Source organism: Paroedura picta, chromosome 6 (assembly GCF_049243985.1).
Source record: "Paroedura picta isolate Pp20150507F chromosome 6, Ppicta_v3.0, whole genome shotgun sequence".
Lineage (NCBI taxonomy): Eukaryota > Metazoa > Chordata > Lepidosauria > Squamata > Gekkonidae > Paroedura > Paroedura picta.
The window spans coordinates 13,335,776-13,458,687 of record NC_135374.1 but is presented as its reverse complement, the minus strand read 5'-3'; the positions used below and the strand labels follow the sequence as shown (position 1 = coordinate 13,458,687).

Below are 122,912 nucleotides of genomic sequence, written 5' to 3'. Positions count from 1 at the left end.
AGCCATCTTTGCTGAGTGGAACTTTCCCACCTTTTCCTTTTGCTGCCAACAGATTGGGTTGCCAGCTCTGGGGCGGGAATTCCTGGAGGTTTAGGAATGGGACCTGGGGAAGGTGGTGTTTGGCGAAGGGAGGTCCTCAGTGGGGTGTAAACCCGTAGAGTCCAACTTCCAAATCATCCATTTCCAGTGTTGTCTGGAGACCCGTTGTCATTCCTGGAGGTCTCCATGCCCCAGTAGGCTGGCAGTCCTACTGACAGGGCCCTCTGAAATTTGGCTCGTGGGGGTAGCAGACCCTCAGGAATAGCCTAGGGGCAGAGGGTCTGCAGTGGGAGGGAGGGACATCATCCCTTCTCCCGCACACATGCATACCGGCATGTTAACGTTTATCCCAATTAGAAGTGAGTTCCGTAGAATTATTAGTCGTGCCAACGAGCAATTGGTCAGCCACTCTGACCGTGTGAATCCCACCCCTTAAATCCGTGCATTGATTTGCCATTTCCTGCAGGCTCCAGCCCAGTCATCCTTAACTTCAAAGCCCTCAGTCGTTTCGCTTCCCCCTTTTCTCAACGCCCAGATGCAACCTTGCTCCTCACCTTTGCACCTCCAGTTCTACCAGTTTCATCTATTCCGCAGTGTCTCCTTCCTTCAAACACCTCCTCCCTTTCTCTTTTGCTCAAGCGCATTCATCAAAGGGCCTCCCTTAGCCCTTGCATGATGCTGTCTTTCTCGTTTCCTCCAAGACCTTCCTGAAAGCCCACCTGTTGCATGAAGTCTTTGGCACGTCTACCATTTCCTTATTGAAACTAAGTGCATGTAACTGGAATTCACATACATTCTTCTCCTTTTCATTCTCCTGCTTAACTTCCTTCTCCCTCCCTTTTTTCCATGAGGAAGGAGAGATTTTTTTTTGCTGAGCTACACATAACCCCTAATTGTTCAGCATACGTTCAAAGCAATTCCGGTGAATGCTTTTGTCTTTTCCCAGCAGTGCCGGCTACAAGCCTTCCTGTTGACAGTTTTGTCACGGTGTTGTAAAAGCAGCATTGCAATGCAATAAGCTTTAAAAAAAAATTGCAAATGTTTCCTGGGCCGAGTGAGAGTCAGCCAGTGGTAGCTGGAAGGGGGTGTGGACACGCCACCCAAAATGGCAGCACCATGGGAGGAAAAATGGAATACAGGGAGTTCTACTCTAGAAAGCCTCAAGTTAGAGACCAATGCAAAAATAAAATCACTGTAATGAAGAAGTCAGAAAACATGGAATAAGACAGTCTGGAATTTGTTCCTGCAGCTGGATAGAAAAAATTTAATGCAGAACTGATAGCATTTACCGGGGTTTTAAAAACACAAACATGGTGGTTTGCTGTAGTGTGGAAATGTTCTCTGTTAACTCCCATATGTCAGATTTGAGGTCCTCAGGGCAGGGTTCCTGGTATAATGGTGCTAGAGAAATATAAGAGAAATTAAACAGATACACTTGATTCCAGCACTGGAAGTTACGCTATTGCTCCATACTAGGTCTACTTATCCAAAGGTCTACTTATTACACTTGTATTTTCTCCTTTCTCCAGGAAGCTCAAGGTGGGACTAATGATTTTCCCTACTACCAATCTGTGTGGTAGGGTAGGCCAAAACAGGTCACCCAGTGATAAACAGGAATTAGAACCTGGGTCTCTTAGTCTTAGTCCAACTAGGACACCACATTGGGTTTACCTGTCAGGAATGCCGTGTAACTTGTTAGAGGAAACAACACAATGTTAAATTCACATGTAAAGTGTGAAGCAGCTCAGGGAGGCTTGGCGAGGGGGTATATGGAAAGATCTTGACCTTTACAGGGATAAATTGAAGCATCGTTGCTTCAGCTACTCCACAGAGATGTACTGGAGTGTTTATGGAGAGATATTTGGTTTACTGGGACATTTCTCCCTGGCACAGTACATCTCCCATGAATCTGCCTAACTGTAGAGAATTCTCAGAACTAATAATGAGAAAGAAAGGAAGGAAGGAAGGAAGGAAGGAAGGAAGGAAGGAAGGAAGGAAGGAAGGAAGGAAGGAAGGAAGGAAGAACGGAAGAAAGAAAGGAAGAACGGAAGAAAGAAAGGAAGAAAGGAAGAAAGGAAGGAAGAAAGAAAGAAAGAAAGAAAGAAAGAAAGAAAGAAAGAAAGAAAGAAAGAAAGAAAGAAAGAAAGAAAGAAAGAAAAGAGCACTAAGCTATTGCCCTTCTGAAGCAAGAATTTTACTTGGCTTCTGTAAAAATGTAGCACGTTAAGCCAAATCTGTATTTATCATAAAGCCTTTTCAGTCACAATGATCTTCTGTAAGAATGTTGATAAGTTGCTAAGCCAAATACATATTTCCTACAAGATTTTCAGTCACAACTATTTAAGTGAGAAATCTGATAGCTCATCTAAAATGTTCCATGCTGTCTGTAGGCAAGTGAAGCTGGAGTTTGAAATAGACACGTCTTTCATCTGGTTAAAGGTAAAGGTATCCCCTGTGCAAGCATCGAGTCATGTCTTACCCTTAGGGTGACGCCCTCCAGCGTTTTCATGGCAGACTCAATACGGGGTGGTTTGCCAGTGCCTTCCCCAGTCATTACCGTTTACCCCCCAGCAAGCTGGGTACTCATTTTACTGACTTCGGAGGGATGGAAGGCTGAGTCAACCTTGAGCCGGCTGCTGGGATCGAACTCCCTGCCTCATGGGCAGAGCTTTCATTTATTATTTATTTATCAATAGCATGCATGTAATATAATCAGGTGATCCTAAGATATTCTGACTGCCCGGCAAGAAAGATTCAGGGGTGGTTTACCATTGCCTGCCCCCCTGCCACAATCTTGGTATTCCTTGGAGGTCACTCTTTTGAGACTGCTTTTGTGCTGCACAGGACAGGCTTTTAAAAGACTGCCTAGATCATGACCATTGTGCAGGATCAAATTAGAGAGCCACAAAGAAAAAACCTCAGCAATTTGCAAAGGAGGGCAGGAAATTAGCATTACTTCTGGGACTTTCAGACTCGACTCAGTCCTGAGTCCCTCCAGAGAAATAGAGCTGCAGAATAACGTAGCATTTTGAAATTATGCAGTTATTAGTTACCTTTGTGGATGACATACAGATCCAAACTCACAGCACTTTGAGTTTAAAAGAGAGAATCTTTACTGGAAAGGTTATTTATAAAATATATTATATTTATCTGCTTCAGTCCCCTTACCGAAGCAGAGTACAAAAACATAAAGAATAATTTCAAAAGAAACACATTGAAAGGCTTTATGGTTGGGTTGCAAGCAGACTACATTCCACACATCTGCAGACGGAGAGTTCTAAGCCTAAATGTTGGCCAGCTGCTTGCTCCTGCAAGAGCACACAGGTACAGTGCAGCTGACAGCCTTCCAAGGCTGACTTCACCCAATTATTGCTGATTGCATTTCCAGCAATTACTCTGCAGCTGTGCTAGGGCAAAGATGGAAATACTCCCTCATTTGTTTTTCAGTTTAGTAGTGCAAGATTTTAAAAGCTCTCCAAAGCTTTTGCCACAGGACTCTTCCCCATTCAAAACTCATAGTCTGTTAATTAGTCCTGCCTCTCATCGTTTCTTGGTTATGGAGACAGTGAAATAAGGAAGATGTCCTCTCTAATTGAGAGACAGAATATGGTTGCCAGGTGTGGACTGGGAAATTCCTGGATATTTGGGGTAGAGAGACAGGAGACCATTGGCTTTGGGGAATGGAAGGACCTCAGTGGGGTATTATGCTATGGAGTCCACCCTCCCAAATAGCTATTTTCTCCAGGGGAACTGATTTCTGTAGCCTCGAAATTAGTCGTAATTTGGGGAGCAATTCGGGCCCCACTTGCAGTTTTGCAATTCGAGCAGAAGAGGAGAGAAGCAAACTATCTGGGGTTTATGTACAAACTGAGATTTGTTATGCGAAACCACAGTGTCATGATGTCTCTTTCTGAATTCCAAGGCTGCAAAACTGCTGTAAAGCTGCCAGAAAGCAGAGTGCTGAAAAATTGCTTGTTTTTTTTTTAATGATGTATCCCAAAGTAATCATACTCTTAGAATGAACAGGGATTCCCCCCCCCCCCCGGGATCTAATCTGAAATACTTCCAAACATGTGTTTTTATATTTTGCTGAGAATCTTTAAGGCCATATGCGGATTGGGCCTTGTGAATCTGACGTATCTGCATACGTCCCTCAGAGAGCTCTTCAATCAGTGAATGCAAACCATTTGGAAGTCCCTGGCCCCAAAGAAATATGCTTGGCCTTGTCTCCGGCTTGGTGAAATGAGATCAGGGTCCTCTTGGAGCTCATAGAGTTCCTTAAAGAACTGCAAGACGGAACTTTTCCACCAAGCGTACAGTTGAGGCCAGAAGAAAAAACTGACCAAATACGTTATCCAGTCTTCCCTCCACCCTCCATTCCCCCCTCTTCCCACCCCTCACCCCCATGGGGGTAGCAGTTTAAAGTAGTAATAGAATTTTAATTGTTTATTTTAATGTTTTAATATTTTTACTGATAATTTATACTTACTAGGGACAAAACCCATTGCATTCAGGAATACAACGGGCGCTAGATTGGGGGGTGGGTGAGTGGAAGAACTCTGTGGATGGCCTCTCCCTCCCCCCAGGACCTGGAAAGGCTGCAGGATAGAGGCCCCCAGGAAGAGAACTCACTGGCAGGGGGCAGCTCTCACATGGCAGGAATCTGCAGCCTCCGAGCCTCGGAGGGAAGTTGAAGGAGGAAGGGGTGGTCAGGGATGTGGGACGGAAGACGATTGGATGGCTGCTGGAGAGACAAGCAAGCCGGTTGGAGGAGGAGGCACTCAGGGGCAGGACAGCCGCCCTGAGTGGGTGTTAAGCACGGAGTGGCATTTAAGCCATGAGACCAGCTCCTCCTCCAACCCCTTATACCAGAAATCTTGTGGAACAAATATGTGCTGTAATATACTTGTTGTATACCATGCCAAGGTGACTAGTCACGAGGGAGTGGTATAATAATCCCAAAATAAATAAATATAAATAATCATCCCTTAGACTTAAGCAGATTGTAAGTGGGTGAGCAGAAGGAGTTGTGTCGATACTTCTCTTGCATGCCCAGGGAACTCCTGATCGCTACTTTGAGATTGGTAGACGAATTTCCTCCAGGCCAAATTGGGTTTTTTTGGGGTGGAGGGGCATCAAGTGGGCATGGAATTGGGGCCACTATGGATGGGCAGGTAGTTGTGAGTTTCCTGCATAATGAGGAGGTTGGGCGAGATGACCTGGAGGTCCCTTCCAACTCAACGATTCTGAGATTCTATGATTCCCTATCTCCTTCTTTGCTGAAAGCTACAGTTGTCTTCCATAGCTATTGTGGTTTTCCAAATGCCTCTGCCAAGGTATTAAAGGCACAGTAGTCAGGCCAAAGAGGGTTCAGGCTGGATTCGGATTTTCACTGGGCTTCCATGTGACCACCCTCCCCTTCTTGGAACGTGGCAGAGAACAAGGCCTCTCTCCTTCCAGGTCCTTTCGCCAGGCCCCTGCACTTTGATTCCAGCTAAGGCGGGTGGGAAATGACAAATCCTTTAGGCACAAACCTTCACCCTAGCTTGAGTGGGTTGAGAAAAGCAGGGACGATTTATTGAGGATTAGCAGATCAGAGCTGAGGAATGTAAAGAGGTTTAGGCTGGCTAAGTGGACCTCACAGTAAATTGGGGCCAGACTTGTGGCCATGGAATTAAATGCGTATAAGAAATGCGTATAAGAATGAAATGCGTATGAGGAGGGAAGACGGAGAGCTCCGGGAATATTGCGAGGCCCCTAAAGAACAATTAAGCATCACTATGTTGGATGGAAAACATTTTTAATGCAGTTGTAGCTATCTGGAACCAGTTGGGTGCTTTTCACCGAGGCGTGGATATCTGAGCCAGCTTGGTGTAGTGGTTAGGAGCACCGATTTCTAATCTTCTTCAACTTCTAATCAACTTCTAATCAGAGTGACCCAGCGCCTCTGGACCATCAACAAGACGAGAAAATCCAAGGACTCTGCTTAGTAAATAGGGACAGTTGAAGAGTTAGGCCCTTTAAGGCAGGGGTAGTCAACCTCTTAAGAGCCTCTTGTGGCGCAGTGGTAAGGCAGCCGTCTGAAAGCTCTGCCCATGAGGCTGGGAGTTCAATCCCAGCAGCTGGCTCAAGGTTGACTCAGCCTTCCATCCTTCCAAGGTCGGTGAAATGAGTACCCAGCTTGCTGGGGGGTAAACGGTAATGACTGGGGAAGGCACTGGCAAACCACCCTGTATTGAGTCTGCCATGAAAACGCTAGAGGGCATCACCCCAAGGGTCAGACATGACCCAGTGCTTGCACAGGGGATACCTTTACCTTTACCTTTAGTAAACCTGTGGTCCTCCAGATGTCCATGGACTACAATTCCCACGAGCCCCTGCCAGCGTTTGCTGGCAGGGGCTCATGGGAATTGTAGTCCATGGACATCTGGAGGACCACAGGTTGACTACCCCTGCTTTAAGGGAATAAACAGCTGCTGCTGTCAATTAGCTGTCATTTGTTGAGCACATCTGTAAAAAAACCACTTATCTGCTTAATTTTTGCTGTTTTGTTAAAAAAAAACACACTCCGCTTCATAAGGAAAACATTTTTGGGCAATAGGTTTTTTCCCCTAGTTTTCAGGGATTGTTACTGAGCAGGCATTCACAAATGAAAATTCGTTTGGGCTAATGAGGTCAGCACGTTTTCAAGGAAACACGGCTGCTGTTATGCATTGGCCTGTCAGAGTGACCCAGCGCCTGTGGACCAACAACAACACAACAAAACCCAGAAGAAGGGGGGGAAGACAGGATGAGAAGCTAAGAGTCATATACCCACTTCTGAGAGTGAAATCGAGATCATTCCAATTTTGTAGCTCTTCACGGAATCCAAAGAACAGTAAAAATGAATTAATGTTAGTCATTCCACGCAAGCACATTTATTTCTATGACAAATAATAGGAATGAAGATTCCGTAGCTGTAAGAGGAAGTGAGAAACCTGAAGCTCTGAGGCCAAACCCTGATCTTGAGAATGGCTCCCTGGACAATTCTTGTTAGCCTAGAAAAATTTTTGGAGAGAGCAGCATGTGTGACGTCAGCAACTGCTCATTTGAATTTATTTTGCCTTTATCCTAACTTTAAAGATCTCAGGAGAACCGGTATGGTCTTCTCCTCCTCCATTTTGTCCTGTTGAAGCAGAGCTAGTGTGAGGGACAGCGATAGGCCCAGGCCATCCAGCGGTGTTCATGTCAGGTAGTGATTTGAGAAACTAGGCTAGAGTTGCCAAGCCTTCCTCATGTGGCCCACCACCATTGTGGGGGAGAAAATTAAAAGTCAGTGTGTATGCCATGTTATCACCTGGCGGAAAACTCAGGGGCTTTTCGCACCGGGATCTTTGTAGCAAATTGGTTGCTGAATGAAAAATCGCCATTTAAAATAGTGGAATTCATCGTTATGCATACCTGCCTTTGTAGTGGAATCCAGTTGCGTTTTGTAGCGTTTCCCACAGGCTTCCGGTCTCGGCAGAAATTGCTAGAAAGGAAGCGCTATTGCCAAGCTCGTCCCGCCCCTGGCCGTCAAGCAGCCAATGGGCAGCCGTTAGCATGCTCCCAAACAGCCCCTTTCCCTTTTAGAAAGTTTTTTTTTTAAAAAACCAGACCCATTGCAACGAATCTGTGTTGATTCGTTGCAACGGAGAGACCCATCCAGCTGCCTGGTGTGTTTGAGCTGTCATTTATTCGTTGCCACGCTCCCTCCGAGTGAAAAAAAAAATCCCCCCTTCCCCCCCCTCTCACGGGCCCGATTTTCGGCTGAATGAATGTGTAACAAATAAAGGGAAAATACATCAGCAAACGGGCTTCTCTTGTTTGTGCTTAGTGACTGAAGGGGAGGGACTGAAGCCGGGGAAGCCTCTAAACAGAGGCTCGCTGGTGCGTTTATCCCCGCTCGCTCAGAGAAAAAAAAATGGCGATCGCTTCGCCGGAAGATCAGAGGAGAGAACCAGGGGGAGGGACTTTGTAGAAACCGCAACAATGTTAACGCACAGGTCTTTTTCGCTACTGTTGCAGATTGGTTGCAGGAGTGTATCGCTTTCCGGAGGGTGAATCCACTTTTGGGGATTTCCCTGAAAGCGCTACAAGGAAGCGCTTTTTGCAGATCGTTTTCAGGTGTGTGGCAGATTGTCAACGACGTTGTGCATAACGGCAAATCAGTAGCATTTTCAATTGGCAACCATTGTGCGATTTTGAAGGCGTGCGAAAAGCCCCTCAGAAATGACAGCAGGTAGCTCTAGGAATGGCTGGAAACTCTGTGGTTTTCCCTGGAAGTGACATCACGGCATGTGCAACAATGTGTGTCCCCATGTCCCTGCCTCCTCAGCACCTGCTAATTGCTAGGCACAGCAGATACCACCTGGAGGTTGCACAGAAAATGACTTGTCAGACATGCAGGTAGCAAACAATCAAGAAAGCTGACAAACAGGCTACACATGAAGTCTATAAGTAATGTCCTCTTCTATTCCAAAACAGAAGTATGCCAGAACACAGACTGGTTTTTAAGGGTTTTCAAAAATATTTTCTTCTGTGGAAAACTATACGAGGCACCTGGAGGGGGTGGGGAGAGATTTCTTCCTTCCAGATCCACCCTGTGAAACACCAGAGATTCCTGGGGGTGCGGATAGTGAGGTATATCTGCTGATGACCACAGGAAAGGGTCTCTTTTGCCTGCTGACCATTAAAGTTGGAATTTGCTCTTGAGAGAAGAGGTGAGCAGCCATCTTGGACAATGTGGCTGCCAGGTGAGCTTTCCATGCCATGAGAACTAGAATCTCCTTAAACCACGGCACCTACCATGTATTTTACATAAGAGAGTATTTTAGCACCGGGACGGAAGGATTGCATTTCATCCAATTTCTTTTGACTATTTTGCTTAAGCCTGTGCTGTGCTAAAGACATTCTTATGTACCTTATTCCTTTAATAAATCCTTTTATAAATATGAAGCTGGCCACATTAAGCTCCACTGTCTCAGAAACACTAGTCCAGTACAAGGGGAAGACCCAGGGTAAGGGGAGGGAGCTTGGCAAGCAGCTATTCCTCTGAAGATGGGTACCCTGCAGTTAATTGTCCCCACAGTGCTCACATGCTGGGGCTATGGGAGACACAGAGGTGAGGCCTGGTTGGTTAAGAGTCCAGCCCTCCCAGCTGGCAGCCCTATATTATGACCATATGGTGGCAGTGTGTTACCCAGAGAGAGAGAGAGAGAGACCCTTTTGCCACCCTCCTGAACAAGGCTTGCAATGCAAAAGGAAGCCAGTTTTTTCACACACGGTATGGTCACAACACAGACTCTCCCTAAGGAATGAGATCTCAGACCTGGGGACCCTGATTCTGGCATTTGCACAAAAGAATCTTAATTCTGATCGGGGCCTCTGGAGTCTTAGGGCAAAGCAAGTTAGGCACAATTCCTCTGCGGCATTTGTACTGAAAAGGCCCCTCAGTTCAGGCCTAGCCTCAGTTATGATTGAGAGGCACAACTTGATTGCTGCATCTTTCATAATCCCAAGAGATCCAGCCTTGTCAGCCTTATTGTTCCACCCGCATCAAATGAAACAAGGTCATTTCCCAATATAAACGGCAAAAATGTCAACAAATTAAAATCCGTCCCGCTTGTTAATAAAAGGCAGCATCAACAAGGGAGGCATAAATCCTTGAGAACTGAATTTCTATTGGAAGGAGAGAGAGAGAATCAAACTGGCTCCCATCACCCGAGTGGCAGAAGTCCATGCCTGCTCCTTTGCAGCAGTTTTGTTTGTTTATAAAGGGCCTTTGGTGAGCCAAAGCGTCGGCAATCTCTGCCCTCGTCTTCTCAAGTGTCTGAGCCCGCTCCCTATGAGAACTGGCCGGAGGAGGAGGAAAGGAGAGGGGGTGGATTCGGGGTGCTATTAGGGCTGCCGGGCTATGGTTGGAGGTCTCCCGCCACCAGCCCTCGTAGCCCACCCCTGCTCCACGTAGTGGAAGAGAAGAAAAATGTGAAACATCAGCTGTGTCTGCGTTGCGATATCACTTCCGGATAGCTCTAGAAATGGCCAGGAACTCTGTTTCCCATGGAGTTTCTGGCAATTTCTAGAGCTATTAGTGTTAATTCCAGGTTCTCCCAGCAGTGATGTCATGGCACCGGTGATGACACAGCCTCCCCTGTCCCTGTCCCTGAAGGCCCCATCATTTACTAGGTAAAAGGTAAAGGTAAAGGTATCCCCTGTGCAAGCACTGAGTCATGTCTGACCCTTGGGGTGACGCCCTCTAGCGTTTTCATGGCAGACTCAATACGGGGTGGTTTGCCAGTGCCTTCCCCAGTCATTACCCTTTACCCCCCAGCAAGCTGGGTGCTCATTTTACCGACCTCGGAAGGATGGAAGGCTGAGTCAACCTTGAGCCGGCTGCTGGGATTGAACTCCCAGCCTCATGGGCAAAGCTTTCAGACAGCTGCCTTACCACTCTGCGCCACAAGAGGCTCTCATTTACTAGGTAGGACCTGGCAACCCTAGCTGCTTTGAGGGCAGAAAACGGTGAGATCTTACTAGGGATGCCAGTCGCCAGGTGGGAGCTGGGGATACCCTGGAATTATAGCTCATCTCCAGACTTAACAGGACAGTTCCTCCCAGGCCTGGTTTAAGGATGTGCGGGGCCTGAAGCACCAGAGCCAGTTTAAGGATTCATGGCGCTGTAGTAGAGCACGACTGACACTGTTCCTTGTGCTGCACAAGTAACAGCGGGGCACTCTGCCCTGGGATAGATGGAACTTTCGAAGTAACTGACAGATTCACTTGGCGGAAAATATTTCTCCGACCTTGTTGGGACGGCCAAGTGCAATGCCCCACTATCTAAAGGGACCTTCTCACTTATGTGGTCTGCACACATGCTATATGAGTGATGTGCATGCTCAGTTACTAACAGAGCATTTGTATCACGCATTGTTTTTGTTCTTGGGGTCCACAAGCTGCATAAATAAAATAAATCAATAAAATAATGAATAAATAAGTATGAAGACACACACATCCCAACAATCATGGTATGATAATCCCCTAAACGCCCAGCACTGTTGGGCTACTGGAACCGCAAGGACTGTAGTACATGAAGAAGAAGAAGAAGAAGAAGAAGAAGAAGAAGAAGAAGAAGAAGAAGAAGAAGAAGAAGAAGAAGAAGAAGAGTTGGTTCTTATATGCCACTTTTCTCTACCCGAAGGAGTCTCAAAGCGGCTTACAGTAGCCTTCCCTTTCCTCTCCCCCCCCCTCCCACCGACACCCTGTGAGGGAGGTGAGGCTGAGAGAGCTCTGACATTAATGCTTTGTGAGAACAGCACTATCAGGACTGTGATGAGCCCAAGGTCACCCAGCTGGCTGCATGTGGAGGAACAGGGAATCAAACCCAGCTCCTCAGATTAGAAGTTGCTACTCTTAACTGCTACACCAAGCTTGGTCCCATGCTACACATGCTACATGCTGTCTCTCATGCTACCGATGCTGCATGTAGCACATGCTACATGTGCTATTACATGTGAAGGTGGGCTCCACAGCATTCTACTCCACTGAGGTCCCTCCCTGCCCCAAATCCCACCTACTTGTGTTTCCACCCCCAAAATCTCCAGGTATTGCCCAATCCAGAGCTGCCAACCTGGGGCCCAATCCATCAGCGCCAATCACCAGTGAAGAAAGCTACAAGATGAGCAGAACCATGTCTGGACTGTACCACTTTACATCGGCAATGGGGGAAAGACATATCTGCCGATGAAAAAAGCTAAGGAGAAAGGGTAGATTGGAGCCATGTGTGCTGCAACAGTTTAGTATGGGAAACATTCGAATGTGATGCTCCACCCCGAAGCCTGCAAGATGGTACAGTCCAACTGCAACTGGACCACATGGCTGTGAGAACAGCACTATCAGGGCTGTGACTGGCCCAAGGTCACCCAGCTGGCTGCATTTGGAGGAACCGGGAATCAAACCCAGCTCACCAGATTATAGGGCATTGTAGGGCACAGCTCCGTCTTGGGCCCACGTCCAGGAGGGTGAAATAGATGCCGAATTCTAAAAATCTGCCAGTGGGCACACAAAATAGAATCCCTCCCCAAAACCTGTAGGACAGGCTTGTTTTGTTTTGATTTAACCCAGACCTCGCCTGAGGACACCCACACACAAAAAAACATAGTTGTCTTTCGAGAGCAATAAAACGCCACCAAACCATCTCAATTCTTCTTGAAATGCTATATTTATCTTCCTCTAATGGGGCTACTGCCCAGCCCTGGAGGACAACACAATCGGCACTGAGTTATCACACAATAATTCTGGAGCGTGACCGTATAAAGGGAAGACAAGGGGAGGGTATCTGCGGCTCGCTCTTCCAGGGTTGGAGGGGCGGCCTTCTATTCGTTGCTCTCGCCGCAGCCCTTCCTGGGTACTTTATTCCTGTTCAGGCCTTTTTTAAATTAAAGCTGATTGCTGAACATTCATAAAACACACAATCAGTGTTCTGATGACTGCAGGGAGACGCAGGGCCCTGTTTTTTCTACGCGATGAAAGAAGCTCCACCAAATACTGCAGCGTCTGGTCTCGTCTTTGTTCCTCGCGGTTCGATGCAGGCCTTTGTAAGGTCAATGACTCTTTTAAAAGTAAGGAAAACATGGATGCGTGCCCAGTCTATATCCTGCTGACAGTGCAGTTTTCCGAAGCATATTCAGGACATTGCTTTGGAGGGAGGCGGGGGGAGAGAAAGAAACCTTCTGCAATCTATTATCCGGTCTTTAATGGTACATTTCAACTTATAAACCGATTCCAAGCATTTATAAACTCTGAAAATATGCTGGATGCCACCACGCAACAGTGATCTTCATAAATAACTGCCCCGAGCGCATTTACCTCCGTGCGCTTATCGTGCGCCAGGCTAAAAAAAGGACTCCCGTTTACCCAAGCGGGCACCCATCCTCCAAGCCCTTCCTGCTGCATAATCCTGTTCACTTTATTTGGATAGGAAATCAACTCCGCTGCCTTAGAATGGGATGAAATGTGCTGACACGTGTAAGATCTAAAAACAGGCCAAGCTTCCAGACCTCATGACTATCGCCGCCGATCTATATGCAAAATGTTTTTTCCCATTAAGGCAGGTTCGTCGTTGACAGTTTTATGGAAGCAGAGGACACCACTGGAGGCAACTCTGTGCCTATCTAGAAACTGCTTGTTTCCAAAAATAAATCTGTCTGCCTTGGAGATACAGGACTAAACATCCAGAAGACGTTCCTGACCGTTAGAGCGGTTTCTCAGTGGAACAGGCTTCCTTGGGAGGTGGTGGGTTCTCCATCTTTGGAGATTTTTAAACAGAGGCTGGAGAGCCATCTGACGGAGAGGCTGATTCTGTGAAGGCTCAAGGGGGTGGCAGGTGACAGTGGATGAGCGATAGGGTTGTGAGTGTCCTGCATAGTACAGGGGGTTAGACTAGATGACCCAGGAGGTCCCTTCCAACTCTGTTATTCTATGATTCTAGGACAAAATTTACATTGTAACCATAAAACAGGGGTACCTTGGAGTCCAGTAGCATCCTAGAGACCAAGATGGTTTTCAGAGGGGAGCCAAACTGAGCTGAGCCAGCAGCAGCGTCTCACAGAATGAGAGAAGTCTGCTGAGAGAAGTGTGAGCTTCTGGAGCACAGTAACTTTAAAACTTAAAAAAAAAAGAATCTTGGGAGGAAAATCTTGCAACTGGGAACTAGGAAGTCTTTGAACTGGCGCCCAGCCAATCAGGGACAGACTGCTTCTCTACCTCAGCGGGGAGGACGTTAATCCAGAAAAATGCAGATCTGCAATTTAATACTGGGAGCCCTCAAAGCAGCTTGATCAATTATACCAAGTTATCTCCACTCCTGGATATTGCGTGGAAAAGGTCATGTCACCGCGGCTCAGTCAGACTGGTTGCAAAGGGAAAGTTTAAAGCGCCCAAAATCAAAATGGAAATCGGATTCAGTGTAGATGGAGGGGATTTATTCGGACTGGGGGTGGATAAAAGGCCCATGCAGACTCCAACCTGGTTGAGAATCCCTGAGTTATTTCCGTAAAGGGAAGCATATACATGAAGCTACCCGATAGTGAGTTAGATCACCAGCTTATCGAGAACGTGTTGGTCTACTCTACTCTGATGGGCACTGACTCTCTAGAGCAGTAGTTCTCAACCTTCCTAATGCCGCGACCCTTTAATACAGTCCCTCGTGTTGTGGTGACCCCCAACCATAAAATTATGCAGGTGTTCTTTCACAGAAATTAAACCGAAACTGACCAATGGCGTGAAGATCCATGGTTCATGATTGTATATAAATTGGTTTTCCCCCCAGGGTTTCTCAGTTCAGTTCTGCCTCTTGTCCCACCATGCCGATCTCGCCCTTTTCCGCTGATCCAGACAGATAAATGCTCTATCTCGATCTACCCCGCAAGGCTGTTGTGTGGAAGGCGCCTCCTCCCCCCCCCTCCGGCCAAGCTGCTTGCACTGCCGCGACCCCTGTGAAAGGGTCGTTCGACCCCCCAAAGGGGTCCCGACCCCCAGGTTGAGAACCGCTGCTCTAGAGTCTGAGATCTTCCACGGAACCTACTACTTGATCTTTCTAAGAGGAGGTGGCAGGGATTGAACCTGGAACCTTCTGCATGCACGGCAGATGCACTTCCACGAAGCCACAGCCCCACCATGTAGCTTATTGAAACTCAGCGCAGCAGAAATGCCGTCAAAATGGTTCGAGTCACTTGCGGGTCGCAAAGCACAACTGCTGAAAAATGCAGTAAGACACAGCCAATAACACTGTTGTAATGGAAGATTTCTCAGGAGGACTGGAAAGAAAACACTGTATATAAGCTTTGTATATAAAACTCAAGCCAGCTCTGTAAATAGTAAATAACAAGTGGGAGCATATGGGGGACAATTTCCCCCTCACCGCACAATTGGCTCCACTGCCTTGTTCCTGGTTATATCCCCCCCCCCCCCATACACACACACACACTCCCTCCTGGTCATCCTTATCACCACCTTCCCCCTACTTCTTTTGTGCAATGTTTTGATTGCTGCAGCAATACCAAATGGTGATGACTGCTGCAAATAACAGGTTGAGAAATTCCAGGAGATTTGAGGGTGGAGCCAGGGGAGGGTGAAGTTTGGGAAAGGGAGCGACCTCAGTTGCATGCAGTGCCAGAGTCTGTCCTGTAAAGCAGCCCCTTTCTCCAGGCACTGAGGCCTCTCCCTGCCCAAATCCCACCCACTCCTGGCTCCTCCCCCAAAGTCTCCAGTATCTCCCACCTGAGAGCTAGCAACTGAAGTTACACAGCTTCACGGAGAAGAGAAAGAAGAAGAGCTGGGTTTCTGAAACTTTTTACTACTTGAAGGATTCTCGGTGTAGCTTACAATCACCTATCCTTCCGATCCCTGTGAGGTAGGTGTAAGCTGAGAGAACTCTAACAGAACTGCTCTGCAAGAAGAGCTCTAAAAGAACTGGGATTGATCCAAGTTCAACCAAGCTGGCTGCATGTGGAGGAGAGGGGAATCACACCTGGTTCTTCGGATTAGGGACTTAACTCTTAACTGCCACACCACACTGACTCCCAGGCTAGATGTTTTCATGCTCTTTAAAAACAAACTAACAAAAACATGTTTTTATCAGTTTTTTCAACCATTTAGGCTGCTAGGAGGTGATTAATGTGGGTCAAGAGCTTCTGAATGTGCATCCTTGTAGCTGGGCTGAGAAGTTTTATTGGGGTGCTTTTATACTGGCTGGAATAGCGAGATTTTATGACTGTCTCCTTGGAAGCACCCAATGAGATAGAATGTCTGTTGAGTGGGGGGACAATGATGATATTTTTCCCGATCCAAAACTGAGAAACGAAGAAGCACAGCGGCAAAAGCCCCGTTTCAAGCACATATTGACAAATAACAGATTATCTCCGAAAACCAGGAATCAGAGTGATGAAACCTTGCATATGGTCTAAGCTGATAGATGTCTGTGAATGCAGAATGAGAGCCAGGTTTCAGGCAGCTGAGAGGCGGCATCTTTCTCAGACATATGTCCCAAATGCCTCAGATAACAAAAAGAAAACACAAAACAAAGTTGCAATGATGAAATGTTAGAAGAGGCCTGCATTAAGCAATGGCCCTTGGGCCTAGTTTTGACTGACGTGCTAAACCTCAGTCTAGGGAAGGCTTTTTTCAACCAGGGTTTCATGAAACCCTGGGGTTTCTTGATGGCCCTGTAAGGATTTCCCAAATGAGTAGGAGTTAATTAATTTTTTGATATATTTTAAAATTTGCGACATATTTATTGAATGGCACGACCATATATGGTCATGTTGATTCACCCACTCCGCTCCCAAAATGGCCAATGATGGGCCTGGAGGGGGTTGGAAAGGGGAGGAGCCCCAGGCGGGCGTGTACAAAGCTATACTTCCCAACCATATTCTGCACGATTGCACCACTTATGGGGTTTCTCAAAGCCTGAAGAACGTTTCAGGGGTTTCTCAATGATAAAGAAGTTAAGAAAGGCTGGTCTGGAGCTACATTCAGGAGGCAGGATGGTTTCCCAAGCCCCCCAAATTAAAATATGGTGCTTCCCCAAAGAAAATTAGTGAAGAAATATTGTTTGTGAGTCACATCTTGGTTTCTCAATCAAGGACTTTCTTTTTGTTTTGAATGAAGGAGCAATCGGTTCTTTGAGCCCAGAGGAGCCTGGGAGTTTCTTGAGGCTGGGTAGAGGGCACTTGGCATCACATGATGCAGCATTCCTCCCAGTTACATAATGGGAAGTGATGTCATATGGTGCCTGGCTGGGGTTGCTCTAGCAATTCCGCCCAACGGAACAGTGGGAGACCGGCTCCCCCTGCTTGCAACCCCAAGTAGTACAGTCCAGGAACGTTTCCATGTGGGGCCCAATGTAGGGTAGCCAGATTTTGGAAATACCTGGAGATTTTTGGGGGGAGGGGATGGAGCCTGGGAAGGGGAGGGACTTCAGCAGGGTAAAATGCCATGAGTTAGAGTTTACAGGTAGGGTTACCAGTTCTGGGTTGGGAAATACATGGAGAATTTGGGGGTGGAGCTGGGCGTGGGTGGGATGTGGTGGGGAAGGACCTCAGTGTAGTATAATGCTATGATAACCTCCAAAGTAGCCACTTTCTCCAGGGGAACTGACCTTTGTCACCTGGAGATGAGCTATAATTCCAGGGTATCACTGGGGACTGGTATGCCTATTTCCAGATTTCCCCTCCCTCCCAGCCACTTATGGGTTGCCAGATCCAACTTGAGAAACCCCTGAAGATTTGGGGATGGAGAAAGGAGCATAATGCTCTGGACTCCACCCTCAAAAGCGGCCATTTTCTCTGAAGATAAAGGATGATTTGGAAGGTGTTGTTCCCCACTGAGATAAGTTGACCAGATTTTAACATTGGTAAAGCGGGACACCATTGGCCGGGGGGGGGGGGTTCTTGATTAAAAAATTGGTCTATATGGAACAACAAAAAGTTTCACAGAAGGCACAGAATGCAAAAATTATATTTTAACATATATTTTTAGATTTCAACATAAGTACAATTTGCCAGGTGCCCCCAGATGTCCCTCCAAAAGTGGGACAATCTGGTCACCTTACACTGAGGCCTCGTCCTCTCCAGGCTCCACCCCCCGAAGTCTCCATGTTTTTTCCGAACCTGGAGCTCGCAAATCCTGCCTACCATGCCCCCCATCCTCCATCACACCGTTGGGCCCTGTTTCTGTGACAGGCCCCGTCGAGAGCATTGTTGACATTTAAGCCCTTCCTCTAGTCTAGCAATCTCTTTAATGTCCATTTGCTTGGCAGCAAATACCAGCGGGTGTTGTTATTTCCTCTGTGCCACGACAAGCACTTCTTGCCCACTTCTGCCCACTTCTGCCCCACTTCTCGCTGCCCACTTCTCCACATTATTCTTCTGTTGAAAAGATCGGCAGCCCTTCTTCTGGCCAGTTGGCAACTTGAGCCCTGTACCTTCTGTGATTCCCCGCAGATGGAATTTCATGCCGTCTGAGAGCTGTTTGGCAACGGCAGGTAAACAGGCCATAAAAACCACAGAGCGAACTTTCCTGTTGCTCTCTGTAGTGGTCCAGATCCTGTTCACTCCCTTCCCCTAAGACTTCTTCTGTAGAAAAGAGTCACTGGATCTATCCTCAGGCTTTCCGGTGGATATTATTTTAGGAGACTTGTTGTCAGATCTGCTCTAAAGTCAAGGGCAGTTCCCCCACTGACATCTCCCATCTGCCGGAATTTCGGGAGGGCTGCTCCCGCTGCCGTGGAGTCCGATTTATTTGTTGGCTGCCTAATGGCAGTTCTCTTACAGAGATCCCTGTATTTTTAGCTCCGCTTGCCGCTCAGTTATTATCAGAAGCCCAATCAGCATAGCCAATCCCTGGTTGGCTAACCATGAAAAACGAGTTTCCAGTAAATGCTCAACAAAGAAAGTTGTCTTTCCAGCGTTTGTGCAATCAGGGTATACTATTTCATCTCAAGCAGTCCTTTAAAACTAAAAGCTAAGGATGCTTTTTCTTCGGCCGGGGTTGTTAAAAAACCTGCGTTCCTGCTCTTCGGAGACTCCCACTCTTTCAAGGAAAGTTTGCTTTGGCCCTGTAGCGGGCAAAATATTTTGCTTTCCCCCAAGTGATTGGATATCTGGAACATCCTTTTTCGGTGTCGTTTTCCTTGGGAGAAAGCGAAGGAGGTTTGTGGGATTTTTCGAAACGGCACACTTTTACATTTCCAAACGCACAGCTCAAACATGTGTAATGGAGACGAAAGCCACAGTTTCAGGGAGTGGGCAGGCAGTAGAATTTGGAAGGCAGCTCTGTTTCTGGTTGCCAGATTTGGGGGGAGATTTGGGGGGGTGGAAAATGAGGAGAGGAGGGCTTTGGGGAGGGAAGGGACTTCAGTGGGGTGTAATGCCATAGTGTCCACCTTCCAAATTGGTAATTTTCTCAGGGGAACTGATTTCTGACGCCGGATCGGCTGTAAGAAGAAGATGATTTGTTTTTTATATCCTGCTTTTCTCTGCCAGGAGGAGTCTTAAAGCGGCTTACAATCACCTTCCCTCTCCCCACAACACACACCCTGTGTGGGAGGTGAGGCTGAGAGAGCCCTGATATGACTGAGTCGGTTCTTATAGGTAAAGGTAAAGGTATCCCCTGTGCAAGCACCGAGTCATGTCTGACCCTTGGGGTGACGCCCTCTAGCGTTTTCATGGCAGACTCAATACGGGGTGGTTTGCCAGTGCCTTCCCCAGTCATTACCGTTTACCCCCCAGCAAGCTGGGTACTCATTTTACCGACCTCGGAAGGATGGAAGGCTGAGTCGACCTTGAGCCGGCTGCTGGGATTGAACTCCCAGCCTCATGGGCAAAGCTTTCAGACGGCTGCCTATATGTTCTTATATGCCCCCCCAAAAGAAAAGAAAAGAAAAGAAAAGAAAAGAAAAGAAAAGAAAAGAAAAAGAGCTGCTCTTCTGGATGAGCCTGAAGGGCTTCTCTCTCCTATTAAGCATAATTAGTGATGTTCAGTTTGCATTATGTCCTGCTTCCTGGTAATAGCTGAGTAATATCCAATCCAGAAGGCCCCAGGCCTAAGAGCGTCCCTGGGAGAAAGCCCCAGTGAACAGAATGAGGTTCGCTTCTGAGTAGACCCGATCAGTGCTTTCCTGAGTGGGTCTTCACTCTGTTAAAAGACAAGGTGTGCTCCATGGCACAGGAAAGGTGTGTGTGTGTGTCTACACAGCCTCACGCAAACAACAATACACGATAATTCTACATACAGGTTTGCCAGTTGCCCGGAGGTAGGAGTGAGTGTCCTGCCCCCTTGACAGAGGTTTCGTGGGATGTTATTGCTGGCAGAGCAATTATCACAGCAACAGTTCATGACCCGATTAAAGAGTAGATAAAGGTTTATTTAGGAATTAGCATACCTGATAGGAAAGAGGAGAGAGACAGAGGTTCCTAACTAAGACTCCAGCTGAGAGAGAGGGTGAGACCTAGTATGGCACTTCTGAGAAACTGCCCAAAGAGGAAAAGAAGAAGAAATATAGTTGTTGTTTTTATTCCCACCCCCCTTTTCACTTCCTGAAGGAGTCTTCACGTAGATTACAATCACTTTCCCTTCCGCTTTCCCCATAGACACCCTATGAGGTAGGGGGAGAGAGTTCTAATAGAACTGCTCTGAGAGAACAGCTCTAAGGGAACTGTAGCTAGCACAAGGTCACACAGCTGGCTTCATGTGGAAGAGTGGGGAATCAAATCCAGCTCTCCAGATTAAAGGCCCATGACCGCTACACCAAGCCAGCAGAGAGAAGGTGCTGACCTCACTGCTCTGTCAAATGGTCTTCTTTCTGTCACCTGCTGGGTGGTCTTCTTCTTTTCTTCTTTGCACACCAGATATTGCTGTTCCTAACAGTTATTTACATGACAATATTACTTACCTCCATGCCAGAACAGGCTTCAGCTAACCATTTCCCCGTATTAAGCCTCTATGAAAGAGACAGGACAAAGCATTTTTCTCCAGACCTGTTAGCAACCTTAATTATTTTTTGCAGAACAGCATCAGGTTATTGCTAGAAGGAAGAGCCGAGTGTTAGCATTGCCTGTATGTATAGGTATATATTTGCCTTCAAGTCACTGCTGACCTTATGGCAGGGGTGGCCAAACTGTGGCTGTCCAGATGTTCATGGACTACAATTCCCATGAGACCCTGCCAGCATCATACTCTTAGTCATCTCCTCTCCAGGCTAAACAGACCAGGCTCCCCCAAACCAGTGTGGACCCTTCTTAGCTTCCAAGATCTGGCAAGATCGAGCTAGCCTGGGCTATCCAGGTTGGGGCAATGTTGATAACAGTAAATAGTAATAAACAGGCCTGTGTTTACAACTTTAAAAAACTGTAATGCTATAAACCTAACCAGAAAAATAATCGTGCATTTGTGCCATGTGCCAGTTGAGCACATAAATGCCATTGCAAATAATTTCCAAGAACTACCGGCAGTGTTTGTGCAAGCGCATTCCACACGGCAGTCCTGATTGCATCTGCAAATATACCATTCAAATAAGTCCAATTAGCCAAGGCAGGGATTGCCTTTTCCCAGGTCCAAGATATTGCGTGTCTGTTTGTGTGTGTGCGTGCGTGCATGCATGCGTGTGTGTTTGGGGGGGGGACTACAGAAGTACCACTTGGAGGGGAACTGTGTGGACAGAACATAATAGAGGACAAGAAAATCTGCTTTTATTTCACAATTAACTGATTGTCTGGTTAAGTCCCAGAGACTGACTGAGCCAGACATTCTAAGAATGAGAAATTCATGAGCTTAGCCTGAATGAGATGGCCTATTGCTTGCTCCTAGCGTCTGATAATATGATACAGAGATTTGTTTGTTTATAATATTTCTATACCCCCCTCCCCTAGAGCCCCTGCTGCATCTATTTAAGGGACGCAGGGAAGATAGTTGAGTGTAGCCTGAACAGGGAACCTGCTTTGATAGGTAAGGTGAAAGGCCAATACCTGAGACCCTGCATAGTTGCTCAGAGGTAGAACATCTGCTTTTCATCTGGAAGGTCCCAGGTTCAATCCCTAGCATCTCCAGTCAAAAGGATCAGGTAGTGAGGGATGTGAATGATCTGGGATTACCAAGCTCCAGGTAGGGCCATGACATTTCTATGGGTGATCCACACATCTGCTTTAGGAAAGAAGCACAGATATCCAAATGCAAGAAAAAGAAGAAGAGTTGGTTCTTATATGCCGCTTTTTCTCTACCAAAAGGAGTCTCAAAGTGGCTTAAGGTCGCCTTCCCTTTCCTCTCCCCACAACAGACACCTTGTGAGGGAGGTGAGGCTGAGAGAGCCCTGATATTACTCAAGAAGAAGAAGAAGAAGAGTTGGTTCTTATATGCTGTTTTTTCTCCACCCAAAGGAGTCTCAAAGCCGGCTTACAGTCGCCTTCCTTTTCCTCTCCCCACAACAGACACCTTGTGAGGGAGGTGAGGCTGAGAGAGCCCTGATATTACTCAAGAAGAAGAAGAAGAGTTGGTTCTTATATGCTGCTTTTTCTCTACCCAAAGGAGTCTCAAAGTGGCTTACAGTTGCCTTCCCTTGGCCCATTATGCACGGCCGCCGAAACGGCGATTTCGGGTCACATGGAAAACGCGGAGGGGGAAGATGCGACGCATACCGGTTATACACGGGGCGGGGCGCGACGGCGGCAAAACCCAGAGTAACCGATTATGCATGCGCCGATCCGGGCGCCGCTTCTGGTTGCGCCCCGCTCACCCGGAAGCTGCGCTTTCTTCCGCGTTTCACTGACGCGGCTTTTTCAGCGGCATGCACCGAAGCTGCAGCCAGTTGCAGCCGGCTCCGTGCGTTATCCGTGATTTTAGTCGCCGCCATTCCACCCCAAATGTGCGCTAAAACCCCCGTGCATAATGGGTCCTTTCCTCTTCCCACAACAGACATCCTGTGAGGGAAGTGAGGCTGAGAGAGCCCTGATATCACTGCTCGGTCAGAACAGCTTTATCAATGCCATGGCAAGCCCAAGGTCAGCCACCTGGCTGCATGTGGGGGAGTGCAGAATCGAACCCGACTCACCAGTGCTGAATCTGCACTTACTTTGTTTATTCCATTGTCAATCCTGTTAAATTCAGATCGATTTGAACTCGGGTCTTCCTCTTTCCTCCCCCCTCCCCATTGAAACAGAAAAGTGTTCTGCACGTGGTTAGGGGAGTTCAGACGGGGAGCAGGCAACCTCTTTCTTTCTTTTCTTGAAGGGGAGGAGAGAGGATTGGAGACAGCAGAAGAGGGAGAAAAAATCCAAGACGCAAATCTCTACTGACAGAAGTTAGGGCTTCTGCTGAGAGAAATTAGGGGCTTCCCCTTTAAGGCAAACTTGTCACCTGGACAGCTTTTGGAGGAAGGTGATTGGTTGCCTGAATTGATTGACAGGTGGAAGCGCACTGCGTATAAGGCACTCTCTTCCACCTCTTCCAGCAGCAGGTGAGGAGGGTAAAATGCACAAAAAGAAGGCAGACAAAGGCAAGACAGAAAAAAGATGAGGAGGGCCAGGGGGTATGACATAATGTTGTGCTTTGCCATTCTGCGGGTGTGACACTATTTTTACTCACATGCGGAAATGCCCTCAAGACCAGAGAGAAATGGGATCTGACCCAGCCACAGAAAATCTGCTTATCCTCCTGGAGGGAGAGATGTCCATTTCAGTGCGGTTTTGATTCTCCCATCAACAATTAGGTTATCCTGTGCTAGCATTAAAGCTGTCCTCAGTTATATGATAAAAAAATTCCTGGCTATTTCAGGAACCTGGGTTTTCAGGCTAGACAGCAAACAAAGGACCCAGACTTTCAGTTGTGCAGCAAATTGCCACCGGAATAAATTATGTCCCATTTTGCAAATGCTTTAACCTTATTTTTTCTTCCCCAAGTGCCAGATTTGCATTATTGTGTGTGCTCAGAGCATAGCAGGTCTGCCCGTAACTACATAGTGAAATGCTCTTCCCAGGGAATTAATTAATGTTTGACCCGCACTTCAAAGGAGTTGAGCACTCGTTCCTAGTGCTTTTGATAACCCTTTGAGATTGCTGGATGCTGTTATTAAATTCCTGTTGAACCAGAGTATCATTCCTACTGCTACTTGACAGGTAACGAGGCAGACTGGATTGCATTCGGGCTTCCAACTTGCAAAAAAAGTAGGAGAAGAAGAGCTGGTTTGTTGCACCTCACATTCTACTACCCGAAGGAGTCTCAGAGCGGTTGACAATCACCCAACCTTTCTCTCCCCACCACAGACCCTGTGAGGTGGGTGAAGCTGAGAGAGCACTGAGAGAACTGTGATTGTCCAAGATCACCAAGCAGGCCAAAACCTCGGTGCCCTCAGTAGGTACACCAGCGGGGGTCCGAACTCCAGACATCTTCCCACTGTTATGCCCCCAAGTACCAGGAATACAGATGAGCTCTCCCTAGCTAACATGACTCAATGGAGGCTATTGTACTTCAGTGACATTACGCGAAAAGATGACGACCCAACAGCAAGGCTGTTAAAGATAGGGCGTTGGGTGGAGGTGTCATTAATTAATTGGGTCACCCTAATTTGGAAACAACTTGATGACACTTAACCACAAACATACATATATCTGTCCCTCAATTGAGTTATTTATTCAGAAAATATTTATGCTGCTTCTCCAGGGAGCCTGCCCAGGGTGGAATTTGAAATAAAACCTGTGTGATGGAAAATAGTACTGGTTTTCCCTGGTTTCGGGAGGCTGTTATCCTTGCATTCATTTCAGGCCTGTTGGCATTCCCAGCCACCAATATGGCTCACACAAAGGAAGAAAATCCACAATGCTTAGCAGACATCAGCTAAGGGGAGGAGGCATCTAAGGCAGGAGTAGTCAACCTGTGGTCCTCCAGGGCAACCGTCACTAGCGCAGGCACTTGTCCACCCAGTTGCCCATACCACATGTTTAAGGCCCCATTTCTATAGCTTTTGCCACCAACTGGGCATCTCCCTTGTTAGCCTCTGTTGGATTTTTGGATGCAAAGGCCATTTGCATGCATTTGCTGTATGCACTAGACGGCATCCTAAACAGCAGACATCACCCTGCCAACTAAAGTGCATCTAGTCAAGGCTATGGTCTTCCCAGTTGCAATGTATGGCTGTGATAGTTGGACCATAAAGAAGGCCGAGCGACAAAGAATTGAGGCTTTTGAACTCTGGTGCTGGAGAAGACTCTTGCGAGTCCCTTGGACTGCAAGGCGAACAAACCGGCCAGTCCTAGAGGAGATCAACCCTGACTGCTCCTTAGAAGGCCAGATCCCGAAGATGAAACTCAAATACTTTGGCCACCTCATGAGAAGGAAGGACTCCCTGGAGAAGAGCCTAATGCTGGGAGCGATCGAGGGCAAAAGAAGAAGGGGACGACAGAGAATGAGGTGGCTGGATGGAGTCACTGAAGCAGTTGGTGCAAACTTAAATGGACTCCGGGGAATGGTAGAGGACAGGAAGGCCTGGAGGATCATTGTCCATGGGGTCGCGATGGGTCGGACATGACTTCGCAACTAACAACAACAAGCTATATGCACTCATGCACCCAGATACCTAAAAGCAAGCTTTGGCATCGTAACAGAATGGCAGACTTTGCTTTTGGCACGTTGACGGGGAGAGCAGATGGTGGCAGATTGTCAGGATGAGATGGAGAAAACAGAATACTTGGGAAGATGACAACTTGTGAAATATGACCCCCGCTTGCACACATGCACCGAAGAGTGACAGTTCGGCGGTCCCTTTAGATAGCGACTAGTCGTGAGAAACAAAGACAGCCTTGAGTCTTTACTGAAAAATGGATTCTGACTCCAGTGCAAATTTTGCCCTCCTTTGCTCCAGGCAAGTTTTGAGCTTTAAAAAAAGTTTTAAAAATATGCACTCGACATATCTATCCATTTAAACCTAGACTCAGCACTTTTTTAAAAAGGCATTTAAAAAAACTTGTGACACTGCTGTCAGCAAAGGGGAAGGAACTTTATGACTGTCACAAAGACCAGGCGATCCATACTCTCCATGCCAGGGGTAGCCAAACTGTGGCTCTCCAGATGTTCATGGACTACAATTCCCATGAGCCCTTGCCAGCACACACATGGAAAGGTTGAGTCCAGGAGTAAGATCGGGGGGGGGGGGACTCAGGCTGCACTGTACCATCTTGCGACCTCCCTGAGGAATTGGCTGTGGTTAGAGCAGGGGTAGTCAAACTGCGGCCCTCCAGATGTCCATGGACTACCATTCCCAGGAGCCCCTGCCAGCGAATGCTGGCAGGGGCTTCTGGGAATTGTAGTCCATCGACATCTGGAGGGCCGCAGTTTGACTACCCCTGGGTTAGAGGGTTAGTTTTAGCCATCTTGTTGCTGGGTTTTTTGTAGTTTTATGGGGTAAGGGATTTTTATGTTTGATGCAACCTGCCTCGAGTTGTTTGAAAGAGGCAAGCTAAAATTGGGCCCAGGGGCCATATTAGGGTACTTTTTGCCCATCCCCAATAAATCACTCAGAGAGGGGAAAAAGAAAACCTTTTGCATACTTTTACTGCAGCAGAAATATAGACACAGGGGATTTCCCAAATCTGTGTGTGGAGCAATACGATACATGAGACTTTATAACAATCCATTCAAGGTGGGGAAAGATGATGCTTTTGGGTCAAACCAATACCCTGGGGTCTCCACCCCTTGCACATCCCACAGGACCAACCTGTCACCGGAAAAAAACGTTACAAAAATTCTCTTGTTAATATAAACAATTGCATCCGGCCTTGAGTATAGAACATATCAGCCTTGGCGATATTTTAAGATACAGCTAAGAACAAATTTCTGGGCCTTCTGTTACGAAACAGTCTGGCACACCAAGCTTCTCTTTACGGAACAATAATTAAGAAAATATTGTTTCACCCTTTACTCCATCAAAACAAACAAATAAATAAAGGTGGGGAGGAAGTCATTCCGTGATGGTCATAAAGATCGGGAAATCAACATGCATTGCACCACTAACCTGTCCTACTTACAGAAAGGGCTGGGGGATTGGTTCAGTTTGGAAATCTGTACTTCTTTCCTCCCAATGGGCATGGGGATCACCTAGGATACTGCCTTCTACTGAGCCAGGCCACTGGTCTATCAAGGCCAGAGTAATGTCAACTCTGACTGGCAGCAGCCATCCAGGGTCTGACGTAGAGAACTTTGCTAGGGTGGTCAACTCCAGTTTGGAAATATCTGGAGATTAAGGTATAATGCCATAGAGCCCCACCTCCAGAGGTGCAATTTTCTCTAGCAGAATTGAGCTATGTCGGCTAGAGATCAGTTGTAATTCTGGGAGATCTCCAGGCCCCAACTGGAGCTTGGCAACCCTAGATCTTCGACATTGCTCACGACCTGATCCTTCTAACTTCAGGTGTTGGGAATTGAACCTGCTAGATGGAAAGCAGATGCACTACCTCTGAGCAACTCCTATCATAGCAGGCTCCCTGTCCGGTCTACGCTCAACAGTCTCCCTCCCACCACCACCTTAAACAAATGCCACAGGGGTTCTTAAAATCTCTGTGTCATATTATCAGAGACTAGAAGAAAACAACAGGCTTTCTTCAAGAATTTCCCTGGGGCATCAAGTAGGCTTTCTCAGCCTACTGAGAGGAATGGGAAGGCAACTGTAAGCCACTTTGAGCCTCCTTCGAGTAGGGAAAAGCGGCATATAAGAACCAACTCTTCTTCTTCTTCTTCAGTCCTGGTTTCGTGAAACCCTGGGGTTTCTTGATGGCCCTGGAAGGGTTTCCCAAATGGGTAATTAATTGTATATATTTTTAATTTGTTAAACGTTTATCAGGTGATATGACCATATATGATCATGGCGACCCACCCACCTCCCTCCCAATATGGCGAGTGATGGGCCCAGATGGGGTGGGAAGGGGAGGAGCCCTGGGTGGGCGTGTCCACAGCTATGCTTCCCAACCATATTCGTAATGATCACACCACTTCTGGGGTTTCTTGAAGCCTGAGGAATGTTTCAGGGGTTCCTGAATGGTAAAAGCGTTACGAAAGGCTGAGTACCTCTGAGATACAACCACAAAATCAGTTTATTCTGAAGCAAATGCAGATTATCTAGATATCTATTGCATTCTGTCCCCACGGTTCCTCTCCTAGTTGTACTCTTGTAATACAGGTGTTAAATTTTTCCCCACGTACAACCCTGCAATATCTTGAGCCTTGAAAAAGCAATCCCTGCCTTGGATCATTGAACTTATTTGAATGATTTATTTTGCAGACGTAAATATACCCTTGCAATTGCGATTGTCGCATGGAATGCGGTTGCATAAGCCCTGCAGGTACTTCTTGGGTATTATTTATCTGTAATGGCATTTATCAGCTGGTACATGGTTTGAAGTAGGCACAAAATTAGGATTATTTTTCTGTTGAATTTTATAGTGCTACGTGTTTTAAAAGTAGTATTGTCCCCCTTCTGCTGCGATCTCCCCCAGGTATGAGTAATTATGGACTGGCAACTGTTAGTTACTGTTGACGATGGAATTTTAAGGGATTGTTTTAACCGGTTTCATTGCTAATTAACTATTTTGATTCCACTATTGTTTTACCTTGTCATTTCATGTCATGTTGTTCACCGACCTGGGCTGGCTTTTATTATTTATTTATTTATAATTGAATCTCTATTCTGCCACTCTTAATAACTGGTTCCTGGCGGCTAACAAATTACAAAGTAAAGCTCACATTAAAACCCATCATAAAACTCCTTACATAGAATAATAGAATCATAGAATCCTAGAGTTAGAAGGGGCCATACAGGCCATCTAGTCCAACCCCCTGCTCAACGCAGGATTAGCCCTAAGCATCCTAAAGCATCCAAGAAAAGTGTGTATCCAACCTTTGCTTGAAGACTGCCAGTGATATATAACATATATAACAAGTAAAACAATCCAAGTCTGTGGCGGCATACAAGTCCAATAATAAATAAATAAATAATAACGAACCTAAGAGCCTCTTGTTGCGCAGAGTGGTAAGCAGCAGAAATGCCGTCTGAAGCTCTGACCATGAGGCTGGGAGTTCGATCCCAGCAGCCGGCTCAAGGTTGACTCAGACTTCCATCCTTCCGAGGTCGGTAAAATGAGGACCCAGCTTGCTGGGGGGTAAACGGTAATGACTGGGGAAGGCACTGGCAAACCACCCCGCATTGAGTCTGCCATGAAAACGCTGGAGGGCGTCACCCCAAGGGTCAGACATGACTCAGTGCTTGCACAGGGGATACCTTTACCTTTAAATAATAACAAACACAAGCCTGTTTACAACTGTTTACTGCAAAATTGTTCCAGCCTGGATAACTAGGGCTAATCCAATCATGCCAGATCTTGGCATCTAAGCAGGGTTAGTACTGGTCCAGATCTGGATGGGAGACTACGGAGAAATATCAGGGTTGGGTCAAAGACCTAGGGTGCGGCAAACCACCTCTGAATATCTCTCCCATAAGGTCAGATATGACTTGACAACAATTGCATACAGTCTAGACCAGGGGTAGTCAAACTGCGGCCCTCCAGATGTCCATGGACCACAATTCCCAGAAGCCCCTGCCAGCGAATGCTGGCAGGGGCTTCTGGGAATTGTAGTCCATGGACATCTGGAGGGCCGCAGTTTGACTACCCCTGGTCTAGACCATCTGCTTGCCTCTCCCTTGGAGTAGTTCCCTGCTGCCGTTTTGCAAAGCTTCTTTAAGACTGCCAACAGGCCTGGAGAAAAATGTCCTGTCCCATCCCTTTAACAGAGACGCCATAGGTGGAACTGGGTAGTCAAAGCCTTTCATGGCATGCAGGTAAATAACATCCCAGGTAACCTGTGCCAAAGGGGCAGGACACTCCCCCCAGGCAGCTGGTAACCCTATATGTTGAAGGATTTTGTATTATTCTTTGTGTGAGGCTATGTACACGCACACAAACACCTCCGTTGCCATGGAGCAGATATTTAAGCTGCCCCTTCTTAATAAAGTGAAGAACCACTCGGGAAGCAAGCCTTATCAGGTCTACTCTGAAGCAAGTCCTATTCTGTTCACTGGGACTTACTCCCAGTAAAGCGTTCTTTCGGCTGTGGGCCTAGTCCAGGGGTGGCTAAAATGTGGCTCTCCAGATGTTCCTAGATTACCATGAGCCCTGGTAATTGTAGCCCATGGTTGCCTGGATACCCAAAATTTGATCCCCCCTAATCTACCCGTTAAGAGCCTCTTGTGGCGCAGAGTGGTAAGGCAGCCGTCTGAAAGCTTTGCCCATAAGGCTGGGAGTTCAATCCCAGCAGCCGGCTCAAGGTTGACTCAGCCTTCCATCCTTCCGAGGTCGGTAAAATGAGTACCCAGCTTGCTGGGGGGTAAATGGTCATGACTGGGGAAGGCACTGGCAAACCACCCCATATTGAGTCTGCCATGAAAACGCTGGAGGGCGTCACCCCAAGGGTCAGACATGACTCAGTGCTTGCACAGGGGATACCTTTACCTTTACCTAATCTACCCGTTGTGGATGGGCTATTGCTCAGGTATGGTCACGATGGCGAAGAGGAAAGGGCCACCATTGCCGAACCGCTCAAAAAGGCCACCACAGGAAAAAAACTGATTGCATGCATTTCTGCATTGGGTAGTCCCAAATTAGACCCCATTAGAGCCCACTTCAAAATATGAAATCCAATTTTGAGGGGGGGGGTTCCATTGCAAGTGAGGGAACAATTCGGGCAAGTAAGGGAAGAACAGTCGACCCTTTAAAAATGCAAATCAGAATCATATTGCTAGTGTGTAAACAGCCCCTGTCTCTGTTCTGGGGAGAGGAAGGGTACGCAATTGTAAGCCGCTTTGAGACTCCTTTGGGTAGTAAAAAGCAGGATACCAAAAAAAAAAACAGCTCCTTTTCTTTCTTCAGCTCTTCTTCTGTGAATCCCTCGCTATATGAGGGCATTACAGATTAGCTGAATGTTAAGTGATTTTTTTTTTTTTACTAAATCCTTTGTCATCTGAGCCGCTGAAGAAGCTGCTGGTGTTACAGGGCAAGCTGATAACAAGAAGCAATCTTGAAAAATGGATTGCCCCCCCTCCCCCCCCCCCCCCCCCCAGCGTGAATGGCTTTCAGTCATCAAGGCCCTCGTTCCGCATTCTGCTGTTTTCCAAGAAACCTCGGCTTGGCTTGAAATGTATTTACTCCCAGTGATACAACTGAAAAACAGTCATCCTTTATCAGTATTTTCCAATGAGAACAGCAAAGCTGTCTGTGGATTTCGTCATCTTCTTTCCTTTTGCAGACAGACAATATGGTTGTTTTGGATGCCGCCACTGAAGAAATGAAAGACACAGGAGGCATTTAGACAGCCCAGCCCTCTCCCAAAAGTTTCCTCCCAAATACAAATGGGAGAGCTGTAAGGGACAGAGTGTAAGGCGGAATTTGCTGGTGGGGAGTACAGCCAAATTTTGCAGGCCCTTGAGGGAAACAGGATTCACCCAATGCATTGAAAAAGGCCCTGAGACCCTCATTGAATTCCAAAGGATAGCTGACAAGATATTGTAATGTAGTCTCATAAGATCAAGGTTGCATTGGGGGTTTGGGGTAACTTATAAAGGTAAAGGTATCCCCTGTGCAAGCACCGAGTCATGTCTGACCCTTGGGGTGACGCCCTCTAGCGTTTTCATGGCAGACTCAATACGGGGTGGTTTGCCAGTGCCTTCCCCAGTCATTACCGTTTACCCCCCAGCAAGCTGGGGACTCATTTTTCCGACCTCAGAAGGATGGAAGGCTGAGTCAACCTTAAGCCGGCTGCTGGAATTGAACTCCCAGCCTCATGGGCAGAGCTTTCAGACTGCATGTCTGCTGCCTTACCACTCTGCGCCACAAGAGGCTCATATTGTGGGGTAACTTATACTCAATATTTATACCCTGTCCCGCGCCTTCCAGCTTGTTCTTCTGGCACATTTCATTTTATTTTATTATTAGATTTCTGTACCGCCCTCCCATACGGCTCAGGGCAGTTCACATACAACAGTCCCCCCAGGTAGCTGGCAACCCTATATGTAGAAGGATTTTGTATTATTCTTTGTGTGAGGCTGTATACACACACATACACAAACACACATACACTTCCTTTGCCATGGAGCAAATATTTAAGCAGCCCCTTCTTAATAAAATGAAGAACTACTAAGGAAGTTAGCCTTAATGGTCTACTCAGAAGCAAGTCCCATTTTATTCAATGGGACTTACTCCCAGTAAAGTGTTCTTTTGGCTGTGGGCCTAGTCCAGGGGTCGCTAAGATGTGGCTCTCCCCTGTGAAGGGGGGCACAGACTTGAAAATGTGAGAAGGGGAGCCCAAAGGATTTGGAGGGGGGCAGTAATTGAACCAATGAAATACCTTTTTTGTCACGTATGACATCATTAATTGCTAGAAAGTTTGACCTTCGTCAAGGAGAAGAAGAATAAATCATGTTATCCATTCCTTTGTGTGTCCATTCCTGAATTAATGCATTCAGGGGATAGATTCAAATGGGTAGCCGTGTTGGTCTGAAGTAGCACAATAAAATCAGAGCCCAGTAGCACCTTTAAGACCAACAAAGCTTTATGCCAATAAAAGGTTACTGACTGACTGACTGACTGACTGACCGACCGACTGACTGACCAACAAAGATTTATTCTTTGTTGGTCTTAAAGGTGCTACTGGACTCTGATTTTATTGCATTCAAGGGGAAAAAACGAACATGCTTCTCTCGATCAAATCTTCTAGAAATCTGTCTTGTGTATATATAAGAGAAGGTACATCGAGTATAGTTATTTCAATCTTAATAATCTTTTTTGGCCTAGCTGATTGCAGAACCAGCCAGCCTGCCACACCCCTGGAAGTGACATGGCAGCAGAAGTGACATCACCACCTTTCCTTTCTCCTTGCTCCTTCTCCCTGCCTTTGCTACGACTATGGTGGCTCCACATCATGTAGGCTGGAAAGAAGGGCAGGAGCTGAGAAGACAACCCATACCATGGCACAATAGACCCCCCCGCTCTGATATTTACACCCACAACCTACCCACCAAGCCCTCTGGGCTGAGGCAGCCAGTTCCCAAGCTTGTGGCCAAGTCCATTATTGCAAGTGGGGAAAGGCCTCAGACCCTCTTTGAAGGTCACCACTGGAGAGCTGAGGACCCATGGTTGGGAATTCCTGCTTTAGACTGATCCTGCATTGAGTAGGGGGTTGGACTAGATGGCCTGTATGGCCCCTTCTAAACTCCACTCCTCAATATTCTATGGACTTCCCAGTGGTTCATTTCACTGGCATTCCAGATTCTCTCATCTTATTCATGCAAAATGTTCTATCTCATGCAATGCCCTTATGTTCATGGCTGTGTCTTGACCATAGTCACCAAACTCTGGGTGTGCAACACATTTTGTTCTACAGCCAAACCAAGGCAGAGTCTGGGCTGACAGGGATAATAGCTACCAAGATCTCTGCAGGATTGCCACCTGGCTGGTTTTCGCCCAGCGTGAGTTCTGACCCATTTCTGTCGCCTCTCAGCCGATCTTATTTTTAGCGCCGGTCCAATGCAAGTCAGTGGGGAATCGAACATTTGCAAATGTATAGATGCTTAATTGGTTAATCCGTTTGACTGATCTGTTAAATCCTTCTGATTGATTACAAAGGCGTCCCTCCTTAATTCAGTAATGATTTAAAAAAAACAACAACCAAATTGACTTCTTGTAATTTTTGCCTATTAACTGGAAGATTTGTGAAACAAATGCATAGAAAAATAATACCAGGATAAAAGTTATATGGATAGATACCATTTTACAAGCACCATTTAGTGTTTTCCCCTACAAAGGGCTGCCAACTCTGGGGGCTTTTCTGCACACCATAAATTTAGCGTCACGCCTACCATCTGAAGACGCTACATTTTGGCCACTCCGCATGATGTCGCCAACCTCCCGCGTCTGGCCATCAAACTGCTCGCTACATCCGCCAGTTTAAAGCACAAGTTGGTGAATCTCAAAAAGTGGATTCACCAATCTAAAAAGCGCTATCCCCCGGTGGACAACCAGCAGGCCACCAGCAAAATAAATGCATGGAGGTGAAGAAGTGCTACCTCCGCCTCCCATGTCCCGCCTTCGCACCTGCCTCCCTCTCCCCTCTTCCCGGGACGGGAAGTTCTTTTTAAAAACAGAGAACCATCCGGAGCAACGAATAGGCGGACGCGTGCCTAGACTGTGATTGTCTGTGCCTCTACGAAGATTCGGAGAGGCATTTAAATGAATAAGTCTATTTTTTAAAATTTCGGTGGTCGCCGGAAGTTCATGTGTCAATCATCCATGCCAGAAGGGGACTGGTTGGTGACAGTGGTAGGCAGGCCAAAGTTGAACAAGACAAAAGCGTCTTGCTCTCTCTTCTGTTTCCGATAGTGAGTGGGGAGTGCAAGACGCATGAGAAGAGCCCAGAAACATTTGAGACAGCTCGAGAGGTGTGGAGTGCCGGTGAGTTGCCATTATTTCTCGTGCTTTGACATACAGCAGGTTTCACCCAATAATGCCCAATGTGAGAAAAAGCCCTGCGTTGGGAAACTCCTGGAGATTTTGGGGGTGGAGAGAAGGGTTTAGAGAGGAAGAGGAATCTCAGGCGAGTATAATGCCGTGGAGTCCACTCCCCAATGTAGCTATTTTCTCCACCGGAACTTATTTCAAGAGTCTGGAATCACAGAATCACAGAATCATAGAGTTGGAAGGGGCCACACAGGCCATCTAATCCAACCCCCTGCTCAAGGCAGGATCAGCCCAAAGCATCCTAAAGCATCCAAGAAAAGTGTGTATCCAACCTTTGCTTGAAGACTGCCAGTGAGGGGGAGCTCACCACCTCCTTAGGCAGCCTATTCCACTGTTGAACTACTCTGACTGGGAAAATTTTGTTCCTGATATCTAGCCTATATCGTTGTACTTGTAGTTTAAACCCATTACTGCGTGTCCTCTCCTCTGCAGCCAACGGTCCTCCTCCAAGTGACAACTTTTCAAATACTTTTTTAAAACTGGAGACCAGTTTTAATTCTGGGAGATCTCCAGGCTCCACCTGAAAGCTGGGAACTCCACCCATAACCCTGTTGTTAGGCATGTGCATCATGCATGAAAGAAGATTTATCAGTAGGGGACTCCTACCTGTGGCACAGGGAATGGAGAGGGGATGAATAGATCTGTCTGTACGCCATTTCTAACACCAGCATTTGCAAGAAAACATGGGTCACAGATTCTCCCCTTTTCTCCCACCCACCAACTCATGCATCTTCTGTGACAGCACACTGGATGCACCCTCTAAAGCCAAGGGAAGTAAAAGATCTGCAAGTAATTTTCATCTGTTGTATGATTAATCAGCTAAGCATTCCATAATCAGACGGCATCTGTCTACCTACCCACCGTCTGAAAATAATAGTCAGGTTTCCCCCTTCCCCCCTCTTGCAGAAGTAAAGGTGGAGAATGTGTTGTCAGCCCAGCCCTGAAATTTGAGTAACTCACCTAATTAAGGGAGGCTAGCAGACACTTGGCTGTGTAGATGTTTGCTATGATGCAGCAATAAAAGCCTGTTTGCTCTTTAAAATTCGTTCACGTTTCAGGTTCTCAGGGAATATTGTCCTGATGTAGATAGTCCAGGCTAGGTGGAACTTGCCAAACCTTGGAAGCTAAGCAGGGTCAACCCTGGTGAGTACGTGGGTGGGAGGCCACCTAGAAAGACCTGGTTGCTATGCAAAGGTGGGGAATGGTAAACTTCCTCTAAATCGGGGGTAGTCAACCTGTGGTCCTCCAGACATCTGGAGGACCACAGGTTGACTACCCCTGCTCTAAATAATGGATATTTGTGAAGCCACCACTAGTTAGCTGTGACTTGATGAGGTGGGAAGGGGAGAAGAACTACTATTCACTCTAGTGCTGAAGAGAGGGGGGGGGAATATTTTTGCAAAATTGATCTTCAGATCCTGAGACAATGTTCTGGAATTGTGCAGGTAGCCTTGCTATTATTGGCTGGGCTGGGCAGGGTACACTTTTCTTTTCAAAGTCTGTTTCTGTTTATGCCTATGCACACGCCTTTCACCCCTCGTGCCGAGAAACAAACATACATAACATCATTGGTCCTTTCCCCTTAGCATTGCTGCAAAAGGTATAGGTAAAGGGTGCAAGCACCGAGTCTTGTCTGACCCTTGGGGTGACGCCCTCTAGCGTTTTCATGGCAGACTCAATACGGGGTGGTTTGCCAGTGCCTTCCCCAGTCATTACTGTTTACCCCCCAGCAAGCTGGGTACTCATTGCTGAACTCAGTAGAAAAGAGCAAGAGTCCGGAGGACCTTTCAGACTAGGAAAATTGGTGATAGGGCAGGAGCTTTCGTGAGTCATGGCTCACCTCTTCAGATATTCTGTCACCACTGCTGATATGCTTAGCATGCAGGAGGCCTCTTTGCATGACACACGGCCCAGTGTGGGGAGCTGCCATTGAATGGCCAGCAAATTCAGCCTGCAAAGAGAACTCTGAATTTAATCAATTCAAATGGGTAGCCACATTGGTCTGAAGTAGTACGATAAAATCAGAGGAAGGGTGCTTGCACTCGAAAGCTCACGCCTCGAATAAATCTTTGTTGGTCTTAAAGGGGCTACTGGACCCTGATTTTATTCTGAATTTAATGAAAATGAAAATCAAAGTGCTCAACTTCCTTGTTTTATGGCTCCATGAGGAGGATATGTCTGTTACTGGCATATGTACATTGTTGTTCAGTTTGTCATCGACTCTTTAGTATGCATTTATTCGGCATTATATAACTTGTTTTCCTGTCTCCTGATTGGCTGACTCATCTGGGCCTCAGTAGTAGAACCAAAGGGTTTGTTACAGTTTTCTGTGGAAATGGATTAAAAATCCAGAGTAGGGCTAATCTACTCGACTCAGTGAAAAGGCCAGGGAAGGGGAGAGGTTGAGGACTAAATCTCTGCTCTGATTTTAGCCCAAACGGATTGGAGACCAAGCCCTGTGAGGAGAGGCTGAGGGACCTGGGGATGTTCAGCCTGGAGAAGAGGAGGTTGAGAGGGGACATGATGGCTCTCTTGAAGTATCTGAAAGGTTGTCACTTGGAGGAGGGCAGGGAGTGATTCCTGCTGGCAGCAGAGGATAGGACCAGAAGTAATGGATCTAAACAACATGTATCATGCTGCCAGCTTTGGGCCCATTCTGCACACCCTGGATAATGCACTATCAGTGTGCTTTTGCAGCTGGATTTTCCTGTGCAGAACAGGAAAATCTATTCCTAAAGCGCATTGAAAGCACATTATCTAATGTGTGCAAAATAGGCCCTAGAGAGCAGGGGAGAAAAATTCACAGTCAGAGTAGTTCAGCAATAGAACAGGTTGCCTAGGGAGGTGGTGAGCTCCCCCTCACTCGTGGTCTTCAAGCAGCAGCTGGACAGAGACTTCTCATCTCAGCATTTGTTGTACTGGTCTAAATGACTGTAAATAAAGTGTTGTTGCTGATACTCCTCATGGATGCTTTAGGCTGATCCTGCATGCAGCAGGTGATTAGATCAGGTGTTCTGTATGGTTCCATCCAACTCTACGATTCTATTCCATAAGTCTATCTGGCAGCTGTTTTTCCCTACACACCTGAAGCCTCATCGATCACTGCCAAAGGGATTGCAGGGGAAGGATGCCAGTTTCTCAGTCTGTCCCAGTGACAAAACTGCCATGGGATCAGCTCTCTCTCTCTCTCTCTCTCTTTCTCTCTCTCTCTCTCTCTCTCACGACAGCAGTAAACTGGGTCACCCACCAAGGGATAAGGAAAGGTTTAGAGAGGTAGACTAGGCCTGGGGAAGCTGGAGTTTAAATCCCTACTGAGCTGTAAAGCCGAGTCTAAGCTAGTACCTTCAGTTAGCGTCATCTACCTCACAGGCTTTGGGTGAGGACAAAAATGGAGGAGAGGAAACCAGAGGTACTGCCCTGAGGCTGATGAAGAAGACGCTCAGAATGGGAGTGATGGACAGAATGTGTGACAAAACGGGCTCCCCTGTTGAATTTCTCCATCAGCAAGCATGCATCTCTATTGCGGGAGGCTAATAAGAGGACACGAGGACTTGTCTCATGATCCGGGGCACCCAAATGGCATCTTGTGCTGCAAAGTGAAGCAGAAGTGGTTGGGGGGACATGCACCATATTGCCAAGATAACGTATTTCTCAGGAGGAGCAGATCGGGATGTGTTCCATTTCAGACAGTACGACGGGGGGCTGCTGCAGTTAAAAGTTCCTCCATTCAAAACGTTCCCATTCACGTCAAACCCCAGGTTCTCAGGAGGCTCCTGCCGTCTGAAGGGGTCCATTGCAGATCCAGCTTTACCACCTCCGCGGCTGCTTGTGAAAACCAGGTCATCATTTCATGCAGGCCCGGACCAATAGGGATTAGAGCAGCCACCGTGCCAAATCTTAACACATTTTTTAAAGGATTTATCAAGATGTTATTCGTCTGATTAAGATGATTTGTTAATTTTATCATCACGTGGCCTTTTACAGTCTCGTAGGAGAAAAATAAAAGAATGTTAACCTTTCCCAGGCAACGTGAATAAATCAAATCCACTAGTCGTGCGGTGGTAGCTACCGAAAAATGAAACCAAATGGGCATCATTTGAAGTGGGAAGCGATTTGTGTGAAGTGGGTGCAGGGTGATTTGACATATTTCAGCAATGTCAGCGCAGCCCTCTTTCGAGAGGCGTGGGTGCACTCTGGTGGGCCTGACACTGGCAGAACTAAAAGGACCGGATCGGCCCTGAACTGAACGCTTTAGTGCTCCGGCTTCTGCTCTTGACCACAGAGCCTGCATGGCCCAGAGAGCAGTAAAAGGAGAAGGAGGTTGAGAGGGGACATGATAGCCCTCTTTAAGTATTTGAAAGGTTGTCACTTGGGGGAGGGCAGGATGCTGTTTCTGCTGGCTGCAGAGGAAAGGACGCGCAGTAATGGGTTTAAACTTCAAGTACAACGATATAGGCTAGATATCAGGAAAGAAATGTTCACAGAGTAGTTCAGCAGTGGAATAGGCTGCCTAAGGAGGTGGTGAGCTCCCCCTCACTGGCAGTCTTCAAGCAAAGGTTGGATACACACTTTTCTTGGATGCTTTAGGATGCTCTGGGCTGATCCTGCGTTGAGCAGGGGTTGGACTAGATGGCCTGTATGGCCCCTTCCAACTCTATGATTCTATGATTCTATGATTCTAAAAACCTTGAGTTTATTTTGCGGTTCTGCATTTGACATTACCAGCATGGGGTTATTGTATCCTGGGGAGATTCAGTCATGTTGGGAGCACCACGAGTTGCCAGGGCTATTTAACATGACCCCTTGTGGGACAGATTATGTGACAAGCCCCCCTTCTATGAAGCTGGAGGTGGACTGGGAGTGGGGTTGCCAGCCTCCAAGTAGGGCCTGGAGATCTCCCAACCTTTCAACTGATCTCCAGCTTACAAGATCAGTTCCCAAGGAGGACATGTCTAATTTGGAGGGTGGATTTTAGTGGTCAGCCACTGTACTCCCACCCCATGCCTGACCTTCGCCAGGCTCCTCCCCTTAACTTCAAGGTGCTGACCAACCAGAACTCAAGGATCTGACCTGCCCAAACTCTGACCAACCCTGCCCCCCAAGGTTTTTAACTTTGAAGAGATGGCTTTTAATTGTGATTAAGGTTGAAGCCTAATTAATCATATAATGCAGGGGTAGTCAACCTGTGGTCCTCCAGATGTCCATGGACTACAATCCCCATGAGCCCCTGCCAGCGTTTGCTGGCAGGGGCTCATGGGAATTGTAGTCCATGAACATCTGGAGGACCACAGGTTGACTACCCCTGATATAATGAACGTTTTATTGTTTATAATTTATGGATTCCATGCTTGTTTAGTTTGATTTGTTGATACCCACCTGGCGACTGTAGGGGAGGGCAGGTTACAAAAATAAAGTTGTTATTATTATTACAGAATTTCCCAACCCAGAGTTGAAAACTCTAACAGGGAAGGAGAATGGCCCAGGGAAAGAGCCTCCCCAGCCCCCCCCCCACCCTGACACCACCTGCCAAAGGAGAGAGGAAGGAGAACTAGCCCGCCCAGCCAGACGTACCTTGAGCAGGGCCCAGTTGGACATCTCCTTCCCTTCCCCTGCCCTAGCACATGGCTGCATCTCCATCTTGGCACCAGGGGAAGGTGTTGTTGGGCCAACAGGACTTTTAGTTACGAGCCAATCCACCCCGCTGAATAGTACATCATGATCTGGCACACTTTTTACGGATGGAAAGAAATGAATGCTAAAAATATGACTTGCTTTCTGCAACTGTTCTCTTCTTCATACGGAGGTAGAAACGAGCAAGAGTCCAGTAGAACATCAAAGGCTGACACAATTTGTGGCTGGCTAGGCATCGAATCACTCTCTTTCAGCCTAGCCTACCTCACAGGGTTGTTATGAACACTACAGCAGAGACTGGAACAATGTATACGCTCTTGAGCCTTTAGGACAGGGGTAGTCAAACTGCGGCCCTCCAGATGTCCATGGACTACAATTCCCAGGAGCCCCTGCCAGCATTCGCTGGCAGGGGCTCCTGGGAATTGTAGTCCATGGACATCTGGAGGGCCGCAGTTTGACTACCCCTGCTTTAGGAAGTGAGGGATACATGGGTAACAAACAAATTGGTAAAAATGTGTGTGATTCAGATTCAGAAAACCTTTACTGGCATTTTAAAAAATGCATGCGTAAATACAAGAACGTGCCAACTTCTATGCTTGACAAAATTTCTCTCGAGAGGAGTTTCCTGCAACTGATTAGTTATGTTTTATGGCTAGATCAGTTTTCCAGTCCCCTGAGATGGGCTTTCCTGCAACTGGTGGCTTATAAGATTTTATGGCTAGATCAGTTTTCAGCACATTGTGCAACAAGATGAACAGGACACAGGACACCCCACCCCCACATCCCCTTAAATATTAAAAACTGGTTCAGAAGAAAAAGCTGGTTTTTATAGTCTGCTTTTCAGACCCAGATGAGTCTCAAAGCGGCTGACAATTACCTTTCCTTCCTCTCCTCACAACAGACACCCTGTAAGGTAGGTAAGGCTGAGAGAGCCCTGATATTCCTGCTCGGTCAGAACAGCACTATCAGGGCTGTGAGGAGCCCAAGGTCACCCAGCTGGCTGCTTGTGGAGGTGTGGGGAATCAAACCCAGCTTGCCAAATTATAAGCTGCTACTCTTAACCACTACACCACGCAGGGAAAATATTTCACTGGTCAGTCCTAAACAGAGCAATTCTCTTCTAAATGAACAAGTTTGAGACCAATGGCACTTTTTATTCCTCACTCCACATGTGGCCAGCTGGGTGACCTTGGGCCCATCACAGTTCTCTCAGAGCTCTCTCAGCCTCACCTGCCTCACAGGAAGGGAAGGCAACTGTAGTCTTGCTTTGAGACTCCCTCAGATGGTAAAAAGTGGGATACAAAAAAAGCAGCTCTTCTCTTTTTCTCTCAGATAATTATAATTATCTGAAGAAGTGCCCTTGCATATCTTGAATACAACATTGTTGGTCTTAAAAGTTTCATTGGACTCAAACCTGGTCCTGCGGCTTCAGACCCACGTCTACCCACCTGAATGACCCTTCTAAACGCAGCACATCTTGAGGGAGTAACTGCTGTGGATTGCCCTGTTGCTACCATCCCATCCCATCTCTAAATATTCAGGCCACCTGCTGCTTGGGAATTTTCCAGGCCTGCTTGCTACAAAGAAAGCAATCACCCGACTTCTCCTCTGGCCCTGCAGACAGCTGTGATGTTCAGAGAAGGCAATGCCCAGTGGGGACTGAATCTAGGTGACTCAGCCCTCCTTTGAAAGAAGATCTCTTGTCCTAAAAGTGACAAAGCAACAGGACATAATGGATGTCTATCCTCTTTTCTTTGGGAGGGTGTGTGTGGAGGGGGAACTACAGACTGCAGAGCACTCTGTGAAAGGAATACCGCTGTGTCACCTTGTACTTTGTCTTAACAGTTTTGATCCAGGAGGCTTAACTTGATCACTGCGCTAAGCATTATTCTGCAGGGCTATTTTAAATAAGCAGAAAAGCCAACTCCCACAGTCCGTCTGCCACTCTAATGTTCTGTCGGCCTCTGGCGTGACCACGAAAGAGAACCAAGGAGGGAGCGATGCACAAGGCCTCACGGACTCTCAAAGCGGTAGGAATCCCATCATGCACCAGGGCCTAGCTCAGGTTCAAGTCCCATCCTTAGCCTCGACCTAGCTCCACTCCTTTCAAAGATGGGAGCCAGAGCTGCTGTTCTCACCAGACTCATCTCTCAATTAGTGTTGCCAACATCCAGTTGGTGACTGGAGATCTCCAGGCAATTGACAGAAATTACAACTGATCTCCAGCCAGCATTCAGTTTGCCTGGAGAAAATGACCCCTTTGGAAGGTCAGCGATGGTTGAAAACATGGAATGCCTGGCGCTGATTTAAAAAAACACTCATGTTCATAGGAGGCCCTTGAATGCACCCCTCTCTAAAGAGAAAGAGGCGGCCAGTCTGAATTGGCAAGACTTAATTTTAATGTTATCAGTTCTACAATTTATTTGGTTTTATTGATTTGATGCATTATTATTAACAACTGCTGTGAGCCACCCCAACTCCCCTGGGGAAGGGCGGCATAGCATACTAATAGAAAAATAAAAATGAAATGAATACATAAAAATGGCACTAAACCCCCATTGATGTCCCTCCTGCTCCCCATACCCTGCCCTCCTCAGGCTTCACCCCCATCTCCAGGTATGTCCCAAATCTGATCAGCTGTCACAACAGCTGGTTGTGAGGGCCAGCTGTCAGAGTGTGCCTGACTCTTAAAGGGCCAGCTGCTATTGCTTGGCACCCTGGTATGTTGCTCTTTATCAGGTGCATTGGTCACCCCAATGGGACTGGTGGGTGCTAGGCTCGACCCTATAACAGGGGTAGTCAACCTGTGGTCCTCCAGATGTCCATGGACTACAATTCCCATGAGCCCGTACCAGCGTTTGCTGGCAGGGGCTCATGGGAATTGTAGTCCATGACCATCTGGAGGACCACAGGTTGACTACCCCTGCCCTATAACACTCCACTCCTCCTCCACAGGCCGCTTGCTGGGTGACCTTGGGCTGGTCACAGTTCACTCAGAGCTCTCTCAGCCCCACCTGCTTCACCAGGTGCCTCGGGGAGAAGGGAAAGGCGACTGTAAGACTCCTTAAACTAGGGGGAAGCGGGGAATTCCTACTCTTCTTCCATAGCAACTGCTTTATACCAAGTCACAGCATTGGTCAGTATTGTCCCCTCTCCCTACCCGTAGCTCTCCAGGGTCCAGGCAGAGGTTTTTGCCATCACCCCTTACTCATTCCTTTCAACTGGACGGAGAAGCCGGGGATTGAACCCTATTATTTATTATATTTCTATACCACCCTCCCATAAGGCTCTTCGGCAGGCCAAGCAGATGTTCTGCCCTGAGCCACAGATCTCTCCTGAAATGCAGCACATTGTGATGTTTTCTTGAGCCACATGGGTTAGGCTCTCAGTGGTGCGTGTAAAGCCTCAGCAATCGTGTTGGAGCCAGGCTACAGCCAGGGCGACTTCGGCTCGCCTGTGTGGCCCTCTCTCCAGCCCCTGCCATGCTCCCAGCTCACCAATACATCCAGCTCCGCGCCAGGGCGCATCCCATGTGCCGAGCGAGCCGCCCAAATGAATGCCCGGCATGTTGACAGGCCGACGAGGCGCACAAGGCAGGCACTGTTAGGGGTAGTCAAACGGCGGCCCTCCGGATGTCCATGGACTACAATTCCCATGAGCCACAGCCAGCGTTCGCTGGCAGGGGCTCATGGGAATTGTAGTCCATGGACATCCGGAGGACCGCAGTTTAACTACCCCTGGTTCAAAGCGCCTGCTCCCCGGGCTTGTTTACCACGCTTCCAACCAGGCAGCTGCTGGGCCTGCCTCGGCGCAAACATCCCGTCGGCGCAGCAAGCGCGCAACAAGTGCCAAGATCCCCTCCTCTTTTGCGCTCTTGCAAGCGGCTCTCCCTCCGCCCGGCGGCCGCTCGAGCCAAATCTCAGCCGTCTCTGATTCATTCTCCCCGCTGATTGGCCCCTTTCCTTTAGCGCTGACATCATCTTGTTACCAGGCAAAAAAAAAAAAAAGAAAAAAGAAAAGAAGAAGAAAAAGCCCATCCGCCCTCCCTGGAAGCTCAGCTCTCGAGCTGTCTTCGGCTTATTGTTTTCGCCGTTGTAATCAGGCTGGCCCGGCTGATAAACCGCCTGGGAAGTCCCCTTTCTGCAGAGCAATGTAGAGGAAGGCAGATGCTGGCTGGCTGTGAGTCACGGCCTTCAGGAGCAAAGAGTTGCTGCAGAACAGCCCCCGAACTCAACTTTTTTGTGGTGCTTGACATGTTCAGCCAGTGGAGGAAGAGAATTTGGAGTCTGTAAAGGACTCCTGGGGCTCCAGTTGTTCAGGGGACAGCAGTGGTCCCTTTTTGGCCTCCTTCCCATGACCCCGAACAAGCCTTGGCCGTGTGGTGGGTTCAGAATGCATCGCAGCTGCTTGTGCAGAAAGCCAGTTGCCAGATTATTTCCTTTATTCCTGCAGAGAAGAGGAGAGAAGAGCTGGGGTTTTATACCCCGCTTCCCACAGGAGTAAGGTGACCAGATTTTAACATTGGTAAAGGAGGACACCATTGACCGGGGGGGGGGGGCGGGGGGTGTTTGTGATTAAAAATTTGGTCTATATGGAGCAACAAAAAGTTGCATAGAACACAAAGAACGCAAAAATAGTATTGTAATATATATATTTTTTAATTTCAACATAAGTACTATTTGCCAGGTACCTCCAGATGTCCCTCCAAAAGTAGGAAAATCTGATCACCTTACGCAGGAGTCCCAAAGCCCCTGGCCAACACCTTTCCCTTCCTTTCCCCACAACTAGGTGGGGCGGAGAGAGTTCTGAGAGAACGGTTCGGTAAGAACAGTTCCAAGAGAAGTGTGACTGGCCCAAGGTTCTCCAGCTGGCTGCCTGTGGAGGAGTGGGGAATCAAATCCAGTTCTCCAGTTCATCCAGAGATCCACATGCCTGTAACCTCAAAGCTTGATTACTACAATGTGGTTTATTCGGGGCTGCCCTGGGGAAGCTTGCTTGGAAATACCTGAAGACTTTGTGGGTGGAGCCAGGAGTGGGCAGGATTTGGGGTGAAGAGAGACCTCAATGGAGTGTAATGCGATGGTCTACCCTCCAAAGCAGCCATTATCTCCAGGGGAACTGATCTTTGTTGCCTGGAGATGAGAAATTATTCCAGAGAATCCCCAGGCCCCACCTGTTATTTCCCCTATTTTGAAAGATGCATGTCTCTCTGCACCCTTCCCCCCTCCCCTTTCCGGCTCAATATATGGTGCTGCCTTCAACCAACACATCCTCTCATGTCCTGGGGGGGGGGGTGTCATAGGTAATATCACCTTATGTCATTTATGATTTCCCCAGCAACCTCCTTCAATAAAAGGGGTGAACGGATTGTCGTGTGTGTGTGGTTCTGCTAATGATTCTGCAGAGGACAGAAGCAGGATGGAAGTGGGCAATGTAACTGACCAATGCGCTGGAAGATCTCAGTTTCAGGATCCAGTCAGTTTAAGCCGAAACTGACCAATAGCACTCACTGGTGGGAAGATCCATTGTGTGCATATAAGTTGGGGTTCTTTAGGGGTGTCTCAGTTCAGCTTTGCCTCTTGTACCACCATGCTGAGATCCTAATAAAGAGCTGATTGAACTTCTAGCGATCTTGGCTTTGAGAACCAGCTTGGTGTAGTGGTTAGGAGTACGGACTTCTAATTTGGCATGCCAGGTTCGATTCTGCGCTCCCCCACATGCAACCAGCTGGGTGAACTTGGGCTCGGCACGGCACTGATATAGCTGTTCTGACCAAGCAGTAATGTCAGGGCTCTCTCAGCCTCACCCACCTCACAGGGTGCCTGTTGTGGGGAGAGGAAAGGGAAGGTGAATGTAAGCTTTTGAGACTCCTTCGGGTGGAGAAAAGTGGAATATAAGAACCAACTCTTCTTCCTTGCATTTCCACAGTCACCCTGAGGCTCTTGCATGAGTTTCCATTCGCCATAAAGAGCGTGCATTGTTGGGCATGACCACAGAACTGTCTTGTTGATGCCCTTTGACTTCTCTGCTTCTGGTTGACCGTGTATCATGAGCCATGGCTCTGTGCACAGACTCAAATACTCCCCCTACCATCATCATGTCTTCTTCTGCACAGCGACTCTGATATTCCTGGGTAGTCTCCCATCCAAATAAAAACCAGGGCTGACCCTGTTTAGCTTCTAAGGTCCAATTGCCATCAAAGCTAACAATGCTGTGGCAGTCCTGAACTTCAGACTAGCACATGTATTTTAAATACTGCAATGGGAACCTAAAGCATCTTACAACATTCTTCTCCCCTCCTCTAAAGCCATAATTCTGTGGGGCAGGTTAGGTTGAGAGAAAGTGACTGAGAAGGTGAACGTCCATGACAAAGTAGGGATTTGCACGTAGGTCTCCCAGATCCCAGCGTGAAACTAACTACTTCAGCCCTCACGTATTTTCCTTCTCTGCTGCCCAATAAAATAAGAGTTTCACTTTCCTGTTTTCTTCTTTTCCGTGTTACAGCGGTTTGTCAGTGGAACAGGCTTCCTCTGGAGGTGGTGGGCTCTTCTCAGGACTTGTTGTTAGAATCATAGAATCACAGAATCATAGAGTTGGAAGGGTCCATACAGGCCATCTAGTCCAACCCCCTGCTCAACGCAGGATCAGCCCTAAGCATCCTAAAGCATCCAAGAAAAGTGTGTATCCAACCTTTGCTTGAAGACTGCCAGTGAGAGGGGGCTCACCACCTCCTTGTTGACCTACATGAACTAAGAGTATGTCCTAGAAACACCCTGGGGCCACATGTTGCGGGGAAAGAGGAACAGTGACAGGCAACCTGTCTTTCAGGTGTTGGTTGTTATGGATGATAAGCTGCTGAGGCACCCCATGGTTCCTTGTTATGGATTCAAATGCAGTACCCCTCCTGCAATGATGGAGCCTATTTCTTAGAGGCAGTACAGTTGGTAGATCCAAGGAGTGGATCCATACTCTTTTCAAGAGAGACCATGGTGTAGTCTGCATGGGGCTTTTTACCCAGTCCCAGCTCAAATAAATCCCTCCAGTCTACACTGAATTCTATTTCCATTTTGATTTTGGGCGCTTTAAATTTTCTCTCTGCAACATGCATGATTGATCTGGAGTGACCCTACCTTTCCCTCGTGATATCCAGAAGTGGATATAAGCCTCAATACTTGAAAAATTGCCATCAGTATGTGTGCAGATTTCTGCTTTTTGTGAATTCATTTCCTTCTCTGTGCAGTCTTCTCTGATTGACCAGAACGTCAGTTCAAAGACTTCCTGGTTCCCGGTTGCAAGGCTTCCCTTAGAGTGACTGCGCTCCAGAAGCCCTAAGTTCCCTCAGCAGGGATTTCTCTCTCGGATTTATTCCCCCTTCTCTGTTTTCTCCAGTATCTCCCCCCCTCCCCCCATTCAAGTAAAGAAAGAGACTTCTGCTGTGCTTGGCTCCTTTCCCCAATGCTTGGCTTTGAGCTGCCCCAATGAAGTGCAGAACACTTTCTGTTTCAATTGGGGGGGATGGAGGAAGACCCGAGTTCAAATTGATCTGAGTCCTGCAGGCTCCACAACAGAAAAGACAAAGTAAGTGCAGAATCAGCCCATGTCACCCATTACAATTCCACCATCCTTAACCCACTATCCCTGCTGATCTCGTGAACCTAGAGTCCAGGGCTTGGCTCAGGAGGCCCCTTCAAACAAACACAACTGGATGCTAGCCCCAGAAGATGAATCAATCTTCTAGAAGACTACAGTCCCGGATGTAGTTGTCCACTGTGCCACTGACCTACTTTGCCGTCAGCAAGCTCTTGTCGCCTTTAATTATGGTACCTGTCGAACAGGGATAACAATCTACAAGCTTCATTAGTTTTAATATTACGTGCCACCAGCTGGAACTGGGAACTGGCTTTGCATTGCGAAAGGACCAGTGGTGCAATCATACAGACAGTGCATTTAAAGTGCACCCAACCGTCATCTTTACCATCATCACCCACAGCACAAAAATCCAGGTGATCTACTCCAGTATATGCTTCCTTCTTGGAAAAACCTCCCCTCCCTTTCCTATTTCAGATTGTGAGCTTCTAGGCAGGTAGTTAGACCCTCCCCGCCAAATATACAGTTATATATGTATGTAAGTATGTATGCATTTTAGATGGTTGTTTATTTGTTTATTGGATTTATAACCCACTGTTCTCGTGGCAGGCATCAACAATAATCCAACAATAAAACCCCATTAAAAACCCAATCGACAATATTACAACCCCAAAGAGATGACAAAACTTTTTGTTTTATTTTGATTTTTATACCGCTCTACCATACGGCTCTGGGTCGTTGACATACAACATCAGGTAACATATAACACGATTACGTAGAAAATTGCAACAAATATAACAAATATAGAACAATATATAACAAATATAGCAATCATAACATGTCAACCAGAATGATATTTTAAAGGAACAGGAACATTGACACAGCATTGGGCTGGTCAGATTCTTCGGTCATGGGAGGGGGTGTCTGGGGGGGGGCAATGGGTGTTTTTGAGCTAGTCAGCCTCAAGCAAACTCCTGGTGGAGGAACTTGCAGGCCCTGCAAAATTTTGAGTGTTCGGACAGGGCCCTGATTTCTTCAGGGAGCTCGTTCCACCATGTGGGGTCCAGGACCGAGAAGGCTCTGGCCCTTGTTGAGGTCCGACATGCTTGTTTGGGGCTAGAGATCCGCAGCCACTTGGAGGCAGTGGAACGTAAGGCTCTTTTGGGGGTATAGGCAGAGTGACGGTCTCTTAGATATACTGGGCCTAGACCATGTATGGCCTTAAAGGTGATTAACAAAACCTTAAGCTTAATACGGAATTCAACTGGGAGCCAGCCGAGTTCATATGGGGAAACTTCACATGGGGAAAGACCTTACGAGAACAGCACTTGCATACGAGGACGGTTATGCATATTCCACCTCGATAAACGGCGAGAGGTTCCAGAGGTAGCACTTAGCTGGGTTTGTGCCCTGAGCAGAGAGCACTGGAGACTTACAAAGCCTGGCTATGAATGGTAAAGTTCTCCAGTTGTTTCCAGGTCCACAGAAAAGGCTTTTAATCAGACTTGCATTCTGATTTTCCTGCTGGGAACTCAAGATCAGGTGCATGGTGGCTCCAGTTGGATTGGTGCCATGGTGCATGTGGGCAGAGGGCTTAGGCCTTTCCGAACACAGTTTCCCAATCCTGAAATAGGCCCAGTGGTGTTATGTGCCCCAATGAGGGACTCCACATGTACTGATGGGGGTGCACTGGGGTCCCCAACATGGTGTGTATGACCACAGCAGAGCAACCAACACCTTTCATGGTACCCACCAAGTGGTTTTAGAAAGTGGGTGGGGCCATTTGGGGCTTTTGCCCTGCAGAGATTCTGATTGGCCCCTGGAGTTCCAGTTGACTGTGTGGACAAACAAAACATTTCTGCAGTTGATGTCATCACAGGTGGCAAGCTGCACGCATGCAAGGAAATGTTTGAAAACAATACCTCTGTTTTAAGAGGTATCCTATTTAGTAGCACGTTTGCCTGAAATGTGATGAGTTACGAAGAGGTTTATGCCTAACTTCACTCCCTGATATCTTTCTGGTTGGGTTTGTCTTCTGCATTATCCATTTTGTAGTTTTGCTCATCACCCTGCGTCAGAATTCCAAACATGCACCCGGACTCAAAAAGGCTGGAGTCCCATGGGGTCCACATTGTTTCCCCCAACAGGACAATGATAGGGTACTGTAGATAAGGGCAGGTGGTTTTGCCTTCACCTTCTTCTGTGTAGCAACCGCATTGTTCCTAAGCATGGCTGACCTTGTTAAGATTCCCAGCTCTGATGAGCCTGGGTTAAGGGCTTTGTTTTTCCATGTCCACGCTATACAGAAATTGTTAGTGTGCAAGGTAACATTCTAATAACAAAACCAATCTCTGTCTTTAAGATAGGCTGGAAAGGGTATGAAAGAAGCTATGGTCTTACAAGGGAGGTACATGACAGGATTTTCATATTTGGCCCTTTCTGATCAAAATCACATATGAAATGTTCTTCTCTTTTCTACTGAGCTTTGTCTTGGATGTCGTCTGAAGCTCAGTCCTTCAAAGATGGGGGTCCTGTGGCTGGGCAGGAAGGGTCCAAGCGAGGAAGTGTGTCTGCCCAACCAAGATAGAGGACAACTATCAGTGGCTCACTTTGCCGGGAACCTGGGTGTGATCCTGAATGCTTCCCTTTCCATGGATGCCCAGGTCACAAGAGTAACACGGCTGGCCTTCTACCACCTTCACCAAGCCAAACTACTAGCGCCGTACTTGGCCGCGGAACACCTAACCACAGTGATCCACACGTCGGTCACCTCCAGGCTAGACTTCTGCAACTCACTCTATGGCAGGGGTAGTCAAACTACAGCCCTCCAGATGTCCATGGACTACAATTCCCAGAAGCCCCTGCCAGCATTTGCTGGCAGGGGCTCCTGGGAATTGTAGTCCATGGACATCTGGAGGGCCGCAGTTTGACTACCCCATGGCCTTCCATCCAAGCATCAATCAGGGTCAACCCTGGGCCTCGTTGGTGGCCTTCCATCTAAATACCAACCAGAACCAACAGTAGCAACCTTTGCCACATAGTAGAATATGTAGTTTAGTTTCTCAGCTTTCTCAGAGTCCTGCAAAACCTACTTAAGCTGCATTGAGTATTTCTTCTACGGTGTGATCCTTGCTCAATGCATAATGGAACACAACAATGAGATACGTTATTTATAGGATACGCGTTGGGGGAAAGGTCTTGCTGTAGAGGATGAGGTCTTGGTTCTGAGGGACAGCTGTGCTTCTGTGCAACCCATCAAAAAGAGGAATTGCTGATATATGCTCCAGCGAGCCCATCTTTCATTTCCTGCCCTACAAAGATCTTCATTTCTAATAAGAGGCATGGGGAAGTGAAATTTACCAGGCTTACCAGGCTGCGGTTGTCTTCTTGGCAAGTCCAGCTAAAGCGTCAAGGCAATCTCTAGAGAAGTCTCTGGGGGAGGCCTGGGAACATTATCTGAGTTGCCTTCATCTTGCCAGCTTTCTGCATCCCACAGCTTCTGATGGGTTTCCTTCCATGCCCCATTGAAGAGTTGTATGTACAAATACCTGTATTGTTGCACTATTCCTGCCTCAAAAGGGGATTCAAGCTCTGTCTCTTTTGTATCTAGGGTTCCCAGGTCCTTTGACACTGCTGGCAGGGGAAGGGTGGGAGCACTCTGAAAGTGGGAAGAAATGCCATGATGTGCTGACTTCGCCCAGAAGTGACCTCAGTATGACAGAGACATTAGAGAGGTGATGCTCTGGCTTTGGGGCAAAACCCTCTGGTAGATTTTACTTCAAACCATAGAGTTTTGCCCCAAACCAGAGTGTCACCATGCTCACCATGCTGGCATTACTTCTGGGTGATGTTAGCATGTCATGATGTTCTTCCAGATTCATGTGAATTGGAGGAGATTGAGGGGGGCAGGTGTGTCTGGAAAGTGGATGACCCCCACCTGGACCAGTAGACCAGACAGCTACTGGATCAGAGAGAATTTGCCATACTCATCTATCCACCCATCAACTCACCTTGTTCGCCATGCTGATCAGTCTTTGAACCTCATGGCTCAAAGTCTTTGAACCTCATGGCTCAAAGTCTTTGAACCTCATGGCTCAGAGTCTTTGAACCTCATGGCTCAAACTCTTTGAACCTCATGGCCTGCCCTTGGAGAAGACTGAGAAGTTGCCACGAGTGCAAAATGAAAGGACAGGGTCACCCTCTGATGAATATAAGGAGATGGAAACATATACGCCTGTGTAGCTGCATGTGTAGCTGCATGGAGTCACAAATTGGGATCAAGATTGCAGGGAGAAATATCAACAACCTCAGATATGCAGATGATACCACTCTAATGGCAGAAAGTGAAGAGGAACTAAAGAGCCTGTTGATGCGGGTGAAGGAGGAGAGTGCCAAAGTTGGCTTGAAACTCAACATCAAGAAAACAAAGATCATGGCAGCCGGCCCTCTCAAGTCCTGGCAAATAGAAGGGGAAGAAATGGAGATAGTGACAGATTTTATTTTCCTGGGCTCCAAGATCACTGCAGATGGGGACTGCAGCAAAGAAATTAAAAGACGCTTGCTCCTGGGGAGGAAAGCTATGGCAAATCTAGACAGCATCCTAAAAAGCAGAGACATCACCCTGCCAACAAAAGTGCGTTTAGTCAAAGCTATGGTCTTCCCAGTTGCAATGTATGGCTGCGAAAGTTGGACCATAAGGAAGGCCGAGCGTCAAAGAATTGAGGCTTTTGAACTCTGGTGCTGGAGAAGACTCTTGCGAGTCCCTTGGACTGCAAGGCGAACAAACCAGTCAGTCCTAGAGGAGATCAGCCCTGGCTGCTCTTTAGAAGGCCAGATCCTGAAGATGAAACTCAAATATTTTGGCCACCTCATGAGAAGGAAGGACTCCCTGGAGAAGAGCCTAATGCTGGGAGAGATCGAGGGCAAAAGAAGAAGGGGACGACAGAGAATGAGGTGGATGGATGGAGTCACTGAAGCAGTAGGTGCAAACTTAAATGGACTCCGGGGAATGGTAGAGGACAGGAAGGCCTGGAGGATCATTGTCCATGGGGTCGCGATGGGTCGGACACGACTTCGCACATAACAACAACAACAGCTGCATGTGCGTGTCAATATACTTTAAGGGTTATGTCCTCGTGTAAGGTACATGACATCTCCAGTTCTCAGATCAAGCTTTTTCCATATTCCTTATGGGAATAATCCATAATTTTCACCAATTTTCACCAAAATTGTCCCAACATTCTAGCAACCCACCCAAGAGAGTCTGGAAAATGTTTGAGGATGGGGTTGTGAGTCAGTGGTAGAGCATCTGTTTATCCTATCATCACGTGAACACATGAAGCTGCCTTAGAATCCTAGAGTCCGAAGGGGCTATACAGACCATCTAATCCAACCCCCTCCTCAATGCAGGATCAGCGTTAACCACCCATGATAAGTATCTGTCCGGCCGCTGCTTGAAGACTGCCAGTGAGGGGGAGCTCCCCACCTCCTTAGGCAACCAATTCCATGGCTGAATTACACGTAATTTAAATTCATTACTGCAGGTCCTATCCTCTGCTGCCAACAGGAACCTTTCCCCACCCCCACTAAGTGACGACCTTATACTAAAACAGCTCAGATGCATCCAGTTTTAGTTGACTCACAAAGTAAGTGGAGGAGGTGGGGGGTGGGAACCCAGTAAAATAATCAAAATAAAAACAACATTAAAATTATCAACACTAAAACAGCCGAAAACGGGCCCTCGGGATATACACCTGGCCTCGACCCGGGCCAGGGCCCTTAGGTCCTGGCCCCAACCTGCTGGAATGAGCTCCTGGAAGAGCTGAGGGCCCAGTTTTCCGTAGGGCCTGCAAGATGGAGGTCTTCCGCCAGGCATATGGTTGAGGCCAGGGTGGAGTCCTGGTATTCCATCTGTGGAGCCCCAAGATTCAGCCAGATATGGCGCGTCACTCCCGATGGAAGAAGACTTGGCCTCCAGCTGGACGAGGAGGGATGGGATCAGGAGTAATTAGAAGGTTTATATGACCTCTTGCCACCTTTGCTCTAAGGGAGGATTTTATGGGGGTTTATTGTATTTTAATGTTTTATTCCTGTGAACCGCCGCAAGACCATTGGAAGAACAGTGGTATACAAACTGATAAATAAATAGATAAATAAATAGATAAATAAATAGATAGATACATTGAAGAACCATAGTTTTTCTACCCCTGCAATAGACAAACCTCAAGGTGGAGGGCCTGCCACAGGTGAAGGGCCACCGCTGAAAAAAAATCCTGTCTCTAGTTGCCTCCCTACTCACTTCTGTGAGTAGGAGCACAGACAGTAGGACTTGGGAGAGCAAGACTGGTGGGTGGGACAATATGAGAGGAAGTAGTCCTTCCTTTGAGGACTGTTGCCCCAAGCTCTTTACGACCTTAAAACTAAGAACCAGCACTTTGAATTGTGCACAGAAACAATGAAGCAAGCCTAATTGAGACACACGTGAAACAATCACAGCATGTACCGTACCTTTTAGTTAAATAACGGTGATGTTCACAGGATTCAAAAGGTCTGTCTTTTGTTTACTAAACCTTTATACTACCCTTTCTCCAAGGAACTCTGGAAAGCATATATTGTCCATTTTACCGACACACAAGACCTGTAGGGTAGGCTAGACTGGGCAAGATGTGTCTGATGTATCTGATGAAGATGCATGCACATGAAAGCTTCTACTCAGAATTAGACTTTGTTGGCCTTAAAGGCGCCTCCAGATTCGTCCGGCTGGTCCAATGTCACCCAGCAAACTTCATGACAGAGCAGGGATAATTCATGTTGGATAATGCACTTACGATTCATGTTGGATAATGCACTTTCAATCAACGTTGGATAATGCACTTTCGATCAGTGTTGGATAATGCACTTTCGATTCACTTTCGTGGCAGAATTTCTTGTTTCACACAGGAGAAATCCAGCTGCAAAAGTATACTGAATGTGCATTCTCCAATGTGTGCGGAACCGGGGTAGGTCTACTAGTAGCAAAGAGCAAGAGTTCCAAAGCACCTTAAAGACTGAGGCAGGGCAGGAGCTTTATTGAGTCACCTCTCGCCTCCTCAGATACAGTGACTCACAACACTTCAGAGTAGTGCCTCATGAAAGCTCCTGCCCTACCACAAACCTGATTAACCTTTAAGGTGCTACTGGACTCCTGCTCTTTTATGCTTTGACAGACAGATGAACATGGCTACTGATCTAGGTACATTAGACACCAGTGACATTGAAACCATTATGACAGGGATTCCCAACCAGGGGACCACGGACCCCCGGAGGGTCCACAGGAGCTCCAGAGGGGTCCGCAGCCTTTCCCCCCCTGCCTTAATGGACTCGGCTACAAGCTAGGGGACTGGCCACTCCCATTGCTCCCCCTCCTCCCTCCCAAATACAGGCGAGTTCTCTCATGGTTTCTGCACCTGGAAGAGGGCAGAGCCTGCATACCTATTCACGCCTTAAACCTGTCTCTCTCCCCCTCAGTACTCTCCGAGTCTGCCTGTTAACGTGAGTGGTGATGTCCCTTCTGGAGGGCGTGGCCAGTTGACCTCACTCCCAGGACTCCTCTAAGCCTGAGAAGTTTTTTTTTCAGGTGTTCCTCCTCAGTCGGAAACGGCTGAATTATAGAGATCTGATTCTCAAAACCTGCGGGTCTCTGTGCCTCTGCTTTCAGAGGTGAGATGGCTGGTGGTGCTCCTTCTCCGGAATGCCTCCCCCACCCCCCATGGGACTTGCCTGGTGCCTACTTTACTTTCTTTCATGAGTCAGGGCAAAACTTGTGTTACCAGCCTCCATGAGGTGTCTGGAGTTCTCCCTGAATTGCAAGGAATCTCCAGCCTACAGAGATCAGCTCCCCTGGAGAAAACCAACTGGGGATTTCACACTTCAGAGCCGGCAACCCTAGCTTCTAGTTTCTAAGAAGAATTTGACATCCTCAAGCACATTCGTTCGTAAGAGCAGCCTGACGAGGCCACGCCCACGTCCCCTGGCCAACTTCAACACCACTCTGTCTCCAGGACTCGGGGCTGTCTTGTTTGTCTAATATCATATAACCGCCTGTCTTACTTGAAAGGAACCCAAGATATCTTCCAGTGGGGGGGGGGGGAGGTGGGATTCAGTTTGCACTGAACTGACAAAGAGGTTTACTGGCTCCAGAAGATGGGACGTGCGGATTGAACAGCCCAGCAAGGCTGCCTGGAGCCGCTACAGGCCCCTGGGGCAAAGATTTCTTCCGCACCGCCCTCCCACCCCCCCAATCCAAATATTATATGAAAAGCGGATTACGTGACTGGCGGTTAGCATGAATAGGCTAACAATTGGTTCTCTCTCTGTGCACCAAACATGCTCCTTCTGTTCAGTTCCTCGCATTTATGCAGGGTTGTCGGAGCCCTCCTGCCAGGGGATGAGGAGGGCGTAGGGTTGCCAGATTCAGGTTGAGGAACCCTTGGAGATTTGGCAGGTGAGCTTGGGAGGACAGGGGCTCCAGTGGGGTACAAGGCCATAGAGTTCACCCTCCAAACTAGCCATTCTTTCCCCAGAGGAACCGATCTTTGTAGCCTGGAGAGGAACTGTAATACTCAGGGGATCCCCAGGTTTCACCTGGAGACAGGCATCCCTATAACAAGCTCAGACCTTTGGAACAGGTCCCCCTCCCCCATTTATCCCTTGATAAACAACAACCCCTTAAAGATAAATCCAGGTGGCTAGACATGTTGGTCTGAAACCTAAGAAGAGTCTCCAGTCTGATTTCCCCTTCACATATCTGAAGATATGGCTCTGGAAAGCTCATCTGTAACCACTATGCCACAATTCCCAAAGGTCACTCTTCTCCCACACTCAACGAACATTCCACACCACAGGTTCTTGACACCCGTATCTCCACACCCTTGGCCTCATTTGTCACCATGCCACCACAACCTCCCACACAACACACACATTCAAGCCCATGCCCTTACAGACTGGACAACTCCTCCCCTTCCTCTTCCCACTGCCAAGCTCTAGCGCTCGTATTTCAGGAAGAAGCTCTGTTTAACATTGTTTAGAAAGCTGGTTGCATACTCCATTGATCCCACAGAACACTGTGGTGGAAACTTCTACCAAAGCAACTGAAAACAAAAATAGGCACAGCCTATCAAATCCCCAGTGACCAATCAGGTGTGGCTGGACAAAAGCTCCACCTGGCCCCTCTGACTTTCTAAAATTGCTTGTCAGGCATTTGGAGAGGTATTGGCCAGCGCCATGGTTCCTGTGGACACCACATTGTGGACTGCTGCTGCAGAAGAAACAGATGGAAAAAGCGATGTCTGGTGTACCAAGAAGAAGAGAAGACGACACTGCAGGGGGCAGCAGGAATGCAATTAGGCAGGACGGTGTCCGGTGTCATTCCTTGGCTGTCTCCAGATTGCTGCTCTTCGGGCAATTTCCCTCTCCTCCTCAGAAGTGCCACACACAGTCTTACCTTCTCTCTCAGCTAGAGATGTAGGGAGGAACCCATCTGTCTCTCTCCTCCTTCCAATCAAGTATGTTAAACCAACCTTTATGAACTCCTTAACCAGGTTGTGCACTGTTGCTGTGTGCTTACTCTGCCATCGGAAACAGAGGTCTGGAACGGCAGTGCATTTGTCTATGTCAAAGGTTAGGGCCAGAATGGGTTATAAGGAAAATATATGATGTGTGCCATTTCAAAGGAGGAAAGGGGCTTTCTGGCATTCATTCTGTGGACAGCTAGAAACTGGTTTTCTCCTGCATTGTCACGCCAAACTATGCTACCCCGGTCTGTTTTCATCTTTCTTTTCAGCACGAGAGAAAGCATTGCCTGGCTCCACAAAATGAAACAGAGAGTGAAACAGAAGTGCACGGCTAGCGGGCTTTGCGTAGCCACACAGAAGAGCCAGCTAAACACATTCCAGTCCGGGCTAATTCAGCCAATTCTAGGCCGAAATCCACCCCCAGCCCTACTTCCCTTTGATACGTGTGAGTTATAGGATTTGGAGCAAGAGAATGTGCTTACTATCCTGATCATGACTCTGTTCTTTGCATTGTTCACAAGCAGCGCCGGGCGGGCTGTCAATTGAGAGGCCTTTGGTGGACACCCACTGAATTTCTGCTCACCTAGAATACATAGCAAAGCGTATAATAAACGCCCATGCCTAAGACAACTAGGGCCTATGCATTTCTGCCATGGTCAGACCTGAGCTATGGGCAAGTATTGAAATAGCCGGGGCCCTCTACTCTGTGAGTACAAATCTGCTGATGGTCCCGGCGTGCCGGGAAGCATGCCTGGCCTCGACCAGAGCCAGGGCTTTTTCAGTCCTGGCCCCTACCTGGTGGAATGAGCTCCCAGAAGAGCTGCAGACCCTGATGGAGCTTTCAAGGGCCTGCAAAATGGAGCTCTTCCACCAGGTGTTTGGTTGAGGCTGGGTTGCAGCCCCCGGGGTATTCGATTGGGTTTTCCCTCCCCCTGGCTTCCTGGGCTTGGTGTTAGACCAGACCCAGATGATAACAACTTACCCAATCTACAACCCGAGCATTGCTAACCATACCAGAGACCGCGGCTATGAGTTGTTGGGAAAAGGGTCTTATATCTTATTATTATTGCCATCTTAATGATAATGGTAATTTTCAGAGATTTTATTATCATTTTATGGGGTGTTTGAAACTGTCATGATGTTTTTATTGTTAACTGCCGTGAGCCAGCTTGCTGGGAGCAGCGGTCTATAAATCAAATAAATAATGAATAAATAAATTAAATAAATCAGATTTGATCGAAATGGACACTAGCCGGAATATTTTCCAACTAAAATAAGTGGTGGAAAAACATGGTGACAGAGTCAGACATGACTGAATCATCATCACCATCATCATCTTGAAATAAAAACCTCAGGTAGATTTTTCCAGGTCATGGTTTTCCTAGATGTTGTTGGAACAGGAAATGGAGGTGGAAACGGAGGTGTGGGGAGGTAAAATCATGCTGATCCTAAAATATCAGTTCTTTACCTTGAGCCCAGACAGAGTAAATACAGACCTTGAGAGATATAACACTTTTATTCAGCATAAGAGATTTGTATGTTCATCCCATTTGATCCTAGACAGGCTGTTAGGTCACAATAACCATTCACCTTACCATCAGTGTACATGGCACAAGGGCAGGTTCCTGCCCCAGGGAAATTACAGTTGGGAAAAAAAACCATGATGTGGGTGGGCATGGAGGTGTAAGGGATGAGTATCTGATCTTTCCAGGCCTTCTTTGTAAACCAAGTTACACTTCTCTAAGGCCAGTGACCCCACTGGGCTTCAAAGGGTGCAATCCTGCCTAGAATAGTACGTTAGTTTCTCTTAATGCCTAAACCATTTTAAGATAAGTGATGCTCATTCCCTACCATCTTCCCACAGAGGAGCACCATGCTAAATCACTGGGTCCCTTCACTGGTTGGAATCTGACGGAAACGATGATTTGCATACAGCCTAGTTCCAAGAGATGCTGAAATGGCTTTGAACAATATACAAAAATAGTTCCATCTAGCTCTTTGGCCTTCTGCTCCAGCACTGTGCTAATTATACACTCTGTCTAGCTGTGTGTTAGCGCAGAGACCAGTAACCCTGACTCATCATTTTCACCATCTCCGTGACCTGAGGCAAACAACCCTTCGGAGCACTCTCCAAACATTCTCAACTTCCCCTACAGCAAATATCTACTCTCGTCCTCCCATGCAGCAGCGCGGACGGGTTTCCACACACACGTGCAAGCAAAGTGTCCCATGGCTATTCTTCTTTTCCTAAAGGCTGTCCCTCGGCAGGTAGCTGGATGACATTCATGAGAAATGAAAAAAAATGAACTAAACTAACCTGTAGCCTTTTCTTCTCACTCGGCAAGTAACGTGTCTTTTGACCATGGAGACAGAGTTTACTTATTTATAATTGTACTTATTTTCTGCCTCATCTCCTGAGATTAAGGAACCGTATCATTGCAACTCTAAGCAGGCCTATTCGGGTTCTGACTGATTATTTATTTACTATACTTCTCCTTTGCCTTTCACATTGAGATTCAAAGCTGGCTGCACAGTGTACATCAATACAAATCAATATGGGGAGCCATTAACTCTGCCTTTCTCAACTTTACCATTGATATTGCCACACAGGCTTCGAGAAACCCCAGAAGTGGTGCGATTGTGCAGAATGTTGCTGGGAAAGATAACTGTGAACACGCCCACCTGGGCACCCACCCCTTCCCATCTCCTCCAGGCTCATCACTGGCCATTGGGGGGGGGGGGCAGGTCAGCATGACCATATATGGTCATATCATCCAATAAATGTTTCATTTATTTATTTAAAAAATTAATTCCTACCCATTCTGGAAACCCTCCCAGGGCCACCAAGAAACTTTGGGTTTTCATGAAACCCTGGTTGAGAAAACCTGCATTAACTAGTAATGTCCAAGGAGCTACATAAATAAGTATAGCTCATTAGTCAAGATATAGTGTAGATACAATGCAGCAAAATGAACACATGAAGCTGCCTTGTGCTGAATCCGCCCATCAGTCCAACAATTGTCTACTCAGACAGGCAGCAGCTCTCCAGGGTCTCAGATGCAGGTCCTTCACATTACCTACCGCCTGGTCCTTCTAACTGGAGATGCCTACGATTGAATTTGGGACCTCTTACACGCCAAGCGTGTGGTCTTCCCCATAACAACCTATGGATGTGAAAGCTGGACCTTGAAGAAGGAAGACAGGAGGAGAATAGATGCCTTCGAATTTTGGTGTTGGAGATGAATGCTGCGAATACCATGGACAACCAAACCTGCTAGAAAAATCATGAATGCTCGGCATGGTCAGCAGCAGAAGGAAACGCCAAAGGATCCGTTGACTCGACATGATCAAAGCCGATATGGGGATGATCATGAACCAAATAAAACAAGCGGTGAGAGACAGGTGTGCATGGCGAAGACTTTCCTATAGAATCGCTGTGATTTGGACATGACTGAACAGATAACATCATCATCACACATCAGGCAGATGATTTCCCACCTAGCTGCAGCCCCCCTAGTACGTCATCAGTAGAAAACAAAAAATGGACAACAGGATATTACTAATTAATGTTCTTAATGGGCCCAGGAAAGCATTTGTTAGGATTGCATGGTAAGGAACATAACACTGTCTATTTCTATAAAGCCTGATTAAAGCATTTCTTCTGGAATGTTAGATTTCCAATGATGGTTTGTTTTGGTGAGCATTCAAGCATACTAGAACCCCCCCCCCCATTCATTCTAAACTGGAACAGTCCTAGGGAGACTTAAGTATTGATCGCATAGCATTGGCAGTTCTACTGGTGACTTGGCTTGCTTCTCCTTCTCCAGAAAATGGGGGTGAAGGCACCAACAATAACAGCAAGGGACTTTTACACCTTTGCAAAGTGCCATGTCTGTGCAACCCTGGCACCAAAGATGGATGTGTTTTTGTCAGTTCTTGAGAGATATGCTGGTGGTCAGAGAACAGCATGGAAAATTGGCCAGCAGGACCACGAAAAATGGATCAACAGTCGACCTGGGAACACCCCCTCCACCCCATGACTGTGTACTACTAAGTTCTTTGTCTGCTCAAGGCTGCTGGATTCAAATGCAGATTCTGTCCACGGAGAGCACCCATGCGTCCACATCATTTCCCTTGTCGCTGGTACGGAGGGAGACAAAATACGTGCGTCCAGTCTCACAAGCAGGAAGGTGACATCATTGCTCAGCCCTGCTGTGCGGCCTTGCTCCTGTTGCACAAGGGACAGGCGTGCACTTTGAGCTGTTCCAGTGCTCCCCATATACATGTGTGAATGCAAACTGAGCGCAAGGTAGACGACAGCAATCCCCTAACCAAACGTGCAGGCTACTCAGCCTAGGCTTTATATTTATTTATATAAACCCCCCTGCAGCATTTTATTTGAAAACGTCTTCTGTCGATGTGGCTTTTGCTGGTATTAAAATCCTTCTGAAGGTGCCATTCCTTTAGCGGAGGACTGAAAATGCGCTGCGTGTTTTACCGCTGATTTTCCAGGGGGGGAAAGCAACTCATAAATGTCCTTGATTTTGGCAGGAGGCGAACCTGATGTTTTTGCACGCGTCGCTTCTCTCTCTTTCTGCCCGTCCTCCTCCGTACAATTCTCAATCTACCAAAGCAACAGCAGCTAGCAACGAGCCTGAGAAGTGGGCGTGACCGCCTCGTGGGTGCGAGGCCCTCTGCCCAGCCGGCTCCCCATTGGCCGCAGGAAGCCCAACCCCCTTCCCCGCGGCCCCGCCCCTCCGAGCTCACAGCTGATGGGAAAAGTGCGGCTTCGCCCCCACCTCCCCTCCCGCGCTCCGCCCATTTCCCTCGTGCGGCCCCGCCTCCGACTCGGAGACTGCCCGGAGATGGGGACGGCGGAACGCTCTACCGATTGGCCGGCCGCCTTCGTCTCCTGCGATTGGCCGGCGGGCCGCCGGGTGGGCGCGGCCGGAGCGCGCCGATTGGCTGCGGCCGAGGGGTGTGCGCGAGGGGGACGGAAAAGCGGCCGCTCGCGAGCCGCTGAAGTCGTCGAGCGGCGCTGGCTGGGGGGGTGGGGTAGGGAGGGGGGGAAGCGGCGGATGGGGGCGGCGGCCGGAGGCGCCGCTGGGCTCTGAGGAGAGGCAGCCGCAGGCAGGCAAGCAGGCAGCCACCTCGCCTCTCCCGCTCCGCTCGCCTCCCTGTCCTCCCCCCCCGGCGGCTCCGGCACCACCATGAACCGGGGCAGCAGCGCCGCGTCGTGCCCTCCGCCGCTCCCCGCCGACGGCCACGACAGCAACAAGGAGCGACGCCGGGTGTGTAGCAACTGCCGGAAAGTCCTGAGGCAGGTGGGTGAAAGGGCGCCCCTCCCCCACCCGCAGGGGCCGCGAGGACCGTTGCGCGCGCGGTGGTGGTGGGGAGGGGGGGGCGCGTTCGGAGGCGCTCGCGGATGCCGCCGCCGCCGCCTCCTCAGACCGTTGGGCTCCCTCGCGCCGGCCACGCCCCCTCGGGCTCGGTCCTCCGGCGGCGGAGGCGAGACCTCGATCCTTTCGGGCCGGGGCCGCGCTTGGGACGGCGGAGGCGGCTCGGCGCGTGCCCGACGAGCCCCTTCTCGGGTTGCTGCGCTCAGTTCGCGTCCCGTTCTGCACGGGTTACGGGAGGCACCTTTCGGGGCCAGCTGGGTTTTTCCTGTGCAAAGCAGGAGAGTCTCCTGCGAGAGCGCATTGGGAGTTCATTGTCCAGCGGGAGCCGGGAAAAATCTGCTTTGAAAGTGCATTATCCAGTCAGTGTGTGCGCAGTGATCCGGGACAGTACTTTGAAAGTGCGCTATCCAGCCAGGAAAATCTGCTTGGAAAGTGCATAGCCCAGTGTGTGCAGAGTGCGCCAAGAAAATCTGTTTTGAATGTGCATTGTCCAGTTGTGTGCACAGTGAGCCATGAATATCTACTTTGAAAGTGCATTATCCAGTGTATGTACAGTGAGATCTGCATGCAGTAGTGCCTCAGACCAAGGTTTTTAGGCAAAAGGTTTTTGAGAGTCAAAACTCTCTCGTCAGCTGCAACTGAATGTGTGACTCAAACCCAATGTTTGTCAAGGTACTACTTCCCTCCTCACTGGTTCAATTTGTAAGAGGAATGCACACTGCTAGCTCTTACCTAGGAAGGTATGCATAGGTACTTAGAGCGTGTGTGTTTGAACTGAGTGAACAGGGATAGAGTGTGTGTGTGGCCTCACTGAAACAAAGGGAAGATCTGCTCTCTAAGGATTGACACCCCCATTACAATTTGCTTAAATTAGTTTACTGTAGGCTATGATATAATTGTGTAGGTATGTTTTGTGATTTTATTCTGTTTTATATGCTGTTACTCACCCTGTGGGATACAAAAATAAAGATTTATTGATTTATTTAGAGAGAGATCTTGCTTTTATAGCTGGTGCTTCCTTCTGGGACTTGTACAGTTCTCTTCTCACACACACCCCTTGCAACAACCTTGTCAGGTAGGTTAAACTGGGGAATGGTGAAGCGGCTCAAGGTCATTTGATGTTTTTTTTGGTGAGGGTTGAAAGCCAGGTGTTCCTGGTCCAAGTCCAATCTGCTGCACCATGTTGATGTACTGTGGATCTCTTTCTGAAATGAGTGTATATATGTGTCTTTGTATGTAATGTGTACAGCAAAATATTGGTGTGTACAAATGCAGGATAGAAAGTAATGTATTTGGACTTGTTTATGTGTCTGCATATACATAACAGGAAGTGTAACATAGGTGTCTAGAGATGCACTTATGAGAAAATAGAAAGTATAATGTACGTATATGTAGTGTGTGTGTATAAACATAAGTGCATGTGTGCCATATTCCAGAATGATATTGCTGTTGTTCTGTTGCGGCAAGTCCAAGAGGAAAGTCGTATGGCACTATAAAAGCAAGAGTTATTGTGGGAGCTTTGAGGGACCAGAGCCCACTTCTGTGAGTTTATACCAGGGGTAGTCAAACTGTGGCCCTCCAGATGTCCATGGACTACAATTCCCAGAAGCCCCTGTCAGCGAATGCTGGCAGGGGCTTCTGGGAATTGTAGTTCATGGACATCTGGAGGGCCGCAGTTTGACTACCCCTGGTTTATACCATAATAAATATTTCAGTCTTTAAACAGCTATAGGGCAGCTCCACTGTGTATGGCAGCTATGATTATTTATTTATTATTTGGATTTATATAACCGCTGCTCTCAGCGAACTGGCTCGTGGCGGTTTACAGGTATGATGCACACATGGTATTGCAGTAAGCATTAGAAATTTGCTGTGCAGTTTTGTGCATGTCTACTTATTGGAGTTTATGTTGTAGTGTGTGCACATAGCTTTATAGTCTTGGTGAACATTAGTGTCAGCTGGCAATTCTGTTTTTCTCTCCACAGCTCAGATATAAATTTCAGAAGATCCTTGATTTATTATTTAAATTTTTATTCCACCCTCTCTTAGCTCAAAATATAGCGAATTCTGATACATCATAGAAAATCCCAAAGCTGACTAAGTACCTTTAGTCAGTATCCAAGAGTTGTGCATATTTCCACCAACTAAAGAATGCTGACCAAGCCATGAGTGCAAATATGACCTGTCATACAGAACATTTTGGGGCCAAAGTGCTAGTCCTCTTATTAAGAATCACTAATGTAAAAACTCATGGAGGTGCTGGCACTTGTTGCAGCATATCTAAATACATTGTTGCTGCACTGTTATGTGTGTGAGAGAGATCTAGCCACAATTAAGCATATGTCAAATTAGTGGCACTCAGTTTGGGCTGGATTCCATTCTATCTATATATACTAATAATCAAGCCCGCTGTAATCAAAATACAGCGGGCGCTAGGCTAGGGAGCCCCAGGCAGCTGTGTGGCTCGCAGTTGCTCCCTTTTTGCCAGGGCGGGAATTGGAGAGGCCAATTGGCCCCGCCGATGGTCTGTCCAGAGGAAGGGACCAATCGGCACCTTTCCTCATTCTGGACAGAGCCCGCCCTAACTCCTGGGAAGGAATGGGAAGGCGACTGTAAGCCGCTTTGAGCCTCCTTCGGGTAGGGAAAAGCGGCATATAAGAACCAACTCTTCTTCTTCTTCTTCCTCCCCCAAAGCCCTTACGGCTTTAATTAGTCTGCAGTGCCACTGGCGGAGTTAGGATGGTTGTATATGTAGAACTTCTACGATTTACTCATTTTACCAACCTCGGAAGGATGGAAGGCTGAGTCAACCTTGAGCCGGCTGCTGGGATCGAACTCCCAGCCTCATGGGCAAAGCTTTCAGACTGCATGTCTGCTGCTGCCTTATCACTCTGCATCATCCCTTGGTACCCAGAAACAAGATATGTGCATACTCATACAAACTTCCATAGTTACTGTAAGTCACTAAGCTCCCACTTGGCTATAAAAGTATAAGCATGCTTATACTTTAAATAAAACATCAGTTTATATTGATGAATGGTTTATAGTTAACTCATCTCTTTTTTCTGTTATAGGATTACAGGCAAAGATTTGTACTCTTCTTGTGTATAGTAAAATTCCTAGACGGTGTCTCGTCCTGGTACTGGCCAGATCTCTAGTGGCTTAGCTTCAGCAAGGTTACTTTAGCATATGCCTTCCTATCGTACTGTGGTATTTAGATATGCAGTGTAGTAGTTGGGATAGGCTATGATCCGGCTTCAGGTCTCCAGTCTGCCATGGAACCTTGCTGTGTGATCTTGGACCAGTCACAGGACTACGTGGATAAATTGGAAACAAAGACAATAACGTAAGTGGCTTGGAGAAAAGGCAGGAAATAAATGTATTTATTAATATATTAATAAAATAATAAATACGAGTTAAATGAAAACCTTTTGCAGACCTACCTTAAGGCAGGGAGTCAGTATTATATGTGAGTTAGACTGACCAGAGGTGTTATCTTATCTTTGACCACAGCTCTGTAATCCTGACCCAGTTAAGTTGATCCTACCCCAGCATCAAATCTTGTGAACCTCTGTGCTGCATGACATAAATGTACTCATAGCACTCCCCCCTCCCGCATGAAAAATTAAGTTCTGACCTTAAGGCACTTAGATTACTCTGAATTAATTGACTGGGTGCTTCAGTTTGTGAGATGTCAAATCTTGTTTTACTTCTGATAGCATCCTATAAGTATTACTTAATTTCAGTTTCTCAACAAAGTGAGTAGAGACTTTCCTCTTTCGGCTTTCTAAAGTCAAATGCCATATCATCAAGCACCTTCAAAATGAAGTACTGTATGCATGAATAGTTGTTCTTGATTTAGACCAGCAGTGCCAATCTATGTATCAACAGAATATTTATTGTGAGAGAGGTGTGATGCAGATGCTTCAGTGTCAGATCTGGCAGTAGGAAACCAGATTCAAATCCTCAGATCAGCCATGAACTTGCAAACTGGACTTCGTTGAAGGCTTCCATTTTCAATATTGGTTTACAAAGGGGAGGGGACAAAAGTCTGACTCCCAGCCAAGTTTTGTCCCATCATGGCGCAAGAGCCTCTTGTGGCGCAGGGTGGTAAGGCAGCGACATGCTGTCTGAAGCTCTGACCATGAGGTCAGGCTGCTGGGAGTTTGATCCCAGCAGCCGGCTCAAGGTTGACTCAGCCTTCCATTCTTCCGAGGTCAGTAAAATGAGTACCCAGCTGCTTGCTGGGGGGTAAAACGGTAATGACTGGGGAAGGCACTGGCAAACCACCCTGTATTGAGTCTGCCATGAAAACGCTAGAGGGCGTCACCCCAAGGGTCAGACATGACCCGGTGCTTGCACAGGGAATACCTTTACCTTTAAGGGAACTGACTTCAGCAAGTTTCTGTGGCAGATCAGGGACTTAAGTCAGGGTCTTCCAAATTACGGTCTGGTATTAACCGCTGTACCACATTGGCTCTTGTCCCATTGCATTGTGCATTTCCACAGGGGAAACAATTGGCATGATGGCATCAGCAGCATCCTCCACAAATATTCTTGACATAGTGTGCTCCTGATCTTGGAAGCCCAGATTTAAAGAGAGCCATCTGCAGACTATACCATGACCAATATGGCAGTTTTCTGCCTCCCACTTTTACGAATATTCCTAATCCGTTTACCGCCTCTGTGTGCATCTGATTTTACTGGGCAGATTAGCTGAGGTGCCTCTTGTTTGTCCAAGTGCAAATGAATTAAAAGTGCTGAGCTGGGGAAATGCATCAGCTTGAAGCCACCAAAATGATTGCAGTGCCACCGTAGCTCATTTTGGCAGCCTCTTTCTAATTATAGCTCTGCACCAAGTTTTTGCTTGTAAATATGAAGAAAACATTGACAGCAAGAAAGCTCAAATACTTGCGTTCTTTGTCCCAAAGTTTATTTCCTCCCCCCTTTCGTGGGTCAAGCCAAGTGTCAGTCAGAGTTGTTTTTCAATCCATGTGGTGAAACCGTAGAACACTTAAAAAAAAAAAGAGTTTGGCTTCCAAGAGTGGGGGAAAGATGCACTTTTACAGCTTTTTAAAGAGTAATGTATACTTTAAAAATTCTGCTTTGTTCTAACAAATGTGTACATTTGGTACATGCACTTATTTCCTGCTCCTTTCTCCCCCACCCTCCCTTCCCCAACTCTTGGATCTTATTAATCATACTTGATTGATGTAGTTACAAAGTGGAGCGAGAACTTGTAAGCAGTGTAATAGATGTAGGAAATGCAAAGCGGTGTAATATAATGTTAACCCTTAGGTGGCCAGGCCAGGTATTTGTGTTAACAAGAGTTCTTGCTATCGGCAAGCTCCTCCTTCAGTGTACAGGTTGGCACTTTGGCCTGCCTCACAACAGAACTGAACCCTATACATGGCTTGTTACTTATCCGGTGTGCATTTATTTGATACATTCACTTGTTCTTGTGGACTATCAACGATCAGCCATGTTGGAGTGTGGGTTACCTCTTCAGATGTGCTTTTTATCTGTAAAACTCATTTCCGGGTTATACCCACACAGGAGGTCCAATTATAGCTTAAAGTATGATCTGAAAACTCATGATTCAACCAGTTTAGTGAAACTGTGTAGGGCTGGGCCTGGTCAGTCTCTGCATGGTGACCTCCCGGGAACCTTGTTTTAGATTCCGTCATGGAAGAAATATAGGGAAGAGACAATAAAAATAAGGTTGTTATATTAAATATGCATCCTTGGAATCAAGTCCAACTGAAATCACGGGGTCCTTCTTTTGAGTGAGCGTTGTTAGGATCGGTCTGTAAATCTTGGATTGGATCACTCAATATATTGTGAAAAATGACATTGTCAGGGGTGATGAAGTGGAGCTGGAATTTCACCTTCAACTATTGACCTGCTTGAAGTAATGCTCTTGTGTTTCAAGCTGTTTCGCAGTAACTCTGTTCTGCCTCACAGGGTTATTGTTAAGATAATGATACGTTAGTATCCACCCAGCACCTTGGGGTTAAAGCAGGATATAAAACTAATTAGCAAAATGTATTTGCTCACTCAGTAAAACAAGTTATGAGAGCGAGGTAGACATGGGGTGACAGACAAGTTCTTCTAAGCCTTTGGATGGAACAAAGTTAAACTAGCTAGGGTGCACTGCTGCGCTGATGAGATTTATACTGTGCTCACTAATGACTTCATGAATGTTGAGTAGTGCTTATGCCTAGTATGATTTTAGTGACAGTTTACATCTTTTTCAGAAGCTCCATTGAATTTTCAGCAAATCAGTTATGGATCACTACACAAATTGCTGTTTTCATGCGAACCACGGAGAGTAATGATAGAAGGTTGGATATAAAGATGTCTGTGAGTGATCTAAGCAAAATAACAGGGAAATCCTGTGCTAATTGCATAACACTATGCTGAATTGGTATCCTGGTGTCCATGATGTTAATATGCAATTAATCTGTCGTTCTTCTAGAGGCAGGGAAGTGTTGGCCAATCCTGGTTTCCTAATCAGTGTTCCTGTGTTTATGTTCCTGTTTTATTTTTGTGGATGCAAACATAAAATTTTGCTGTGCAACTAAGAAGTATGGTAGAGAGGGAGAGAAGAATTATTTTTAAACTCCTTATTTATAAGGGAGAGGGGCTTCCGTTGACCTTGCTGGTATACTAGATGGGTGTAGCTTTGCTGGGTGGGTTGGTCTAATTCTCTGCCTCATTTCCTCCACAACACTCTCTTCCCATCTTCCCTGAAGTGTTATGCCACTTCTAGTTAAATGTCTCAACAACATTCTTGGTTGAAGCATCTTATTTTTTGTTCAGTGCCTGGAGAAAATAGCTTTTTTATAATACTCATAGCGGTGATTATTGCCTCATATCTACCTAATTGTGTTACAACCTGACCACCGGCTTCAATGCAAACTAGCAAGATGATTTGTGATCATCATGAACCAAAAATTATAAAGTACTGCTCAAATAGTTATGGTGGGTAGAAATATTGGCAAGTCTGTACTTTTTAATAAGAACTTTTTGCATCGTTGATCAAGTAAGGTAAGAATTTTCATAGAGCTTACCTGATTCAACTTGACTGTTCAAAAAGGAAGAATTAAGAATGCTGCCAAATAGTTTAGTGTTTGGCCGCTAACTGTGTCATCAAGGGATTGTACAATATATTTTGTTATAAAGATATTTTTGGTAATCAAAGTGCTGCTGAGATCTAAAAGAAGTTTAAGTTCTTAAGTGCTCGCCACTAATTTATTGGTGGTTTTCAACTGCCACATCTCTGTAGAAACATTCTCACTCCTTTGTTTTATGGCTTCTTTCATGGGAAGGTTCTTTGTCAAAACCTCCAAAATACTTCTTTAAAAGCTACTGAAATATACCTACAGCTGCTTGACACTTCTGTTTAATCCTTGTGCTTGAGCATTAAGTGGTAGTGCGCCAATGAGATGGCTGGACCTCTGGTTAAGCAAAATAGTCTGTTCTTATTGCTAAGTTGTGGAGTTCTCTCTGCAAGCCCTAGAATCACCCCTCTAAAATGCTCTGCGTATTTTTATGAAGTTAGGCTGCTGGATGCCAAGGAAGAACATCAGGTAATGGAGTGTTTTGTGTATTTTTTTGTCTTGTCTGTATTAAAGTAATGTCCTGTGAGGATGAATAGTAAAAGCCCCCTTTGTCAGGCACTGCACGGCAAAACTCCTTATCTACCACTCATTGTCTTGCATTTTCACTTCAACTAGGGTGTGTCTCGCAGGAAGGTGTAATGCAATGGCGGTTGTGGTTCCCCTTTTTAAGAAAGGGAGAAGAGGTGATCCTGTTAATTACAGGCCAATAAGTCTTTTAAATATAACTAGAGGCAAAGCCTAGTGACCCAGGAATGCACCAGGCTCTAGAACGCACACCTGGATTTTGGTCTTTGTGGATCCTGGCCACATAGCGAAAACATAAATCATGGTTTTGACAGCCTGCTTCCCATTCAATCTTAAGATTCAGTGTGGTGTAGTGGTTAAAGAGAGGCAGACTCTAATCTCAGGAGCTGGATTTGAGACCTCCTCCATGTGCAGCCAGCTGTGTTGTCAATCTCCAGGGGACCCGTGAAAAAGAATCAATAACTGTGCAATAAAGTCTATTTTGAATAGACTTTATCGCACAGCCAATTATCAGTTCATTTCTGGGCTTCTACTTTGTGGGATCGACAGGTTTTTGTTTTTGAACCTCATGGGAAGGCCTGGAGATCTTCAGGAATTACAACTGGTTTCCAGGCAGCAGTCCCCATGGAGAAAGCAGGTGCATTTGAGTATGAGCCCCCCCCCCCCATTCTCTGGATGCAGGGAGGGCAGAGAAGAGAAAGATTTATTCAGCTTTTGTGTGCAGACTCTCCCTCAGACAAAATTGATTTGGAGACATCACTTTGGGTCCCCCTTGGAGAGAAGGGTGGGGGAGAAGCCAAGAAAAACCATGATTTGGGGGAGGCAACGCAGGCGGGATGAAAGCAGAGCTTCTCTTCATGTCTGGGCTGGGCGGGGGCAAATATCCAGCAGGGGCAACAGGGCCCCCCCCCCCCCCGGCCAAGATGCTCACCCTGCCGCAAACCCTGTGAAAGGGTCATTCGACCCCCAAAGGGGTCCCAGCCCCCAGGCTGAGAACCACTGATCTAAAGCTGGGTTGTGAAGAAAATACCCTCTGCCTTGACCCACATTGATTTTAAGTGCATAAGTCAGTTGTTTTGAACTTCAAATGCATGCATGCATCTTCAGTTCTTGTGGCATCTGTGTGGAAGAAACTGACGTGGCAATCCTAAAAAGGGCAGCCTTTTATAGCACCAGGTAGCCTTTCTGGTCAGGCTGTGGCAAGACTGGAAATGGAACAGTTTCAGTTTGCTGGAGCTTTACTCATGAGCTGTGCTTTGTTTTTTCTTATGAAAATTAATAATAAAGCTCATAGCAGGCAGTTGGTATATTAATATTACAAGAACAACAATGCAGTTCTGTTCCTGTCTTGGCCACTCCTTTGTCGCACCCTGCCCTCTTTTGTGTTGTTTCTCTGGGGCTACTTAACTCAAATGGCAGAGTTGTCTGCCATAATTGACTGGGGCAGACCAATGTGTAGGCAGTGCACCACGCCTCTGCCCATCCTATACCGTACTTACTTAGCTAGTTTATTAGGCTCCAAAAATGGTGGAATAGCTTCATTTTCATCATTGGGCAACCTCAGGATGTAAGCCCACACCTAAACTGATTGAGATAGTGTTGCTGCGCTATTCTGTGCTGGATTTTCAGCATCCTTTTCAGACATAACCCCCACTCCAAATAGAAACCCAATAAGAGCATCTGGAAAGACTCACCAGTGTCTTTCTAGCAGCACAAAGCTTCATCATGCATGCTCAGAGGCCTACAGTGCATTATGGGGCAGCAGATAATTCTGTTGACCCAAGGCCATGATGGAGGCAGTCTTATATGCATCATGAAGCCAAGCAAAACATGAGAACATCCCTGGGCTTAGTTTACAGGCTACAATTAATTGGTTTTGGGAACTTTTCAAAGTGTTCTTAAGAGAAACCCAGCAGTTCCTTATCATCCCTTGTTGCTTAGGAAGCAGTTCATGGTTTCCTTTTCTGCGATTGTAGGATTGGTTGTTAAGCCTTGAGATGTCGAACTTTGTCGGGATCTTTATGCGGACGCCAGTGTCACATGTATAGCTCCTAATGTGCTGATGGTCCTTGTAATTTTTTGATCAGGAAATACAAAAACTTTCTCATCCTTATGCAAGAATGAATGCAAGCATGGCTTTCTCCTAGCAGGCTCATAGAACTAAAGTTCCTTTCACAGTTGTTGTGGAAGCTAATACAGGTTAGTCCCTGACTGTATACTTAGAGAACTGCTGCCAGTTGTAAAGGTAAAGGTATCCCCTGTGCAAGCACCGAGTCATATCTGACCCTTGGGGTGATGCCCTCCAGCGTTTTCATGGCAGACTCAATACAGGGTGGTTTGCCAGTGCCTCCCCCAGTCATTACCATTTTACCCTCCAGCAAGCTGGGTACTCATTTACTGACTTCAGAAGGATGGAAGGCTGAGTCAACCTTGAGCCAGCTGCTGGGATCGAACTCCCAACCTCATGGACAGACACCTTCAGATAGCATTTCTGCTGCTTACCACTCTGTGCTACAAGAGGCCCTTTGCCAGTTGTATTTCCTGGCAAATGTCCCTGAATGATAAAAAATGTTTGCATTTATGCTTTTGGTGTGCATGCTTCATGCCTCTTTGATATGTACTTTTACAAGTTATGCGTGGAGTGTCTGTAAGTTCTGTTGTGGCTTTGGCTTTTTTTCAGATGTGGCTAATAACTGGGTGTTGTATGTCCAGTTAAGGCCTGCCATTTTTATTTTGATGTATTCTTTGCTTTTTTTCTGTCTAGCTGCAAGGAAGCAAAGAAAGGGTGCATATACAGTCTTTGATTTCCTTATCCAAACAAGTGGGGGTGGGGGCGGGGGGCTTCTGCTTCTCATTTCCACTGGGAATAGGAGTAAACAACTGAAATGCTGCTGTGGTTCAACTTGCTGGGCTGAAAATCTGGCTTTGAGTGGGTGGGTCAACATGTCTCGCCTGGAAGCCTGCCAGGCAGAGCACAACAGCTCACAATGTTGGAGTTCTTCCTCCTCCCATCCCACGCTCAAAGCCAGAATTGAAAAGTTGAATGGAAGCTGCTTAAATTCTTCTGTCCAGGCCTTTACTGAAATATGGCTTCCACTGTACTTGTATATTTTCTGTTTATTAGAGCTTGGCAGCTCATTTGCTCTCTTGTATTCAGTTTGAGTATATAACATATGTTTTCCTTCATAAATTTTCAGGTAATTCTTGACCCAGCTGGGGTTGCAAACTCCAGGTTAGGAAATTCCTGGAGATGGGGGGGGCAGGTGAAGCCAGGGGGATGGTATGGGTTGGGGAAATGAGAAATCTCACAGAATATAATGCTATAGAGTCCATACCAAGTATTTAATCTGGGAAAACGTATTTCTGTGGTCTGCAGATAATTTGTAATTCTGGGAGATCTTGAGGGCCTGCCTGGGGACCCTCAGGTTGGAATAGTAATTTGTTGTGCTCTTGACATGTATGGAATTTCATGATAGTTGTATAGAACTAGAGGAAATGTGTGTCTGGGTAAACTGACATATTTTCATTATTATTGTTGAAGTCAGCTGGCTTAACTTTGGTTGATCTTGGTTCCACCCCCCTTCTTTTTCAAAGGTCAGAGAAAATAATAGTGATTTTTAGATAGATTACTTGTCTTCTTTTTGTTACACTCTGCCTACCTCATGTGAAATAACATGGCATTTTATCTGCTTGGTAATTGCTGTTCAGCTGGTGCTTTTTGATGACAAATAAAGCCCATTGAGGGAAGCCAATATACTTTTGGAAGGCATCTGTCTTCGATGTTGTTTGTATAATTGTTCATCTGTGTTTCTATGGTGATCTTGCTGCTTTGCTGTATAATTTCTTACCTGTCCAGTTTTTTTTTTCCTGTAGATGTTTTCATAGGCTTTTCAGTATTCCAGAACACATTCAGGACCCTGTAGCTTATCAGTGATATTTCTGAATCTGTAAGCAGGCTTGACACAATTTAAAGTATATCTGGTCTTTAAAAATGTGATTGCCGTATGTGGAACTGTAGAATTCAGTGTAGGAGTGGTGATGGGAAAAGAGGGCCTTTATGTTAATTGGTAATGTGCACACAAACACCCACTATACAGTGTGGAGATGCAGAGTCTTTCAGTAGGAAGTAGGAGGCTCTTCTCTATTATGAAGTGCTTTTCGATAAACAGTCTCTTTTCAGTCAGCAGAATCATGCTGCCCTACAGCTAAAGGGGGGGAGGAATGGGTTCTGTCTGCCTTTCTCCTTGACAAACTTATTTTCTATATGCAGGGAAGTTTTTTAATGCGGGGCGTTGGAGAGGAAATATTCAGCCATACAACCCCCTGCCCTTCCCTCAACTATATAGATCAGGGAAGGGTTTATCATAGGATCTTTGTAAACTGTTCCAGACATCCATTCACTGAAGAATTGGAATGCATGGTGGGTTGGGAATCCCTTCAATGTAAAGGTCTTGAACATGAAGAGGGTGGGGTAAAGAAAGAAAGGGGTTAATAGCACTTCCCAGCCACAGGAAAAAATCACCCCAAAAGATCAAAATTCAGGGAGGTGTTTTATTTATTTGTTTATATTCGTATTCTAAAAAGGTATATAGTTTGACACATTTCAGCATGGAAAGATCAAATTTTGAAAGAGCTGGGTTTTTAAAAATGTGAATGAGTTAGTATTACCAGTAAGTTCTTTGACTCCTGAAAAAGAGCCCTTTGGATTGAAACACTTTAGGCAGCATCTCTTTTTGTGGGGTTAAGATATTATGTTGGTACTTTCTAAAGATCTTATTCCCCTTCTTTGCCCCTACCTAATGGGTTAGGGGTTCTTTTCTTAAAGATTGTATTAGAGAGCTGGTGTACTATGTTGATGCTGTCCTACTAGGTAATGCCCTTCCAACCAACATGCCACAATTATCATAACAAGGCATTTACATTGTGGACTCGTAGAGCAGGGCTTGTCTCCCCAGAACTCAACAGAGAATAGAGCTAAAATGTATATGAGGAATGGCACTAAAAGCACTTTGTGTGCAAGCAGACCTCGCTTTGTGTGCAAGCAGACAAAATATTGCCAATTTTTGAGCCATTTTCAGATACTAGTTTAAAGGGGACCCTGAGTCTAGTTAAAGGGAGGAGGAGATGGGAGGGGGGATGGGCATATACATGGCCCCAGGATTATGATACACATGAAGCTCCATGGTGGATGGTTTCTTTTTAGTCTAAAGCAGCTATTGAAAGATGTACTCTGACTGGAAAAGCTTTTGGGAGGATGGGTGTGTTTGTTTTCCTTCAGGCCTTTGTTATCAGAATTGCCCTTCTGAACTGTTTATTGCATCACAAGGAAGAAGATTCAAACACTCATCTTGAAGGGGTCAGTTTTGATAAGAAAAATGTCCTGCAAGAAACAAGATAAGCCTGTTTACTCCATGAGATAACTTGTTGCTTCCTTCAGATCCTGTATATATCCTTGCTGCCAGTCTTCAGAAAAACCTTTAAGATTGCTCTGTGTAAAAGGAATTTTAGAAGATATTGTGTTAGCTGGAAACTTAACACACTGGAAATTGTGTTTTATGAATTGTAAATTGTTGTTTGGCAGTGTCTTAACAGTGTGCTATTATGATTTTATTTATATACCCTTGCAGTATGTGTCGATTGAGTCATCTTAAGCACTGCTCAGGGTAGATACATGATAAACATTTTAAACATTTATTTATATAAAATAAAATAAAAACTCATGAAAAATTTTTCATGCTACTGAGTATCATGTTTAATTGGACTTCTAGTTGCTTAAAGGTAAAGGTATCCCCTGTGCAAGCACTGGGTCATGTCTGACCCTTGGGGTGGCGCCCTCCAGTGTTTTCATGACAGACTCAATACAGAGTGGTTTGCCAGTGCCTTCCCCAGTCATTACCCTTTACCCCCCAGCAAGCTGGGTACTCATTTTACCGACCTCGGATGGATGGAAGGCTGAGTCAACCTTGAGCCGGCTGCTGGGATCGTACTCCCAGCCTCATGGGCAGAGCTTTCAGGCTGCATGTCTGCTGCCTTACCACTCTGCGCCACAAGAGGCTAGTTGCTTAACCATGTTTATATCTGCATTTGGTTCTTCACTGTAACCCAACAGTAACTAAATGGTGGAGGTGGAACTGTTTGTAAGGCTATCAGGCCTATAACAGAGCTGTAACTAAAGATGAGAGCTTCAGACCAAGGCTATTATGTTTTATCTTTTAAAACAATTGCAGGTGTTTCTGCTCAGTATAAGCTTCCAGTTTTGTTCCTTGATCCAGTTTAGCGTTCCATTTTTTAAATCTTAGCAAAACAGATCATATGCACTTTGTAGCTGGCAATTATTTTGTAGGAGGGCTTTTCCAAATGGTTCAATGCAGTTAACATGTAACTGTTCTCCAAACATCTGTTTCCTAGGTCAGGGCTTCAGAGTGCTGGAAGAATACAGTTTTGCCATAGCAAATGGCAATATTTGTGAGACCAGCTAAATAAATCAAATGTCATAGGAAGCATTGGAAGTAATGTGCTTGGACGAATGTTACTGTGTTTACTCATACCCTGCCTTTCTCTTCAGCGTGAAAACACAAAGCAGTTTATGTTGTTCTTGTATCTTCCACTTTTTCCTCACAACAGCCATGTGAGGAAGGTCCATGTGTGTGATTGGCCCAAAGTCATCCTGCAGGCATCATCGTCCAAATGCCCATATCAACTTGAGCATCCCAGATTCTAGTCTCATGGCTATATCATACTGGCTATCAAGCAGCTACTACCTACTGCTTATTTATTTATTTTTCGATTTATAGATCGCCGCTCTCCAAAAAGGGCTCGTGGCAGTTTACAACATAAGCAATAAAAACACATAACCCCAATAAAACTTCCCAATGTATGAACAAAACACAACAAAAACAAGCAAGACGGCGGTAATCATGTATCTCAACCCATCCCATCTTGTTCAGCCTAGTGGGTATGTTGTCTTCCTGCTTAGGGACATTGCTAATCAGCAGTCCAGTACTCTCTCTACCCTCATGTTATTTTGAGTACTTCTTAAGAAATAATATTTATAACTACTTGCTGTGTTGAAGCGCTGCTTGCTGTGGTGCTTGAACACAGGGCTGCCTTTCTGCTGACTCAAACCATTGGCCCTTGAGGCCATAATTGTCTACTCAGACTGCCACTGGTTCTGCAAGATCTCAAGTCTTTCACAATGTTTCCTACATGATTCTTTTAACTGGTGATGCTGGGGATTCAATCTGGATCCTTCTGCTTAAAACATTTGACAGCCAGGTAGGGCTAACTTCAGTTGTAGTGAATCCTTTACAAAAATAAAACCGCTCTCACCTCGGAAAACATACAACTTCTTTTATTTTTCTTCCCGACCCAAATGATGGTCTCTCAAAACCTTACAAATCAATTATTAATTTGCACTAGGATCCCTGCTTTTACCAATCGTTTCTGGCATTCAGGCTTTGCAGAGAGATTTCTTACTTTGATCACTGGAAAAGGCTCATGTCCTTTTCTTAATTTGATTGGGGTTAGGTTTATGGCCAGCACCAAAGGATCAAAGCCTTTGCCTCACTTTCCCCAGTTCCCATCTCACAGTCCTTTCATTTCTGTAAAAATCCTTCTCTGTGGGTGTGTGCACGGTATGTTCCAGTTTCTTGAGATTAGTTCAGGGCTGTGGAATCTCAGTCCAGGTACTTTCTAAAATCCTTCAGAACTTCAATGGAGGACTGAGAGAACTTTAGAGAAGTTGGCACCATTTTATATCTATGGTTCGAATATATAGTAAGTGACAGGACACCCAAGAAACTAATTCAGTTTTTAAAACCCTCTTCTACCTAGGAGGAAGAACAATGCATAAGCATCTTTCATCTTGCCCCTCTAAGCATCCTCAAAACAGCTGAAACTCTTAATTGTGGTAAACTGAATACATATGAGCAGTGAAACAATTCTGTATTAAAAAAAAACAGTGGTTCAGGAAAGGGAAATTGACTTGATACTTACTAAATGGAAGTACTTTTATTAAGTACTTTTATACTAACATCTCGGTCTCCCTGGCTCTCTTAAGTTGTTTTTCTCTCCTTTTTCATGTGGGTATATCTGTCCTGTTTCTGAAGTCACCTGCAGTCTCTCCGGGTGTCTCTCCTTAACTTCTGCATCAGGTGAGGTGAGGCAATTAATTGGGATACATCCTCCACTGTTTCATCCCTTTAGAAATGTGATTCTTAAATTGCATTTATTTTATACTAAACATTCACATTTTTATCTCTCTGTTGCTCTTGAGAGAATTACAGAGCTGCTATCCTGCTTTGTGATGGACTTGTGCCATAAAGCTTCACTACAGAGTTGTTGTTGTTTTGTGTTTTCCCTTCAGGCATTTGAGATTGATGTTCTGCCCACTAATACCAATTTAATTAAAATGTTGGAAATGGCAGGTTCAGGAGCACCGTAAGTTACATCTTGGCTTTCACGCTGAAGGTTGGAAATAATAGGCAACCGGCATTCCAGAGCCCTTGAGCCAGGTTGTACATTTAATAGAGCAAATGAAGATAATGAGCAACAGTCTTTGTGCGGAGGCTTTTCCTTTTCTGCCCAGCAGAAAAGAGTTGCAAAAGGAAGTGGCCCTGCTGCTTGTGTATGAGATTCAGTTCAGTGTGTGAAGGCCTCCTCACACATTGCCTTTTGTATCTGTACACCTACAAACTGTGAAGTATGACTGGAACCGTTAGGTGTTAGAAAACATGTTATCGTAAAGGACACTTATCAGTTAGCTGGGATTAGCCACAGCTCCCCGTTGTGTATAGGCTGGGTAGCTAACTGGGTCTGTTTGTTCTGTAAAGTGGGAAAGATCCCATAATGCACTGCAGGTTTGAGAAAGTCTGAAATTTGATTGGGGTCTGGGGCAGTGGAAATGTCTGGATAATTCCCTCTGGATTTTCAGGTCTGTCATTTCAGCACAAGAAAAGGGCAGTGTAACTGAGCTGGTAGATCTGAATAGTTGTTGAAACATGAATGTGACGGATGCTTAAGTTTTTAGTAGGACCATGTTTTTCTGCGAAACTTTATTTCATAGAATAAGGAGGTGGTAAACTCCCGCTCACTAGTGGTCTTTAAGCAGCAGCTGGGCAGATACTTATCCTGGATGCTTTAGGCTGATCCTGCATTGAGCAGGGGGCTGGACTAGATGGCCTGTCTGGCCCCTTCCAACTCTATGATTCTGTGATTCTATTGCTGGTATTGGATTTTTGTTTTATTCGTCAGCTTTCGTGGGATTTTTAAAAAATGCAAATAGTGAGGTATATATTTCAAAATATGAGGGGTGGTATGTTAACATTTATAAACTAGGACCTGGCATGACTGTTGGAATTCCTCACTTAATCAAGGAAGTTCACTAGGTTAACTTGACCCCGTCACAATCTTTCACTCTAACTCATAAGGTGGTATTTATAAGGATTATAAGTGAAACAGAGAGCCTCTTGTGACGCAGAGTGCTAAGTGGCAGAAATGCTGTCTGAAGCTATTTGTCCATGAGGCTGCGAGTTCGATCCCAGCAGCCGGCTCAAGGTTGACTCAGCCTTCCAAGGTCGGTAAAATGAGTACCCAGCTTGCTGGGGGGTAAACAGTAATGACTGGGGAAGGGAATGGAAAACCACCCCGTATTGAGTCTGCCATGAAAACGCTGGAGGGCGTCACCCCAAGGGTCAGACATGACCCGGTACTTTCACAGGGGATACCTTTACCTTTAAGTGAAACAGGGAAATTATATGAAAACCTGCTTTAGGTTGATCAGGGAGATAAGCAGGCTATACATAAAATGTTTGAAAAACCCAAAGCTTGCTGTTCAGGTTTTAGTTACAGAATGTGGGTCCATTTTGCACATCATAGAAAGTGTCATCAAGTCACAGCTGACCTATGGTGACCCTGTGGGATTTTTAGGGCAAGAGAAGTTCAGAGGTGATGTGCTATTGCCAGCCTCCGTATAGTGATCCTGGTATTCCTTAGAGCAGTGGTCCCCAACCTTTCTGAGGTTGAGGACCGGCAGGGCATCGGGCCACACCCGTGCATCGGGCCGCGCCCGCACGGCCCAGCCCTGATTCCCTCTCCCCACCCTCCTGCAGTAAGAAGCTTCCCGGGGGGGCGGGGAGAGGGAGCCGCTGCCCGGCGCCATGGCCTTCGCGGCCTGGCGCCGGGCAGCGGCCCGCAGGTTGGGGACCACTGCCTTAGAGGTCACCCATCCCAATACTAGTTAGGGGTGACACTTCTTAGCTTCTGAGATCTGGGCATTTCACACATTACATTACATACCTGGGTGGGGGTGATCTTATGCTTCTGTAGGTAGCAGTCAAATTTGGGCTAGAACCATGATATTGAAAGAGAAAAGGATTTACATGACCTTTCTGCTCTTTTTTCCGTATAAATTGGTCCCTAGGTGATTTTGTTAGCCTTACTTGTTGAGAAACTTCTAGAAGGCCAATTTTACGTTGGGGAAAGGGTTTACAGGGAGAGTTAAACATTCCTTGCCCAGTATTATAGGCTAGTTCCAGTTTTTCCATCTTCTCTCCCCCTACCCCCCAGCCCCCCAGTCTTAAATCACCCTTTCATCAGAATCTATTCTGATCTGGTAGCTCTGAAGCATTTCAACAGCTTTCTCTTCTCATATCTTGGGAGGAGAACACACTTCATAAGATTAGCGGACTTCCTCTATCCCCCCCCCCCATATTTGCCTTTTCAGTCTCAAAAGGTTTCTTCATGTCTGGTTTTTGCACTTAAAAATAGTATGGTGTGAAATCTATGCTTTCCATGCCTCCCTCTAGTTTGCATTTCAGACTGTCTTAAATTTGTGCATCTTACTGTTAAGGTGTTCTTGAAACTAAATCACCTCTGAGCAACATAAGACTAAGTTGTACTATTTTTAATTTGGGCTAAAAAAAAAAAGAGGCTGAATATGGTTTTGATATGGTCTTGTCCAAAGTAATAATTTAAAAATATTCTTGCCCAATTAAAAACAGCTCTACCCTTTTCCTCCCAGGCTGAAGCTTAAGAACTTTGTTCCCCTCTTTAGAAATATATACATTGAAAGTATCTGCCTGAGGACAGTTTCCATGAACATTATTTTTTGTATAGTGTTTTTTACAAAAGGAAAAGTCACTTATAGCTCAGTGAAATGTCTCTGAATATAGGTTGGCTTTATATAGCAACTAGCAAATGGAAAGGACTTACTGTTTTATCAGCTGCAGTCTATTGTGATACACTGATTTTCTTTATAGACATGTGGGCTTGGTTCATCCAAATTAAAACAATACAGAAAAAAATAGGGTGAGGTATTTCTCAGTCAAATGCAGATTATCTAATCTGCTTGGCTAGTGGTTGACCCAAATAAAAGCTGAATTTCAGTATTTGCTGGTGTATAAGACTACTTTCCCCCCTGAAAAACATGCCTCCAAGTGGGGGGGGGGGTCGTCCTATACGCCGGGTGCACTTCAGTTGGGATAGACATAGCTGCCCATAGTGGCTCATAGTACTGTACTGTAATGTAATGTAATGTAACAAACTCTATATTTTGAGTGGAAATGTTGAGGGGTCGTCTTATACGCCCAGTCGTCTTATACGCCGGCAAATACGGTAAGTCTTTTCAAAGGAAGCAGAAGGGACCACTGGAATTCCTAGCAGTCAATGGACTTGGCAGAAAAGATCCAGTTCGAACTGCAGACCCCAAGCTCATCCTGCAGAGAGATTTCTTTCTGCAGAATCAGTTGTTTGGCGGACCCTGTGGGAAGGGCGGTGGTTCAAACGGATTCCCCCCCAAAAGGGAACCTGTGAGTTCCCCCTATAGGGTGGGGAATTTAGATTAGAAAAATGGCAGTGAATTGGTTCTGTTCTCTCCCCCAGAGCATCATGGCCATGACTAGATTTTTGTCATCCTAGTAGCTCTGATCTTGAACTCTGCAAGATCCAGTGTCCTGCATCAGGTGGTCTTTGGCACATCAGACTTTTCTTGCTAAAAGGATTGGTGCATCCATTTGAGGGATGTGCATTTTTCTTGCCAGTTTTAATTCCATTAATTTAACTTGGGCTTACTTCCAAGAAAGATTGTTAGGATTGTAGCCTTATGTCCCTTGAGCTAGGTTTTTGCAGCCCAAGGGGGGAGGGGGGAAACACAGTATCCTCCTAAATCCGTTTACTGTTTTGTGGTCTTAGTAAGTTTGGGGAACGTCTTGCTTCTCAAACGTCAAGGATTGGTTTCTACAAAGGGCTATGTAATCGTGCTGTGCCATGTTGCCAATAGCTGCTGAGACAGCTTTAAAATAATGACTCTTCTAAGCCGATCCAGAAGCTCTTAACAATGTGATTCATGCAGCAGAATTCTTATTCTGCTAATGCCTTATCTGAGTTTTTGGCCTCTCCTTCTCACAATTGATTATTGGTTGAATTATGGCTAGATAGATATTTTAGACTACCAGGTTTTAAAAGCTGGCTCACTTTCAAGGGTCTCATTATATTACAAATCTATTCCTTCTGTACAACAATTAAAGTACACATTAAACTGCCATGGTACCCCCAGAGGTCCTGAGGACACAGAAAATTCTTGTTTTCATTTTTAAATGTTTCCTTGAAGAAGGAATTACTTGTTAAAGTCTTGAGGTAGATATGCCACTAATCTGTGATAACCATAAGAAGACACCTCTTCTTATGGTTATCATATCTACCAGAAGAGTATTCAAGCCTGGCTTGCTTTCAGTTAAACCCAAACTATGCATACTTCCCAAGGTCTTAGACCACTTCCTATCTTCATGTCCAATGTCAGTTCTGTCCTCCATAGAGCTCACAATACGTTTTTCATCCTTCTGCCAAATCCAAAGAATCAAAGGGAGAAGACATGGCACACCCTCAATGTCAGAAGAGCGCTCAAGATATGTATTTGTAGAACCAACCACATTTAAGGAAGGTCGAGTTATTCTTGACCACATATCCTTCTAACACAGAAGAAATGTTATTCAAATCAATCATAAGTATCATGTTCAGAATCTGCATAGTAGAGGCCTATAAGATCCACACGTTTCCTATCCCTGCTGAGATTACAGTCCATTTGGTCATGAGTGCCACCAACAATGCTACACTTGCAAGACAGGAAGCAACTGAGGAAGTTTGCAAGCAGCAACCTGTTCATCTCTCTGTCTCCACATTTGTTAGCACCACAAGGTCAATACTTTTAATTCTGCAGATGCTTTCTTTGTCAGAAGAGTGCTATAAAACATCCTAAGTGAAGATGATGAAGACCCAACCCAAAATTGAGGATACTGCTCTGGGAGGCCCCATCAAGATGCCCTCCATCTCAGAGAGAGAATGGCCCACTGGGTATTTACCATGAAGGGTCCTTCTCCTCTGAGGAAAGCAGGACATCTTGTCCCTCCTGAAGTCATAGTCAAGCTCAGTAGCTACACTTCTTGTCTCAATCTTATGATTTGATGTATTTCCCCCCTCTTATCTATAGTATTTCTCTGTTCTTGCTCATGTGTTCTCTTTCTTAGAGTACACATCAAACTGATTTTGGAGTTACCAAAACTGAAGAGGGTGACCCCCACAGGCAAGACACAGGAAATCAGAAAAAGTATTGCTACTTCCCTAATTGGACAGTAGAAATCATACATCAAGAAGTCTTCCTTTCCTCAGGAGAAGGACCCATTGGCCAGATCCAGCATGGCTTCTCTTATATTCTCATTGAAGCAATTTTATTATTCCTGATGTATCTAACTCCCCTATACTTAAAAAAATACACATCCCAAAGGGCAATAACTCACATGATTTAGAGTTGTGCTCTTAACTGCAACCCTTTAGGTAAATGTGGCTTACATGGTATCCTGCCAGTACATCAAGAACTGTAATCCTGAACTGATGTTACATATTCCTGTACATTTGTGTAAGCAGTTAATTCTGTATATTGTAATTCATTGTTATGTTATTGCTATTGTTATGACATCATTAATTACGATTTGTATTTGCTGGCAGGGGCTCATGGGAATTGTAGTTCATGAACATCTGGAGGACCACAGGTTGACTACCCCTGATTTAGAGTATTTGCATGGTTTGGATCTTTGCACACAGAACTGTAAACGGCGCATGAAGAAGTAAAATCCTGAAATGGTAGCATGAGTTATCCCTTGAGACGGGGGCTATAATTTTATTGCTACACTTATATAAACACAATACTTGAATGTAGAAAGATATTGGAGTATTTCCTATTCTGTGTTGAATTTCTGGTGGTGGTTGTTGTTAGTTGCGAAGTCGTGTCCAACCCATCGTGACCCCATGGGCAATGATCCTCCAGGCCTTCTTGTCCTCTACCATTCCCTGGAGTCCATTTAAACTTTCACCCACTGCTTCAGTGACTCCATCCAGCCACCTCATTCTCTGTTGTTCTCTTCTTCTTTTGCCCTCAATCACTCCCAGCATTAGGCTCTGTTTGTAAGGAGCTTTAAAAAATGGTATTCCCCTCCCATCCTTTAGCCTGAAGGGATATAGTCCATTTTGCGACCTCATTATAGTGATGTGGAGTGCCTCAGGCATTCTGCAGGGGGTTGGACTAGATGACACTGGAGGAACCTTCCAACTCTGATTCTTTCAGCCACTCTACACAGGCAACTGCTCAGCGCTAGGAGTTCTTCCTTCTTTTTTACTTGCCCTCAATTTCATTTTTCCTTTCCTAGCGTGAACCAAGCCCATGTGTCAAAATGCTTTGGGACTACCAAATAAAATGAGCACATTTAATAGTAGTGAGAACATCATATATTTGCAAATGTATTCCTGGTGATAAGTCATCTTTCAGTTTGAGGTAGGCTGCTCTTCCTTATTAAGTTGGCTTGCGTTTTGAACATTTTGAATAGCTGTAGAGCAAGTCAGTCTGGCATGATATCGAGATGTTAATTCAGTCTACTGGAGCCTGTTGCAGAAACAGAATTCCAGACTCTGAAGCATTAAAAAAAAAAAAGATCCTCCTGTGTTGGCTGTCCTCTAGCCGGCCTCTTACCACTCAGCCTGGAAGTTGGCCTGTGCAGCATAGAACTCATGCTGTGAGAAATATTGAATTTCGAGTGGCTGACACTTCTGTCCGGATTCTTGAGACCTCAAGAAAATGCCTATCGCATCTTGATGTAGTTAATTTTTAAAAAGCGATGAAGATAGCATGTAGCTCTGTTGCTAAATCCTCTCTGTTTACCTGAGCATGTGCCAGACCCGGGGGGTGGGGGTGAGACATGGAACACCAGCAAATGGCTTTGATTTGTTGTGTTGAATCGGCCTAGTAAGAGAGTCATGTAGCGAATGTTAAAAGTGCATCATTTGCTGGTTATTTCTGTGGCTGGAAGAGCTAAAGAATAATAGAATCATAGGGTTGGAAGGGACCTCCTGCACTATGCAGGACACTCACAACCCTATCGCTCATCCACTGTAACCTGCCACCCCCTTGAGCCTTCACAGAATCAGCCTCTCCGTCAGATGGCTATCTAGATTCTGTTTAAAAATTTCCAAAGATGGAGAACCCACCACCTCCCGGGGAAGCCTGTTCCACTGAGAAACCGCTCTTTCAGGAACTTACTCTGGATGTTCAGATGGAATTTCTTTTTAATTAATTTCATCCCATTGGTTCTGGTCTGTCCCTCCGGGACAAGAGAGAACAACTCTGCTTCATCCTCTATGTGGCAGCCTTTTAAATACTTGAAGGTGGTTAACAGATCCCCTCTCAGTCATCTCCTCTCTAGGTTAAACAGACCAAGCTTTCCCAACCTTTTCTCATACGTCTTGCTCTCCAAACCCTCACCATCTTTGTTGCCGTCCTCTGGACACGCTCCAATTTGTCTACATCCCTCTTCAACTGGGGTGCCCAAAACTGAACACAGTACTCCAAGTGAGGCCAAACCAGAGCAGAGTAAAGCGGTACTATCCCCTCCCATGATCTGGCCATGATACTCCATTTAATACAGCCCAAAATCCTATTTGCCTTTTTAGCCAACGAGTCACACTCCTGACTCAGTGTGTTTTGCCTTAAGTAATAGAACTGTGGAATGTGATGCAGAAATCTGCCATTCTTCAGGGCTGTTTCAAGGTCATTCCTCAGTGCAGTGAGGTCAAGAGTGATCCTTGAGCTCTTATATACCTCCCTGCTCCTCAAACATTTATAAATGACCAGTGGGAGGTGAACAATGGCATGGTGGTTTTCTAAGTGAGGGCTGTATGCATGCTGTGAGTCCTTGCACCTCTGATACCAGACACTGGATTTTGAAAAAAATGTCAAGCAGGTTTCTTGTGGTCGCAAAAATCTCCGTAGAGGGTAGGACACTGCTTCTGTGGCCAATAGTGGTGACTCTTCCCTTCTCCCCCTCAATATTATGTTCTTCATATCTTTTAACCAAAGCTCTTTTTTCTGTAAACCAGATGATTGACAACATGATAAATAGGCACCTTGGAATAAGCATTGTGGATCTTATTACATTTATACCTTAGTCTTGCTCTGGAAAGTTTATTACTTTTGGCTTCCAGCCAGCCTCTTATCCTGGCAATTGATAGTGTCAGACCTGTTTAGCTTTAATAGAACTGGGATGTGTGCCTTCAGACTATTCTCTGGGGGCATTTTGTCTAGGCTGTGAACATCCTTTGAGGCAACATTTGTTTAAATAATTGTTTGAATGCACAGAGGCCTTTGTTTTAAGATCTTCTGCCTTCTAATCTGAAAGTGACATTAAGTGTTAGGAGGACTTTTTGTGATCAGCAGAACCTTTGCCTAGGTATTTATTTATTTAGATTTCTATACCGCCCATTTATTTGCAGCTCTGGGCGGTATAAGTATAAGTACTTGGGCATGTCATTGAGAGTTGTTTCACCTCCTGTGAAACCCTACACTGTTTTTAAACAGAGTTCAGAACCTGGTTTGGCAGGAAGGAAAATAGAAGGATCGTGGAGACCAGAACTAATGTACGTGATGAAGTCGGTACTCTGCTTTTCCTGTTGATGGCATCACACAACCTTAATTTGAAGTGGTAGTAAAAACCAGCAAAAGCATTTCCTTGTTCTATTGAGATGCTTTCATATTAGAATCCAGTTCACAGGTCACGCGGTGAACCAAAATGATCTTTTGGGGGCTATTTATTATTTATTCATTTTCAAATTTGTACACTGACACTCCATTTGAATTTGTGGTGGTTCACAATAAAAACAATAAAAACCAGTCAACCCTTAAAACCACTTAAAAACATTAACATTAACTGTAAACACAGCAAGATGGAAATACGAGAATTCTCATCCCCCCACTCACCCCCTGTCCCAACTAGCAGAACTCTTTTTCTTATGAGGTTCAGAAAGAGTAAAAGAGTAAATGCAACTAAAAGCCTGAAAAGCAAAACGATTTAGAAATTAAGGGGAAATGATCAGTTCTTTCCTTGCTCATTTATAAATTGCGATTTCATAGCTGGCGTTAACCTAACATTTTCCTACATGCTATTGAAAGAGGATTTAAAGCAGCTTTGACTCAGAGTGAGTTGGATGCCTTACATGCTGCTTTCTGAAATAAAAAAAATCTGATTCCTTCAGAAACCTACAATACATCTATGGATGTATGGTATGAGTTACTTTTCTGGTTTCTGGTTCAGCAGTTAAATGAACAAGTGATTTTTTTCCCCCTGCTGAGTTCCTCCCTCCCTCCCCTTCCCGCCCACCCTGTGCTGACTATTATTTCCCAACCCATCAGTCTCCTGCCAAATTCAGACATGGACAGGCAACAGCCACCTTCCAACATGTCTGCATACACAAATGGAAAAAGGAGTCCCTTGAAACTTATCTCCCCCCCCCATCAAAAAATTGAAAGTGTGATTAAACATTTTAGCATTGAGAAAAGCAGAGCAAGATAGTGAAGCGGGACATGCTTGAAAAAATATTTACTTCTGGAATGTGCAATCTGAATATAATTTCACTCCTGTATTGTATTACAGAAAACCAGTGCAAAACATGGAGCAGGAGTAGAAGTGCGGTCTTTTAAGGACCATAGCCCTTGACACTGTAGGTGGGGCTTTGTGTGTTTGGACTATCAAGTAAGAGACTCTGTGTACCTGGAAAGCTAGCATGTTAGAAGAGGTTATACTACAACTGTGTTCCGTCCTCTTAGTGTTTCATGTGTAGAAGTCTTCTTAAATGGTGAATGATTCAATCATACAGTCCTCTACTCTTCAGTTTGAAATGGTAACTTCTAGGAGTCCTATAGCACAGACCTTTCCAACTCCTTTCAGTTGGTTCTTTTGGGGTAGCTGGAGCATGGACTCCTCTTTAAAGATTAATAGAGTTGCAGTGTACCTCTAGCTGCTAGACAAGGATTTTCGTGTGTGTGTGTGAAATGTATGACAATATACAGAAGTACTGTACCTGAAGACTGAAACTGAAACCGAAGATGAAACTCCAATACTTTGGCCACCTCATGAGAAGGAAGGACTCCCTGGAGAAGAGCCTAATGCTGGGAGCGATTGAGGGCAAAAGAAGAAGGGGACGACAGAGAATGAGGTGGCTAGATGGACTCCCTGAAGTAGTAGGTGCAAACTTAAATGGACTCTGGGGAATCGTAGAGTAGCGATCCCCAACCTGTGGGCCGCGGACCACATGTGGTCCTTCAACTAATTGGAGGTGGGCCCCGAAGGACGCCTTCTCCACCCCCCCAGCCCTTTACTTCACCCCCCCCCCTGGCCCTTTACAACATACTTCGGGTGTCATTGTCTCCCATCACTCCCAGATGGGACTATCTCGTTGCAGAGAAACAAGCTCAGGGTTCCCATTGATTTGTCATTGTCATGAGTTAAAATTTCCATGAAAATAAAATGTTCCTTATGTTCATTGTTGTGGCGTGTCTGTATCTTATTTTGAAGGGATGTTTAAACATTATCATAGCTATCAGAGAGCGTTAGGGCAGTGGTTGAGAGTAGAGGAGTAAACTACCCCCCCACACACACACAAATTGTCAAGCATTGAGGGGTCCCTGGTGATAAAAAGGTTGGGGACCACTGTCGTAGAGGACAGGAAGGCCTGGAGGATCATTGTCCATGGGGTCGTGAGGGGTCGGACACAAGTTCGCACCTAACAACAAAACTGTACCTTGGTATAAAGCATTGCCACTAGACCCAAACTTTTTCAGGCCACTGCTCCCTTGGTCCCATAAATTTATCTCCTGTATCTGCCATTCTGTCAAAAGCATTATTCAGAATAGTGATTTGCAGGACCCAATAAGGAACATAATAATATAATTCAAAAGAGTAACAATTAATTGTACAGCCTCAAATTGGGAAGTCACCAGTTACCCCACTTCAAAGAAGATGTTGTAAGGATGTAAATGGAGTGTGATGACAGGGTCTCAGTTAGTTACCCTGAGCATCCCACAATTACAGGTACATCTGCCCATTAATCTCCAATCTTGACATATTTATTTCCATCTATCTGAAGAAGTATGTGTGCATATGAAAGCCTATACTTTGAAGAAAATTCTATTGGTCTTAAAGGTGCCCCTGGACTCAAATATTATTCAATTAATTACACATTTATTCAAAATCCAATTAAAACTTTAAACTAAAAAATGTATTCAACAAAATGGAGGAACTTGATCCAGTGATGCCAGCTTTCCAAAATCTGATAGTCATTTAGTGAGACTCTTAGATAACCACATTTATTACCCTGTTCAATAAATGCTTAATGTTATGTTCAATAAATGCTTAATGGCTTGATGAAGTGGCAGCAGTTTCCCACATCTGCTTCAAAATCACTCAGAAGAAGGCTTAAATTGCCAAGTTCAGTAACCTGGAGTCAATTTCTTTGCTTGGAGAATAGTTGGATGACTATGCTAAAACCACTTTCTACAAAATAAGATGTTGGAAATGCAACAAAGAGCTTCTTAACCGATGTTCATAGTGCTAGATAGCAATCGGAAATTTCCTTGTGACCTAAACTTCTGATACGATTTCTTAAGTTCAGTATTGTTTTGTCACTCAGGTAGTTAATCCTCCAACATCCCATCTTCCTTTGTGTCTGAAAATGGACTTATCAGGCAGTCTGTACATTGTAGCATATTCAGATGTTAACAACAACAAAATTGCAGGTCTTTAATCCCACCTTTCTCTTCTAACTCTGATGAACTCAGAAATGACCATGGCTCATGACCAGCTAGATTGCATTTGATTAGAGTTAACTTTGATAGAAGCATAGAGATGACAGATTCATCCTTAGTAAGATAGACTTTATTCCTTGCAACAGCAAATTCATTTAATTGAACTTTACAAATCATTCTGATAGACATGCAATGTCATACCCTATCTCTTCTAAGTTCATCACTGAGCAAAGCATTTCTGTCTTTCAAAATGAACCAGTGTCAAAAACACTGTTGTGTGAGCATCTCTTACAGTTGCCGTTTGATAGCCAAGAAACTTCAGTATGAAGCGCCAAATGTCATATACCTCCATAATTGTCAACACAGAGCTCCCAGAATAGTTGATCATGGGCTTAAATTTATTCACTGCAGTAATGACAGTGTGTGATGAAGAAGAGTTGGTTCATCTTCCATCTTGACGTGCAGCCCCACATTGGGATTGCACCTGCACAGGGCTGGCGCAGAGAACTTTTGTATAGCAAAGCTGCACTAGAGGATACCTGCACCACCACTCCAGTGTTTGGACTGGAGACCTAAGGATAAGATATTAAGTAGACACCAACAGTGATAGCTTTACCAGTGATTTAGGACTTAGAACAGGGGTAGTCAACCTGTGGTCCTCCAGATATTCATGGACTACAATTCCCATGAGCCCCCACCAGCATTTGCTGGCAGGGGCTCATGGGAATTGTAGTCCATGAACATCTGGAGGACCACAGGTTGACTACCCTTGGCTTAGAAGACTTTACAGTTCTGATCTGGAATAAACCAGCCTCAGTGCAAACCTGGCACACCAAATTACACCAAGACTACACCAAGAACACAACTCACAATAGCTACCAGTCATTGAAGGTTCTCCATCAGTTCACAAGCAGTTGTGTGAGTAAACGGAATTCCCTTGTCTTTCAAATAAGTGTAGAGATGACAGTTTTGGCCTTAGTAAGATTGACCTCATTTCTGGCAACTGTAAAGGTCTGTTCAACAACACAAAATATTGGACTTCACTGTACTATCTGTTCCTAGTTGCCTTGCAAATAACATCTCTTGAGCCAAAATTTCATTTCATCTTTTATAAAGTGCACATACGCAAGAAACGAAGAGTCACTGCCTGGCACAGTCAACTCATTCAGATGTAATGCAAATTTATGTTGTCCTTGGTAAGCTGCACAATGTATCGTCTGCAATTTGAGTCATTTCACAGCTCTCTGTGGTGGTGTTTCTTTTTTTTTTGTTATTGTTGCTGATTGCCAGGGGCTGCTGCTCTCTCCAATGTCATCCTCAGGTCACTCTGTTCTCTACTTTTCAATGTGGCTTTTCTCATAGTTTCCTCCTCTTCCACTTAATCCTCACAGCAGGAACCTTGTGAAGGGTAGATTAGGCTGAACTGGGCCTAAGGGCACCTTGCAGGCTTTCATTGTTGACTGGGAGATTTGAACTCAGCCATCCCAGGTCCTAATCCTGCACTCTGACCGCTACGCCACACCAGCCCAGAATGTGTGGTCTGTGTGTGTTGCTCAAGTGGTACCTTTATGACACGGAGGAAACAGTGGAGGCATGCCTCATGCATGGCTATCTTACAGGGTTATTGTAAAAAAATCGGAAGTTGCTTGAATGCTCTATATAAATACCAGTTATCATTGTTAACCACTGCAAGGGAGTCTTCTTAAGAGAGGGTTTTTCCTACATACAAGAACATTGGAGACTGTAGTTTATTTCCATTGCTCATACATGCTCATGGCATGTAAAACCTTTCTAGATAATGAAAGATATAAGTAGATACCAATGAATTTTGCAGTGCTATAACTCTTCTTCCACAAAAAAACAGCGTAGGTGCCAGGGAAAGGTTAAAAAGCTAGTTCTAGAAATACAGACGATAGACAAGAATTGCACCATAGGAGGTTGTAAAAATGTGTTGACTGTGTAGCATTTTAACTGCCCCAGAATACACTGCCTTAATAGACAGGCATAGAGAACTGATCAACAAAGCTTTTTTTTAGAATTGTTTCTGTTGGAAGCCTGAGTCACACACTTAATCAGTCATGGCTGAGAGCAAATTTAAGCCACAGATTTGAGTTTTCATTGGTTCACGTGAATGTATTGATTGTGGCTCAGTGGTAAAGCATCTGCACTGCATGCAAAAGGCTCTAGATCAGCATCTTCAGTTAAAAGGGTATGATGGTCATTTATGTGAAAACTGCAACTCCCTAGAGCAGGAGTAGTCAACCTGTGGTCCTCCAGATGTTCATGGACTACAATTCCCATGAGCCCCTGCCAGCGTTTGCTGCCAGGGGCTCATGGGAATTGTAGTCCATGAACATCTGGAGGACCACAAGTTGACTACCCCTGCTCTAGAGAGTTTTCCTTGCCCAGAGCCAAAATGGAGGAAGAGCTGGCCCAGGTGCCACTGTGTGCGGTTCAGCCCACCAGGACTTTTCCCAGTGGCCTTAATGGCCAGTCAGTCCTTAAAGTAGACACGATTGGCCTTGAATGGGACTGTGGTCTCCCTCAGCATGAGGCATCTTCATTTAGGTAATGAGTTTTAAAAGTATGAACCATTTTCAATGTGGTTGCCAGCTTTGGGTTGGGAAATATCTGGTGAGAGAAGGCACTTCGATAAGATATATAGCCATAGAGTCCACTTTCCAAAGTGGCCATTTTCTCCAAGTGAACTGATCTCTGTTGCCTGGAGATCATGTATAATAGCAGGGGTAAGGTAATAGGAGGTTGGCAACCCTACATATGATGAATTAAGTTTGAAGTAATATGTGGTATTTGTGTAAATTATAGAATAGCTCTCAGTGGCTCCTTCATGTTCTCTTTGCAGCACTTCAGCATGTTACCTTCCCATGCCACTTGGATAGAGTGAGACTCCCTGAAGCGCTTGGGAGGAGCCTTTGTTGTGGGTCTTCCTCCCATTGGTTTCCCATCGCAAAACTGGTTCAGTGCTGCTTATGGAGGTGTCATATCCTCTTAGGCTTCTTGTCGAATTTAGCAGCTTTGTAGCAGCTTTCTATGCTGCGAAAGTAACATGAAAAGGGACAAATATAAATGCATCACAGAACATTTTGGGAGAGATTGTATTGAACCCAGGTCCAGTAGTGGATCACAGCTAGAGTATGTCCCTTAAACATTCAAGCAAATTGCAAAGTAAAAAAAAAATACTGCATAAAATAAGAAAGGTGAGCACCACAAACCAAAAGATTAATAGCCATTAAGCTGGTGGTAATTTGTAATGCATAAGAATTTGTAATGCATATGCACTGCAGTATCAATTTGGACTAATTGGCCAGTGCTTGAAACTTTATGTTATCGAATACCCTTGGGCCAAAGTGCTCCTGCCTGATGAAGTTGTACAGAGCTTATGACACACAGTCCTTTTGGCAAGCAGTGCCGTCACGTTTCAGAGTTTCTTTTCTCAAGCATTATGATATAAAATTTAATGCTGAAGAGTGCCACAGTTTCAGTGAAAATTTCCCCAGACCAGAAAGCTGCCATTTTATCTATTGCGACTGATTTCCCCCTGTTCCAAAGAAAATCAGAATGCACCAAACTCTGCTTCTAAGTGGATGTTTCAAGCTGCTGAAAGGAAATGATTCAAGTAGCAAAGATCAGCAGAATTAAATGTTCTTCTGTCCAAACCTTCTCCGGAAAGTTAGGTTTCTAATGAAGCTCCTAATGTATTCTATTAACTTGGCGATTGCATCAGTTATGTTGGTTAAATTTTTTAAAGGGCTGAGCTTTTTCTTTTCATCTAGTTTGATTATATGTAACTGGTGAAAGTCTAGATTCAAATGACTAGCTGTGTTGGTCTGAAACAGCACAATAAAATCAGAGTCCAGTAGCACCTTTAAGACCAACAAAGATTTATTCAAGGTGTGAGCTTTCAAGTCTGAGGAAAGAGTGCCTGCACTCAAAAGTTCACGCCTTGAATAAATCTTTGTTGGTCTTACTAGACTCTGATTTTATTGTGGCAAACGTCTAGTAATTATAGTGGGATGATCGGGTTGTCACCTATCAGTTGGTTAGTCTTTTTTAAAAATATATATATATTTTTTATTTTCATAAAGATAGAAATATAGAATGCAATATAAGTTATTAGTACAGAGAATAGTAAAATCTAGTCTTCGTTTGAAAATATAAGACCCCACATTAACTACACAACGGTATGAACTTTTGCCCAAAGCTTATAAACTTATTCACGTTTTCACCACGTTTAAGAAGAGAAGCCTACTTTGTTACCACCTTTCCAACATTTGTTTACATAGTTTTTAACAATTTTAACGGTCATTTTTGGTATCCCATAACACCTATAAAACAATTTATACTTAACACAGTCTAAGAGCCATCCACATTTCCACCACATTTAGGAAAAGAGGCCTACTTAGTTGTACAGAAGAAAAATAGAAAAGATTTCAAACATTCAAACAGTTGGTTAGTCTTTTATTATCACTTGACTGCCTGTTTAACTATGACTGAATGTTCCATAAAACCAAGAATCCAACTTACCTTTGTATTTCATTTGTTAGCAAGCATGAGGGCTACTTACTCTTGAGCTTTGAATCATTTAAGCATCGCAAAGCTTTACCTCATCGCCACCTGCTATAACTACAGGAATCTTCCAGCAGAGTCTCAGGTTACCTCACGTGATCTGGTATTACTATTTGGCAATTGCAGTTAGCTACGAAATCTGTTAGCATAAGGTTGTTGATTATCGAAGTATATTTGTGTTGTAGCTTAGTGAATGCTTTAATTCAGTGATGCTTAGTAGTTCAAGAGCCATATGTGGTTCCCTTGACATGCCACATGAAACTGTAATGAGTACCATTCCCCAATGTGGCTCCTTCCCCATGTTCAGTTGCCCTTCTGCTTGATAGGTGGTTCCTATCTTGAAACAGTTACTACAGGAGGAAGGGGTAAGCTGTAAGACTCCTTGAGTCTTACAAACTATTTGGAGAAAATTTGGACAACATTGTAGTGGTTCTTCACAAGCTACCGAGAATCAGTGCTTTAACAATTTGCTTAATAGCTGTGTGAAGACAGGGAGTAGGGAAATGAAATTTCCCAAGTTCTCATAGGTCCCCTCACTTGCACTTTAATATTATTTGTTCTTTTAACGATCATGACATGAAAAACACTGCAAAATTCCCTCTTCCCCCCCAGGCTCAAGTAAATCACGCTTAATGGATTACGTTCTGTATTATTCTATTATATTTGTAATAACTCCTGGCACCCTTTTAAATCTGCCGTTTATATTGTCCTGCTTCTGGGAAATATCAGGAGACAACAAAGAAGCAAATCTGGTGTACTATTTGGTTGTGATGGGCCTTTGTTCCTTCTTCATACACAGAGCAAATGATTTGAAGCAAGGCAATTTAATAAAACTGTAGCCTGGTGACAATACTCTGAAAGCTTATTAAAGGCTCCTTGTAAAGGTTCTTTGAAGGACAGCTTATTCCTTGTACCGTTTTCTCAGTTATCAGGAAGCACTGAGCTCAGTTGCTGTAATTTGGCCTGTACTGAGCAGTCCTCAGGAAATGGATTCAAAGAGAACGTCAAGATGGCAGCTTCCTGTGCTCTCACTTCCTCAGTGCAGAAAAAGCAGAAGCAAATGGCGTTGGTATCTCGCCCCCACTTTTTTTTTGTTTAAGAAGATGAAAGTTTTCTCCTGCTATACAAATGACCCATCCTGCACTGACTAGTTGGGCAGTCGATGGAAGAGATTGGCCAAGAGCAGACAAGGTTAGAGCCAAAATTGCATGCAAGTTATAGATATGTGCTGGATCAGATAAATAACCCTCCTCCTCCTTCCACTGCTGTGTGGTCATGGCCTGATAAGAATTCCTGTTGCTAAAACAATGCTGTGAATGTAACTCAGGAGCCCATTTGCAATATATTTGAGATTAAGATACTTGCTAGGTCAAGTGTATCCACTGCTGAAAAACCTGTATTTAAAACTTGTTCAGTGCTGCCCTCTAATGCATTCTCTTCTGATGTCTTGTTCTGATCCTTCTCTGTAACAAGTTGTTTCTCACTTAAAGTTTCCTGGAGGTGAAAGTAATAACCTGAAATCGTATCCTAATGGGAGTCTTCGACCCTTCCTTTCCCCCTCTAGGGGATAAGTAAACTTGAACCGGGAATTTAATGATCCTAGCATCTCTTGGGATAGTTTTGAGAACTTATTGGTTGCCGCATCTTGTGCTTTTACTGTTGTATTGCCATCTGTGGTTTTAACGGGTATTTTATTGGGGTTTTAAACAGATTTTTGTAACCCGCCACGAGCCATATGGGAGTGGCAGGTAAGAAATCGAATGAATGAATGAATGAATGAATGAATGAATGAATGAATGAATGAATGAATGAATGAATGAAAAATGCTTTAATTCCCCCTTTTTTTCATTTTCTCTCAGAATTTCCATGATCAATTTCCTTTCCTCTTTTGAGGAATTTGAAGTCCTCCTCGAATCAGTTCTCTTTTGACCTCCGCAATAATGTGTAATAAGTTATAATATTTTATACTAGTTTCAAAGCCCCTTTATAAAAAGGGGTTTTGAAAGGGGAGAAGGCGCGTGAGTCCAGCAGGGAGGGAACCCCCAGCAGCCGCGTTTCGCGCGACTGCTGGGGGTTCCCTCGGGCGGCTGTCTGACGCTGCGAGAGGCGCTTCGTGCCTCTCGCCGCATCAGACCGGCAGGGAGGGAACCCCCAGCAGCCACGCTTCGCGCGACTGCTGGGGGTTCCCCCGGGCGACGGTCTGACGCGGCGAGAGGCGCTTTGCGCCTCTCGCCGCATCAGTCCGGGAGGAACTGCGAGCCGCGCTGTGCGCGGCTCGCAGTTGCTCAGGCTGGGAATCAGAGGGACCAATCGGCAGGCGCTTCGCGCCTGCCGATTGGTCCCTCCGATTGTCTGTCGTGAGGAAGGGTCCAACCCGGACCCTTCCTCATCACGGACAAAGCCCACCTCTAGGGGGCTTAACGAATTATTTAGTCCGTGGCGCCCGTGGCGCCACGGGCTGTTTAAAGATTGTCCAAACTGGTCCCATTTAAACAAGATATCCCCCAAAAGCGTTGTTTATACGTAGCAATTATCATGATCTTGTAAAATGGTCACACTGTTCATTCCTGATGAGTAAAACCTCACCTTCCAAAAGAGGTAATATCTCAGTGCTTACAACATTTATGATTTTTTGTGGCATGTTCTTGAAAGGGTGAACTTTTTTTTTTTTAATCCAGGGTTTTGTTCCCTTAGGCCTTCATATCTCTAGAAATATGCCTCAGCATTAGGCAGGACAATATAAATGACCAAGTGATTATAAGAAAACCATGAGGCTGCCTCCCCTCAGTGGTGGTTATAACAAAATAAGGAACTACTCCATGAACAAGCCATATATTATTCATACTAAAAGGTAAATTCACATTTTCCATCATGCTGGAGATAGTGAACCATGTGGTATAGTGGTTAAGAGCAGTGACCACTAATCTGGCAAGTCAGGTTTGATTCCCTCCTCCTCCACATGCAGCCAGCTGGGTGACCTAGTCACAGTACTATCAGAGCTGTTCTCACAGAGCAGTCCTGTCAAAGCTCTCTCAGCCTGACCTACCTCACAGGGTGTCTGTTGTGGGGAAAGGCGATTGTAAGCCGCTTTGGGTAAAGGTACAGTTATCCCCTGTGCAAGCAACGGGTCATGTCTGACCCTTGGGGTGACGCCCTCTAGCGTTTTCATGGCAGATTCAATACGGGGTGGTTTGCCAGTGCCTTCCCCAGTCATTACCATTTATCCCCCCAGCAGCAAGCTGGGTACTCATTTTACCGACCTCGGAAGGATGGAAGGCTGAGTCAACCTTGAGCTTGCTGCTGGAATTGAACTCCCAGCCTCATGGGCAGAGCTTTCAGACTGCATGTCTGCTGCCTTACCACTCTGCACCACAAGAGGCTCATAAGCCGCTTTGGGTAGGGGAGGATATATAAACCAACTCTTCTTCCAGGTTAAAAAGGAAAGCAAAGGGATGTAAACTCCCCTTTCTTCATTCACTTGCTGCTGTTTTCCATACCATTTGGCAAGTTATGTCGCACATAGTTGGAGATTTTGCAGTGCTTCAAGTTAATATGTCCCTCTCCCACAATTTCATTTGCCTCAGTAATTGTGAAAACCACTCTCCAAAGGCTGCATTTCATAAGGAAAGCTGTTCTCTCCTCTGACAGAAACGTGATTCATATGACGTGCACAAGTTCAGGTTCTCCTGGAGCTACAGCACTTAGGGGAATGGTCCAGAGAATGGTACAAAGGTGTCTGCTGTAGCTCCATCTCAATCATGATGTGGCTCCAGGCCTAGTCAGTGCCTCGGTGGGAGTCTTGCTGTGGAAGGGTTAGATGTTAGTTAACCACGTTGGGACCTGTGCCAAAATGTGATGTATTCTGAGAGGAGTTTTGCCTTGAGAGCTACAGGAACCGATACTTGTTTTCTTCCCCATCTTTTGCTGTATAGTGATTAAAGGTATTCAGATTGGAGGCTGTCTTCTCCTAAATGATGTGGAACAGGCTGGAGGCTAGTCCATCCTGATCCCTCTTTGGGAGAATTTTAGGCTAGCTAATAGGCCTGCTCTGGATAGTCCAGCCTGGCCTACAAACTTGTCTGATCTCTGAAGCTAAGCAGTGTTGGTCCTGACTAGTATTTGAATGGGAGACCACCAAGGAGGCAGGCAATGGACATATACCGCCTCTGAACATTTCTTGTCATGGTTGTAAGTCAACTGCAACTTGACGGCACTTTCCACTGCCAGCGGGCCTGGCTTTTTAAAAAAACTTGCTTCAGCTGTAGTGGGTGATGCCAGATGTTGTTGAACAGGCTGATGTCAGAATGAATTTCCTTCTTAAATAAAACTGCCTACTTTGCTAGAGGAAAAGCCTTGGAGCCTTCTCTCCCAGACAAATCTCGGAGGAAGGGGGAGAGATTTTCTTGGCTGTACAATTTAAATCTAAATCCCTTTAGAGTGAGCAGAGCGAGCTGTGCCCCCCCCCAAATATTAGTGAAAGAGGTTGAAGAAATGGGTGGCTGTCATATAATGTGCAGAGTTGCCAGGGAGCAAGCATTTGGTTGTACTTTTCTGTATTTTTCCAAGTCTAGTACAATATTTTCACCAGTTGGAAACAATTTGTATGAGTTCTTTGTTTCAGTTTTTCCTGTCCTCCCAAACTTGACATACTTTTTTTTTAACTTGGCAATTTTATGTCCTTGGGGGGGGGGGCTGTAATCTTACTGCAATGTATTTATCTGATAACCTTCCAAGAGCTGTGGCATTGTTTGTATTACAGCTTTGCACCATTTGTTTTTGTGCACCCTCATTTAACAAAGCTCTTGGCTTTGCTTTTACCCATTTAATATTGATTGCAAATAGCTTTCTTGTCTGGTTGTCTCCAAGTAAGAATATAGATTTCTGGGTGATCAGACCAGGGAAGCATGATGATAATTGGTTCATTCTTTTCCCTCCCTCCCTCCTTCCTTCCTTCCTTCCTTCCTTCCTTCCTTCCTTCCTTTCTCTCTCTCTCTCTCTCTCTCTCTCTCTCCCTCCCTCTCTTTCTCTCTCTCTCTCTCTTTCTTTCTTTCTTTCTCTCTCTCTTTCTCTCCCTCTTTCTTTCTTTCTCTCTCTTTTTCTCTCTCTTTTTTCTCTCTCTCTCTGTCTCTCTCTCTCCTTACCTCCCTCCCTCCCTCCCTTGACTTGTTTGTCACTTAAAACGCCTAGATTTTTAGGTTGAATGTTTCTGCTTGTGTCACTTACACGTTGAAACTAAAGGCCCATGCAAACATACAGGAACAGCCTTGAAATTAGCTACTTTTCCAGAGGGAGTAGCTCTTGCATTTAAACACGTGTCGATGGCAGCAACAGAAACTACATGGCAGCAGTCAGCAGCTATGAAAGGCTCGTGGCTATAACTGAAAAGAGCTAGTAGGAACTCTCCTTGGAAGCGGAAATGACAAAACTGGGGCTATTGTACATTGGGCATATTATGAGAAGACCAAAGTCAGTGGAAAAGATAAATCCAAGTAGGTAGCCATTTTGATCTGAAGTCACAGAACTCATTTTGAGCCCAGTGGTACCTTTAAGACCAGCAAAGTTTTATTCAAGTTGTAAGCTTTCATGTGCACAGACAATGAAATGGAAATAACATGACCACAAATATAAGGAGAAAGTCAGTCATGGATTAGCACATACAGAAATAGGAAATGACCCGCCAGTCAAGATCCAAGAGAAATTCAACAAAGCTGACGATGGGAAAGTTTTAATTCCAACGAAGTGAATCCTAAAAAAGACATGTTGCTAGATTTGTAGAGAATATTGACATGTTGTTGTTGTTTTTTTGAAGGCACTCATTGCATCTCTCCAATTTACAGATATCCAAAATGACAGTAGCAAAGAATGGTAACTCTTGCTTCTATAATCTTCCTCTTGCAGGAAAAGAAAATCAGAGTCTCTTTACCTTTAACAAGAGGACCAAGTGCCTTTATACCAGAGAAAGAGGTAAGGCCTTTTAAAAAACAAATGACATAGTTATTGTATGTAATTTGTAGAGCTATTGTATGTAATATGCAAACTGTATTGTAAATAAGAGGCAGCTATATTCGGTGTAAGCCCCCCCCCCCCCGCAAGTCTCGTCCTGTCAAGGCAGTTTGGTCCAGCCTCGTATTGGGCAATACAGGCAATTGACCTGTTGGTTAAGAATCTCTGGAAAGAATCCCAGAAAGGTTGGTAATCCATGGCAAACGAACAAAAACACTCTTCTAAGTCCTATAGTATCTAACACAGGGGTAGTCAAACTGCGGCCCTCCAGATGTCCATGGACTCCAATTCCCAGAAGCCCCTGCCAGCATTCGCTGGCAGGGGCTTCTGGGAATTGTAGTCCATGGACATCTGGAGAGCCGCAGTTTGACTACCCCTGAAAAATAGATGCGAACTTCTGTAGGGTTTTGTCATTAAACAATGCATCTAATGCAGTTAGCTGTAGCCTATGGAAGCTCAGGCCACAATCAATTTTGCAGTATTTATAAGGCAGTCCAGAACTCTTAAGCTATTTAATGAAAATACAGTAATGGCTAACTGCGAAGCAATGAGTGGTAGTAAAAGAGAGCCCAAGCCCTTTCTGATGGGCATTGCTTTGGACCGTGCAGTGTGATTGCATAGGTACTTGATTTTTAAAAAATGAATGCATGTTGCTCTTACTTCAAGGAGCTCTGGGTCACACACATGGTTGTCCCTCTTGCATTATATCTTCATAGCTGCCCTGTGAGTTTAGGTTGAAACTGGCCCCAAATCATTCAGTTAATGGCACAGTGAGTGGGGATTGAACTTTAATCTCTCATGTCCTAGTCTTGTGCTATAATGGCTACACTGCGCCACAAGTGCCCGCATGGGAGACTACACAGCAGTCAATTCTCAGGAGTCTGCTATCTCACTTTTTAGTCCATGAGTACAAAGCACCCTGTTTTCTCTAACATTCTCAAGGTGGGCCTTGGACTCTTCCTGTAGCTGTTGCAAAGTGTACCTGAAGGATCACCTCTCTGCTTACACCTCCAAAGAACCTTACGCTCCAGCACTTCCAACTTTTTGGTGATCCATGGCCCCAGGAAAGCTTGCTTGACCTCAACCAGGGCCAGTGCTTTCTCCATCCTGGCTCCCACCTGGTGGAATGAGCTTCCAGAGGAGATCTGGGCCCTGACGGAACTTGAACAGTTACACAGGGCCTGCAAAAGGGAGCTCCTCCACCAGCCATTTGGTTGAGGTCGACCTGAACCACCATTTCCCATGGGTCCTCCCCCTGAGCTTCCCTCCTATGGCACCCACTACAATTCCGCCCAACCCACTGGGTTATCAGTATGCGTTAATTTAACGTTTCCCATATTTTTCTATTGTTCTATGTTGCTTGTTATTATGATAAATAAAGTATGATAAATATTATTGTTGTTGCTTGTTATTATTGTTAAACTAAGTTATCTGTATTGTTTCTGTTTTATGTGAACCGCCCTGAGACTTTGGGGAAGGCGACATATATAAATATATAATAAATAAATCAATAGAAAATAGTCAATTGGCATGCATTGTTTTGAGCAGCTGCTTTTGTTCTCTGAAGGTAATGCAAGCAAACAGTTTGAATGAACGAATACACCTGCTTGTGGAAGAATATTCTATATCGGGTCGCCTCGACAACATCACCCAGGTCATGAGTTTGCACACTCAGTACCTAGAGTCTTTCCTCCGCAGTCAGTTCTACATGTTGCGTATGGACGGGCCTCTTCCTTTGCCCTACCGACACTACATTGCAATCATGGTATGTCCTGGAGCATTCTGCTGATCCTGTTACACCTCTGTTTCCCTTTATGTTCCTTCTCCACATCTGTTTTAATTAGTGCCTGAATGCAAAATTAAGCCCAACTTCACTTGCTTTCCCGCAAAGGCTGAGTGAAAGTGCTGTCAGAACTCTGGTTCTCTGAGAGTGTATTTGAAATCCCCGCAGACAAACAAAAGAGTTTTGCTACCAAATAACAGATTCGGATCCAGATTATTAAAGGACTTATCAGTCTGGCGCCAGATATATATAACCGTAGATGATGGTGATTTGCCAAAAGCCTTCTAAGTTAGTTTGTGGCAGACATGAGATTTGCAGTAGGGACCTCCTAGTTTACCACTCAGTGACGCCAGCCTCCCTACTACTCCAGCCAGCTGTGGTTACTTCTGTACTATGCCTGCCAATGTTCATAACTCACATAGTTTTTGTCATTTATACACACACAAATTGTTTGGGCTCAGTTTGTTGTCCTGTCCAGGAAGATAAACTGGAATTCTTTTAGACTTTATGTGTCTGTGTTGCAAGCATGATCCTCCACATTCTCTTGATAGTGTAGCTTACTCCTTAGACCTGTTGTCACCCTATTGCCACCACAAAAGAAACATAGGCCCTTTTAAATTCGTTAACTGTGGCTTAGCTGCTCCTGTCTCTCCAATTCCAGGCTGCTGCCAGGCACCAGTGTTTCTACCTAATAAACATGCATGTGGATGAGTTTTTGAAGACTGGAGGGATACCAGAATGGCTGAATGGCTTGGAATATGTTCCACAACGGCTGAAGAATCTGAATGAAATCAATAAGCTTCTTGCACATCGACCCTGGCTACTTACAAAAGAGCACATTCAGGTATTTTGTCAGGATTAGCTGGAAACAATGCTGAAATGCTTACTTACATATAACCTCTGCTTTTGGGGAGTTAAGCTGGTGGATTCAGTCAAGGGCCTCCATTCAGTTTTGATTGGATTTCCAACTCTGTCCTTCCTTTCTGTCAATAACTGTTCACGGTGAGTCAAGGAAGTGTCTGAGGAGAATGTTCTCGGATGTACCACATACTCCACCAATCTCTTCTGAAGTGAAGTTTTGTTTTGTTTTTTTAAAGGGCAGTATGTAACTGGGTCTGTGTAATGCATAGTTCTGCTCTTGGTTCCCATGAATGCCCTGTAGACCCAGCTCTCATAGTTAATGAGCAACATCAGAGAAGCCAATAACAATCAAGGAAGCTTCTTATTTTTTTTTAAAAGTGATTGCCCAGTGAGGTGAACAAGAAGGAGCACAAGTTCTGGGAAGTTAATGATGAAGAGCATACTGCTAAAAAGAAAAAGACAAACAAGTTCCTTAATTAAAAACCAGGAAATCAGGTGGGGATGGGGGTGACTGGTTGGCCAAGATTGCTAAAGGGAGATAGAGAGATTGCAAAGAAACTGAATTATTTGTGTTAACCATATAAAACTCATGAAAGGCTGATTGCTGTTAATACTTGGATAAAGAAGACCAGCTTGCACATAAATAGTAATGATGCCAGGTAAATTTTCTTGTGGGAAGAGCTCTGAAAAATTGGGGTGACCCACAAAGGCCTTCTTTGTCTTTAAACAATGGGTTGTAATGTACAACTTAATCAACAAAAACTGTATCACACTTCCTTTAATAGCTTCAGAAAGGCACCCCTATTGAAATTTCCATGAGGTGTAATAAACCTCTGCCTCAGTAGCCAATTAAATTTATCTACAAATTTTTAAAATCAGCACATAGCCTTAATATCCAGTTCTCCTCGGCCCTCGAGTTGACCTGTTCCTTTTGAAAGCAACAGGAGGAAATTGATGCAGATTGAATTTTTATAGCATACTTCCTTTCTGGCCCTGGCTTGGCAACAGGAAAGTTGCTCCTGCAAGGAAGTACGGCCATTTGAGCTTTGGATATCTTTAGGCGTGGATTAATTTAACCTTCCAAAGGGCTGAAATAACAGTGCCCAACCTCATCTGACAAGGAATGAGAAAGCATTTGGCTGTCTCCTTGTCTTGATCTGGCCCTCTTAGTTACATTAGATGAGCCGCTTTTTCTTATATGAATAAAAGGGGTCTAGCAGTAGCTGTTCAAATGCATGCCGATAAAGACTGACGAGAATGGAATAGCTTATGAGAACCATAGCAAATTGTGTTTTGCTTACATTCAGAGCTGGACTGATTTGCTGAGTTTGCAGTCAGAAAGGCATTGTCCTTTGGATGAGAGGACCTGCTGACCCAGCTGATTTTTTTTTTAACTTCCCCTGTTGAGTTTAGCTGGGCTTCTTGTTTTTGTTTTTGTTTTTTTGCTTGAGTTATTTGGAACCAAGAGTAAGGAGAGAAAATACACAGTTAGTAGAGCACGGTGGAAGCTCAGACTTAAAAGCTCTTACGTTGTAGTGCATGGAAGCAACTTTTTTGTACTCAGGAAGTGGAACTTTGTATCCTTCCTGTGCTGTTCAGCTCTGTGCTCCCCAGCTATCCCTATCAAAACGGAAATTCTAATGGGACTGCCACCATGGGCCACACTGTCTCCTTTCTGTGCTTGCCTCTGATGTGGAAGTGTATATGTGTGACTTTTCTTCTCTTTAAAATCAGAGTCCAGTTGCACCTTTAAGACCAACAAAGATTTATTCAAGGCGTGAGCTTTCAAGTGCAAGCACCCTTAGTCTGATGAAGAGTGCTTGCACTCGAAAGCTCACGCCTTGAATAAATCTTTGTTGGTCTTAAAGGTGCTACTGGACTCTGATTGTATTGTGCCACTTCAGACCAACACGGCTACTCATTTGAATCTTTTCTTCTCTTTGTTTCAGAAACTTGTCAAGACAGGGGAAAACAATTGGTCTCTTCCTGAACTGGTGCATGCTGTGGTCCTCTTGGCACACTATCATGCCTTGGCAAGTTTTGTCTTTGGTAGCGGCATCAATCCAGAGCGGGATCTCAACACCTCGAACGGGTACAGGCTCATATCGGTTAACAGCTTCTGTGTCTGCGATCTTGCCAACGACAACAACATCGAAAACGCATCCCTCACCAGCAACAACTTTGGGGTTAGTGATGCCAGACTTCTTCTTTCTGCTCTCGCCCATTGCATTTTTCAGGGCTGGACTCATCTCGTAGTTCAGATATCAGTTTCCTGATGTGTTAAATCGGTTGTGGGCTGCAGGGAGCTGGTCTCAGAAAGAATGGGACTGCACTCCAAAGTGCTAAGGCAGGGGTAGTCAACCTGTGGTCCTCCAGATGTTCATGGACTGCAATTCCCATGAGCCCCTGCCAGCATTTGCTGGCAGGGGCTCATGGGAATTGTAGTCCATGAACATCTGGAGGACCACAGGTTGACTAAATCCAATGGCAAGTCAATTGTGGGACAGGAACTAAACTGAAAAGGCGGCAGTGGTGTGGAGGAGAAAGCAGGGCTACCATGTGGCCACAGTAGAATGAAGGACAGGAGAATGATGTAAGCCACTTTGGGTCCTCACTGTCAAAGAAGGTAGGATATGAATGAAGTAAATAAGTGCGTGGAAAAGCTTTCTAATGGAGAGAAGAACTGACAGGCAGAGAAATCTGGAGCGAGACTAGGAGCAAGCACAACCAGCCTGACCATTGCCCAGATGTGACCACACCTTACCTGGAAGTATTTATAGCCCAGCTTGTTCAGGAGGCCTCTACTGGGCCACCTGTGGGCAGAGCCATGCTGGGAGATAGAAGGGTCTTACTCTCATCTTTTGCTCCATTGTCTCAAATAACTAAGCACAGTGGACTGCAGTGGACAAGCTAGGAAGATCCCTATTGTAGTTCCTTCTCATTTTATTGGTATTTCAAAAACCTCAGAGACTACTGTGGGTAACTTTTAAGTTTACATATGTGCTCACTTGTGGTCTTGCACTCTCTCCCCCCTCACTTCCTCCCCCCAAATGATCTAAATGTATCCAAAAGTATCTAAATGAAGTTGTTGTACAGAGTTGCATTCTTTCAAACAAATGACTATTTTTTCAAAGACAACTTTGAAGTTACAAGGAATTCTGCAGCACACACAAATCACACAATTGAATATTTGCAGGTTTTCACCAAATGTCTTTTTGTGGAATGCTGCTTGAGGGAAAGTCCAGCATTTTTAGGAAATCTTTCTGAGCAAAATAAGGTGGGAGAACCACACTTTGGTCACCCCTGTTCTAAAGTATACAGTGGAAAACAAGTAAAAATCTAAATTAGAAATCATGCAAAATAAGAACATCAAGCAGGTTGCAGAATGTTTTGTGCAATTCCATATTTTAGCCTAGATTTGTGTGTACTGCATGAATCAGATATGAAACTTTCCCTTGGAAAATACAGTTTGGTTTATTTTTCTCAGCCGCTTTTTTTCCACAATTACGTGTTCTATTATTATTATTTTTAAACTTTTTATGTATATTCATAAAAGAACACCAGGCATATATAAATATCCAACTGAAAAACAAACAAAGCCCAATACAATTTAACAAGGGGCAAATGCCAACAACTTTAGAAGATTTCACTCTCGCAGCCTGTAGCACTCCTTGTGTCTTTTAATATGTCATAGATCTCCGATTCTTTAAGTGAACTCGAAGCTTTGATGAACAGAATGAGGCGGCTGCAGGAGGAGAAGGAGGATGAGGAGGCCACCCAGGAAGAGATGGACACTCGCTTTGAAAAGGAGAAGACTGAGAGCCTCCTAGTGGTCACTGAAGGTACTTCTCCTAGTCTGTTTTCCTTTGAGCCCTTTTCTAGTCAGCATTCAGAAGCATTACTCAAGCCACAGTTGAATTGATTTAAGTTGAATTGAGCCAGCTTAGTGTAGTGGTTAGGAGTGCGGACTTCTAATCTGGCATGCCAGGTTCGATTCTTCACTCCCCCACAAGCAGCCAGGTGGGTGACCTTGGGCTTGCCACAGCACTGATAAAGCTGTTCTGACTGAGCAATAATATCAGGGCTCTCTCAGCTTCACCCACCTCACAAGGTGTCTGTTGTGGGGAGAGGAAAGGGAAGGTGATCGGAAGCCGCTTTGAGACTCCTTTGGATAGAGAAAGGTGCCATATAAGAACCAACTCTTCTTCTTCAGTAATATCAGGGCTCTCTCAGCCTCACCTGCTTCACAGGGTATCGGTTGTAGGGCGAAGAAAGGGAGGGCGAATGTAAGCTGCTTTGAGACTCCAGGTAGAGAAAGGTGGCATAAAAGAACCAACTCTTCTTCTAAAAGGAATTCTAAGAAAACATGTTGTTCATCCACTGGCAGACCAGCAATGCTGCTGTGTCCTGTGCTTGTTGAGATGAGATGTAAGAAACTGCCATAAGGGCCTTCCTGGGACTGTTCTGCTTCCGGTTGCTTATGATGGTTGGTTGTTGGTCGTCCTTCTGTATAAATGGGGGAGGGGGGGATAGCCCATAAAGGAGTGGGGCCATATCCTAGATTTCTGTGAAATGCTAATTTTTAAAAGCTGCAAATTTTGGGTACTGGAAAAGGAAGTATTCACCTGAAGAGTAATTAACATGTGGAATTCACTATCCCAAGAAGTGGTTGTGGCTGCAAGCACAGATAGCTTCAAGGCAGGATAGGATGAACATATGGGGAGAGGTCCATCAGTGGCTAATAGCCTAAGGTGACCAGATTTTACCATTGGTAAAGTGGGACCGGGGGGGTTCTTGATTAAAAATTTGGTCTATATGGAACAACAATAGGTTTCATAGAATGCATAGAATACAAAAATAGTATTGTAAAATATATATATATATATGTATGTGTGTGTGTGTGTGTGTGTGTGTGTGTATATATGTATATGTATATGTATATGTATATGTGTGTGTATATATATATATATATATATATATATATATATATATTTCAACATAAGTACAATTTCCCAAAAGTGGGACAATCTGGTCACCTTATATTAGCCACATGTATTAGTTGTAACACTCTGTCTAGGGCAGTGATGCTCTGTATTCTGGGTGCTTGGGGGGGGGGCAACAGTGGGAGGTCTAGAAGAGTTCTGGCCCCACTGGTGGACCTCTTGATGGCCCCTGGGCTTTGGCCATTGTATGACACAGAGTGTTGGACTGGATGGGCCACTGGCCTGATCCAACATGGATTAGCTTATGTTCAGATGTTCTCCTGCAGTCTGATGTGGTTCAGTCACAACAAGACTGCCCTGCTGGGATTTCTCTGGGTGTGTGAATAACCACCTCTTAGAACAGGACTGCGAAATAGAACTCGGGAGGGGGGGGGCTTCTTGGCCCCTTTTTGGGGTCTTCAATCTGACCGATGCTGCATCTGCCAATTGTCTGAATCATTTTTAAGGCTGGTGCATTTTAGGGTGGGGGCTCACATACACTTGTTTTCATAGCTACCTTCTCCAGTGCAGGAGTGCTTGCTCTGGAGAGGGAGAAGCAAATACTTGCTCATCATTGTGTTCATGATTTAAATATTCTGAGAACACAAACATTTCCATACCGGGGTGGTGGTGGTGGTGGTAGAACATGATATTTCAAATTATATTGTCTGCAGTAAAATAGGGGTTTTTTTAGCATCTACTTCAAGCAGAGTAGACACTGTCTAGGGAAATATCATTGGTAAAGGTTGGAGGTATCTGATGGATTAAGGACATTGGATTTGACACCTCCAATTTAAAGCATTTCCTCAGAGGAGTTCTGTGTTTTTTTTAATGTTGCACTTTCATTTCTTCCTCATTCATTCTTGGTTTAATCCAATGTGAGAAGTGCACTAAATGCAGTAGTTGCAGAAGTGGGTGGCAGTCATGTAGAAAGCCAGTTGCTAGGCTGATCTCCGGTTGCTGCAGAGAAGAGTTAACCATGATTTCTGAATGGGTGTCTCATCTGTCACAAAGGTTTAGGAGCTGGGGGCTGATGCAGGCCTATATAGGTGACTTGAAACGTGAACAACACAAACTCCTGTATTGAAAAGGCGATGACGGCTGCTTGTCAGAAGCAGCCCTCCTGAAGGTAACAGGTGGCGTCTCATCCTCCCCTAGGCCACTTCTACATATTTCCAAAAAGGAAAATGCTTAGCATCTGTAGGACAAAAGTGTCCTTATGTGGTTGAACTTCGTTGGAAGTTTCAAAGACAGTGGAATATTTTTGCACTCAGTATTGGAGTCAAAGAGCCTAGTCGTCTGTGAGTTCGTTCTAAAACGCCGACACAGATCTCCCTCTGCAGTGAGCCAAAAGAGATTGCAGGACCAAGAGTCAAATCTAGGCTCAACCATTTGGATTTTTCTTTTTTTTACAAAAAAGCTGCAGTGAAAGCCTGTTTGAACTGTTGCCAAGCAAGTTTCTTCCCACGCAGAATTCTGTTTTGATTGACTAATGAACCAGAAAGAAAGATAAAAGCATCCCTTGTAATTCTTGGATTAACAGAGGGATTTTTAAAGGTGTTAGCAGTAGACGCATAGCAGGTTTCCCAGCCATTCTCGTCAGGACACTTGAAAGCAAGCCAAGATGAATGCCAAAGCCACCCACAGCCAACTCCGCAGAAGTCAAGTTGGCTGATAATTGAGGGGAGGGGAGGGGGGAGGTTTCTGGACAGAGCAATTGTCTTTGCCTCACAATGGTTTTGGTGGTGGTGTTTTGTAATGGTGGGTTATGTTATGGCTCTTAGCCCACATTTATCTCACTGAAATCTTCAGCAATGTCCAGATGGCTTTAATTTTTAAAGGATAAGGATCGACTATATTTCTTAATCTTTGCATATGATCCCCAACAGTCCATCTAGGAGTGGTAGTTCAAGTCATGCTGATCTCTTGTCAAACAAGATTTGTCCAGGCTGTCAAATTTGCATGGCTATCCTCCCTTTTTAGAAGAGCCTCTTGTGGCGCAGAGTGGTAAGGCAGCAATATGCTGTCTGAAGCTGTCTGCCCATGAGGTTGGGAGTTCAATCCCAGCAGCCGGCTCAAGGTTGACTCAGCCTTCCATCCTTCCGAGGTCGGTAAAATGAGTACCCAGCTTGCTGGGGGGTAAACGGTAATGACTGGGGAAGGCACTGGCAAACCACCCCGTATTGAGTCTGCCATGAAAACGCTGGAGGGCGTCACCCCAAGGGTCAGACATGACTCAGTGCTTGCACAGGGGATACCTTTACCTTTACCTTTTACCTCCCTTTTTAAGCATGAAAGTTCTCTCTATGGATCGATCCATGTCTTTTTGTAAGGGCATGACATTTATTCTGAGTCTTCTGCCTTGGAATTTGTGGCCACTTGGATCTTAAATTAGTAGCTAATGTTCTTTTCTTATACCTTGGTCTCTGTGAAGAATTCTAGTCTCTTACTGGTTTCTTACCAATGCCAGGTCTACATTGTGTATAAGAATGGCTTGTTTATCTTTGAAGTCAGGTTGAAGCAAAAAACAACAAGTCCTCAGCTATGTTTTTGTTTGCAACTAAAATGTAAAATGTGAACATGCTAACCCAGATTAAACTCCATTAATCATGAAAAGTGCACACTTAGAACCATGCATACTTTTTCTTTCCCAGCATTCGATGATGAAATACTTTCCATAGCCGATGTTTCTCGCTACATTGAAGATCCTGGTTTTGGGTACAAAGACTTTGCCAGGCGGGGAGAAGAACATTTACCAACGTTCCGGGCACAGGTATGTTTACTGACGTTGGCTGTTGTTGTAGAACCAAATAGTGGAGTCGTATCAGCTCAGTAGGTGCAGTTGCAGAACCACCACTGAAAACCATTCTGTAGGACTCAGATGCAAGCTTTACAAACATCCAGCGGCCTTATCTTTTTCAGGACTATACCTGGGAAAATCATGGATTCTCCCTTGTGAATAGGCTTTATTCTGACATTGGGCATCTTTTGGATGAGAAGTTCCGCATGGTCTATAACCTCACCTACAACACTATGGCTACGCATGAAGACGTTGACACAACCATGTTGAGAAGAGCTTTATTTAATTATGTTCACTGTATGTTTGGAATCAGGTATGTGACCAACCTGGGTCAGTCAGTGAATGTATTTAGAGGTCTGTTTTACCAAGCCTCATATGTTGAACGGTATCTCTCGCGGCATTGGAGGCATGAGTGGATATAGAGATGTAGCGTCAAAATTCGAGTGCCTTGAAAGATAAAGGCCCCTTCTGTGCCCAGTATATTCCAAACACCTGTACACCAAGAAAATGGCCCCCTGTCTAAGGGCAAACCAGGACCGACCCTGTTTAGCTTCCAAGGTTGGACTTGCCTGGGCTCTCTAGGGCCTGTTTTGTACACAATATATAATGCACTTTCAATGCACTGTGGGTTTGTTCTAGATGTTCCTGTTCTGCATAAGCAAATCCAGCTGCCAAAGCACATTGAAAGTGGATTATCCTTTGTGTGCAGAATAGGCTCTAGTCAGGGCACTGCTTTTTCTACTGTAACAAAACTTTGTGATACTTCAATGTAAAAACAAGAGTGCAGTTAGTGTGAAGTAAGGTATCCTACTCATAGGCAACTTTTTAAATATAAGTGAATGTGTCCATTTCTTGAGTAGTTAATCTGCACATGTTTCTCCAGCAATCCTATAAACAGCTGCTGAGAGGGAGATAATGGCAGGTGGGATCCATTTCCAGGGAACAGTGACATTTGGGATCCATTCCCACCAGCAGTTTTAATGCATGTTGTTTGCAAGGACATGACACCAGGCCTGGCAGTTGTGTGTTTTCAGCCCCAAGAGCAGCAGGAAAGTCGATGGTTTTCAAATTGATTTGAAATTCTGTCGAGCAGTTTAATAGAGCCAGGTCTGTATCTTGTTTCCTGAGATTTGTAATCCAGATTCATGCAGGCAAAGACTTAACAATAGTTTGTGCAGTGAAGAGAGATCCCTTTGAAGCCACGTGCTCCTGGCAACGAGATTCAGGCTGGCTTAATCTTGCTTAGGTATGATGACTATGATTACGGAGAAGTTAATCAGTTACTGGAACGGAGCTTGAAGGTTTACATTAAGACAGTGACCTGCTACCCAGAGAGAACTACCAAGCGCATGTATGACAGTTACTGGCGCCAGTTCAAGCACTCGGAGAAGGTAAGTGTCTGATCGTTGGATACACAGAGGCATGCTTTCCTATTTGTTCAAACAACAAGCCTTAATGCCATTTCTGTGGAGGAAAGTTTCCAGTCTCTGTAAACAAATCAGAGATTCCTAGAGCAGTGACTTGAAGTCCTGCACAACCTAGTTGTCGAGAGACAAGACTATGGGTTGCTGCATCTCACTTTTACAAAATGTAAAGGTCCTGGGACTTTAGCAAAAAAGATTTGTCATCCAATGCTACGGAAAACCATTGCATGCAAGTGATATGGGGAAATACAGAAGTTCTGTCTGATGCTCCAATTACTTGTCTATGCAAACAAGTCACCACTTGACACTGGTGTCCATAAGCTGTGAGTATGTCCCTTAGAGCCAGTTTAGTGTAGTGGTTAGGAGTGTGGACTTCTAATCTGCCAAGCCGGGTTCGATTCTGCGCTCCCCCACATGCAGCCAGCTGGGTGACCTTGGGCTCACCACAGCACTGATAAAGCTGTTCTGACCGAGCAGTGATATCAGGGCTCTCAGCCTCACCCATCTCACAGGGTGTCTGTTGTGGGGAGAGGTTAAAGGAAGGCGACTGTAAGCCCCTTTGAGACTCCTTTAGGTAGAGAAAAGTGGCATATAAGAACCAACTCTTCTTCTTCCTCTTGGTCCTTCTGGTTCAGAGCCTCACCCTTTTGTCTTGTTTGTCCAACAGGTCCACGTCAACCTGCTTCTGATGGAGGCCCGCATGCAAGCTGAGCTCCTCTACGCTCTCCGTGCCATAACCCGTCACTTGACCTGAAGCGCCGTCGTGCGCGCGTGAATAAAGCTTCCGAACAGATGCACAGCGAAAGCTGCTTGTGGTGTAGCATCGGGTTATTTGATCTTCTAGTGTCAAAGCTGAAGCCGCGTTTCCGGCGGCTGTTAACGTGCAATGATATTCTATATCTTTCTATCTTCCCCCCCCCCCCTTTGATGCTTAACATTACTAATGATATAGTAAAAATAATACTGAAGAACACCACTTCTTACGTTGTTTTCACCTGGAGTATTGGTCACAAACCCTAAACCTTTAAAAAAAAAAAACAGAAAACTCTTGCTGTTTCCTCTCTTGCCTAGGATTCTCTTTGGTGGTTTTTATCTCCTTTACCCTCCTCTCCAACAATCCTGTTTGATGTGAATGGAATCCATTATTGGATCTTCGCACTCTTCCCTCTCCCCCCCTTAGGCCATTATAATGCAGTTTTTTTCTGATCTGGTATGTGCTTTGTTTTAATCAAAACTGCTCAACTGGCTTATCCTGCAAGTGTCCCGAGACACTTTGTATTGCTGCAGTTGTGAGGTTGTGTGCCAGCAGGCGCAACCGCCCTCTGCGGGTTTTGTAATGTGAACGGACCTCCTGCGACTTCTGTGGCGTGCTGCTGGCGCACGGCATTCACGTACTTCTTCCTCTGACTGTAAGAAAGCTTTTAACTACACCCATTTCAGCTGAACTTGCTGGTTCAGCAGTGGCCTTCTCTTTTTGCCTGTCTCTTGCTTTTCTCAACGACCATTGGAGGGGAATACTTGAGCTTTCATGTTGAATTTAAGAACTTCTACTGCAAATGTAAATCAGACTCAACTGGCTTGGAGATTGGGTAGCTATGTGGCATTTGCAGATTCAACACACCTCAGCTGATCAAATAAAAACAATCCAGACACGATTGCATTAAGGAGCTCTGGTATTGCTGGGTGAATTTTCCATGTAGTCCCCTGGAATCCAATCTAACTGGAGGGGACGTCTATTCCTGCTGCCTGAGATCCTTTTAAGCAGAGGTGACATAGATTGAATCCAGGACCTTTATACATGTGAAACTTAAGCAATGAGGTACAGGTTCTCTCCTGAAAGCTTTGAACATACAAAGCCTTATACTAACCTGGACCATCTGTCCACGTTGCCCAGGACTGTTTGACGTGACTGGGATGATTCTCCCAAGATCTCAGGCAAGCATTTTTTGGAACATTGCGTGTTGAACTGGAGATGTCATATTTTGAACCCGGAGCCTTTTTACATACAAAGCATGCGCTTGGTTGCTGAGCCGTGGCCTCTTTGTTTTTGCTGTTTTTTTTTTTAATCTTAATTCAAGGATAAATTGCATTGACATTTTAAGCTTGTAGATGTTTCCTTTCCCATAATTTTGTCTAGTGTCTGGACACTTTCCCCTCTATCTTAAAGCTGAAAAATCATGTCTCTCTCAATTGATGTGAGTGAACAAAGGAAGTGCAATATGAAACAAAGCAGGCAGGTTTTTCCCCCCTAAAAGAGTAACTGCTGAAGGGTCCTGTTTGAAAGAGCTGTGAAGAAATGGCTTTCTCTTCCCAAATATCGATACTGCCTGTGACTCGCCTGGTATTTTAGGTCTCACTTTGAATGCTGGGCTCTGTTTGGGGCGTCGAAGCATCCATGCAGCAAATGCATCGCTATGCATTTGCGCAGTGGAGGAGCTCGATGCAGGCCCCCTAGAAATTGAACTTGGGGATACGCAGCTGCAGAACAATGGATTGTTCTTACTGACAGCTAATATTGTGAGTTGGGAGGGGGAGTGAAAAATAGCTGCTGAAAAGTCAGATTTGTTAAAAAAAAAAGTGTTTTGTGTTGCTTGACTACACTGACTTTTTTCAGAGCACAAAATGCCAGTGTTTCTATAGCTTTACTTTTGCGTTGCGTAAATGATTCAGCAAAGTGCCTGGAGAGATGCTGAAAGAAAGGAAAGCTAGGACATAGGAACTGCTGTTACGCAAGGGAATTTACTCCAGGAAGCACTCGTAAGTAGCTATATTCCCTTGAAGTCAACATGGCTAAGGCTCAGCAAGCCTCAGGTCCCATCACAATTTTGGGACTCCAGAGGAAGAGCCCTGCTAGGTTGGACCAAATGTCCATCTAGTTCTGCATTCTATTGTCAGTGGAGCCTGGACAGAAGCCTTTGGGAAGCCCACAGGCAGGGCCAAAAGACAATAGTTTTTCCTTGTGCTTCGAGAAAGGCTGGGGATATTTTGGTGCTTCAGGCGCAATAGCGTTCTTCTCCGCTGGAAGGCTTTTATTACTTGCCCCAAACCTAAACTTAAATAATGCAGTTTTCAATGAGACTTAGCTTAAAAAAAACTTTCTCTGGACTGTGCCAAATGACTGGGTTTGGGCTTCTTCCCCCCTTCAAGATTTGCTTTTATACATATGTCTGAAATGAACAGAATGAGGTTTTTTTGTCTTGTTCCAATGAGCTACAGAAGGGGGACTTTCCAATTATACTACCATACTAGTTTTGTTTTCTGAGAAAGATCTTGGAAAGGCCATCTAAGTTGAAAAGATGGACCAGACGTTGGTGAGGGGAATTAGAATTTGTTTTTGGGGTTTTTTTACTACTTTCTTCCTCTGTCTGATAATTGTTATCGTGTGATTGTTCGTTGTTTTTAGGTGTTGAAATCATTGTCCGCTGTATCCTCCTGCAGTTGGAATTGTGAATTGTTCTTGCATGGGATAAATTTCCAAGGATATATCTATATTTCTGCTGTTGGCTTATAGTTGTTGGAGGGCCACGGCCACATTCTAAAGCAGGGGTAGTCAAAGTGCGGCCCTCCAGATGTCCATGGACTACAATTCCCATGAGCCCCCTGCCCGCAAATACGGGCAGGGGCTCATGGGAATTGTAATCCATGGACATCTGGAGGGCCGCACTTTGACTACCCCTGTTCTAAAGCCTTCTTGGAACTGTAGTTTGAAGAGTCCTGAGAGTTCTCTGTGTTGAAGAAACCACTGGCCTCACAGAGCTGCAGTTCCCAGGGAAAGAGCAATTTTGAGCCTGCATTATAGGTATACCCATAGAAGAAATTCTGCAAATGAATGTTCAGTGTGTCCTTGCAGAACATAAATGGTAGCTGACTTGGTGGGGGGTAGATTTTATAGAAGCCTTAGGCACAATCCAGCCAAAGCCGACTGCTTTGAAGAACGGCTTGGAATGTAACAGTACCACTCAGTCTGTGGCATGTGCAGCCATTTTGCAACAGTTGGTAGACAGTGTGCAGCTGATGTCCGTGCAAGTCACTTGTGCAAGTTCCAATTAGAAAAGGGCTGAACAACACTGGAGTCAGGCACATGTTTGGCTGGCTGTGTTAGGATCGTCCTGTCCGAAGCAGCTTGAAATGTCACCTCGATTTCAGTGGAACGGTTTAACGCTCTTGCGGAAATCATGGGCCTTTGCCACAACTGCGGAGCTTGAATCTGGGTGGAGGAGGAAAGATAAGAGACCTGGATCAAAAAATCCACATCCCCAGTGAGCATCTGCAAAGTGGTTGAATGAGGAGGTGATGCGAAGAAGATAACAGGTGTAAAAGGAAAGGGGGTGTTTGATCTTTCCCTTGAAAATTTCTTCCCCGGCCAGCTTCCATACGTGTGTTTGATTGTTTGGGAGAAAAGCAGCCAGGAAATATGTGAGGGATGTCCTCAAACACCTTAAAATCAGAATCCAGTAGCACCTTTAAGACCAACAAAGATTTGTGCTACTTCAGACCAACATGGCTACCCATTTGAATCTATCCTTAAACACCTTGATGGCCTCCCTTCCCGTCTGTTTGGATCTATAGAACCAATCTGACTTAACTGAGTCAATTGTAACTGCTTTAGGTTTGGTTGGAAAAGGTCAGGTTTGGCATTTTCTTAAGTGAAGTTGGTGTTCTAACTGTGGAAGCATTAGTGCCTTTGGTTGTCGGTGTTTCCTTTATGTGAACTGAGTGGTCATCTTGTGAGAAACAATTAGACTTTGAATCTCAAATACAACACTATTTATTTCATTGTGAAGTATATATATACATAAAACATACACTTATATATATATATAAAGGATCCATAAACAGAAACTTGATTTCACATGGTGCCAGATCCACATGTGGCTTTCTAGGCCGGGACCTGCCATTAGAAAACCAGCTTGCATTGTCCTTAGAAACAGAGTTCCCAAGCCGGTTTACGTGAGGTGGCATTTGATTCGGAGTATAGCATTTACATTGTGATGATCTAGCATATAGCTTTATGTACACAGAATGTGATTTTTTCCTTAAAAGTTGACATTCAGAGTAGGCATCTAAGCAAACATGATTGTACCTTATGCTCAGTGTACCCCTCTAAGCTCTTAAATGTGCCAAATTTTAATGTATTTTTAGAGACAGAAGAGCACGTGTGAATGTGAAGCATCAAGGTTTCAGTGCCTACTGGCCATCAGAAACATATGTCCTTCTGTGAGCGTAAATGTTTTCTTTTGCGTCCTTAGTGTGACTTCAGGTGTTGGCAACAAGCAACTTCCAGGGCTGAATCTTTATCTCAGTGGTCAAGGGGCAAGAAAGTGACATCTGTGGGGGCAGCACTTGGGCAGCCTTCTAGATACCCTGAAGGTTCTTTGGAGCTCTACGGTGGGAAATAAACACAGGGAAGGAAGGAGCTTTGGCTACTACATGATATGGGGAAGATCTTCTGCTGCTTTCATTTCTCAGAAGCTATGCCAGGCTGTTGTATCTCAGGATTCCTTGGAAGGGGAGAGGCACACGTATGGAGGGGCACATGCATACCCCTATGTGCCATCACACAAGTTTAGCATTTTCCAGGGGACGAGTTTAAATCCTGGGCGTGCCATTCCAGTCCTTATGAACCTTGCAAGCACAGGAAGAACTTGTGCCAGAGTAGTGAGAAGAGTAACATGGTGAAAGAACATGAAGGGACAGAGTGCTGGTTTTGAGTGCCCTCAATTACTTGCTGTTTTTTTTTTTATTGAGGTTGGCTGCTTCACCCGTGTTGACAAAAACTGTCTGTGGAGTCAGGACTTCGGAGCCCTTAAAAGTAGCTGGCCAGTTCATCCTGAACATTCAGATCCTGCAACTGAAACAAGTAACAATCTACACGAGGAGTCTTGTGTTCTTCAAACCATGTTTTAGATGGTCCATAGTGAGGAGGGGGCTTGTCCTCTGTAGGAGTTGCTGTATTCCACCTTATATTAAATATTCTGTGGTCCAACAGTAACTGTGCACATTTCCAGACCCTTCAGGGAAGTTTCATTCTGTAGCTACTGCAGAAATTGCTGATGTGAATCTAAAAAGGGGGCAGTAAAAGTCTTAAGTGGCCAGGACATCCCACCCAGACTTTTCCAGCCTTGAACTCCAGGATGTATAAAATAACAGGCTTCCTTGTGTCAGGGAAGGAGGCTCAAAGGTTTGGGTTTCGTTTTGGGGTTGTGGCTTTTTGGGGTTTTTTTGTCAGATCCATTGGTCTACTGTCACTGGAAACCTTACTCAAGTTTTGCTTTCTACAATCAGTGCAATTTGGGAAGCTTAAATGGAGGTACCAAAATTACCCTTTGCCCTTCAGTTCCAGTTCATTTTGAGTCCATTTGAGTCCATTTTTTCCAAACAAGCTGTGGAATTTTCAGTAATTTTATCTGCTTCCGCCACCCAGTGCTGCTTTCACAAAAGAGGCCCCCGTTAGGAGTGTAATGCAGATACAAAGTAGTTAAAGGAATTATTTGCTTTAAGAACACAGCCATAGAACTGTACAGGGGATAGGATTTTTGTACACCTCCCCTTCTTGCTAGCAGCCATTTCTAGAGTTGCAGGAAAATCTAGATAAAACCATGTTTCCTGACAGAATAACACTTGCTCTCCAAGTCACCAAACAGATTAACAGCTAAATTTTATGTCCTTTCCACTTTGCTTCTCACCTCTACTTTGCTTTATACCTGTGCTTTTGAGTTATATGGCAGAGCATGATAAAGCAAAATACACATTTTGTGCTATGTAGTGAGGACAGTTAGAGCAGTTTCTCAGTGGAACAGGCTTTCTCGGGAGGTACTGGATTCTCCATCTTTGGAGATTTTTAAACAGAGGCTGGAGAGCCATCTGATGTAGAGGCTGATTCTGTGAAGGCTCAAGGGGGTGGCAGGTTACAGTAGATGAGCAATAGGGATGTGAGTGTCCTGCATGGTGCAGGGGGTTGGACTAGATGACCCATGAGGTACCTTCCAACTCTGATTCTGACTGCCACATGAGGATCTCAATGGATCTTCCACCTCACAAGATTAGTCCACTGAACATACACCAGAGGACAGTTAGAAAGGTGGGTTTACAGTGTCACCCACCATGAGAGTTTGCTGCAAGGCAGAAAAAATATATATCAGGGAAGCCATTCCTTTTAGTTACAAACAAAGCAGTCTTTGTTTCCCTCAAGCCAAAATTGATGGAGTTATTCAGAGTTATGCATAGCAGCCTTTTTGGCTAAATAATGACCTTCTGTACCTTTAAGTTCCAATCAGGTATCTTTTTGTAGGAGCGAGTCTGTTTACCCTAAAATTTGTGTAGGCAATTGAAATCCTCAAATTTACTAGTTTTAATCCAAACTCTTACATGTCACACATCAGGCGCCTTTTCCCTTCTCTGCGACTGCGGAATAGACAAGCAGGAAGGAGCTCCCAATTAGAGGTAGTTCCCATGGTTAATTATTCATGACAACTCTGGTTTGCAGAGCATTTCTACACTACAGACATATTGGTTTTTATTATTGTTGTTGTTATGTTCCAGTTTATCTGTTACGGCTTCTGCCAAAGAATCCTGGTACCGCAGCTTGGTGATAGTGCTGAAATTCTCTGGGAGATCTTGTCCACCCCACCCCTGGCAGATCTGCAGTTCTGTTCGGGCTGTGACTTGGTGACACACAGCAGCCGAAAGGATCAGCTAGAGGTGAGGTGCCAGTTCTCTACCCGGCCTGCTGGAAAGTCACCACCAGTCAGAACAAAGTCTGCGTCCAGTGGCATCTTTAAGACCAACAAAGCTTTATTCCTGGCATACGTTTTCATGTGCATACGCACTTCTTTAGCTACATGCGTGCAGACAAAAAGCTTTAACCAGCAAAAAGACTTGGTTGGGCTTAAAGTTGTCACTGTATTCTAACTTTGTTTTACTGCTTCCGGCCAACACGGCTACCCACCCAAAACTAACCATCAGAGTAGACAGTACGGACCATGGTAGAGTAGATCAAGGATCTGACTCGGTAAAAGGCAGTGTCATGTGTCATCTGTGATACAGACATGCCAAAAGGTGACGTAGGCCTCCCAAAGAGGCGCAGAGGATCTACCCAAGCATTACTACCCTATGGGCAATTTAACAGACTCCTTTCTACCCGATCCAAAATATTTCAACCCCTTAGCCAGGGATAGACAAGTTCCAGACAAGTTCAAGACGTATGTGGCCTTCTTAATATCAGGAATGTGTCAGGCAAGTTGCCTGTCATCCCTGCGCCCCCCCCCCCAGTTGCCCAGTACAGAGTTCATGTTTTTTTCAGGGTCCAAGTGCATGATTACACTTGATGTGTGATCTGTTCTGCATATTTTACTGGTTTTGTTATCCTGCCCTTCCTCCAAGGAGCTCAGGGCAGCACACAAGTTCTCCTCCCCAGTCTTACCCTCCCAACAACCCTTCAAGGTCAGGTAAGCTGAGAGAGAGACCATGAGGCTGCAGCTGGCCCGAGATCACCCAGCAGCCTTCTGAGCAGGGTGACATTCTAAATCGGCGTCTGCTCAGGCCCAGACCCGCACTCTGCCCATTGTAATCATTGTCTCTCAGCCTGCTCCACTGGCAAGCCTAGACGGCCCCATGTGAAAATGGCAGAGGGGTTGGCCCAGGTTGTCTGGCTTGTCCATTCAAAGTTTGGCCTGTCACTTTCCCTTCATGGGAGGAAGGCTTCCTACAGAATGGAAAGCTGAGCCTTGTGCTTATGATAAGGAAATGCAAGGGTAAAGGGGAAAAAGTGGCTGCACCCAGCAATATGTGACAAAACAGAAAAGGGGAAAAATGCTAGGTGATAAGTAATGGATTTAGTTTACAAAGTCCCTGTGCATTTCACCATGAAGGCTTTGTCGTAGGGGAATCGATAAAAACAATTTTATATTTAATACCTCATCGTGAAATCATTTCAAAATTATTTAAAACAATCTTTAAAAGGATCAAAATTGATTATAAAAATAGATTCGTATTTGTTATTATACAATGTAAGACAAATAAACTATACATTGGACATGGAACAATCATAAAAATACAGAATAAATACTGACCAGAACGTCCACCTGGTGTTGGAACTTTCCTCAGGAAATGCATTCTTTTACAGTAGGGAATGAGACATTTATTCTACATTCAGTAACTGGCAGAGCAAAGTCAGAACCCCAAGATCCAAAATCCACTCTGTTTAATTTCTTAATACGACTCTCATGATTGTTAGACATCTAGACACCCCCAAAACGCCCCCAAAATTGCAAGTATGTTGCTTCTGTGTTCTGTTAAAAGTGTTTTTAATTTTATAGAGATCTTTCCTACGTATATCTTATTGCAAGGACATCCTATTACGTATGCGACCATTTCTGAATTGCATGTTGTAAAGTTGTTCAGAATATACTGTTATTTTGTTAATGGGATTGACAAAACGTTCTTTTAAAAGCAGCAGTTGGGTTTTTCTTTTTATCACAATTCAGAACATCGCATAGCATATTCCAATTTTCATATACATTCTTTTTCAATCGTTTACTAATGTAGCTATAAGTCAAGCTAATCGTTATTCTTTCATTCCGTGACTTGTTATTGTTGGTATGAACAGATCTTCCCTTTTTGCAGAATATGATGTTCTGCTTCGTGATTTAAAAAAAAAAACACTGTCATCTTAAAAGAACATCTCATTTAAAAGACAAATTGGTCCTTTTTTCCTACAAACCTGCAGAGGACCATCATGTCTGACAGTTGGCAATCCTATGGGTCAACTGTTGCCACATTTTTCAATTTTTGCACCTCTTCTTTTAGTTGTATAGTGCTCTGGCCAGTGCACCGTGTTCTTTGTCAGCCTGGTTTCCTTTTCCCACTGACCAGCATAATTGCTCTCTCCATTGAATTTGATGGCTTGATGCAGCCAAAGTAAGTGAGCCGGAGTTCCGTGATTTTGGCCTCCAGTGATATATCAGGCTTTATCAGGCTTTATGCATTGCAGTGTTTCCTAGTTTGTGATTTTTGCTGTCCACAAAAACCCACAGAAGCCTTCTCCAACACCAGAGTTCAAACGAATCAGCTGCCCTCCAGTAGGTTTGCCTAAAGACCATTTTAAATGTGGACACTGTCAGTGTTGTAATAACCTTGACTCAGTATGAAAAGTTTCATGGATTCCTTTGACAAAAACGAATATATTCTGAGCAACTTTACAACACGCAATTCGGAATTGGGTGTATATGCCATAAGGTGTTGTTGCAATAAGGTATATGTAGAGAAGACCTCTAGAAAATTTAAAATACATATAAGAGAACATACGAGCAACACACTTGGCAAAATAGTTGGGGCACCTTTGCGTCAACATTTTAAGGGGAAAACGTGGACCAATT

General features: G+C 45.3%; 1 protein-coding gene across 1 annotated transcript; it reads left to right on the top strand.

The window, feature by feature from the left end:
• Positions 1 to 61,981: 61,981 nt before the first annotated feature.
• Positions 61,982 to 120,963, top strand: SESN3 (sestrin 3). Its single transcript, XM_077341485.1, has 10 exons — positions 61,982 to 62,253; positions 100,582 to 100,647; positions 102,254 to 102,451; positions 103,131 to 103,313; positions 105,280 to 105,516; positions 107,025 to 107,172; positions 110,967 to 111,085; positions 111,235 to 111,425; positions 112,359 to 112,503; positions 113,204 to 120,963. The coding sequence occupies exons 1-10, from the start codon at positions 62,140 to 62,142 to the stop codon at positions 113,288 to 113,290; spliced, it is 1,488 nt and encodes a 495-aa protein (XP_077197600.1). The 5' UTR covers positions 61,982 to 62,139; the 3' UTR covers positions 113,291 to 120,963.
• Positions 120,964 to 122,912: the final 1,949 nt, after the last annotated feature.

What these genes read in the sequence shown, in the direction of transcription:
- SESN3 (XM_077341485.1), top strand. Translation starts at nt 62,140, where the DNA reads ATGAACCGGGGCAGCAGCGCCGCGTCGTGCCCTCCGCCGCTCCCCGCC. An exon ending in TTACAAAAGAGCACATTCAG is followed by an intron (nt 103,314 to 105,279) that starts GTATTTTGTCAG and finishes TCTTTGTTTCAG; the next exon opens with AAACTTGTCAAGACAGGGGA. An exon ending in TACCAACGTTCCGGGCACAG is followed by an intron (nt 111,086 to 111,234) that starts GTATGTTTACTG and finishes TATCTTTTTCAG; the next exon opens with GACTATACCTGGGAAAATCA.